The sequence below is a fragment of the Paramacrobiotus metropolitanus genome, unplaced genomic scaffold (genome assembly GCF_019649055.1).
Source record: "Paramacrobiotus metropolitanus isolate TYO unplaced genomic scaffold, Prichtersi_v1.0 Parri_scaffold0000097, whole genome shotgun sequence".
Lineage (NCBI taxonomy): Eukaryota > Metazoa > Tardigrada > Eutardigrada > Parachela > Macrobiotidae > Paramacrobiotus > Paramacrobiotus metropolitanus.
The window spans coordinates 429,382-562,990 of NW_026570317.1; the positions used below are offsets into that span (position 1 = coordinate 429,382).

General features: G+C 42.0%; 12 protein-coding genes across 21 annotated transcripts; 4 read left to right on the top strand and 8 right to left on the bottom strand.

Moving 5' to 3' along the window:
- The first annotated feature begins 5,330 nt into the window (after positions 1-5,330).
- Positions 5,331-6,805, top strand: LOC129596901 (uncharacterized). The gene is made up of 6 exons (XM_055494303.1): positions 5,331-5,476; positions 5,603-5,765; positions 5,855-6,041; positions 6,101-6,219; positions 6,295-6,409; positions 6,485-6,805. Exons 2-6 carry the CDS (start codon positions 5,700-5,702, stop codon positions 6,718-6,720), a joined length of 723 nt encoding a protein of 240 aa, XP_055350278.1. The 5' UTR covers positions 5,331-5,476; positions 5,603-5,699; the 3' UTR covers positions 6,721-6,805.
- Positions 6,806-8,974: 2,169 nt separating this feature from the next.
- On the bottom strand, positions 8,975-10,588 carry LOC129596886 (uncharacterized). The gene is made up of 2 exons (XM_055494285.1): positions 10,311-10,588; positions 8,975-9,512 (listed from the first exon to the last, which is right to left on the bottom strand). Exons 1-2 carry the CDS (start codon positions 10,484-10,486, stop codon positions 9,188-9,190), a joined length of 501 nt encoding a protein of 166 aa, XP_055350260.1. The 5' UTR covers positions 10,487-10,588; the 3' UTR covers positions 8,975-9,187.
- A 12,083-nt stretch (positions 10,589-22,671) lies between these two features.
- On the bottom strand, positions 22,672-26,010 carry LOC129596874 (serine protease inhibitor-like). The gene is made up of 2 exons (XM_055494274.1): positions 24,463-26,010; positions 22,672-23,638 (listed from the first exon to the last, which is right to left on the bottom strand). Exons 1-2 carry the CDS (start codon positions 25,643-25,645, stop codon positions 23,469-23,471), a joined length of 1,353 nt encoding a protein of 450 aa, XP_055350249.1. The 5' UTR covers positions 25,646-26,010; the 3' UTR covers positions 22,672-23,468.
- Positions 26,011-26,228: 218 nt separating this feature from the next.
- On the bottom strand, positions 26,229-27,793 carry LOC129596897 (uncharacterized). Its single transcript, XM_055494298.1, has 2 exons — positions 27,597-27,793; positions 26,229-26,904 (listed from the first exon to the last, which is right to left on the bottom strand). Exons 1-2 carry the CDS (start codon positions 27,700-27,702, stop codon positions 26,468-26,470), a joined length of 543 nt encoding a protein of 180 aa, XP_055350273.1. The 5' UTR covers positions 27,703-27,793; the 3' UTR covers positions 26,229-26,467.
- Positions 27,794-33,603: 5,810 nt separating this feature from the next.
- LOC129596871 (uncharacterized) lies at positions 33,604-45,794 on the bottom strand. 3 transcript variants are annotated; one of them, XM_055494269.1, is made up of 10 exons: positions 45,469-45,794; positions 45,146-45,380; positions 44,858-45,023; positions 41,645-41,698; positions 41,370-41,513; positions 38,281-38,941; positions 36,378-36,512; positions 36,055-36,315; positions 35,550-35,976; positions 33,604-34,372 (listed from the first exon to the last, which is right to left on the bottom strand). In XM_055494269.1, the coding sequence occupies exons 3-10, from the start codon at positions 44,866-44,868 to the stop codon at positions 33,978-33,980; spliced, it is 2,088 nt and encodes a 695-aa protein (XP_055350244.1). In that variant the 5' UTR covers positions 44,869-45,023; positions 45,146-45,380; positions 45,469-45,794; the 3' UTR covers positions 33,604-33,977. The 3 variants fall into 3 exon arrangements, with proteins under 3 accessions (XP_055350244.1, XP_055350241.1, XP_055350242.1); XM_055494266.1 differs by lacking the exons at positions 41,370-41,513; positions 45,146-45,380; XM_055494267.1 differs by lacking the exons at positions 41,370-41,513; positions 41,645-41,698; positions 45,146-45,380.
- Positions 45,795-50,442: 4,648 nt separating this feature from the next.
- LOC129596882 (mitogen-activated protein kinase kinase kinase 3-like) lies at positions 50,443-54,399 on the top strand. Its single transcript, XM_055494280.1, has 6 exons — positions 50,443-50,940; positions 51,242-51,427; positions 51,880-51,993; positions 52,059-52,319; positions 52,377-52,782; positions 53,575-54,399. The coding sequence occupies exons 2-6, from the start codon at positions 51,299-51,301 to the stop codon at positions 54,237-54,239; spliced, it is 1,575 nt and encodes a 524-aa protein (XP_055350255.1). The 5' UTR covers positions 50,443-50,940; positions 51,242-51,298; the 3' UTR covers positions 54,240-54,399.
- A 1,117-nt stretch (positions 54,400-55,516) lies between these two features.
- On the bottom strand, positions 55,517-65,795 carry LOC129596864 (endothelin-converting enzyme 1-like). 4 transcript variants are annotated; one of them, XM_055494251.1, is made up of 13 exons: positions 65,382-65,795; positions 64,640-64,824; positions 59,886-60,031; positions 59,552-59,689; positions 59,339-59,422; positions 58,517-58,932; positions 57,770-58,168; positions 57,049-57,231; positions 56,621-56,786; positions 56,209-56,328; positions 55,945-56,135; positions 55,784-55,882; positions 55,517-55,724 (listed from the first exon to the last, which is right to left on the bottom strand). In XM_055494251.1, exons 3-13 carry the CDS (start codon positions 59,995-59,997, stop codon positions 55,572-55,574), a joined length of 2,061 nt encoding a protein of 686 aa, XP_055350226.1. In that variant the 5' UTR covers positions 59,998-60,031; positions 64,640-64,824; positions 65,382-65,795; the 3' UTR covers positions 55,517-55,571. The 4 variants fall into 4 exon arrangements, with proteins under 4 accessions (XP_055350226.1, XP_055350225.1, XP_055350224.1 ...); XM_055494250.1 differs by lacking the exons at positions 64,640-64,824; positions 65,382-65,795 and having other exon boundaries at positions 57,869-58,168; positions 59,886-60,561; XM_055494249.1 differs by lacking the exons at positions 64,640-64,824; positions 65,382-65,795 and having other exon boundaries at positions 59,886-60,560.
- Positions 65,796-67,212: 1,417 nt separating this feature from the next.
- On the top strand, positions 67,213-72,396 carry LOC129596867 (neprilysin-3-like). Of its 4 annotated transcripts, XM_055494258.1 has the most exons (12): positions 67,213-67,500; positions 67,709-67,846; positions 68,666-68,749; positions 68,875-69,290; positions 69,634-69,658; positions 69,716-70,032; positions 70,158-70,340; positions 70,740-70,905; positions 71,212-71,332; positions 71,399-71,589; positions 71,659-71,757; positions 71,813-72,396. In XM_055494258.1, the coding sequence occupies exons 1-9, from the start codon at positions 67,386-67,388 to the stop codon at positions 71,322-71,324; spliced, it is 1,557 nt and encodes a 518-aa protein (XP_055350233.1). In that variant the 5' UTR covers positions 67,213-67,385; the 3' UTR covers positions 71,325-71,332; positions 71,399-71,589; positions 71,659-71,757; positions 71,813-72,396. The 4 variants fall into 4 exon arrangements, with proteins under 4 accessions (XP_055350233.1, XP_055350234.1, XP_055350231.1 ...); XM_055494259.1 differs by lacking the exon at positions 69,634-69,658 and having other exon boundaries at positions 68,875-69,315; XM_055494256.1 differs by having other exon boundaries at positions 69,634-70,032.
- On the bottom strand, positions 72,281-74,548 carry LOC129596868 (uncharacterized). 2 transcript variants are annotated; one of them, XM_055494260.1, is made up of 3 exons: positions 74,261-74,548; positions 73,909-74,023; positions 72,281-72,836 (listed from the first exon to the last, which is right to left on the bottom strand). In XM_055494260.1, exons 1-3 carry the CDS (start codon positions 74,396-74,398, stop codon positions 72,475-72,477), a joined length of 615 nt encoding a protein of 204 aa, XP_055350235.1. In that variant the 5' UTR covers positions 74,399-74,548; the 3' UTR covers positions 72,281-72,474. The 2 variants fall into 2 exon arrangements, with proteins under 2 accessions (XP_055350235.1, XP_055350236.1); XM_055494261.1 differs by having other exon boundaries at positions 72,281-72,832; positions 73,905-74,023.
- A 30,955-nt stretch (positions 74,549-105,503) lies between these two features.
- LOC129596902 (uncharacterized) lies at positions 105,504-107,588 on the bottom strand. Its single transcript, XM_055494304.1, has 2 exons — positions 107,188-107,588; positions 105,504-105,971 (listed from the first exon to the last, which is right to left on the bottom strand). Exons 1-2 carry the CDS (start codon positions 107,357-107,359, stop codon positions 105,613-105,615), a joined length of 531 nt encoding a protein of 176 aa, XP_055350279.1. The 5' UTR covers positions 107,360-107,588; the 3' UTR covers positions 105,504-105,612.
- Positions 107,589-113,939: 6,351 nt separating this feature from the next.
- On the bottom strand, positions 113,940-116,452 carry LOC129596890 (uncharacterized). Its single transcript, XM_055494289.1, has 4 exons — positions 116,011-116,452; positions 115,311-115,804; positions 114,434-115,157; positions 113,940-114,184 (listed from the first exon to the last, which is right to left on the bottom strand). The coding sequence occupies exons 1-4, from the start codon at positions 116,450-116,452 to the stop codon at positions 113,940-113,942; spliced, it is 1,905 nt and encodes a 634-aa protein (XP_055350264.1).
- A 5,492-nt stretch (positions 116,453-121,944) lies between these two features.
- Positions 121,945-125,904, top strand: LOC129596884 (endothelin-converting enzyme 1-like). The gene is made up of 11 exons (XM_055494282.1): positions 121,945-122,218; positions 122,403-122,540; positions 122,853-122,936; positions 123,132-123,541; positions 123,788-124,183; positions 124,304-124,486; positions 124,740-124,905; positions 125,159-125,278; positions 125,332-125,522; positions 125,578-125,676; positions 125,732-125,904. The coding sequence occupies exons 1-11, from the start codon at positions 122,101-122,103 to the stop codon at positions 125,870-125,872; spliced, it is 2,046 nt and encodes a 681-aa protein (XP_055350257.1). The 5' UTR covers positions 121,945-122,100; the 3' UTR covers positions 125,873-125,904.
- The last annotated feature ends 7,705 nt before the right edge of the window (positions 125,905-133,609 follow it).

Genomic DNA, 133,609 nt, shown 5'->3' on the forward strand with positions numbered 1-133,609 from the left:
TATATATATATATATATATATATATATATATATATATATATATATATATATATATATATATATATATATCAAGGAAAAGATCTATATTACAACGGAAAACCCCGTACGATCCTGCTACCAATAACCAAAAAAGAAAACGAAAAACCGCTAATGCCATTCGATTCGGCATGTCTGGAAACTGTGTCACATGCATTTAGATTTAAAAAAAAATCTTCCGGTATCGATACCGACATCCGTATCGATACCGGCATCCGCTCAACAGGAAGTTCAAGGTGACCTTGAATAAAACCATTAAAAATACTGGTATATCACAAGTTGCTTAGAACTACAAAGAAAATAATAATAAACCTAATAATAATTTTCAAGTTCACACGGTTCTGCCGGTTTTTGGTAACAGCGTTAATGAAATGCCGAAAAGAAAAAACCTTTTCAGTAAAGAAACATTCTTACGCCGAAAAAAGCGGAATACCATCAAGGCAGCCGAGTATAAGCAGATTTTTGTGAAAGATGTCAGACCAAACGCTAAAGCTCGCCACAAAACTGGAAGCGGAAATGAGACCACAAATTTCCGCAACAAAAGTGCTTTATTCTTACGGACCATCAATGCTAACCTACAGTGGAAATCCTGCGACCGCTGCTCTGCTGATTGTCTAACCACTGAAAAAACCGTATCATTATGCTGTAATAAGTATGGAAAACATCCAGAGAAGCTTATAGATCTGCCAAAAATACCGAGCCGCTACCTCAAATTCGCACAGAAGTCATTTGATTTTCAAAAGCACTGTCGGAAGTACAACAATTATTTTGCCTTCTCAGCAACCGGATGTACTGGACAGTTTAAACCGGTCATGCAAGGATTGTCAAGCCTCATCTTGATGAACGGAAAACTTTATCACCGAATGCTTAATGGTAAATTAAAGTAAATTAAAAAGTAAATTAAATTAGTTGAAATAACTTGAAGTAATAATTGTACTAATAATTGTAATTCAAATTATTATTCGAAAAAAAATTATTGATTACGTACAAAATTATTAAAAATTACAGGAAACGACAAACGTGGTCCTTTACGTTTTTTTATCCACGATCAAAGTTTCCTGCAAGAAGACATGAAACAGTTCAAACTATCTAAAACAACTATCCAAATGATAAAGAAAATTTTGGATGATCATAATCCAGTCTGGAAGCAGTTTAAGCAGTTGTCAGAACACTGTTCCGAAGAAGCGAGACTGGAATTGCATGAGACACCATCCAACGAAATAGCAGCAATAATTGTTGCCGATAAAACCCAACCACTGCAAGAACGAGCCATTGTGTGCTGGAAAAAAACGGAGCTTGCACCAAGATTTATCCGTTCCACTTCGAATTTATATTTACCATTACAGTACGTATTGGTCTGTCCCTACGGTGAACCAGGATGGTCGGTAAGCTACAAAGCAAAGTACAATCTGACCCAATTGGCTTATTTCCGGCAGTTTATTCTGCGTCACAAAATACTGCAGTACCTTGGGGCACTGCTAAATGAGATTTTAGTTGATGGATACAGTTCCGTTGAGGAAGAAAGGCTGGACTTCATTAGAAGAAATCAGTTACGGTACATTAACGAACAGGATCTGTTGTTTGATGAGACCATTCAAGCGGACGGCCCCAGCGACTCCAGCCGGACATACCTTCCAGAGAGCTTTCTCGGTTCAAAGCGGTCTCAACGTAAACGTACAGCCGAAGCTCTCGCTATTACATAACGCTACGGTAACCCTACATTTTTTATCACAATGACAGCCAATCCGAAGTGGCCGGAGATTGTAGAAAAGCTGCATTCGAAACAAACAGCCACAGATCGACCAGAAGTTACAGTACAAGTGTTCCACGCAAAAAAATCGCAACTTACACGATCTTCCCATTTAATCCTTAACGGGAAAACTAAAATTTACTGCATCGAAGTGACTGAATTCCAAAAGCGGGGCCTTCCTCATGTCCATATAGCTCTGAAAGTCGAAAACGAACCCACGACAATGAGTGACATTGACCTTTTAATCTCTGCTGAGCTACCAATGCCGGAAAATGGAGATTCATACAATTTGGTGTCCACTTACATGATACATCACCATACGCAGCACTGCTACAAGACTGATTACCAAATCAAGCACAAAATGTAAGACTCAACTTGGTGCAAATACGTGTTAATATCTCAAATCTTTAAAATAATAACAAATAATACGGAACATACTTTGATATTGTTCAGATGCCGGCATAATTATCCAAAACCAGTGAACCCCTTCACCTATAAAGATCACCGAGGACATATACATTACCGGCGGCGATCTGAGAGGGACCAGTTCGTCGTACCTTATAATCCAGAGTTGTTACGGATATTTCGCTGCCATATTAACGTCGAAATCTCAAGTTCGTACCATATAATCACTTATCTATACAAGTACTTCTACAAAGGTCCAGACTACACAAAGGGCAAAATTCTGCTGGACGAAATAGAACAGTACATCAATGCGCGATACCTGTCAGCAATGGAAGCCGCTTATCGCATGTTTGAGTTTCCACTAACTAAAAGATATCCGTCTGTCCATTCCTGCCCTGTCCATCTCCCGGGAAAGAAGTACATAGTTTACGAAAGAAACAACAGGAGCGCAGCGCACGATTCGGTCTCATTATTAGAACGCTACATGCAGCGACCAAAAGACGAATGCTTCGAGCAGATAACATATCTGCAGTACTACGAGAATTACAGTACATCCAAAACATGCCCGAAAGGACACTGCTGGAAAGATGAAGTTCCTTCACCACACAGTCACTACGTGACTAAACGAACTTCGGACCATGTCGCACGGATGGATATCAAACGTCCCGCTGCCGGTGAAGTGTATTATCTCCGACTTTTGCTGCTACACAAACCAGCCCGTTCCTTCTCGGAACTGCTCAATGTGGATGGAACTGAACACGAAACATTTTCCTGTGCGGCAGTTGCGCTCGGTTTAACCGATCAGGATGATGAGTACATACTTTGTATGGAAGATGCTGTAAAGGCTTACCGTGATCCGTACGAGCTAAGAACTTTGTTTGTATTGCTGATCAACGAAGGAGCACCAGCTCTCACTATGTACAATCGATTCAAGGAAGCAATGCACCGCGATTTCCGAATTTTTGACCAATTACAGGAGGATCAAGCTGAGCAAAAGTTGTTGCAGGAAATTGGATTAAGACTTGACCATACTTCAAAAACATTAAAGGATTTCGGGCTTCCTGATGTATCTTACGACCCATCCAAGGTCTATAACATCGGAGTGCTAAAGAAACGATCAGCACAGCAACAGGTCACCTTTAATAGCCAGCAACGTGTCATATTTAACACAATAATCGACTATGCTGTTAACGGAATACCTGGGTGCTTTTGTGTCGACGGTAGCGCTGGAGTAGGAAAATCCTACTTACTTCAAGCCATTATCTCACATCTGCGAGCTCTCTCGATCGCAACAGAATGCTGTGCATCTACAGGATTCGTAGCGCGCACATATGAAAACGGAAAAACCGCTCATAATTTGTTTGGCATACCCGTACGAGAAGATCCATCCGATTACGAAAAATTAGAATCTTCTCTTACTTTGCGATCAGTGAAAGGTCAACTATTGGCACGGACACAGGTGATCATCTGGGATGAGTTTTTAAACTCGCATAACGAAAACCTAACTATTGCTGATGAAATACTGCGCAAACTGAAAAACAAACCTGATATACCTTTTGGAGGGATTATTTTGGTTGGAGCAGGCGATGCAAAACAAATCCCTCCAGTAATAGAGTATGGTACCAAAGAAGACATGATACGAGCGTCTATGATTTTTCACGACCTATGGGAGCTTTTTCACGTTTTTACACTCAGTATCCCGATGAGACAGTCCGAGGATCCTGCATTCTCCAGACTGCTCGAACTTATTGGTAATGGAGACTACCCAACTGATACGGATGGACGAATCGTCCTGGAAAACTTCAAATTCACTACAGATCCCAATCAGCTCCGTCAGTATGCTAATACTTCAAGAATCACACATACATGTCACCCTGCCAGCACTGCAATCCTTTCAGTTACGAACGATATTGTGGACAACTTCAATGCAGAAATCATGGATCAATTGATGGGAGAATACTTTGATTTATACAGCACCGACATTCCGCAGATCGAGAAACAAGCAGGTAGTGACAATAAAATAACTAATATTTATTTACTACATAATACCTATTTACTTACCTTGATATTTCAACGATTACTTAATACTAACGGTACTTACACTTACTTGCTTAGTAGTACCTACTTAATACTTTCTTTCTATAGTACTGTACTTGCTTGATACTGTATGCTATCATAGAAATACTCATAATACTTACCTAACGCGAAATTCATCATGCGAATGTAAAGAATACAGTGCCGACGTTAAACACGTAGTCCACGTACTTACAAAACTTACAGTATCTCCGTGCTTGCAGTACTACAATAACATTTTTTTTCAAAAAACTGCTGCTTTTTAGATCTGGATGAAACGTTCTGCCATAATTTCAATTTGCCAAATTTCCCCCCGCACATTTTGAAACTGAAAATCGGTGGCGAATGTTACGTCACGCGAAATCTTTCCCCTGAAGACGGCTTGCTCAACAACGCGTCCGTTAGGATAGAAGAAGTTGCCAGATACAGAGTAACCGTTAAACTATTGTCTACCAATAGGATATTTCAAATTCCCAGAATATCCTTCAGAATGAATATCAAAAGAAAAAAATTAACTTTCATTCGCAAGCAATTTCCTTTACGAGTTTCTTATGCGAAAACTGTCAACAGAGCACAAGGTTCGACAATGCTTAAATGTGCATTAGATCTTAGAGTAGAACCATTTGCACATGGTCAGCTTTATGTCGCTTTGAGCCGAGTTCAAAAGTCTGCAGATCTATTGATTTTAGTTTCACCTGATATGGTCATTGGTCCTAACAAGTTTATGGTAAGAAATGTTGTGTATAAGGAGCTCCTCTTGCAAAAATAAGAATAATAAAATCGGTTAATCAACATTATGATTTACGAGTAATTCAAGTGTGCAAGTACCGGTTAAAAATTGATACGAGTATTTGTACGAGTAGTAAAATAGGACTGTTTTTTATTTATTGGTATCTAAGCAACAAACTGTTACGGTGTACTACCTAAAGCTTTAAATTAATGCTCTGGAATAACTAAAGCTTTCAAGACTCCAAGAAATCTTCGCTGAATTTAAGTCCACGTACAACGTGTACAAGTGATGTACATAAACGTTACAGTTATTGCAACGTAAACTAAATGATAGCGCTCCGTATACCACCCAGCTCAGTCTCAGTGTGCCTTAATTCCGTTACCAGATGACTTTGTGTATGAGATCAATCCTTTACCTCTAACCGATACGATCAGCCCAAATGACTTTACTACTATTCAATCTGCAACATCTGGAGATTACAGGTACACACCCTGAAGGAGTATGCATTAATAACCTTTCAAAGTTCAGATGAAATTAATCTTTTCTGTACAAAACAGGTTTATCTAAGCACTTTTAATAGGAAAATTATACGTATCATATAATTTTAGTGCGATCCAACTGATCCTTATATCAATTAAGAAGCCCTACACCGCTTCAAATGGAAAGCAAATAGTTTACATTGTACTCGGTGACCGGACAGGCACTATGAATGGTGCAGTATTCGACAATGCCATCACCCAGCTTCATATTGCAAAGTACCACCCTGGCGACGTATGCGTTTCTGCCTTTCATTTATATTGTAACACTAATTATACAATACCACTTATTATTAAATTGTATATTATTGTCAATATTTTTAGTTACTTCAATTCCGCAACGTATCCATCCGACCCAATCAAAAACAATACCAGCGCTGGGCGACATCGCAGCTCCAAATTAAATTCAACAACAACTCGACAATCGCCAAAGTGAACGGACAACCGCTACTAACGCCTCTTGCAGAGCTGGAAACCTACTTAAAACGCCCCGCTCTAACAAAAAGTCACGGTATTAAACAATTTTATTTGCCTAGAAATTTTCAAAGAGCTTTTATAATATCCCATTAGGTTTCATGGCATTTATCGATTCGGTTATCTCAGCAAAAGAACAGCAAGGAGTTACTGTTCTTTCGGTATTGGATCACAGCATTTCCGCCCCAATACAAATTGAAGTGGAGCTTCCAATGGTACACAAAAATTCTTCCATCAATTTATTAACAACTTTAAATTCTGCTTACTAATAATCCTCTTCATTCACTTAGGCGGAACTTTTCAATACATATTATGAAAAAAAAATTTGCATTTTCCAAAACCTTTCAATTGAAAGCCGCAAACTGAGGTGCAAAAATCAAGAAACAATTATTTGGATCGATACCGGTAAGGCAGTAAACTTAATAAAAATCAAACATTTGATAACTCCCTTACTCCCGGTTTTTTTGGCATCTGGCGCAGGATCAGAGCCCGCACGTGCCCTCGTCAGCAACTTAATCGCTGCGAATTACATTGACGATTACAACTTCCTCGACCATCCTTCTCCTGAAGAAATACAACCAACTACCAGCAAAGACAAATTCCCTTCTCGCACATCTTCGACCAGCTCGACCGAAAAGAAAACACCGACGAAAGAAAACTCCAAGCAAACTAAAAAACGCAAACCGCGCTATCCAAAAACAACAAAGAAACGATAAAGTTTTCTACTTATTTTGTACGGCAAAATTAATGTACATAAATGCTTTGTACGGTAAATTAGTTTTCTCCTTATTTTTTTCCATAAATCGTAAACACTCCGAATTTGAATAAAGTTAACTAAAATCTTACAGCGAATGACAATTTAAAAAATTGTGTCAAAATGTGATCCAAGATCACAAGGAAGCCGAAGGCGAAGCCGGAGGGCTTACTTGTATATATATATAACAAACTCGTGCTTACAAATAATACCATAATAAGAAACAATAGTAAAGCAATGATAGACGTAAGTACTTACGTCTAGTATACTTATTAATAATTTCATAAATTATAACTGGGAATCAAGAACTAAATGCATTTTTAATGAATCCGCTGGCCGCCGTCCATATTTTTGGCCGATGGTTGGCAGATAATATTAAATCAAAATGGTAGACATTTTCTGACAGGACACAATTGAAACAAGTGACATTTCCAATAAAACTGCCCCACACAGGTCAGAAGGAAAACCAAGCTCTTGGTTCGGTTGATACTTATTCAGTCGTGCCGCTTTTAAAATGTCATAATTATGGTTTGTTAAGAAAGCTGTAAGCCGAGTGTTATAAGGTGCCGAAAAAAATTCCAGATAATGAAAAGAATCAAAACGGCCAGCGTCTGCAGGCAGTAAATGCATGTATTTTAATAACAGATTTTAATTCAGAGTGGCCGTTCAAAATATCGGTAGCCAGTACTCAGTAGCTTGCTACAAACATGTAATATAATTAATGGAAAGTAATGATGTATTCTTACGAAGTATTTTTACAAAATACTTTATCTTAATTCGGGACGCCCTGGAACACTAACAGTTTCAAATGGAATCGATATCGACGAAATTCGTATGTCAGCGTATCGCCGTATGAATACGATCGAAAAATTTTCCACGTCATGATCATTTACGTACTTAATACAACTGGGTCAACAAAATATGGATATTCCGCTGATCTACCATTTTATTAAGTAGGAGGTAAATGATGATGATGTGCGAATGGTTTCGCACTGTCTGCAGATATGTTTTATAGAAATATACGAAACATCATGATAAATATTGTTACTATGTTTTTTGGTTTTGCTGCTTATCACATCGTGCATATAGCTTTATAATCTACCTCGTGCGGTGCACGATCGGAAATTGTCGAGTTTGTGCAAACATCGCTGTTGCACAAGCAGCGTCGCATATTTATGTAAAGTAGGTATTTGATTTTAATATAATATAATTTTTTGATGTTTTCGAGTACGGTGTGTCACTCGGTAATTTACTAATGTGCTTGCAGAAGCTGATTAACGATAACATACGTCGAGTGCCGTACACATGACACTATATGTGCAAAGGCAATAATTGCCGGCAAACTACCAGTAGTTAAAATTGTTACGTAATCCCAAAACTGATAATCGCTTATTATATACAGCCAGTACACGTATATTTGTGCATGATGTGCAGCTATGAGCGAGATCATCTCAAAATTCATCTGATTGTCGTTTGTGGCTATTTTAAATTAGGGCTGTATGAGCATGGTATATCGTAGTGCACTGGCATTTGTGTAACCACTTAAACCAAAGACGTAATCGCTATTTCGAAAAGCTTGCTTGATTTTTGCTGTTTCATAACGCTTTGTACCATTTATTATCCTTGTAGAACCGTAACTGTTTTATGTCGTATGCATAATTTGCTTTTTCTCGTTTCGAAATACGAGACCAATTTTAAAACCGTATAATTAAACCAATGTTAAGAAAGTTGGTATCCATGCGATTCTTGCACCACACAGCTGTTTTGAAAACAGCTGTTTCGAAATAAAGTCGGATGAACTCCCAAAGCATATTATGCCAGTATTAATATTAATTGTAACAGTAACAAAATTTCTTCGCCCAATTTTAACCACAGAAATTTCTTCCACGTTTGACTCACAAATTTCTTTCTTACTTTCCTTACTTTCCACATTCGTTCTACCACAACCGAAAAGGAAAAATTAAATGCATGATATTCTGTAGCACAGCTTCAGAATTAATATCGGTAAATAGAAAGGTCAAAAGACAATCTACAGTATATGTGCAAGTAGACGGATATAATGGGTCGCCATATCAGAGTCATTAGAGATTGTTGTTCGTGCAAATTTTGCCGCATATATACGCGCAAAGTAATGGATTACACATTTCTTTGTTCTTTCAACAAATACCGACAACGCCGTAAGTACATACAGGCGGATACGCAGCTCCCAGAGCACGCACACGCAAGTATTAATACAACAGTTTTAAATGTCTGTAGATTTATATGGTGCACATTTATTTCGCAATTTTGCAGCAGTATAACATAATTATTGTATTTAATCTTCTTTTTCTATGCTTAATACCTTTTAATTTACATATCATTAATTTATTGTGCTACGTATAATACTAATCACAGGATGTATTCAAGGGCAAGTTTGATCCATAGAAATACTAAAATATTAACGGAAAGATCATGGGGCGATTCGTCAAGGGTGTATCACGCGGGTCACCAGCTGTCCAGTCATTCCGTTTCTCGTGGAACTCAGCTTCAGCATCCATATTGTACAGGGATCGCCCCACGGAGGACGGTCCTGCTGTTGCGTATTGATAGTGCTCTTCCATTTCTTTCGGGGAAACAAAATTTTCAGTTGGTAAAAAGGGAACACGAAGCTCAGTTCGAGGCGGGTTGGAAGGCGTGCCGGTAAACCAGGACGAGCGGTGGGCCAAACGGCTTAATGAACTAAGCGATTTCTTTGTCTCCTTACGAACTTCCTGACTGCAACATGCAATTACGAAACATTGGTAATAATGATTTCCAGTACAAATGTATTCAGTAAATATGTAATTGCAATATGCCTAATAAAAACATCTTATCTTATCATGCATCTATATGTAAAAGTTACAGCCTAAAAGGATGGTACTTTCACAAATTTCCTTATCCGGGTAACGCAGAATATGTAAAAAACTGACGTATTATGCCACGTTGCAGTACAGCAGAATTAATTGTCAAAACGGGCAAGGAAAACTTACAAATCTTGCAAAGTACCACAGGATATTATGTGTAACATTCTCACACGCACGGATAATTCACCGATTACGGATAATTTCACATTTTTTATAGGCAACATTATTTACACTGTGGTAAATACAATACACTGTGATAAACTGTTGCAATATATATGTGAATTTATTACCGCAGTGTAATAATATTAACACGAAGTACTTTTGAACGTTTTAAGTTTGTTTTTTTCTACAGTGTTTATAATTATTAAACTGCCGAACAAAACACGAAGCAAGAATAAAACATTGTAATGTGAAATTGAAAATAAGATTTAAAATCAAAAACTAAAATTTAATGAGTTCTTAAATAGAAAATTCCTGTTAATTGTAACCGCTGGCAAAGTGTGAAGTAATCTGACAGGTTTGATTGCTGTAATTTCGGACAGTAAAAAAAGAAACGACTATTATACACTTGAAGAAGCAGATGCGGAGCTTAAAGTACGAGTAATAAACAAAGAATTTCTAACAGTAAAGCCTCTGTTGCACCAACTCATTAAAAATTCATTATACATACGTATTGTTGGACGATTCGCTAAAGGATGACGACCGTTCAATGAGTCCCGGCGGAACAACACCGCCCGCCAAATCCACACACCCACTAAACAGGTCCATCGCCATTACAAAATATTTATTACGCTGCAGCTGTCGTTTAATTCCCGATGCGGTCCCCCAAAAGGTCACGGCAAGCATCCAGATAATTTCCGCCAAATCAGCCAAAAAATATATAAGAGAGCAGAATCCACAAGCGTTTGACTCGACCAAAAATGTGTCGTTTCATGGTGTTTTTATATAAGAAGTTTGTTTTCGACTGGGTAGATAACCAACAGCCGCGGGCATCGTTATGCGCAGATATTCTTCTATCGCCTGACCAGATTCAGTGATCGCAAAATAATCGCACACTGTGTTTTCGCTTTTGCGCTGTTATTTTTCACTCAGGCAGTAATTGTCCAAAAGTGCGCTCTACATTTTTGTGGTGAAATATTCGCAGAAAGCACGCTTAAGTTTTTGCGATAACATAGCGTCGCCATCGCACAAGCCGGTAAACACCGTCCAGGCTACTGCCATCTTTATTAAGTGCACGTGCACGTTTTAGTAGATAAATGCTCTAATTTCTTGGCTCGCCTACTCGCAGTATGTGAATTATGCTCGCCCGACATAATTAATTTTGGCGCTAATCACGTTTTTAAAAATAACTAGCACGTTATTACTTACAACATTACTTACTTATTGTACATTAAAGTATGCGAAACACGGTAAACCAGGCGTTACTCAGTTCTGAACGTTTTTTACTAAAAACTATTACATTATGTGTTAATTTTAATGCCAGCGTAATAATTTTAATGCCAGCGTTTTTGTGCAAATTTTGTACAAGTCTGCCGGCCACATCGCCAAGAAGTTCGATGTTTCCGGTTGACTCGATGGTGCATGGTATCGGGTACGTGCGTGTGGCAGTACAGACCTGACTATTGCCAAATTATTTCGTCATTACATAATTTACGCTGCCAGCAAAAACAAAGCAGTAAACACTTAAAGCACTACACCCATAATATAATTGTATGGGTGCGGTGTTTTTTCCTTTCACTCTTTAATTCGATTAAGTGCCGTTGTCGATCAGTTATCAATTATTTGCCTAATTACAGTAGTTATCAATAGTTTGCAAGTGAATGTCTTTTATATGTACGAATTTTTTTTAAAAATAATATCTTCCATCTACCTCGAGAGCGAACGCATAGTTAATTCTGCAGGATTAAGCAAAAAATTCATCTGGGTGCTTCAAAATTCTTTGGAAATTTCCTCAAAGTTTTTTATTGTTCGTCATTATCTTCCTTGGAGCTTCCATAATGTAGAAACTAGAAAGTTTTCCGATGGGCGCGATTAATTTGAAAAGCATATCAGCATATCAACTTCGAGCATGCACAGCATGCTGAAATAGTGAAGTTGCAGGAAATTACCAAACTATAATTATATTTTTTCACTAATCGTATCCGTTTAGGCTTTTTCCAATTACTCATTTTTAAAAATAGCATTATCAATAAAAATTCTTATTGCCTCCGAAATTGATAATCAGGATTTTTTATTAACAACAACGATTGGTGCTGTTTACTGAATATTATTAAGATCTCTTGTTTTGGCTATTTTCCGTTGTATTGTTAATTAATTGTATCGTATATGCGTACAGAGAAAAATTTTCCAGTGCACGGGATCAAGCTCTGGTGTGATTATGAGAATGAAAATGGTCTTCTTAATAATAACTCTGTTGATATAACTTGAAGAGAAAAGAAATAAAGACGAAATCCTCAGCTTATACACATGCGGTACACTTGACGTGTACTGGCGTCCCTTAGTACACATCGATTCTACTTCTACTACTTCTACCCTTGAGGATACGGCTTAGGCTTTACTACAGCTTCTTCTTGAGTCATGACCCCGAGTCTCAGTTTCGACTTCTTAGAAATCTCCAGCAAAGAACTTTGACCGCGAATTGCCATTTCGCTTTGACCGCGAGTCACTGACGTAGCTAAACCTATTGTTCTTCTGTACGAGGTGACCTCATGTTCTTATTGGGCCACGTGTGTGAATGCCTTCTAGATGCTCTCATTAGATTAGTCCACGTGCATGCAGTCGTAGTTCATTGGCTTACGTTTAGATCTCTATTGTTCTCAGATCCGTACCTACGCGTACGAAGAGCCGCACCTGCGAGTGCCCAGGGCTATATAAGGCGCTGGTCGCCCACAAAAATTTCAAGAATTGTAATCCCAACAAAAGTAGAGGCTTGTACTCGATCTGATTAACTTCAAGCTTTTGCTCTGGCTTTCTCTTATCGCAGTGAGGAATCGCTATCAGACCTCTTGGTGACCTTTCTCGCCTACGTCTGTGGTTCTCCTTCACTTTACTGGCGTGCATTATATCTTCGGTAGTCTCGCAGTAAGATACGTGACCTTTAGCTCTCGCTTGCATCCCTTGACCTTTTGGTCTCTTCATCATCTTCATGCCCTGTAGCGCCAGGTTGATGGATATTGCTTTTACCGCTTCTGCTAGCCTCTAGCGAGGAGTCAGGTAAGTATTACTCGTATCTTGTATATTTCTAGTGTTTTTAGCAGGGATACCGGGTTCCAGTCTTCTTCTTCTGCACATCATCAAGGATACTTCTACTATCTTCTACTTTCCTACCAGTTTGAGATCTCAAGAGTGCTCTATCCCGATTGTGTCGTGGTCTGGGAAGTGGTAAAGGAAATACTACTGCACAAGTCTTTCTCTTTACTTCACGACACACTGCAATATTCCGGCGCAGCCGTCGCGTAGTTCTCGTAAGACGCGTATATGTATAGTTGCACGTGTAACTGGAAGACGCTACATATTATATGTACTGTGGTACACGTAATTGTGTGCGCGGTGGCAAAGGCCGAACACGATAAGGCAACTAAGTGCCAGAATAATATACTGTAGCCGCCCGCACAAGTTGCCCCACAGAGTGAGGTATACGGATATTTGGCCTCACATTGCTCGCTGTTCAGCGCAGTGTGTGCAGGGAGAAGGCAGCGGCCGGATCTGCCAATGGAGCAACTTGTGCGGGCGGCTACAGTAACCCTGGACTACCTGTTCAACGCTTTGGGTTTAAAAACGCTAGGACCAAACTGACCGGAAGCTATCCGCCTGTTTGTGGAAGTCGGTAGAAGGGGTTTGGCAAGAAACCGGCAAAGCACTGATACATTAATCGCTCCACTACTACGTATCGCTGCAGACTTTACGCAGCAGCTAAGCGGCAATGCTAAAGTTGGTATTTTAACTTTAATTCAAAAGTACCGAACAACTCCGAAACGGACCAAGAGAAAACTAAAACCAATTCAATTCCCAATGCACACTCACACTGCGTTTAAATATTCTAGGTCAAGTGCACGCATTCATAATTGCCATGTTTTGCAGTCGCACATACACACAGAGTGGACAACGGACAGTACGTACATCTTCCTTAATAGCCCATATGCTTATGATTGATAAGACAACACGATAATTACCAGCACATTATCCATAAGGCACAAGACCACTGTTTACTCGATACACGTTACTAAATATAAACGTTAATTGCTGCTGATGATGGACACTGGCCATATGTGCGGCCGTAAGCCGTCTGTTTATCTTGCCGGCAATGACTGCGTCCGGTTATATGCCGTATGTCCGTAACATATCTCCCTCCTTAAGGGGTTTGGCCCTCCAAACCATTAGCACTTCCTACTGCGCGTATCCGATGACGACATTTTCCGATCCCTGTGTAAAAGTAACAGTGTCAGGATAAATACGCGGTACTGTTATAGTGTCACAAGGGATCGTTTCTGTGGAAGGCTGTGTTTCCGGTTGCAAAGGGGCAGAAGGAGACGGCTGAGTTTCGCGGGTTGCATCCTTCGCTTTACACATACGGCAACACTGGACAAACGAGAAGATTGTTGCTCGAAAAAACCATATTGCGAATCCGATGCCGATCAATGTCAGCACGCCTGCGCCAATGTAAACAGCATTCCGAAACAGGCGAAAGCCGCTAAAAAAATCCGGTAGCTCAGCTGTGCGCGTGGCAGCTTGAGCAATTTGTTCTACGCTTATCAGTCCGTTTTCCTCCATAGCGCTTCCCAGTTGTGCTAATAAGTTGAATGTGTAGGAGTGTTCTTTTTCCAATGCTGAGGAAAGATATTGCGCTGAGTTATCGATGTGACTGTCAAAGTGTATGTTAATCCACTTGTGTTCCGCATGTATTGTCGACTCTAACTTGTTCCATTCGTTGTCACGGGCAGTGTACGGTTGGCCCATCAGGTTGATTATGCTGGACCGCCATAAACACGGTGCGTACGGCAATAACAGGTAGCCGTCTTGTCCGATTCCATAGTTTCCGCTACGTGGTTGCGGTCCACATGGCGAGTCGTTATCTACGATGACGTCGACGTTCACTGTGCGGCATTTACGTAACACTGCCGTTTCATGGAACGACTCTAAGCTGTGACAGTCGTTGTAATGAGCCGCTCTCGCTGCGAGTATCCCGGAAGTGCGGGAAAGGGCATACATAGACTGTACATGGATTTGCGAGAACTTGCATTCTAAAGAGTTAACCGCGTCCGCTGCGGCATTCTCTTGGGTTTCAAACGTATCCATGATCCATTGGAGATGATGAGGTAGGAACTGCTCCTCTGTCATTATTTCCGTTTCCTGTGGTCGAGATCGAACTCGTAGCCTTTTGTTGCGACTTTTGGGCTCATTCTTTTGTAAGTGCTGAGTAATTTGCACATACATCTGCTTTTCACCTATCACTGCGTGCGCTCCCGGTGGTACGTTCGGACAGGTGGTGTAGTTGCTACTTTCGGCCAGAAGAAAGTCAACCTGTTTGTTTTGGTCGCGTATCCGAACAACACCTTTTTCGACGAAAAGTTTGCCTGAACGTTCTGGCATCTTATTCACTCGGCAACCTACATCGGCTACGCCAAAGTCAGACCATACAAAGGTGTGGTGACCTTGCGTTACATGGCCGGTACTTCGGTTTTTGGAGACTTCGCCCATGACAGTGTAGATGGGGCAGCTGTCACACCGCTGCTCCATAGTAATGTCCATTACTTCGCAATTTGTGATTTCGTATACTGAAACCGAATTCCACGAACCTGATCCTGATGGCTCCGCTTCATATGTCCACCTGTTTCCTTCCTTTTGCATCTGGTGACCTTTGCACATGAGTGTTTGGACTAACGTCCAACATTCCGTTGGAGAGACCTGTCGGTGACGCGTTCGGTAAATAGTATCGGTATTAAACAGAACTCCCTCGGTAATTTCTTTTTCTTGTGACCACATCCGGCAGGCATGCCCTTTAAAAGCTCTTTGGCTACCTTTTTCGACGTAGAGTACGTATCGAACATCCATTGCCTGAGTCCTTGTCTGGTGATCGTAGCAACTTGAGAAAAGGCGACCAAAGTCAACTACGCCCACTGTTTTTGGTGCAGTGCAGTCGCACGCCGTAATGGGAACTCCAATAACAGACGGCATACAAGCAACCAGAAGCAGGCCGAAAAGCCAATATTTCCAGCCGCTTATGCTGGAAGCTGGGGCCGACACGTTGTAGTGCTTGATCAGGCGATCTGGCTCTCTTCGATTTCGCTGTGGGCGACCGGAAGTTTCCGCTTGCTCATCGTCGGTGTCGGCTTCGCTTCCTTCTGGCGTTGTTTCAACCGACAGCTGTTCGTCTTCCAACACCGCATGGTCCTCTGGTTCGGGCGACTTGTTCTGCGGTGCCTGTGTGCTCGGGCCTGTAGCCGGGGTCGGCTCGGCCGGTGATTCATCTCTTTCTCCAAGGGGTTGCGTGTCTGCCGGCGGTGCACTAGGGAACACTTTCCTGGGATTAACCGGGATCCACCCTTCGCCGTCCTCGTCTTCACTATCAATGTAAAGGTCATTCCGGTCATGGAATACTTTAATCTTGGAGACATGGCAGACGAATCTTTTCTTCCGTCGGCGACCCTGCGTTTCCACCTCGTAATTAACCTGGGATATTTTACGAAGGATGCGGTACGGTCCGTACCAACGGCTCAGGAGCTTCGAGGCTCGGCCGGGTTTTCCGCTCGGGTTGTATATCAGGACCATTTGACCGGGCAAAAAGTCGATGTCCGGACGATCGTCGTGCGCGTAAACATAGTTTTGTTTCATCTCGATCTTCGCGAATGCCTCAGTGTGTATGTCCTTCAGCCGCTCTTGCAGGTCGTTTGAAGCCGGGTGCTTGTCGGTGGGTAATGCCAAGTCCAAGGGCAGTGTCGGCTTGCGTCCGAAAACCATCTCAAAGGGGGACATTCCGGTAGACTCGTGTCTTGCTGTGTTAGTTGCAAAAGTCACATAAGGGAGGGTTGCGTCCCAAGACTTCTGCTCGGCATCAACGTACTTGGCTAACATGTGAGCCAAGGTCTGGTTATACCGCTCCACCGTGCCGTTGCACTGCGGGTGGTAACCGCTTGTGGTCACCCGTTTAACGTTTAGCAAATCGTACAACTCTTTTACCAACTGGTTGACGAAAGGCGTGCCCTGATCCGACAGCACCTTATGAGGCAGGGAAAAACGTAGGAAAACATCAAAAAACATGAACCGAGCGATGGTTTTTGCGTTTTGCGCCGGGAGTGCCTTAGCGGTGACCCACTTGGTAAACAGGTCGGTGCACACGACTATGTATTTATTTCCACGTTTAGAACGCGGTAGCGGACCGAGTACGTCGACGGCGACGATTTCGAACGGGCCGGCAGGACAAAAGCTTTGCAGTGGCCCCGGGACCTTTTGTGTTGGTCGATTCCGCTGCTGGCAGGGTCCACAACTTTCCACGTATCGCTTAACAAATGAGAGCATTTCCGGAAAGTAAACCCGATTGCGCAGCTTCTCATACGTCCTGCTGAAACCGAGATGGCCGGCAAGTGGGTCGTCATGCACGAACGCCAAAACTTCGAAGCGAAGATGCTTGGGTATAACCAACAGCCAGTGCAGAATTCCTTGTGACTTCCAGTGACGGTACAGTATGCCGTCCCGGACAGAGTAAACCTTTTGGACGCTTTTGTTATACTCGAAAAGGTCACGGACTGATTTGCAGAAAGCGTCACCTTTTTGTTCCCGTTTCAAATCCAATTTGGCCAATCCAATGTCGTCAGCGACGGCGACGTGCCATTGCGGTGGCTCTTCCGGTGGATATCGGGACAGACAGTCGGCGTCCGAGTGGGTTTTTCCGGATTTGTGCATGATTTCTAGTACAAACTCCTGAAGCCTTAAGGCCCAACGCACGAGCCGGCTGCTCGGGCTTTGTAGTGATACGAGCCAACACAAGGAATGATGGTCCGTATAGACTCGGACATTTCGACCTATCAGGTAGTAGCGATATTTATCGCAAGCCCAAACGATAGCGAGGCATTCCCTTTCTGTCGTCGAATAATTTCTTTCAGCTGGGAGCAGTCGTCGGCTACCGTAAGCAATCACGCGCTCCTGGTCATTATCATCCCGTTGAAGCAAAACCAAACCCAAAGCATAGCCCGAGGCATCAGGGTGCATTTCGACGTCCTTTGAAGTGTCGAAATGCACGAGAACAGGAGACGAAACCATCGCATTTTTGAGGGCTTCAAATGCCGACTTCTGTGCTTCGGCCCAAATAAAAGGTTCGTCTTTCTTGGTCAGCCGTGACAAAGGTCCAGAAATCATGGAAAATCCCTTAATAAAGCGCCTGTAGTAACTGCATAAACCCAAGAACGACCTGCATGCCTTAAGGTTTGTGGGCACTGGGAACTTCGTGATGGCCTCCACTTTGGCTGGGTCGGGAAGGATTCCTTCAGTATTAGCGACAAATCCGAGAACCTTCACTTCGGACTTTATCCAGTGACATTTCGACGGCTTAAGGATGAGACCGGCAGCTTGAAGGCGTTCCAAAACGGCTGTGACGACTTCCCAATGTAGAGCAATTGTTTCCGTTGCGATCACGATGTCATCTATGTAAACGAATACATAGATCCAGAGCAGGCCCGCAAGGACTTTACACATAACGCGCTGGAAATATGCCGGGCCATTGCGGAGACCGAAGCAAACCACTTCAAACTCGTACAGACCGTTTCCCGCTTGAAAAGCTGTAATCGGTTTACTTTCCTCCGCGAGTGGGATTTGCCAGAAGCCCGACTGTAAGTCCAGGGTCGAGATGAATTTGGCGCGGGCGAGTACCTGGAGACAGTCATCTACCCGGGGAAGTGGGTAGCGGTCCGGGACAGTGACCTCGTTAACTGCCCTAACGTCGTTGCACAGTCTGGGGTCGGCCTTGGCATTGTTGTACACGAGAATCGGTGGGGAACACCACTCACTGTTAGACTCGCGAATCACGCCCTTTGCCAACATTTCTCGCACCTGTCGCTCTATCTCGGCCATTTCCGCTGGTGCACGGCGATACTGGTTCCGGTACCGAGGTTTCGTACCTGGGCGAAGTTCGATTTTAAAAGGAGGGACCTTCGCGTTACCTAGTCTTCGACCTTCCGTATGAAAGAGATCTTCGTACTGGCGTAGCAGCTCCTTACATTCGCTAACCCATGGCGCCGTCTTTTTGTCACCTATGTCGAAAGTGTCTACTGAGACCTTTGGCCAACTGTACTCCCAGTGACTCAAATCCATTTCCGTTCCCGGTGATGTGGCTGCAAGTAGTTGCTGCTGTCGGCTCGCCTCGGTTGGGGCAAATTGGGCAAAGACGCCTGCCAGTACGGTACTGGCCTGGGGCTGCTTTCCTACGCCGACCTTTCCTTCCGCGTCCCTGGGAGGGCATTGTCCTGTGTTTGGACCGTATGGACTGTTAGCTGGTGAGCTTACCTGCTCTATTGTCCGGGTACCGACGTTGACCACTACGCCTGGGATGGCGAGCACGTTGCAGCCAATCACTGCATCATATTTGCCGCTGCCGAAGCTGTCAAAGAGCACGAATGGCACTACTCCGTGCATGCCACCGAGTGTGATGTTGAGCGGGACCATACCGGCAGTTCGGACAACCCGGTTATCTGCTACTGTGACGTCCATGGCGTGTGGGATAACCTCGACACCCAGGCCCCGAACAAAGCTGACGTTGATAATCGACAGGCTGGCTCCGGTGTCGATCAACGCGGTGGCTGCCTTGCCGGCTATGGTCAGGTCCACTATTGGTACTTCGCGGCTGAGTGGCAGCAGTTCCTTTGATCCTCCAAAAGGTGGATAGTCTGCTGGCGGGCCGGCGACATGTCGGGCCTGTGGGTTCTTCGCGCGCACGACGTTCCACACCATGTCGACCATTCGTGTCGGTTCATACCACTGCTGTGTCTCCTCGTCGAACCACGGCTTGTTGCCGAACACCACTTCGGTGCCATCCGGTGACCTTTCCACCAATACCGTTTGTGCCGGCTCTCCCTCACTCGCCGGGCCTGGTGATGGCAAACCCGAATATGGCGATGTACAGTAACTCGGGATACTGTACGATGGTGGGCTGTAACTGGTCATCTCCGAGTCGCTGCTTTCCATCCCATCCTCGGAGACAACGTTGCTAGTGCCAGCCGTTGCCGCCATAACTTCATTCACTACCGCCTCCATGCGCCGGGCATCTTCACTGGCTGTGGCGGTGCTGGCGGTATCGTCGGTAAAACTCGCTTCGCTGACACTCTCCATCTCCGCCCACTCTTTTTCCAGGGCTTCCTCCACATCCGCTATCAACCGGTCCACCCTGGCTCCGGGGTCAACAGCGTCAACCCACTTCTGGACACGGTCATCGGGGGCGTCCACTCCGCCTCCACGGCTACCACCGACTCCTACCTCGCTGCCTTCCACGCGGGCTGCTGCCACAGCCACGCCTCTCGCGCTCCCAACCGGCGACGCAGGTGACATGGCCACTGCCACCTCTCGCTGTCCAAACCGGCGCGCAACATCGTCGGGGTCATTGCCGTTCTGGTCGATTTCGACCGGTGCGGCCGCTGGCACCACCACGCCCATGAGGTTAAAGAACACCTCCGGCGGCATCTTCATCATTACAGTCGCGTCCGCCTGCATCTGAAAGGTCACGGGGCGGCCGTTCAACAAGAACGTGACCGGCTGGCCGACTGCTCCCGACCCGATCCCAAGAGAAGAACCCACGGGGCCCTGGTTCCTCTCGACGGCTTCTCCGGCAGCTTCATCCATGCCGTCTTCGTCCACCGAAATCGGTGACGTCGGGTCGCCGGGGTACTGCTTACCCCCTTCCAGCACACTCCATCTGGCATTCCCGGGGTCGCTAGCCATTGAAGAGTACTGGGCGTTATAATACGCTGCATAAGCTGCATGCTCACCTTCTGTGCCGGCAGTTACAGTACTGCGCGCTTGGGCTCCACTTCCGCCCTGGCCGGCATTGTTGTTCTTGGGACAGTCGTTGATTCTGTGCGGTCCGCCGCAGTTAAAACACTGCACACGCGGGCGGTTCCACCCGCCACGGCCTCCACGCTGGCCGCGATAACCTCTTCCACCTCCACGCCATGGTGACCTTTCACTGCCCGGTCCTTGACGCTGTTGGTTCATGCTTGACCCACTTCCTTGGCTGGCTTCCGGCTGGTAATTGCTGTTGTAATTACTGTTCCAGTTACTGTGCCTCCAGTCCCGTCTGTATCCCTTCCAGCTGCCTCTTCCGGTGTCTTCCTGAACAGGGCGGGCGCGTTCAGGTGCGTTACGCAATTCCAAACGCATGTTCTCCAGTGCACGCTGTACCCGGCTGAGCCAGTCCGCAGGCGTCGTTGCGGTTTCAGTGCCGAGTCGAATTAACAGTGCCGGCGTTAGTCCGTTTGTCAAGCGTTGAATGCGCTCTTCGTCGTCCATTAAGCTGTCCACTCTATCGCATAGCGCCAGAATATCATTATAGTAGTTGCCCACATTTTCGTTAGGGGATAACTTCCTTTCGCGCAGCTGGCGCTTCGCCTGGTCTTTGTAGTCCTTAGATCGGAAACGTGCGATCAGAGCATCGGTAAATGCTTTCCACGTGGCGTATGGGGCTACCGTTCCGTCAGAGGTGACCTTTCTGTACCAACTGCCAGCGTGGCCAATAAGATACAGACCGACGTTCTGTATCTTTTTGGCCTCATTCCACTCTTTGGCGGTGGATACGGTGTTGAACCGGTGTAACCAGTATTCAACGTCCTCATCTGCCAACGCGCTGAAGGAGGGCGGCTCCGTCAAAGACAGCTTTGTCATCTGTTGTGCAAGATTGACAGGATCCACTACGACCGGTGTCGCATTGCGCATATTCTGTACCGGCGGAGGCGGGGGCGGTGGTGGCGCTCCGTTTGTCGACATAATCCCAATATTTATTAGACTGAAGCAAAAGGTCTCAAATAATATTATCACACTGCGTCCAGTATAACAATATTATTGTCCGTCCTAGTCCAGCACCAAATGATACATTAATCGCTCCACTACTACGTATCGCTGCAGACTTTACGCAGCAGCTAAGCGGCAATGCTAAAGTTGGTATTTTAACTTTAATTCAAAAGTACCGAACAACTCCGAAACGGACCAAGAGAAAACTAAAACCAATTCAATTCCCAATGCACACTCACACTGCGTTTAAATATTCTAGGTCAAGTGCACGCATTCATAATTGCCATGTTTTGCAGTCGCACATACACACAGAGTGGACAACGGACAGTACGTACATCTTCCTTAATAGCCCATATGCTTATGATTGATAAGACAACACGATAATTACCAGCACATTATCCATAAGGCACAAGACCACTGTTTACTCGATACACGTTACTAAATATAAACGTTAATTGCTGCTGATGATGGACACTGGCCATATGTGCGGCCGTAAGCCGTCTGTTTATCTTGCCGGCAATGACTGCGTCCGGTTATATGCCGTATGTCCGTAACAGCACGAGCAAATGAGGTAAAAAAGGATATATGTACAGTGGTATGTAATTGTAGGAGTAATGTGCATGTTACTTGTACATTAGTACAAGCTTGTCCGGTAATTTCTGCCGGTTCAAAACAGCGAGATACACAAATTTGCGTGTTACGCCAAACGTAGTGTAGTGGCAATCGCTATAGCGCAAACTCCGCGCCAAATATGTGCTATCCTTTACGACAGAAATTACCGGACAAGCTTGTACATGCACATTAATTTTGTTATACTATATGTTACATGGACATTACGTTAGTTACAGGTACATGTACATGTGATTCTAATTGCAAGAAGCTATGTATATGTACCGTTGTATGTGTAATTCTAACGAATAAAAAGCTATGTATTTGGTAGCAAAGTGGCTTATACATTTTATGTACAGTGTTTTCTACACTCCGATATGTACACACTGGAAAGCACGACAAACTGATTAAATCCGTGTTGTAAAAGTCGGGCATTTATTTTCCTTAATTTTCGCATCAGCATCGAGAAAGTTAATGTTTTGTTGAACGATCGCTTTTCTCAGCTATCATTAAGGTCTTACATACTTGGACTCCCATAAAGCAACAATTAGAAAAGTTGCTTGGCAGAAAGCATCGTTTATTCGAATAATTTACTGCCTTCTTTTATTAAAGTAGTTATTAATTGGCATGAGCTCGCTTTCTACTGATAGATAGCGCGTTTGGGCCGTTGTTAATCTGCGTAGGAAACATTTCCAGCGTACGAAAAAAAAAACGGTGAAACACCAGCAAATTGCACGGGTCTGTTTTCAGCAGGAACACTGAAACGTCGACACTTCGGAAGTACATCTTATGGGACTGGCTGCAGAATCAAAGAAACACTAAAGCAACGCAGCTACCATAATATTAACGCAACGGAGCATGCGGATAACGCATTCATCTAATACATAAAAAGTTGTACTGGTTTGTGCCGCTTGTGCTAAAAGCCCAAGGTATCTGTACACCTACGCATTTTAGAAGCTAACGCCGTTACGAGGATCCCCCAACAAACAGTTATATAAACTTATATCAATTTCATTTCAGTACCAAACGTATTTGAAAGGTTAAGAAATCGGTACTCGAACTGTATGAAACACGTACAAATTTTTTACTGTATTACATAGAAATTATTTTCGTATTCGGGTGCGCTTCAGATAAACACAGCCGTACTTTGCGATTGCTTTATGGTTTATGCGGCTAGTTGTTTCGAAAACGTTGCTGTTGCTGATCTGGAACACTGCATTACAGGACGAGGTCAGGCAGTTGGATCGGTAATTCGTCCAATGAAGACCGGTACGTTGGCTAACTCGTTCCAAATGACGACAAGGAAGGGTCGATTAGCCACGAAATTCGGATAGCTGAGCAGGTTTATTTCGTTCAGTTCACCATAACATGGCGCCGTTTTAATTCCGTATTCGTCCACTTCTGCAAATCATGTATTTAAATTATTTTTGAAATTTGTTATTGAACTATGTAATAAGGTCGCAACTGTGGCGTGAGTAATCGTGCTAGTGACCACATAGCTACTCCCTAAATTCCTAATACACCGCTCCACTGCTCCAACAATTTTCCAAGCTTAAAAATAATTTTAAAATTCCAGCAATTTATTTTAAAATTTGAAAAACACGTTAGAACAAGCTTGGGCCGGTGCTTGAACAAGCTTCATGGTTAGAATTTTCACTCCCATGCAACACTCGAAGAAGACCGTATGATAATGAGACTTTTTGTACTCGTACATCTGCATGTGTTTCAACATTTTGGAATTTTTTTACAGCCATAATTCCTTAACCATAATACCTTGACCGGCTAACAAACGGATTTCACGTAAATGTACACAAAGCATGTGGATAAAGTGCGAAAAAAGTGCTTCGGAGTGCGCGAAAGCGAAAGCTTTTGGTGCATGCACACGGATATGGTATAGTACCAGGTCACTTTCCTTAAGCCGTGGGAAGTCATACAGTGGAATCTCCCGATCTTGAACACCCTCGGTACGTAATTTTTTGTTCAGTGTTCAGAGGTGTTCACGGCTCAGAGGTTACCGCCAGTGTTATACGTTACGACGGTACGAAAAATTATGTTCAAGGTTCAGATGTGTTCGTCGCTTAGAGGTGTTCAAACTCGGAGGTTCCACTGTACTCATTTTCCTTGTAAGGACACATTATCCCAATTTACATACAGCGACTCCTAATGTATTCCCCGTTTACGTACAGTGAAACTTTCCAGCGTTGAAGATTTAATTTAATCCGTACCTATGGTCACCTCCTGCTTAAATTCGTCAACTTTCACCGGTCCGTCGCTGCTGACCATCGGCGAAAACCCCGTGCTGGACGCTGCATACAGTTCTTGTAATCCCATCGACTGCGTGCATACTTTTAAATCGACACCGCAACGGATACGAAATCTGGGAAGAACAATATACAGATTATTGCACGTCCGGCTTTTCTGTCGCCATTGCAGTAGATTTTCAATTGTCAGCGTCTTCTCCAGTGCCTGCATTCCTCCATTATTTTCCCCTGGTAACACAATCATCACACTGAACTGCCTTCCCAAAACATCCAAAATGACCATCTGCGGGTCTTCGGCGTGCAGGGCACGGGTGGTGTCCGGCTGAACATTATAGCAACGACTGGGATTGAACGTCTGCTCCATGAAGACCACAGATTTCTCTTTACCATCGGCGCAGTAGAACGTGTCGTCTCTGCTTTTTCCGGGATAAAACGGCTCCTCCCATTGACCGGAAAATTCAACCCTGTTCAGCAGGACCAGTGTGGCATCCGTCCGGCGTTCGTCCAGCCAGTGGTGAAACTTATTCCCCGATCTTCCAAAATCAGACTTCTGGAGGATGTCTACTGCTTTCTCGAAATCATCCCGAAAAGGCACTGGAACGAACTCGCACTGTAGGGATTTATAGTGAGTATAATGAGGCTCTACAGCAGACCATCTGTAGTCTTGATCTTTATCTAGATAGACTGGTGTCTCTCTGGTATGAATGACGACGGACTTCTCCAATGTCTCCTGATACTCGGAGACTAAACGACAATTTTCATCGTAAAATACGGTGGTGACACTGTTCAGTGCACCGTTGGCGTTAATGGCATCCAAGGATCCGAATAATTCTGGAGGAGTTCTTCCGTTTAAACATAACAGATTCGCCAATGCCGCGTAGACTTCCCCGCTAGTCCCGGGCAACAGCGTTGCGAGGACGACTTGAACAGCATGCGGACTAACGGCAATGTTCCGCTGAGGACAGTAAGAGGTTTCTACAAGCTTCTTGAACAGTGTCACGGCAAAAGAGTTAACCGTGGTTACACTGAAGTCGGTAGTATGTGGTGGCAAAGGATATCCACGGGGAATGGGATCGGGCCGCGGTTGCGGGGATCGGGTCTGTTTTCTCCCAAGACATGTCTTAAAAAATTCCAGTAAATTGGGCATTTAGAATAAAAATAATTGACACCTTTTATCAGTTGAATGGAATAGACATATCAATAGATAAAACATTATAACTTTTCAATTGCTTATTCCGTTCAATTATTTTAATTATTTCATCGTAAAATGAATTACACCATTCCAAAGCACTGATGAGACGCAAACATGTGCTAGAATACTTTGAAAAGAAATCATTAATTAGTATTCGAAACCAACTTCCAGATGCTAGTACGTACAGTACTGTATTACACTGCTCGTCTGCACGGCTGTGGGAGACATCAGCCATATCTGTGGCACAAAAAACAAAATCTGTCACAAGATTTTAACGTTTTCTGGATCTGCTGTACTTAGAGTATCCCAATAAAAATAGTTCTTGCTGGTTTTGCAGAACTTTATTTTACGTCTTCGCAGGCATGCGCGCATGCTTTCCGATCGATAAAGTACTGGTTGCCGGCAATTTCTCCGACGATGCAACCCGTACGGTAATATCTGTACAGTGTAAGTACATGTGATCTTGAACTTACTGTACTCTGTATAAGCCGGTATTAAAGCGCAGCAAACGCACATTAGTACTGCAATCGTAGCGTGTGCAGCCGGTGTTTTCTCTCATGCAGCCAAGCGATACAACTCATCACAAAATGAATGTTAACGGCGCACGTAGCTGCTGCTTGAATGGAATAACGTTATCGCTTTTATGTACAACTAAATTTCATGAAGCAATAAAATGCAGTGAATGTCCATTACAAATAAACCCGTTCAAAATGGTCGTAGTATACATTCATAAACACTTCGTAGGTTAAAAAGCCAGTTAACTTCGTAGATCACCCGTCAAAACGAATCCTTCAACCACAGAATCCTCAGCAAAATCAACTGGGCAAAATCCAGTACCAGATCCCCAAAGACCCCGCCCATCATCACCCACATAATCACACGCTTAATGAAATAGGCGCTGCAATGTGGCGGCCGGTTCCACATGTAGTATTCCGGCCACAGCGGTGCGTTGTAACAATCCGTGAAGTTGTCAGTGAAGTCCGGGTCATGGGCGTACCAGCGGAAGCGGATGGCGATGTACAGGATGATGGACATCAGGGCGCCGGCGGCCACGATGGCTTCCATCAGCCGCAGCGGGTAGTTGAAGGATTTTTGGAAGAAGAGGGAAATGGTAAGGATTCCGTAGAAGAGTTCCATAGCGCCCAGGACGAAGCCGGGTTTCAGGAAGTCCTCGGCGGTGTTCTGGGTGTGGAAGGTCCAACTGCTGATTTCCACTGTAATCAAAAGCATATGCAAAAAAGAATACAGGCATAAATCTCTGTTAAAGTACGGGGACCGGCGGCGCCATCCAGCGCTAATTTAAAGAATTTAATTTTTGCTCTAACGCCTATCGCACAAACAAACTTTTTTTGGATTCCGGTGCTGTGTTCAGTTTGCATTAAAATGAATGTTTTCCAGTTGTAATCTCATCGTTAATTTAGGATGGTATTAAATTTGTGAAGCGCCAACCGATTGTACGATTGTCATTTTCACGTTGTCTACAGATTAACGACGTTTTAATTATTCCACAAAAATTAAAGAGGCCAAATTATTCCACGTTGTTTTGTACGAAGTTTTATTAGTTATTCCACAAAAATTAAAGAAACACTGAAATCACGGCGCGATGTTGTTATAATTTGGCGGCAATTTGACACCATTGGTTTGCGTCTGAATTATTAATTTTGTCCCAGATGAAAAAATTTAAGTTACTAGCTCAAAGAACGACTTTCGAAAATCACGACTGATATTTTAACTGTATCGGAGAAACGCAGTGGACGTCGGCTTCACTTCTTGAATTGTTGTCAACTGGTCTGGTGGTCTCATAGATAGAAAGTACTTCAAAGTACAGTACGTTAAAAGTGGGCCCGTAGTTATGTAGATTGTAAATGAAGAATACCTTGGAAGAATTGTGCATTCAGTTTCTTACCTATAATTTGCAGGCCGATATATATTAATCCGAGAATAATGTGAATTCCACCGAAAATTATGCGTAAATGATATTTGGTCAATTTCTTGGGTAACTTCATCTTCATCGATTTCGTGCAGTAATACGAGTAATATTCTGTCCGGTGAACAAGGCCTTTGATGTGTTGATTAAACTGGTAATATTACGTTTTTCAGAGTGCAAAGCGCTGAACTGAGTGAGCAGATATATCTTCCCACGGACGGTGGCAACTTGGTAAGTTTGCAATTATTATTAGCTCTTAAAAAGATAAGAAATGATTCACAGCATCTTGATACCGGCATCTTTAGGTCAGTGCAATTTCTGTGGAATGCGCGCATCATTCGGCAGCGGATTTTATGGAGTTGTCAAGCGCTTATAAGATCGTTAATTTATAGAGATTGAAGCATCCATAGGGCTGCTTAAAACACCGCGTAACGATCTGAAGCGAAAGAAATTTGAAATAATCTTTCGCTGTATTTTGTTCTCGGTTTTTACGTTCCACTTATTAGCAAATGTTTATTGTTGGCATACGCTTACACTGTTAGTGAAGAAGATACGTCATATACACGTAATAAAAATATACATATTACATCATTTACATGTACACATATTGTACTGTACCCGCGCGAGTAAAGGGACAGTAAATTCCCCTGGACCGCCAGCACTAGACGTCGGTTTCTTTGATGTCGAAGTATCCGACGCCTAGTGCGGGCGGTCTGGGGCAATTTTCTGTCCCTTAAACACGCGCAGGTACAGTATATGCTTACATATCATAACATAATAATGTATACACGGACTCACATAAATATACAGCTTAGGACTAAAAAGACGGATAATTCCACCCACAGCATTCCGAACGCATGCGGCGCAGCGCGCTGTATGACTTAGCTAAAATGAAATTTTTCACACTGATATCTTTACATATACAAGGTAAGCCTCGCACTCCGCGCTCGGCAAATGTGTAGTGGAAAGGTCAGGCTTGAATTTATGGACTGTTACGAGATACGACAGTAGTGTAAACCGTTAACGACACCAGTCGTGGTAGTGGACAGTGCTGGTAGATCGGTCACTTACTCACCTACAGATTTTGCTCACGGGACAGTGTTGGTAGCTCGATCACTCACTTACCTACAGATTTTGCTCATGGGTCGTGGTAGCTCGGTCACTCACTCACCTACAGATTTTGCTCACGGGACAGTCGCTGACTCATTATTATGCTATCGCAAAAATCAAAAGCGTACACTCGACGTACAGTACAAACTATTGTACATTAATGCATAATATTGTCCCAGATCCATGGTTACATTTGTCCTTACTTCAAATGTCATACTTACTTAAATTGCAGAGTTCTACGCAATTTTGTTGTCAGGCTTCTCAAGTACTGTAAGCACTTAAGTAAAACAACACTTTGTCTGGATCGTCCCGAAATCTCAGGAAGACTATTTAAGATCAAAATGTCACCCGTCCTCACTGGGGTTGACATTCTAAGTATGTTAAATGTAAGGTGCCGTAAATTTTTTCCGCCCCTCACCTTTTGCTATGGTCCTTACGAAATTTCTGGATGACCTCGTAGTCTAATCCATGGAGATTCAGGCTTTTCTATACTTAAAACGACTAAGAGAGTTTTCAAACCTTGCAGTTCTAGGGACAAACAAAATTCAGCGTAAATACCTATGGAAAATAAGATTAGTTTCAAGACTAAGAAGGACTTAAACCGACCACGCGTTGATTTTTCCATAATAACCCACGGAGTTACGCCTTGCGACGGTAAGATTGTATGAATACAAGGTAAGCCTCGCGCTCCGCGCTCGGCAAGTCAGTATTGGAAAGGTCAGGCTTGAATTTATGGATTATCTTAGCCCACTCGGTCATTCACTCGCGTAACAGATTTTGCTCAAGGAACAGTTGTGGTAGATCGGTCCCTTACTCATCTACAGAATTTGCTCACGGGACAGCAGTGGTAGCTCGGTCACGCCCTCTCCTACAGATTTTGCTCAAAGGACGGTGTTGGTAGCTCTTTTACTCGCTCATCTAGAGATTTTGATGATGAGTTGTGGTAGATCGGTCGGTCACTCATCTACAGATTTCGTTTGGACGCCTAATGGACGGTAAGACTGTGTGAATGATGCTGCAAGGGTACAAAAGCCTTTCGCAGCTGCGCTGACTAGGTCAGGTCCTCCTATAAACCTTTTTTAACGTTAAGTCCTTTACTTTTGTACTATACGTAACAGTAAAATTAATAATAATTTAGTACAGTATATTCCCAGATCCATAGTTACGGTTTTCTGTATCTGTATTTAACTTCACCTACAGCGTGGTAGCGCCAAGTTGAAGACAGTTGGTTGCCAATTATTAAAATTTCAGAGTTTGGTACTTTTAACTCAAAAGCAAAAACAGCAAAAATTTAAAAAAAAAATTAAGACAGCAAAAATTTTTTAAAAAATTAAGACAGCAAAAATTTTTTTTCAAATAGGTGAACCGTGAACCATAGTTTTATCCATAATAATTGAGCAGAACTAACAAGTACAGGGAAGTGAGGGGGCGAATTAAATATGCGCTGTCTTCAACTTGGCGCTACCACGCTGTATATCCGTAAGTACTTATCGTTAAAATAACACGTGCTGTACAGATGTCAGGTACCTCAAATAAAAAGTAAGAGGGTGCTTTGTCAGGATCATCCACAAATTTCAGGAAGGCAAAAGACCACAAAAATCCCACCCGCCCCTCGTGGTGGTTGAGTTCCTGAGTATTGTTAACTGTATGGTTCTGCAAAATTCGTCACCCTGCCCTCGTCCTTACTGTCCATACGTAATTTCTCGATGATCCCGTTATGTTAAGTACACAAACATGGATTTCGTATGTTCTCCAGTACTTAAGACGACTAAGAGAGATTGTGGAACTGGAAGGGTCTAGGTTCAATCAAAATTCAACGTAAATACCTATGGAAAACAAGAATTATTTCAAGACTAAGCTTGACTTAAACCGACCACGCGTTGATTTATCCATAATAACCCACGAAATTACGCCTTTTGACGGTAAGATTGTATGAATATATAGATGTAGATATCTAACTGATACTTTAACGTATACTGAAGCGCTAATTTCTGCAGTGCTACCAGAAAATGCGGGAAATATACAGTTAACGGAAAAAGCGGGAAAAACCGAAACTCTTTTTTCCCGCGCTGTGGCACGGACAAGCACATAAAACATCATTAGAAAATTCCACTGCCGTGCAAAAGGTTGTGCCCTGCCGACGTGATAGGCCACTGAGAGTTACTCCGAGGTTATTGAATAATAAAACGATACCAACATTTTCTGTTCATTTTGTAGTGCCTTTGTGATAAGTTAAACGGTCATATTGCGGTAGTTTTGTGCGGATATCATAAAGCTTGTGGGCGTACTTGCGTATCTACGGTTTACAAGGTATCATGGGCTGGCAGATCGATACTTGGTTTAACCGCTTGCGCTTCCATCTACGACAAGTGGGACCGCTTGTACTGCTCATCCTCGTACAGAGTTTTTGCGTCAGGAAAATTAATCAAGATTGAGATGCATACTCGTATAACGCAGAACTACGCTTTCTGTTCTCGGAGGCAGGGGATAAAAGGTGGCAGTGGCATCTGCCACTGGCAATTGCCACTGGCAGTGGCATCTGCCGTTATGCTTGTGGCAAACGATAAAACGTGGCAATTGCCAAAAACAGCTATGCGTACCTTTTACGAAAAGTTGAGACCAAGAAATTTGACAAAACTAAGAAAGGGTTATCCTAGTGAATGGTGTTGGTAATAATACTGGTTACACCGTGCCTGTAGTGGTAAACTGAGTAGGGCTGATACCGATGGGGCAATGAGATTGGAAGTGATTATGGTACTGCTACTATGTATTCAGTCTTTAATTTTCTGTTTTTCGAATTAGGTGGAGGTTTTGTCAGGCCTTTCAGTTTTTAGCTTGTAACGTTCTGAGGAGAAACTTAAAGATATAACCGGCTTCTACTTAACAGTTTAAATTTTTAGCTCGATTGGTGGCATTCAGAATTGTATCCAAAACAGAATTTTTTTACGATTCGTAACAAAAAATAGGTTTCGGTAACAGTTCTACCTAATGTTAAACGTTGACCGACAGTTATCCCTTTTCTAAGTTTTAAGTCGGAGACACTTAAAACCGGCACCACAGTTATGGACAGCAACTTGTAATAATTCGAGCTATCAGAAGCCGATACGCCACAAGCACTACAGTGTTTAACGTAACAATTCAAAAAGACCACAAATTATAAAGTATTTGCCAGAAGAATTAAATTATTATTGCTCTACGGTCCGTTCATCAAAATTACAACCTCCCTATATTTGTAAATTGCAGTTACCAATGACTTCGAATTGTTTTCATTCATTAATAATCCGTGATTTATTCCGCGCGAAGTCTACTGGTCGGTTATACACGACTTGGGTTCGGCAATATAGCCAAGCAATTTTTGAACCATTTCTGACCATGAGATGACACGGTTTAAGTTAATGTTTAAATCGGTGTCCCGAATCAGTTTATTTGGAATTTCGTGTTTGTGGCAACTGCCATGTTTTATCGCTTGCCAGTGAGCTGCCACTGCCAGTGGCAATTGCCAGTTGCCAGTGGCAGGTGCCACTGCCACCTTTTACCCCCTGCCGTTCTCGGACCGCTGTATGACACGACCACACCGTTACGAACGGGAAAGCGTGTTTAGCGTTTACGAGTTATGTCGGAAATTGGTCCAGTCTGTATGCCAAATGCGCTTATAACTACAGATAATTACAGGTTACCAGCCCATGTGTTAGGTTGACCACAAGGCAGAATATACTTGGCTTTAGTCCTTTCTTATGAGCCGATTGCTGTCATTTGCTTTTCATCACCGCAGGACTTGTAGCCATAGTAGAAATTAACCGCGTCCCGTTAGCTGCATACTCAAGGGTAGGTAGAATAATAGTCGACCAATGCGAAGCAGAGGTCCTCTATGTGCAGGAAATTTAGGCTTGGGTCTGTCCATCAGGTCACGCAGTAAGTGCACTCACTACGGCAAGCTTAGTACCTACTACGGCATATTAATTAAGCGAAAGCCCTCTGTTTTCACGAAAGTAAGACATTAGCCTGTCCGTCGTTCGCGCAATAAGTTGAATATAAGGTCTATTAAAAATTAAAAATACTAGGTATTACCCACGAACTAACCTTTCTGCCGGTCACGATCTACGCACTAAGTTACGGTTCACCTTCTTCGCTGTTCTTGGGAGAAACAGTCCACACGAAAAACATTCTTAGCGCTACAAAACAGTCTTTTTTAACAATAAGCTGCCAGTTTAACATTGCGTGCTCTTTGCAAATGACACGATTCGTAGTTCGTACTACCTTTGAGCACTGGATCAATTTTGTATCAATTTTGCAAGCTGAATGCTCAGTCTGTGACACTTTGAGAAGCTGTCAGGTTCAGTACTTATGTATACTCGAGCGGTTCGTGTTAAAGCTGTACTGCAACAAGTGGTCAACCAGCTTGGAAAGCTCACGAATGTCGTCGCGCTTCGGTTGGCCAGCCATTTGGAGTGTCTGGTAAAGTTGGACCAACCACAATTGGTCCACAAATATAATATGATCGTCAATTCAATATTGGTGCGCGTTTTTGACGGTTCCTTGTTAGTCAGACTCATTTGATATTTATTTCGAAGTAGGCCCAAAACTTTATCGGTTGCGCGCATGATTCTGTAAATTCTGCTGATTACTACGTGAACCGTAAGATACGTATGGATAATTTTAAAGTCTTTTAGGTATGATATACTCGTATTCGTGATCCTCATACTTGCGTGCACGAGCTTATGACTAAAGTGTTAACAAGAAACAATAAAATTTCCTGTCCGTTTCGCGTTAAGTGTCTTAACTAGGGTTATTGTATTTTTTTTACATTACAAGGTGGCACGTAAGAGCAACAGCTTATTTTTAAGAATCACTTGTAGCGGCTACTTCAAGGGGTAAGAAAAGTTATTATTTCACAATTTCACAATAAAGGAATCCACACCGTTAGTCCAGTTGATTCCCATTTGTAATCCTACAAGGCCGTAAATTCATCAACTTGAAGCACATAGTCGCAACTATTTTGTCTAATGAAGTTTAGAAATTTGAACAACTCCATTGCAGAACTTCTGTCATTCTTTAGTAAACACAAGCTGCGGCGAACACATTCGGCAATTTCTGCAGGAATACGGTCATCAACATATGGAATAAAGCCGTCTTCTGCTATTAATTTTATGAACTGACAGTCATCCATTGCGGGTCCAGCTTCCCACTTTTCAGTTTCTTTCGAAAGCCACTGTTTATGGATCTCCAGTGCACAATTAGCCATCTCCAGGATTATACAACCATAACTCCACATGTCAGATTTCCGTCCAGGAGTTTCGGAGCCAGTGCAACAAGCTTCTGGAGAACCTCTGGCGCCATATAGCGGATTGTTCCACGAATATGTTGGATGTCGCAAGAACGAGTGTCAAAACGTTGTAACTGCACGCTATCGTCCAAATCGCCGATTATCATCCGAATCTCCTGTCTGCTAAACCGTGTGAGAATATTTGCTGGTTTTAGATCACCGTGCACGATATCGTTGTAATGAAGAAACTGTAAGCCGTCAGCGATTTCCGAAGCGTAACGCACAACTGCTGGACAATCCAGTAACAACTTTGTCGATTCGTCGGTGGAGACATGTAACCGAATTCTTTTCTGTCGTTCTAAAAGGTCAGACAAATCTCCATCTGTAAATACAAGAAAAACGTTTTCCTGCTGGCATGGCGAAACAACTTGGTTTCAGATGTTTAGACTCAGGCTATAAAAGCCGGTTTCCTTTTTCAGGATTTTTCAAGCTTTGTTGTAACGGCCCATGATTATGGTGACGGCAGCTCAACCAAAATGAATCTCCGCTATTTTTTAAATTGTAAAAATGGTTAATAATTTTGACAACCTAAAGACTGCTTTTAGTTTTCGCGGAACATGATTTAAACCCTGTTTTCTTTCAAATATGCCCTTTCAGTTTCGAGTTTGCAGCCACATTTCAGCGCACCCGGACAACTGGGAGTGTGACATCTGCCGCACTCAAATTCGGCAAGCGCTTTTTGCCGCGGGACCTACGGACGCTTGGACACTTTGGCTGGGACAATTTGCTTGGAGAAGTTCTCACTTTGCACCATTTTGACGCAAACGAATTCGACACGCTCAGTTTTCGATTGCTTTCCTGGCGTTTTCTTAGGTTATCAGATATTCTTTAAGTTTTCTTAGTATTTTTCTTAAGTTTTTTAGGTTTTCTTGAGTACTCTCAGATATTCTTAGGTTGTATAGGTAAGTGCCTTAACTCTTAAGTTTCATAGTTGTCTTAGGATATGTAGGTTTGTCGGTTTCCTGGACTGCCTAGGCTTCTGAGGCTTCATCTATTTTTCGGCTTATTTAGTTTTCTTAGGTTTTTAAGTTTTTGCTTTTTTGCTTAGAATTGTTTGACTGTTTTATTGTGCCTAAAAAAAATCTGCACCATAAAATTTAATAGAAATGCATTTTCGTCGCATAAACGGTCTGGTTGCGAAATGTCTTGCGGCATGCTTCCCTGCCGACAAAATGTCTTCTGCGAGACGTCGCGTTGCCATTTTCAGGTGGGTTGGATAGAAACTGGATTTAAACTTCCCAAACTATAGCTGAGGTACTTCAGCACAGGGTAGTTGCGCGCACAAATGGTTTTTGAACAACTTATGCACTTAATGGTATTCAAGTACTGTATAAAACTACATGCCTATAGCACCAGGAAAAACTTTGGGAAAAGCGAACGTTTCAGTTGATGCCCACAAAAGTCCCCAGTGTAACGAATGTATATATGTTACAGATAGGACGGTTTGTTTTTAGTGAACAAATTTTCAATATGTACAAAATTCGTTGCTCGTTGCTTACCGCAGTAATCCATCATAATTTCGACGAGAGCGCCTCGACTCGCCGCTACTAGTGTAACTTTGTGATAAGTAACAATGTGTGGATGGTTTAACTCAACGATGGTGTTCATCCGCCGGCACCAAGAGGTCCACTTGTTATTGTCTTCCATTAGCTTTGACTGCGTCTCCAGAGTTACGACCTTAATTGCGACTGGTTGTTGTTCGTCTCCGGTAAAATTGCCACTCTCTGTGATAACTCCTTCATAAACCGCACCAAAGCTTCCCCCACCAAGATAGTCCGTGATGCGGTAGCTATAGCGACACGTTCTGCCAAACAGTACAATTTCCTCTGGCTTATTTCCTTCACTCTTGCTTTTTCCAAGAAGCATATTATATTTTTCAACAAACTTCATATCCTGCCTCTGTATGACGCAAGTTTTGAACTGGCCCTGTAGAACAAGTTAAAAAATAGCCTGTAGAATAGGTAGACATGCAAAACATATTTTGCCAGACGGTCTTTCACATACCCAAAGTCGGTTATAAAGCAGCATCAAATCAGGATCTCCGAGGATTGTGTCGTACACATACGGTGCTCCTTTTCCTAGGTCAGTTAGCATATCATAAATGCCGCGCATGATGCCTTCTCCGAGAAATTCCTCGTGTTTCCTCTTGTTCATTATGGCAGTGCGAAGTTTAGTACGGATGAATTCGTGGCACACGATGCAATCCCGAAACATCATAAGAGATAGCTCGTTCATGAGTATTTTTGAGCCTGGGTCGTCCTTTATCTGGGGACGATATCCCTTATATAAGTAATTTAACCTTGAAAAAACTTTGATTTACCAGTTACCGGGTTGTTACTTTGATTTACCAAATCTTGAATCAGGTTTCCCATGTGGCACACGGTGAGGCTAAGGCATGTCCATAGCAGACATAAAGCAGACAGAAATTCAGGGTTGGGAAGTAGCGCAATTTCTTTGCATATCTATGTCAAAGAAGCATGTTAATCCGGCAGACTTTGCTCTTGTCGGTTTTTAATACAGTACTTCGAATGCTGCCTTATATGGGCTCCCCTTATATAGGGGGAAAAATGTGTCTAGCCGAACCAATCCCTTGTACTTCTGATGTAAGCCAGCTGGTGGTTTACGTTGTGGCTGCACAGCGTTTTATGTAAAGCGCTGCTATTAAGGCTGTGCAGTGCCGCTCTACAGTAGTATAGGCTTCTGGCGAAGCTATACAGGCTTGCTACTGATCGTAAAACTTTCGAGCTGATCCGGAGACGGAGAAAGGGAACAGAGAGAACGCCTATGTTAAGCTACCGTAGAGAAATTTTCTCGCCCGAATAAACGCTTATGGTTCTAAACTTTCCAGACTTTTGGAACTTTAAACACCATCATCACCTGTGAAATTTCGCCTCCTTCTTTCTGATGATACCAAACGCGGCCGAATTCGATAATTAGAACGTTCACTGTTATAGTTTAATTGGCATGCTATCGAAAGCCCACGGCATGTGCGCTGTCTCTCTCTTGCCCATATGACTGGCTTCATTGTGTGCGCCATTGTGTTCTTGGCGCTAAAATGTCTGGTTGCCCACATCGGACGCCCGTTTCCGCTGGGCTTGCTTAATACCTGTTTTTTTCAGCGACGAGTCGGATTTACCAAGCCAAACCCATATGGTTCTGACCGCCCAGACTTTCTCTGTCAGTCAGAACCAACCAAATGTTCAAAAGACCAAATCAAAACCGAAAGGTTCGGCTTTAACTGAAATTTTCCGTAGACTTCTATGCTATTTTCCGGAACAGCTAGGCTCCGCCCATCAGGGTTTTATGATGAGTAGCAAGCCTGTATAGCTTTGCCAGAAGCCTATACTACTGTAGAGCGGCACTGGGCTGTGCGGCATTGACGGTACATGTGGTATTAACTGCACCAGGCAGGTCCGGGCTATAATACAGTTTTAGCCTGTTTACCTGCAGTTGTACGAGTGCCGCTTACCTGTTATCAGTACCTGCAATCTAAATAGCAGCGCTTTACATAAAACACTGTCAAGTCACAACGTAAACCACCAGCTGGCTTACATCAGAAGTACAAGGGATTGGTTCGGCTAGACACATTTTTCCCCCTATATTACTCTCCCTTATCTGGGCTCCCGGCTTGTTAGCAATACCCGTCAAATTAAATTTATCGGATTTATAGCAAAACCCTTTTCTACTTCTTTCAACCGGATTTACAAGTGAGCACACCAAAGAATTCCGAAATTTCACATCCGAATTATATTTATATATTATATTATCTATACAATATTATTTTTCATTAATTTCAACCGGATTTGCCAATGAACAAACTGAAAAATGCCGAAATTTCATGTCACTTTATTTTTTTCATGGGGTTCTCAGTGCAGTCAGTCTCAGTGCAGCGGGCGACGTTTAGAAAGGTTTTAATTTTAGAAAGATTTTGAAACTGTCGTTCATGCAACCTGAGCACTTTGAAACAAACTAAATGCTACAAAAGTACTGGCAAAATAAGTACTTTAAATAAATCAAAAATTTTAGTCAGGCATAACTCTGATAACAGCTGCGAAAGTGTGAGTAATAACGTAACCGCCCATGTAGAGGTTGCTCATATTGCTGGGGAGCCCAGATAAGGGAGAGTAATATAAGGGGAGCCCATATAAGGCAGCATTCGAAGTAGTGGCTTTTACAGTTCCTCTACAAACTGCTGCAACAATATACATATTGTAATTTCATTTGCAGTACCTCAGTGATACTTTTAGCCATCTTTGACTTCATCAACCCTCCCTGAAATTTGGTGGTGTATTGGTTTATTGTGCTGGTGTTACGCTCATCAGTAACGAAATGTCGAAAAAACTCTACATCAATCAGGTAAGGCAACATAGTCTGAACAATCAAATCCCATGCACGAGGAATGCAGGCAAATGCTTGACGACGATAGATTGTATTCCCTGCTCCAAAATCAAGTAGTTGAGCTTGAACAATATTTTCCCATGCCAAGACGCTGTAATTTCGGACTGCAGTTATCGTTCCGGGTGCTACAATAGTGTGCTCCCATGCAAGAAAGGTTTCTGACAACATCTGGCTAACCACCTTGGCTTCGAACTTTGCCACTTCGTTTTGCCGATCGTCATCCGTTACGGAAAATCCAGTTTGAAAACCAGTCTGTTCCCATTTGTCACTGTGTGCATTTATTCTAGCTACATCCTTCCACTTGAGAATGTTGCGCTTCTGTGCTGGAGCAGTATCGGTTCGTAGTCGAATAGTTTCAGTCCAAATGCGAACAAAATTTTCCGACCTTTGAATCCTATCCTCTCGCGCTTGAATCGCACGGTTTTGGATGAAGACGTTTTCTCTATACGAGGTGGTTACGCGGGGAAGTGCTGTAAACAGCTTTGCCCGAGGCCTATAACACCCATCGTATAATTTTAACGAAGAGCTCTTGAAATTTTTGGTAACTAGTTCGGAAACTATTGACGGTCGAAAATAGCTAACTACGGCGTCCAGTTTTCACGTTAAAATGATTCTGAATGGTGAGTTCTAAAACAGTTCAGCACAAATGTTCATTTCATTGAATTTTGTCACGTTGCTCTGTGGTTCCACATTTTGTTCAGCTTGCGGTTTATGGTGAACAAGAGGTTGTCCAACGTTTAGTTGATTTGCCCAACGCCGGGCCGGGACATTTCTGTTTGGGACAAAATGCTTTGAGGCATCTTGCCTTGCAACATTTTGACGCAGGACCTTTGGTCGCACTCGCCGATGATTCACCGCAAGCGAAGCTTGTACGCTTAGCTTCCACGGGTTTTTCAAATTTCTTATCAGGTTTCCGCGTTCTTTCCTAGTCTTTCTAAGGTCTCTTATCTTGTGACTCTTGTCTTATGTTTCCTCGGTTCTCCTTATGTTTTCGTATGTCCTCTTAAGTTCATTCTTGTGTTTTCTTATAATTATTTTATTCTAAATGTTTAATTCATTTTAAATGTTATATCTTTCTTATGTTTTCGTTGTGTTCTTTCAGGTCTGTTATGTCTTTCTTATGTTTTCTTACTCCAGGTTTATTGTTGATATTCGGATAGGTGGAATTTTTGTTCGAATAAGTAGCTTTCCGGCAAATTGTCTCATCGTCGAAACGACCTCCCGACTAAATGCCTAACGTCGGGATGTCCAGCCGGGTAATTGTCCCACGACGAAAATTTGCGAGGCGACCCGACCTCGACGCTATATGCAGTAGCTGAGGCCAAACGTCGCGCGACGAATCGTCCTCGGCGAAATGTCGCCCTGCCTTGCGGCGTAGACCACAAGACTCTGCATCCATCAAGCGGGAAAAAAATTCCGGGAGCTTGATACCGTTATCTGAAGTTAATTTTAGCTAGAAGAAGTGTGCTTCTTTCCTTTTCGGCAAAAGTAGCAAGTTACCGTCTTACCGCAGCCGGTGTGGCCGCTTAGACTAAAGAGTCAGCCGCCACGCTGGCCCACGCATGCTCTCTCTTTTTGCTCATTGTTCTTGTGTGCCCCATTGAAGCCTCCTTAGAGCCTGCTCTTGTCATTGCACTTCCCCGATTCGTGACTTTAGACTTCCCCGCCCGCAACACCTTTCCTTTTCTGTAGGTGGCATTTTGCATTCCTCCAAGAAGGTGTTCAGGTGCGCGTGGCACGGTCACTCTCTTTCGCCGACCCCGGTCGGCTGGCTTCTTGCTGACCTATGCTCACTGGCCACACCGACATTTCACAGACGGCTATCTCGCTGACCGCAAACTTGATGACGACCTTTTGCTGAACTGCATATTTTTACTCCACATTTTTGAAACGATAACTCGATGATCGAGAGATTGCTTAACGACTGCTTGCTGAAATTGACATGTCGTTGACGACACCCGCTAAATTGCATGACCAACAGAAACTTGTCGAAACGCGCTAAAAAGATCTAAGAAAACCTAAGAAAAGTACTATCCAAGTTGAGAAATCCAGCATAAGAGAATAAGAATCATAAGAGCCTTAAGAACTGTAGCATACCCATTGCAATCTGAAAATCCTGAAAACCCAAGAAGAACAATGGAAAAGCTTAAAAAAACCTAGGAATCTGGTCGATAAGTAAGCTGTCGGTCAACGAAATGGTTTTCGCAAGAAGTTAGGCAGCAAAATTGTGGAAAAGGCAAACAGTTAGTACGTAATTTTTCGATAGCCAGTTGTGGCAAACAGCACTATGGCGGCCAGCAAACTGTCGCAAAAGGAAAATGCGGAGCACACATCCTCCAGCTAGCATTAACAGCAATTAACGTTCTTATTTTCTAAATTGTCTTCAGTCACCGCCGGCAAGATTCTGATTGGGCGTATTCAAACACAATGTCATGTGACGCAGTTCTGGATACGGCCGATCTAACTGTGGTATCAGAGCTTTCTGAAGGTTTTTGGTTAGAGAGATCTCCAGACTGTGGGGAGGCCACGCGTAATATTGACCTTTCTTATATATAAAATTTTATATATATTTTGTGTATATCAATAATAAACATTGGTTATATCACAAATTTTGTTTTCTTTCATGACTTCGACGGCTTCTACCTATGCCTACTCGCAAGCTTTTTTTGGCGAACTGTAGCTGTCCGCACAAGTTGCACCACAGAGTGGGGGCCCGCGCTCAAGCTCGGACTTGGCTACTAAACTTGGACTTGGACCACACTTGGACTTCATACTTCGGACTTGGACTTCCTAACTTGGACCTGACTTTTAAACTTGGACTTCAAACTTGGACTTCTTTTGAGAAAAAAACTGGTGAGCCTAAGAAACCTAAGAAAACTAAGAAATTTAAGAAACCTAAGAATCCTGGAAAAAAGTCTAACTTGAAGAGTCCAAGTCCCAGTTTAGAAATCCAAGTTCTAAAAGTCCAAATTAAGATGTCCGAGTGTGGTCCGAGTCCAAGTTTTATTAGTCCAAGTCCAAGTCCGAGCTTGAGCACGGGCCCGGAGTCGTGTGTATCTTTGCACCTAAATTGCACGACGTTTAGCACAGAGTGTGGGTTGGCCAGCAGTATGACGACAAAGGCTGGGCTAGACAGCGGTGTAACCTGCCCTGGCGGAAACAAATTAACCGAGATAAATTTTCAAAGCTGAATTACCTGTACGATCCTGGGTCGAAACTGATTTCCCTTCTGCAAAAGCTGTCTACTCTTCTGCAATGACAAAAAGCTATAGTAACTAATCAAGCAAGCGAGCGAAGCGAGCTTGTGTTCTATACGTAGGATTTGAGGTTCTCTATAACACGGAGACCTCGAACCCGGGTCCCTGGGTTCGCCCTTGAGTTTTTGCTGCTGACCTACACAACTCGACACGCTGAGCCGAATGGCATCGAGGAACCCAAGAACCCGGGTTCGAGGTCGCTTAGGCCCCAGAGGTCGCCACCGGGATTTTGCACTTTTCTGGTACAGTTTAATGTGGCGATTCTAACCAAAGTACCCGGGTTTGAGGTCTCGGGATCCCCGAGGTCGCCACCGGGATTTTGGCTTTTTATTGTGCAGTTTAATGCGGCGAGTATTTTAAGAACAACCAAAATCTTAAAAAATTTGAAAACAAATAAAATATTTTTAAATCTTGATAATTATTTGTCAATATTTCAAAATATTTTTCTAAACATTTGAAAGTATTTCTAAGAATTTCTTTAAATATATTTAAAAATAATATTTAAAAACTCTAAAATTTCTGATATTTTTAGAAATTGCTAATTAATTATGTTAAGTATTTTAAAATACAGTAAAACCTCTCTATAAAATACAGGCACGGTTCCATCAGTTTCGTACGTTATACTGGGGTGTATTTTATAAAAGGAAACTGCCCCCAGGGGCGCCATGATAATTTGGGGTGGGGGCCGCCGCAGTACATGTATTTTATTAAAGCAACATTAAGGAAGTATCAAGAATCTGTAGTACTAGTACATCACAAGTTTGTATTGCATATGAGTACATTAAAAGATGCAAACTTCGTTTTGAGTTCATCATAAACATAAAGTATGATTAGTACTTGAAGACGAGTATAAAATATTTTTTGTGAGATAGACATATATAGTAATTACCATTTACATATGCATATAGTAATTACCATTTACACAAACAACGTTAATGTTGCTCCATATTAGTTCAGGATATATTTCTAGATATTTCCGAATATTTCGAATATATTAAATATTCAAAGGAATAAATCATTTAAATTAATAATAAAATTACGATATTAAGGTAAATATTTTTAAGTCCTCCCATTCTTTTGAATATTTCCTAAAATATTTCGAAATGTTATTGAATATTTTAAATATTCAAACAAATTAAATAAGTTAAATCGGTTATGTGGTTATGGAAATATTTTCAAAATTTGTGGGTCTTCCTAATTATTCCCCATTCTTGGAAATTTTGCTAAAAATATTTCTAAATACTTCTAAAAATATTTCCGAAAATATTCTAAATATTAGTAAAAATATTTCTAAATACTTCTGAATATGTCTAAAAATTGCTAAATTCTGTTAATGATTCTAATATATACACAGATTTCTAATATTTCTATGTATGTTTCTAAGTGAATCTTAGAACTAATTATAAAAAGGTTTATAATATTTCTGCATATTCCTTAGTATTGCTAAATTCTCCTAAATATTTTTAAATATTTTTGTAAGTATTTCTAATTATTTCAAATAAATTCATAAAAATTTTTAATTTACTTATAAATATCTTTAAATATTTCTAAATGCTTATTAAAATTTTAAATAATTTGTTTTACTATTTAAGAATATTTCTAAATATTGCTGACTTCTTTTAAATGTTTTAAAGTATTTCTAATATTTTTATTCATATTAAGTCTTTCCAAAAAATGCTATTATAAAAATATTTCTTAATGTTTCTGAATATTTCTAAACATTGCGAACTCCTTTTAATGGTTCTAAATATTTATACAGTTTTCTAATATTTATATATATAATTCGAAATGCTTCTCAAAAATATTTTTAACAATATTCAAAACTCTTTGCACATATTTTTAAATACTGCTAAATTCTTCTAAAATATTTTTATTTATTCTTATAAAAATTTTCAAATATTTTCGATATATCTATTAATTTTTTAAAATTGATTTCTAAGAACTCTTAAATATTCCAAATGCTTTTGAATATTTTTTAATAAATTATGTAATATCCAGATACTTTTAAATATTCATGAATTCGTTTAAATGTTTCTAAATATTTCGTAGTATATTTCTAAAGATTTATAATATTTTCATTTATGGTTCTAGATACATTTCTAAAAATATTTCTAAAAATAATTCTTAAAAAATTTGTAAAAATGTTTCCAAAAATATGTCTAAAGATATTTTACAATGTTTTAGATATTGCAAAATAGTTCTAAAAATTTTTATATATTTTTCTAAATATTTTTAAATTTTTTAGAATATGTCTAAATTTATTTCGTAATATTTTTAATAAATTATAAATATTTCGTAATATGTCTACTTATTTTTGCAAATATTTATGAATATTTCTAGATATTCTAACTATTTTCAATTATTACGATCACGATCGTTTGATTAAATGATAATGAGGATATTTGCATCTTTCTACATTCTACATTATCTTTAGCAGTTTTACAAATCTTCTCTCCACCTTTAGCATTCCTCCACCACGGTAAATAAGAAATATCTCTTTTATACGGTGCTTACACAATTGGGGTGGCATCTTGATTCTTAATCACCTGTAATATATTCTGGTGAATTTGTTTTATTGAGAACAACTGAAACTAAAGACTAAGAAAAAATAGATATTCATGTTTATTGATAAAAATTAATTTTCGAATAAAACAGAAATTTAGTAATTTACCTAATGCTGGCGGTATACCTACAACATATCGATGCAATAACAGAATTTCGCACAAAATAACAGGCTTGAGTTTGTATTACAGATAAACGTTGTGACAATATTATTATGTACCACGGGAAATAATTACTCATAAAAAATAATTTTGAGACGAGTCATTACTTGCATCAACACTAAAACTACACTAAAATGTCGGTAGGAATAATCATACGCTGTTATTGGGTTTAAAAATTAATAATCCTGTAATTGCTGCACGTTGCTTTGTGTGTCATGTCTATTGTTTAGTTGCCGATCATTAAATAAAATAATATACTACCGATAGGTGTTTGAGCTGCGCAGCTGTACTATGGGAGCCGTCCTTGGTGCTGTCTGTGTATTAGTGTCGAAAAATGTCTACATATGGCTTGCTTGCTTGCCCTTAGGGCTGCTGAGACCTATACTAGTAACTTTTATAAGCATGTACTCTTTGGTTGTTTAAGTGTACCTGGAGTCCATTGTGGGTGAAAGACTAATGCTCGGTGGAGAACTTCGTCTTTCTAGACAGGAAATTTTCCTCGTGCTGCTCTTATCGTTTATGCAACAGCAGATAGTCAGTGTGATTATAATACTAATCAAGAAGGCGCAACATCCAAGGGAGATCAGGACTATCTCTGTAATAAGTGAAAACTTTGCAGTTGCGCATCGCCACCGGTCACCGGACACCTTGTCCGTTAAACACGAAAAACCGCCGTGACACCAAAACCTCTAAATCCCAGTCCTCTTAAAAACTTACCGTCTCATACAATTTCGTATTAACGTTTTCTCAGTACTCGGACATCGTAACCATAATTCGATCGTTGTCTGGACAATATTTTTGGACGGTTTGACAAGCTTTGGTCTTTAGCCGTACGATCGAAACACTCCTCGGAAAGGTGTTTGGTAATCGACGCAGAATTCACTGACCGTTTGGGTTTCAATTGTCATACCACTGTGTTCAGGTCGACATCAAAGATCCGTTAGGGCTTAAGCTATTTCGTTTTAAACCAGACGGTTTTTCGGTGAAACGGCCGAAGAGTCAGACGCAAGTCAAATCGTGTAGGTGGGTTTAGTGATTACCTGTCCTATCGATTTGCGTATCGTCCACAGAACCATCGACATAACCATAACTGGGTTGCGGGACCGGGATAGGGCTTGGGAACCGATCGAAAAGTTGTGAGTGGTTGCGAACGGGTTGGTGGCCTATCAAATTTTGTGCACTTGGTGGTAAACTCCGGCACCGAATCGATGTTGTCCATGCGGCAGAAAGCACCAGTAAAATCAAAACAGTCCTTGTCATTTTCGCTGTGAATGGTTTCTCTTAATACTTAATACCTAACGATGGACTCTACAGGATTAATAAATCACATAAGTGAACATGTTTAAGGCACCACCATAGCACATAAACTAGCATCTACTTAATCTTTTCGAAATGACAGAAGTTTTTATGCCAATGCCTGCTTGATAGCTTGCTGTATTGCGTGCATTCATACTATCAGTTGAGAAATGGTGCTTATCTTTAAACAGACTTCGCTATCAGCAGATTCAGTCACAACCAGTCTCGCGGACCGAGATCTTGAACTTTAAAATTGATACAATTAATAATTATATCGTTATCAAATCGAGTCAATGAATTTAACGCTTGCAATCACCGTTATTGTTGTAAGAATCACGGTTATTGTTGTAAGAATGTTATTGCAAGAATCAAGTTGCGGTTATAAAGCAACGGTGAATTACGATCTCCAAGAACTGCGTCGTACAAACACGGTGTCCCGTTTCAATATCAATCAGCATTTCATTAATGTCGCGCACAATACCTTCGCCGAGAACTTGCCCGTGCTGCCGCTTATCCGGCATGGTAACGCGTAGTTCATCGCAGACAATAAGCAGGTTGCGTTTTTGCAAGAAGGCAGCGACTGACGTAGGAATTAACGACGGGGTTACAATTAACGAACGTTTAAACGGCAGCACACGTCTGTATTACCAAAACCATTTCCCCTTCGTTACTAACGAAACGAAGGGGATATCGTTTCGTTAATACCGAAGGGATGTTCAGTAACGCACACCTGGTGTCATTATCATGTTACACCTGGTTAACTTATCATCTTACAGAAATATTGGTCGATATATTATAACTGCATTCCATTAAAAACTACCGAAATAAGTTTTCTTGCTCGTGTAATGAAGGTCAAGTGGATTTTAGATTTCCAAAGACATCACTTTTTTCAGATAAAAGCTGATTTCTCAAAGATCACGGTTGTCCACACATACAGCGCTCTTATTAAATTGCCGATCAATAAGAAAGAAGAAAGATAATTAAAAGGATTGTACCATGCCCTTTTCGTGTTTTGTTAATTGTATTGTTTTCACATGAAGTAAGCACAAGCGTACTAAATACACGCAGTTAATAAATGCAGTTTCAAAGGTGCTTCCAAGTGCGATATGCCGATATCAGACAGTTCACATTCCTTTTCAACACAGATTTTAGAAACAGTTTAAATTGCTACATTCGACAACTATGAATGAAAACAGTCCGCAATGTTCGCATTAATGGATCGCCGATACAGAATGCCGATGGAGCTGCTGCCCATAGAATTTCCAATTTTGAAGCAGCTTCCGCCTTCCGGACCACGGATATACCGAGCGCGGGCCATCAATTTTCGAGTAGAGGACAGCTCTTATCATTTATCGGAAGAAAACATGCAGTTTTGGATACAGTGCTTTAGTGACAGTGTAGACGATCATTCACGCCAAGGGAGACAGCAGATGATGGTCCTTCGCCACTATTTAAACTTTTGACAATTACCTGGTATCTGAATCAGAATTTTAGTTAAAGATAAAAATGTCGGTTGCACTCATTGCTCGGCTTGGTGCGGTAACTGTCAAATTTAGCTTAACGCAGCTATCACGTAATGTGAAGAGCAAAAATTAAGAAACTTGCTGTAGTCGTTGTGAATCTCATGATTACACTTGGTTTATGTTATTTTCGCTTATGTAGGACGATTATTATATGCCGAATGAGCGTGGGCTCTAAATCAATTTAATATTGTAAAATTTTATGTCTACTCCGCTTCAGGTTTGCGATCACCTTCCGCAGACCTCATATACAAATTTCCTTGATAGTTTGAGCATGCACTGGATGTGGTTTTACCTTTGCGCAAGACATGTGGGAAGGCTTATCAAAATCGGGGTACGTAAAATGAGTCTAATATAAGCACCGTTGACATTTTCCCGTAAAGTACGGTCTTGTAAACACAGGACGCCAATCATACCAAAGAACAAATCCGGCAACTTTTCCATTGCGTTAGGATGTTGTTCAGAAATCAGATTATGAGCCACGAAGCAGTCCGTAACAAGCTACGTACCATCATGAGGACCGAAACGCGATTCGGCACGCTACTGGATGCGGAGACCAGTGTAATTCATAAGCAAGTGCGTGGCAGACCTACTACAAGAGCGAGCGAAAACGACGAATATCTCGCAATACTAATTAATGATGATATACTCCGGGACGCATACGAAATGCTCATGGATCTGGGTGAAGGAACACCTCAAGTTTACGACGCTGTTTGCGAAAATGCGGATCTACTGGTACTCTACGCCCGGCTTTTGGTGCGTCATGGGTCAACCGCGAACCGCTAAACCATTCTGGAAAAATTCTTCCAAAAGATGTTTTGAGAAACACTAGAAGCGTTTTGTATGTTTCTAGGTGCACGTCCGAAGCTGTATCTCAACGCAGAGAATCGAGTTTGATTTCATGCATTCGTCGATGCCACTGGTATCTATGGGACAGGTTAGAGCGTGCAGACCACAGGAGACTGTTTTATTCGGTAGTAAGTGCCAATACCTCTACACAAATGACGATTACCTCGGAGCAGGAAGTTTTGGAACTGTATACGAAGCAATCATAACTGACAGTGGCAATGCCACGTATGGCAGGCAGCGGTTAATTGTGAAGGTCCAGCCCCGGTAGCCCATGGACAATAATGCAGACTTGATGCAGTGTCCTGGAAAATGGAATAGCTGGTGGCAAAGACTTGACAAGTTCTGAAACTGAAGCATCCCCTTCTTCTGGCGTGCCATAAGGTTTTCGTTATAATCGCGGCAGGGAAAGCATCGCGTATAGAAATTCGCATGGATTACTGCGGTTAAGTTCAGGCGCGTGATACTTTGGTTTTCTGGAATCTTAAATATGTGTAGTTTGTGTTTGTCAGACCGCAGTCTAAGCACGAAGCTGCATTAAGCTTGCTTGATGAGAAATGATTGCACACGCTGCAAGATAGCACAGTAACACTGTACCTTGAGCTACCCTGTGACACTTAACAATTTGCTGACCGTTATGCTGCTGATTTCAGTACTCGTTAGCCGAAGGATTTTTGAATTGTCCTGTCTTTTTGTGAAACCGCGCTCAACAAGAACTGTAATTTTTAATTTTTAGTTGGGGATCTCGCGCGCCTTTTATAACACCACAAGGAAAAGAACACTCTACTTAATTATTCTACAGCCTTGCACTACGTAACCGACATTGCTTCCGGATTACATTTTCTCCATTATAATGACATCATGCATGGCGATCTAAAGCTCGGAAATATCTTGTTGCAACGGATCGGAATTCAGTATCGACTACTTATCGGTGATCCTGACGGCAGCGTACAACTACGACGCTGCTTAACCAGCGCCGGTGACATTGGAAACGTTCGGGGTCACAATCCGCTATACGGCTCCGGAAATCCTTGAGCAGTTAACTGGACAAGCAAATCAGGTGGATAAACCTGGACGGAAATCGGATATCTGGAGTTTTGGATGCGTTGTCTTGGATTTGGTAAATTGCGTTATCGGAAAACATACAAAGTTGCTTTATAAAGAAGAGGAGCGAAAAGAAGTCGGGGTAGGGCGCCAGGATTTCATCTTCATTCAGTTGGTTGTCGAGAAGGGCTTCTTCCATATGTGGATGATAGTGCTCCAGCAGCTCTGGCCGAATGTATTCGTCGCTGCTTGCGCACGGGAGTCAGTGAGAGAAATTCTGCGAAAGAGCTAATAACCTTTCTGCAAACAGGTACGTATCAGTTTGCACACTTTCTTTTAACACGAGTTTCGAAGATGCTTCCCATGTTTTTCTTTTGTGCAGAGGTGGCTTGTGCTCCGGAATGACGCATGAGTACCTCGGCAATGAAAATCGTGGAAAAGGTTCAACGGATCATCAGCCTTGCACTTCACGGGATATGACGCTCATTTTGAATTTTATAGGCTATCATCAATTTGGTACAACTTGTAAAACAGAGAAAACGGCTTGGTCATGTCAGACTTTTCTAGTTCATAAAACGCGGTGAGTGAAAGCTGGAAGCAAAACATTCCGACCTACGGTACCTGTCTTTAACATCTTTAAAACCGAAGCGTCAAATCATCTACGTATATACTGCCGAGTGCCGACTAAGATTACAATCATAACTTCTGCGCAGTGAAAGCTTTCCTTGGTATGATTGTTGATGCAAAACTGTAGACGTAAAAATTTTGCTGTCAAAGATAATAATAAGATTTAGCATGATTTTCGTCGAATCTTGTTATTTCGAGACATTAAAACGTTTCTGTAAAACATTAAATTAAAAACCCCGTCACTGCAGCTTTGATTTTTACAACAGAGTGACTGTCGGTGCTTACGGATCGAGTTATTAACGATACGTTTTAGAAGATGGCTGCGTCTACCATTAGGACGATGAGCATAACAATGTTATGTCAAAATGGTAATAATTATTACGTTCAACAAGCCGACTAACAAGGAAGGGTAAGCAGTGTGCCATTCAGCCGTCTACTGCTTTTAAGTTACTGTAGCTGATTTTGTGGAAAAAACGTGTGGAAAGCACGAATACATTTAAGTGGTGGTCGTACGTATGCAAACTGGCGCAGTCAGTATCCAGTTTTAGGCTGCACTTTGAACGCAGCGACACAAGCAAGCGTGTTTTCGCAGCTGATACGAGGTACCATCGCTCAGTCGGCTAGCGTGAGCAGAATAACACTACTGTACTACGACCTGTTTTAAAGTCCGTACTACTTTTTTCTTCTTGATATTACTATAGTAATTAGTGCCTGTGAACAATTTGCAAAACCTACCAGCGCAATGAGCACGAAAGGAACATCTGGTTGAGCAAAGCACTCACATTTCTTTGTAATCAACTCATAAACGTGTAAATTTACTATAAATGTCTAAGCTGAAAGACTAGATTTAATTAGACCACACTATATTTAGTATTGCTGGGTAAAAAACCTGATGCTATGTATTTAGATAGCTTAATTACGGAAATACGGCTAGTTAACAACCTGGTAGTTGTAGTGAAAGTTTAAAGTGGTTAACGAAAAAATTAGCAACAGTTTTTGAGCTGGCTCAGCAGACGCAAGCCTACCGTCAGCACTGACGAACCTGATGAGAGGAAGGGCGCTTCCCAATCTCTGCGAGCTCGCGATGGCCCTGAATGCCTAAACCGTTCAACACCACGAAGACGTCCCGAAAACTTATTGCAACCATGGGAACATCTGCGGATAAACGAGCTACCATCGGTAAGAATAGAATCCGTGAGAATTATTTTGCAATAAAAAGTCAGTTATTACAACTGCGTAACAGGTATTCATTGACGGCTTGCACTTTGTCAGAAGACTTTCTTCAAGAATTTACATTAAGTCGGTAATAGAGCGTCTGTACTTTAATCACTTCAACGAATATACCTATTTCTGAGTACCTGAGTTTGTATGAACAATTTTCAAAGTAGAGAATTGCAGGTTGCAGGCTTCAGAGGAGAAAATTGGAGTACGTTTTATAATTTTCGTGACGAACCTCCCAGTTTAATTCTACATTTTGCAGTTATCAAGTGCACAGTTATCAAATGCGCTGTGGACTAAGGAGACCAGGCAAGTGTCGATGACCCACAAAACCAACGGGCGACGTTATGAGGACCTGTTATATTTTACCTACGCAATTGTTGTACTCAAGCACGGTGCAGAACTGTTCGAACTTTTGGAGGGGCCCGTTGTTGACTACCTCACACAGGTGTGTACAGCATCAACTAATTTGATTTAAGCTTTATCTAAATTCTAAGACAAGTAGTTCTAAGGCAAAATTTGTCATTCGGAGTTGTGGACTAAGGGAAACCATGCAATAATTCGCAAATTGACGCACGTTAGCTTAGCATAAGTTTAACGTGGAATGCAAGGTACCTCTGTACAAGCCGAGTTCACGGTAACCCGAAAGCCGAAATGACTCAAATTATTGTTACGTAGTCTGGGCAGTATTAGCTACTTACGTGCGCAATGTCACCCGGTGAACGAATGCACATACCTAAAAGTGATGAAGAAGTGTTCTTTTACATGAACGTACTTGTGCTTGGTACTTAAACGTTACTGTTCATGAAAAGGATAATGAACCAGTGTTGATCGCGTTCTTTATTAAAACCTCAAATTTATTCACTCTGGCGCATGCAGCCAACCTGTTTATGTGATCAGGTTCGCAAAGATGTTACTCAGCCTTCCGAAGACGAGTTTCTTGCTGTTTTAAGTGCGACGTGGAACAATTTTAAAACAGGTTTATCCCTCATCAAACTTACTACGCTGTATATGGTAAGTTCAGTACGCTAGCCTAAATAAAAAACGTACTCGAGCCGTTTGCTACTGAATTCGTACAGGACAAAGTTTTTGTCGGACTTAATGACTTGGACAGCACCGAAAATTTGGGTATTCGGATTTTTCGAGATACTATCGTTTACCATGAAGGCGTCCGTGAAAGAGTGCGATTGGGTATGTTGGATAACCAACGACGAGTCGCGGTCGATACCGTTGCTCTGCGCAGTGTCTACGAAATGCTGATCGATCTCGGCAAAGGAACTGTTGACGTTTACCAGGAAATTTGCGAACACCCTTTTTTAGCGCATTATGCCCACCTTTTGGTAAGCATGAATATGTGACGCTCATTTGTGTTAATGGTGATAGAAAGTGACCTTTAGGGCAAAGTTAAACACTACTTGATGCAAAGCCAAATCACGGACATTCTGCAGTCACCCGATCAGGTTTCACTCACCAACGTCCAGACTGCGTCACAGGAGATTGTCCTATTCGGCAGTACGTGCCGCTATAGCTACAACAACAGCGGTTATCGGGGAGCGGGTACATTTGGCGCAGTGTTTGCAGCAACTGCAACCATCGGCGCATCAGAAACACGTGTCGCTGTGAAAGTCATGCCGATGCATAACGATGCAGACCTGGTTAATAACACTGAAAAGTGGAATACCTGGTGCCGACGGCTCCAAACAGTCTTGGAACTTGTCCACCCCCATGTTATAAAATACCACGCGGTCAACGTAATCACGGCTAGCTGTGGTGCACGCATTGAAATTGTGATGGATTACTGTGGTAAGTGTTAGACGAGGACGATAGCCGCAGTTCAAACGTTTTCGCCATTTGACAGTGTCTTAGAAATACTCAACTGCGTTTCCAGTCTCTTTGTTGCGCGCCTTCCTCAGCAGTAGCAGCTACCTTAAGTCAGCAGATGAATAAAAAATTTCCTTTCATCAACATCCTTTGTCTATTACCCGCTTGCGTATTTGTCTCTGAAATCAGCTTCTACAGATATAATCAGGAACTTACTATAGCTAGAAGGACTGTCGACTACGTCATCACTGTCGCATACAGAAAGCAGTGTCAAAGCACTGCTGTGCTAATGCTTTCCATAGCCCACAGACTTTGTTGACCCTTTTAATAGATATTCTGAAGTTCCTTTCTCATCGAAAGCTTTCTGATATTTTTAAAAGATCATATTGAACATAGGAACCTTTATTTCGGGGGCTAAAGTAGAAGAGAAGAGAAATCGGCTGAGAAAACTGGCAAAAACCGTGAAAAACGCGCATCTGTCACCATGGCAGCCGCCCTCCCGTGTATGCGAGAGTGATGACGTCAAACGGTTGGTTACCAGTACTCCTCACACTATAGTAAGTACTTGATATAATTTACAATATGTATTTATTTGTACAGCAAGAAATAATATTAATTTTTATATGACTGGTGGGAAATTTTTTTGGCGGCTGCTTCTTCTGTAAGCCCTTAGAAAAAGCTTTCGGACCAGAAAATCTGGGTATAACGGCAACTAAGCAAAACCTAAGAAACTTCTTCAATAATATCAACCAAAACGACTATTTCGATTTGCAGCTGGGGATCTTTCACTTTTATTATCGCGGCATTATCTTGCTGTGAGGAAGGATATGCTGTTGGACAATCCAACAGCCGTGCGTTATGCAACGGAAATCGCTGACGGATTGAACTTTCTGCATTTCAATAAACTCATACATGGAGATTTGAAGCCTGCAAACATCCTGGTACGGTCCAGCGGGAGAAAATGCGAGATGCTGATTGGTGATCTGGATGACAGTGTGCAATTACGACGCTTCATGACTTTTTCTGACGAACTGTCTCATGTTCGCGGTACTGTCCGCTACATGGCTCCGGAGATTCTTAAGAAATTTATCGCACAAAAAGCAAGCGAATCCCCGGGACGCAAGTCTGACATTTGGAGCTACGGCTGCGTGATACTGGATTTGGCAAATTGTGTTGCGAAGGTAGAGAAGAAGAGGCTATACAAAGAGTCTCAAATAATCGAAGCCGGAAAAGAAGTATCAGACTTTCAGTTTATTCAGCTGATTGTCGAAGACGGCTTTGTTCCGTACCTTGATGGTTCTATTCCGGAAACTCTGCATGAATGCATTCGGCGCTGCTTAGTCAGCGTAAAAGATGCTAGAAGTTCAGCTGCCGAAATACTGGAATTCTTGAAGGATGCAGAGCGTGCTGTGCAGCCGTCCTGTGGCCAGATTTTGTAAAAAACAGTAAACGTCGCTTGAAGTTTGGCATTGAGATATTAACCCATGATGGCAGAGAATATGATAGGTTCTTCATAAAGAGAAACCTTGGCTATGGCTATGGTCAATATTCAGTTAGGCATTTTCCATATTATCCGGCTTGAGCTTGTCATCCTAGAAAAACTGCGGGGCTGTTTTTTTGAAGGTGGTTTTATCTGACTTTGTAGCAACAATGTAAGAAAAAATGTTAACTTACCGGAGCCGATTGATTTCTATCCAATACGTTCCGTGTAACGCAACGTGTAACGCAGGCAATTCAACATGTCCGTTTTCAAATGCCTTTCGTAATGTAAGATGCCGTGATATAAACTTCGGGCTTAATAACAATTTATTCCGGATTGATAGGTAAGTAACCTGTGTTACGTATCGTCCTGCTAAAACCCGTGAAACGAAGAAATTGGCTGCCGTTACTTCCAGCTGTCCGGATGCGGCAGGGGCTAACACTGCGTTGACCCTTATAAGGTCAATCTCGCGATGTCGATCATCATGAGGGCAGTGGCCAAGAAAAACAAAGGAACAACTAAGAAATCCAAGATGCTTAAATTAACTACATCGGCACAGCAAAACGCATACGGGTCGATATCGTGACTGTTCGACTCGTTGACGACCGACGAGTATCTACTTTCTACCGACGGAATGGCGGGTCACTGCGGCAAAAAAAGGGTAGTGTTAGATACCGATGCATTCATGCACCTTCGTTGTGGTATACTCACACCACATGTAACTCGTGACGTCAAATCCACAGGAGCCGCATAAATTACGGATTTTTTATTGTAGCCAAACACTTATTTACAGAATTAACAAATTAAAGCAGACCGGGGGCAACCGCTGACTTTGCAAAAGTCATACGGCACGAAACACAACTAAAGCGAAATAACTGTGTAGTGTGTACCAGGCAGGAAATGGTTGCAGGTTTGTGTGGTAGTAGGGAAAGGTATAATATACGTATATTGCATATGTATCTAATACGGTACCCTAAGGGCCCAATGAACTGCTCAAATTTGTTTGTTTTTTCAAGTTGGCAGGAATTCATAGCAAACTACGTCATTTGGTCACAGAACTAATAAAGTCGCACTACTAAAATTTCTATGTTACAATATGGAGTAAGTAACGAGCTAAAGGTAAATGCGGCTAAGTTTTATGATTCCGGTATCGCTACCTGCTTGATGTTCAGTTACTGTGTAACTAGTTGGTTTCACCACTGTTAGTACCTTCAAGTTGATATGTGCAACATTTTTCAATCACTACACCACCATGCACAGATACTTCCTCAATTAAAAGTTAAACCTGTCTCTAACACGCTTTAATCCCTGGGCTCATCGGGGATCCCAGAGGACAGTTGTAAGACGCCCCGAAATCTGGGCTGTTTATGTACGGTCCCATTACACGAAATCGAAACGGTGAGTGAGTTTCGTCGACTAATCCTGGTGGACGGATGCACCATGCCTGAAAAACATGGTTGCGCAATTTTCTAACCAGTTTTCTAATTTTCTAACAAATACCACCTGAGCTCCAGTTAACCAGAACAGCTGCTTCTCATCCATGGTTTCTAACCCGGGTAGCGTTATGCGGTATCCAGTGCGACGCATAAAATTACGAAAAGCCTGCAGAAGTATCATTCTTTGTGCATTTTGTGACGAGAATTTAAATTCTTCAAATTACTAACCAAAAAAGCAGCCTGGAATCCGCCGTTGTCGGCAGTGTTCTCGATGAGAGTTTGCCGTCCATCGACACTGACGTTCTTCGTGCTAATACTGTTGTAGAAATCCACCAAAGTGTAGTTTCTCGCGTTATAATTGTTCTGCGTCGTATCGGTCCACCACTTAAGAGGTTTGCCGTCGTTCCCAAGTTCTTTCACTATGCACAAAATTTTTAATTATTAACCCACTAGAACAGAACAGTATTTCTCTTTTAAGAAATCGAAACATGCCTTCGATATCGATAATATGGGTGAATTCGTGGCCAATGAGAAAACCCATGCGAGCGTAGTCCAAAATGTCCATGTCGCTTGCGTAAAACATTGGTGTCTGTACTACGGCCGCCGGAATAACTGCAACGCCGACAAAATTATGGTCTCATCTAATTATCAAATGCTTGTCACTTAACTTTCGACGCACTCAGCAGAAACGAATAATATTAAATGAGAAGTACGAAACGAAATGAGAAGTAGAAATTTAAAGGTAAAAATATTGTTCAGAAGCACTATAGTAACTGATAACAAATTAATGCGACAAATCTGTCAACAGCTTTCTAAGCCTACTTCTTACGACCGAAGGTAACCGTATACATAAAGAATAAGGATTCCAAAAATAACGCTGGGAATTAACGAGCTAGCAACATACCAATATAACGGTTTTGAGTGTAGGTTTCGAGGGTTACCAAGGTCCTATCGGCCGGAAAGAACGGATCGTTGCGGGCGTTTGTGCGAGAGAGTCTTTGCAGGTTGATCCAGCTGTTGCTTTGACCGATGGTGCGCAGTGTGTCGAAGAATGACATTTCCACTTGAATCTGCAAACATAATGGCATTCGCTTCAGTGCATTTCATGGTAATTGTACTTGTAGACACTGCATACAGTGAAATTACGTGCCGGTGTACTTCATACGAATTTGAAACGATTTTTTTCACTCTATTTATCAGTAACTGTGTCCACACTTTAGAGCTTGTCTCAAAAGAAAACCTTTCTTGCCCCATCCTGTTTTACTTTATTGTACAACTCCCGCTTTTAAAATTTCTTTTTCTATGAAAGGCGATGCGCCATGGTTGACTAGCCCTTGTGTAGTAGTTATCCAAGAGCGTCCAATTCTCCACCAACTCCTCGGGAAAACCAACGTTCAGTAGTGTATCATTCAGCCTGTCCATGGCCGCTTCCTTCGTTGTCTGGTCCATCCAGGGCGTCTTGAGAAGGACTGCATCGCGAACTGCGTTGGCAATTTCAGATGCCAGCACTTTTGCCTGAAAATATGTAGTCGCTATTGTTTTTAATCGTTTTTATTGGGTTTTATGTATTTTTGCATGCAGTAGTTCTTGAGGTTTTCTGTTTCGTGATTAAATTCTGTTCTCAAGACCCCCTTTTGGGGTCGACCAACTTCGCCTTTGCCGTTTCAGTTTGCCGTTTTCAACTTTACCTATGCCGGCGGAAAAGCCGTTGGCATTCTAATTTGCCGTTTCAAAACGTTTTTCTTTATACGTTTATATGTATTAATATAACGCCTTCGTATGGAGAAGACATATGTGGGATTCCCACAATGGGAAGACTAAGTCACTAAAGTAAAAAGTATAAAGAAAAAACAGCACAAGAGAAGTTCGAAAATGGCAACGTGTTAACAGTAATTCGTTCTCCAAACGGAAAAGGCTTTTAAATACGGCGTTTTGAAACGGCAAATTAGAATGTCAACGGCTTTTCCGCCGGCAAAGGAAAAGGTAAAGTTGAAAACGGCAAACTGAAACGGCAAAGGGAAATAGACGGTAAAGGCGAAGTTGGCCGACCCACCTTTTGAACCGCTTTCTTTGGTATATATGTCTTAAAGAACATTCCCGATACGGTCAACGGCATGGCCGCTTTAACCAGCCCCACGCAGATGTCCGTTACTCGATATATAAGGTGGTAGTGATTGACGGCGGTCCACCACAACCAATCAGCCAGTGTCGTCAGTCCCGCATCCCCGTCGCCTTCCAGCTGAGCCATCGTCTGATCTAGATTGAGGAGGTATTCAAACTGATCAGGAACCGCAAGCTGCGTAGCGGTTGTGGCTTGATAGTTTATCGAAGAAGCTTTAAGCATCGCGTTAAACAGGTGCAAAAAGCTTGATAGAAACTGCGAGCGGAATGGTGGTCTAGAAAGATCACCGAAGGTTAGGCGCTCTCGATAATACACCGGTCCTGTTGGCCCCTAAAAATTATTGATTTTAAAAATTACGAGAAAACAAAAACTAAGAAGGAAAGAATGAATTTAAGTAAATCGGCAACCAAAACAATCGAAAGGTGGAAAATAAAAGACTAAATATAACTGAGTGAAAACAAAAACTCTCGTAAAATAAAATAAACTTTAGTGCAGAAATGCGATAACAAACCGAAATTAAACATTTAGAAAATATTTTAACACGAGTATATTTTGAAAATGTTCCTTCAGAGGAAATAAATAACTGCCTTCCAGACAAGGACGCTAACAGTACATGCCTAAAAGACCTCGGATGAATAGAATTTATAGAGAGATATCATTCTGGAACGCAGCTGTCACCTTCGCCAACATAAAGTCCAACAGAAGGGCTTGCTCGAATCGGTTTTTAACAGTAGACCACAGGAAACTTGCATTGGCTGCTTTCAGTAAACGCTGTACGACCGGCGCCCATTTGTACAATAATTCCGCAAATGCAAAGGGAGCAAGGCGCTTGTTATTGGGGTTGACCAGTGTATCTAATTCCCACCGCTTGAAAAGGCGACCAGGCATCATGAAGTGCAGGATATTTTCCTCGATAGAAAATTCGTTTGTTTGTACGGACAGACCGCTGAAGGTCGAAATGCCGTTTTGGTGCAGACGCACTAGAGCTTCTTCCAGATGAAAAGCGGACACATTACGAGGGTCTTTTAATAGGGACCATCCACCTAACAAGTCTTCAATAGTGCGCAAAAGATTGCCGTCGTCGAATGGCCGCTCTGTTGACAATAGCAGACAAAATTATATAGACATTCATTGGTCTTCTCATCAGAAAGTTGTTTCTCGAAGCATGTGTAAATCATTATTATGTTACTGTTTCTTATTTAATGCTGGGCTAATGGCAATGCAGAAGACATGGAAGCACATGTTGCAACTAGCACAAGTTACTGTCAGGTTTAAGAAAAAAGGTTAGTTTAAAGTAAACTTCTGTTGCAGTAAACTTCTTCTGGTGCAATTCTGTTGCAGTTTAGATACGTCGTATGTTGTAAGTGGACGACCACAATTCACATAAGCTGCATCTGCAACTGATCCCTCTTGCCCTTTGACCTTTACTAAATTATATGCACCTTACGCCGTACGAACGCGCTTTCGAATGCAGGTGTACTAAAAGGTTACTTTGAATACCGTTCGTCTGGTTTATGCACTGGTTGTATATGCCAGTTGCCTTTTTTTCGGTGGGATTGGTATAATTTCCACTGGCGAGCATTTCTAAATAAAGCCAACAACAACAATCACGCAAAATGCAAAAATAAGTACCACAGAATGAGTCAAAATACAGAAAGCGAAAAAATTCTAGCATTGAGGGTTTGTGAACATCAGGCACGTTGTCGTTCATACCTTGAATTTGTTTGGAGATTTTGGGAATGAGCACGTTGTGCACCAGACCGTGGGTGCTATTCCAGCGGTTGCATGAGTAAGCGAAGAAATCCACGCACGGGTCGATGGTTTCATCCATACTGGAGACGATTTCACGGGCTAGAAAGAACACAAACGATTGGCTGAAAGCCTGCCTTAAATAGTCGTAGTGTCTGACAGCGACAGCAGTCGAGATAGAAATTCCAATGGAAACTCAGTGCAAACCACAGCAATGCAGGAAACTGCTCCCGAGCCTTGCTTTCCAAAATAACAGCGTTTCTTTTTCCCGTTTTCAAGTTACAGCTTTTATACGTACCAATAAGCTGGCAGAGATCCGACGTGCAAACTGTGGATGACGGCTGTCTCTTGGTTGCTTTTACTGCAGCAGCCGCAACGACCAGAATTTTAACCGCGTCCAACAATAACATTGCGCGCGTTTTTCGTCTGTCAGTTAAAAAGCATCTATAACAAACTGATATTAGTTTCTCTGTCAGAGAAGCATCCAAAAATAACAGAAACGAAGTAATTTGTGTATAATGAGAACAACTGTCTAGTAAACGTCCACCGCAATTTAAAAAAACCATCACCTTCCCCAGACGGATTCTTCGGTTAATATGATGGTCTGACTGGAAAAATTGAGACTTCAAAAGCATTTGTTTGCAGCCTTAAGGGATAATTGTTCTGATGACTAAAGTACTGAAACAGTATTTGTCTAATTAAACGCGCCGTTCGTAGCATATATGGCTAGCGGCAAATCCGGGAAATCAGAATGGTTGATTTATACACTTAAGTAATTCGGCAAACCATTACCAGTGATAATTTAGCACGGGACAGACAGCATTAACGTGATATCGTGTGGATTAAGGAAGCAGATGTACTAATTTATTGGTAGAGCGGATTAGATCGGAATTGTTATAATTTTACGACGACTCATTAAGCGTCAATGCTATCCCACGGTATAACACCGCCGCCCATATCACAGCACGTCTGCGGACATGATGTGTGCGCATGTAGCCGGCAGGAAGGTTGACGGGTTGATGGTTGATGTTCAATGAAGGTCATCAACCTTTTTCTAAAGGTCATCAACCTTTCCATCAACCTTTCCGTCAACCTTTCTCGAAAGGTCATCAACCTTTCTGTACGGCAAATTTTCATGCAGAGACGGCACAGCACAGAACAGTGCAAGCAAGAAACACAGCTCCAAACCCGGCCAAGAACCTTCCACAACGCAAGTAAGATGGATGGTGGATGATCATGAAATCGCCTCCACCTTCCTGCAGGAGCCAGGAAGAATTGTGTCCACTTTGCTGCCAAATCATTATCGCTTTAAACTAATCTAAATTAAACTGATCTAAAATTAACGCCATTGTGAGCATTCAGACCCATTGTAAGATCAATGCATTCCGCAAATGCTCCGGCTGAAAGGTGGACGAAGATATGTCTGCCGCTCTACCTGTACAATTTATACTGACTAATTTGCTTCTAGTAAATAATTTGCTTCTCGCACCTGTCGATGGTTGACTTTCAATTAAAATTTACGAAATAAATAGTTCGTTCACTGGGATATAAAAAAACGACCAAGATGGCGCATAAGCTGTACAGATTGAGCGATAGACAGTAAGACATATCTGCGTCCACCTTTCTACCAGAGCAGTGACGGCATGCTCTGATCTCACAATGGGTCTGCATGCACATAATGGCGTTATTGTTAGATCAGTTAAAGCCGACCATGGACTGGGAGAAGGATGACCGCGCTCCGGCAGATTGGTGGATGCGATTTCATTGTAAGTCCACCCTCTTAAAGTCCACCTTCGTGCCGGTTACGGATGTTCAATGAAAGTCATCAACCATTCCGCAAAGGTCATCAACCTTTCTCCAAAGGTCATCAACCTTTCTCCAAAGGTCATCAACCTTTCTCCAAAGGTCATCAACCTTTCTCTAAAGGTCCTCAACCTTTCCGTCAACCTTTCTCGTAAGGTCATCACCTTTCCACCGGCGGTATCCACTGATCTGCTTCGAAGCCAGGATGTACAAAAGCTTTAATTCTGCGTAACCGAGTGATTTGTATTTTGTATCGCACTAAGCCCACGTGTTCGATTGCGTAAGTCGGTCTAACACTGGCACACAACGCGCAGAGCGTAGTCCCAGGACCCGTTAACGGTCCTGCAAAAAGTTAAATATGGAAGATCTTGTCATTTTTCATTAATTTCTCTGTGCGGTGTAAAAATTTCAGTGGGTCAATATACGATTAATTGGTTGGAAGTTACTCATCCTTAACCCAAAATTTTAATTAAAAAACTAGCAAAAAACGGTTTGCCTTGTTAAACGACAAAGTGCAAAAAGCGAACGGTAGCATCCACCTTTCTGCCAAACCGGTGGCGGCATCCACTCATTAAACTTTTGCGCTATTGCAAACATTTTCTGTCACAGTTGCTTCCATCGCTATCGCTTATCAGCATATCGCTTATATATAATCAAACATTCAGACGCAAGGCACAAACATAGTCGATGTCTTACCGAGTGCGAAATAGTTGTGACGCACAATGAATTACAACACAATGAGCACAATAACATCAAAGGACACCGCCGGCAGAAAGGTGGATGACCTTTACGGAAAGGTTGATCACCTTTACAGAAAGGTTGATGACCTTTACAGAAAGGTTGATGACCTTTACAGAAAGGTTGACGACCTTTACTGAAAGGTTGATGACCTTTGCAGAAAGGTTGATGGCGTTTAGAGAAAGATTGATGACCTTTCTAAAAAAGTTTATGACTTTGCTGAATGGTTGATGATCTTTAAAGTAAGGATTATGGCTTTCGACAGACAGGTGGACTACCATAACAACCCCCAGTAAAACTAGGAGTGCAATGACGCCATTTGCATGCAGAACGCGGTGCTGTTCATAATGTTCTTGTCCTAAAGCACAAAGGTTCGGAAACTGGTTACAGATAAAGTGCACAAATAGCGCGAACGTGACAACCAAAGAAAGCCATCTGCGCCTTTCGTCTTAAGTCTGAAGTGTTGCGCTCCTATGTGGCACCCATCGGTGCATTTTTCCAGTAAGTGTAACTGAGAATTTAGCAAAAGACAGTCCCTGCAGTAAGGTTTCGGCTACTCTGAACGCATAATTATAGGGCGCAAAGTGATAGCATATGGCCGCAATGTCTCCAAATGCAATTTTTAAATCAGTGGATACCGAAAAAAAAATGCTAAGAAACAAAAAGTTAATGTTAAGAGAGCTTACACACACATACAGTGCGCAAGAGTGAGCAGAACGATAAATGTGTTGGGCAGCTAGGAGGATCGGCAAAAACGTGAAAAAGCTCATGCAGAAGTCTGATGACCTTTAGAAAAGGTAAATCAGAAAGGTGGATGACCTTTAGAAAAGGTTGATCCGAAAGGTTGATGACCTTTAGAAAAGGTTGTCAGAAAGGTTGATGACCTTTAGAGAAAGGTTGATCAGAAAGGTTGATGACCTTTAGAGAAAGGTTGATCAGAAAGGTTGATGACCTTTAGAGAAAGGTTGATGACCTTCATTGAGCGTCAACCATCATTCCGTCAACCTTCCTGCCGGCTACATGCGCAAAACGTTTGCCCAAGAGCAAAACCCATGGTGACTTTACTTTATTTTGCCACTTCCCTTTTCCCGCGAATGCCGCGTAGATTGAAGCGTGCATCACGAGCAAAATGCAGGAAGTTCGATAAATGTTTTAGAATATCTGAGTTCTGACACCATTCTGTGAGAGATGGCTTGGTAGGTAATATAGTCCATTCATTTTTAGTAACAAAACTGCCAGTTTATGCGGCGGATATTCCCCGTGCTGAAAAGTGCGCGCTGCATTAACACAACGCGCATGACAGAGCGAGCGAGCTCATGACAGTAATGCAACGTTCTGCTTGCAGTAAATCATGTACGAGTGTAATACGAGTATATTCGGCATGGCAAACTTGAACACAAATATAACATTCTCGATAAAAATATAACATCCTCGAATTCGATCACTCAGTCCTCAGAAGTGTTCCAGATTCACCGAGCGACCGAGACGTATGCATACACTGTCGAACCGCGAGCTGAACATCGCGCTGCCTAAATAACGTGCAGGTAAGCTTCCTGAGCGATCCATTCATCAAGACGATCATTAATGCGAAACCAGCATTCATACAGCCCGGCGTCTCTCCATGTGACGCGCTCGATCTCCATCTTCGAGTCGCATCGATACTGCTCATCCACACCGAAATGGAAGACGCTGTTAGAAGCCTCGACATTTTCGGCCACGTCGGGAATGGACCGCGCCATCAGCAAGGAGTTTCCCTTGCGCCATATGAAGCGGGTCTTCAGGGCGCCGGGAAGAAAGTTGAAGCGGACGTGGCAGACCATCTCCACTGGGTCACCGTAGCGGACGGTGAGGTTCTCCATCGGTGGATCGAAGACCTCGTGGCGGAAAAGGGTCGCACTGACCCAGTAGCGCTTTGTCACTACCAAGTGGCTCCCGTTGGAGTGTAGGCACTCGTACAGACCGGTGTGGATGTACGTGAAGTTGGGCAACGCGATAGAAAACGTGCCCGTCATCAGATCATATCCGGACAGCGCCAATTTGCGGTACAAAACTACTTTCCCGCTGCCGACTTCATTTGTGCAGTTGCAGAAGTAACTCATTTCCTTGGACGGCTCTCTTTTTCCACTGCGAAACTGCTCTCCATTGAATGCGAATGTCGGCGGGATCGCGATGTTGGATACCTGTGAGTGCTGCCGACGTTCACTCACAAGTGAAACAACAGGTAAAATTAAAAAACGACATTATGAATTTGATTACGCAAAATCCAACCGATTTGTTCGCTCGAAAAATTAGTTTTTTTCCATCATGTTAAATAATTTTAACGCAAAATAATTGTTTGGTGTTCTTTGGCCATAAGAAAGACGACCATATTAAAAGAGGTATAATAATGTAAAAAGTACTACAGTAGTACGCGTGCCGTTCTTACAAGACGCTTTCTACCTAGTAGCACTGTAAATCGTGAACCAAACGCACCCGGTTGTTTATAAAGTGTAAGTGCTGTCGTTTATATACCGGACGGTTGTTCGTGTTGTTGCAGGGAAGGAGGAGTGTGCCGCCTTCCGTGGCTCGGATGATTTCCGTGTGGGGCGGCCATTCCGCTATCGGATAATCCTGAGACGAGGGACCAATTCCGTATCCGTGCAGATGCATGGTGCCGTGGCCGTTGCGTCGTTTCGCGTCGTTCAAAATCTTATTCACTAATAAAAAAATTATTGTCAAATGAAATAAAATTTAAAGGCGGTGTGGATGCTTAAAAACCGGGCGGGGGATGGCGGCCTTCCGCCGCCGCGTGACTACAGCATTTTGAAGTGTGTTTTATTTTTATACACAAACTTTGTCGCCTTCGTGTTAACATCACAATTTTCTACGAGCAATTCTGATAATTATTAAGTGTAACTTTATATGTTTGAGTGCGAAGAGAGAACTCGGAAATGTGGGACCGCCACAGCTTGCGCAGAGCCTGCCAACTGCGTTGTCTATACTGACGGCATCACCTGTGGCATTTCAAAGCTCCCCAAAATTGAATGGTCTTCTCTCAGTTCCTATCCTGAATTAATAATTCTACAAAGGAGAATGACTCGTTTTATCTTACGCGAGCGATCAAGTCGTGGAAATGAACTATTCTATCCGAATTTCGGATGTGTCTTCACATGTGAATTCCACACAAACTCAGTGAATATTCCGACATGGCTGAACACTCATATGTGGCATCTTGAGACAAGTATACCCAAAAATGAGATTTACAGTCACCTACTTCTGTCCACCCCGACTGGGTGGCGAGCTCTGCGTTGAGCTGAACAGAGAAGGCGGTCTTGCACGCTGAAGGCCAGCACAACCACGACAGCAGCCACGAGAAGATGACCCATTAACAAAGATTAGCAAGAATAAATGATAAAATAGAAAAAGAAACACTGGTGGCGCAATGTCGAAAACTTCGTTGTGCTAAAAATGCAGCCACACTTGTTGCCTGTTGGACTGCAATCTCCGAACGGAAATCAGGATCTGAAGAGTGGCATGGGTTAGAGCCATAGTGCGATGATCAGACTCGCGACAGCCTGTCACGCGTGTCATTCTGTCCAAGGCAACCGCCGCGTGACGGCGGCTTGTAGAAGCAACGTCTGTTTTGGTGTGGGTGTACGATTGTACGTTTGTACCCGTAAGTCGTAAAACGCTTAGCACAGGAGTGAGTTGAAAGTGAAGTATGCTGAGCACAGGAGTGAGTTGAAAGTGAAACATGATAGCAATGCTTATAATTTTTCGTAGCACTTGAACTAAATCTGCTGAAGAAGTGAAACGTGGTCGATCACGCGCGATACGAGTGATGCCACAAGTGCTTTGCCGAACGCTGACTGTACCGCATTGGATAGGTGCGCCAATCAACACCGTTCTAGCTAAACGGAGACTGGCAACCTCCTACGGTTGACTGTTTAGTCAAATCGTGCATGCGCACAGTCAATGCCACAGTGTTCGAAGAGTCTCAGGAATTTGAACGCGCTACCGAAGATATTAGCTTTCTCCTCGTAGTCACTGTTCAAAGCCATAAATTTTAAAAGGCAAAACACGTCGCGGCCAGGGCTAATTTTCCGAATAATCATGTGATAACTTTTTTTTAATTTCATTCATTCTCGTTGACTTACATTTATCGCCGATTCCACTCCCTGGTTTTAGACATTCTCGCTTATTCACAGCGAACTTTTTAAAGACTTTTCCAACATTTGAGATCCTATATCGGTATTACTCGCTCTCAGCATTTTAGGCGTGTATTGTTATAATGTCCCTAAGGGCGGTATAAACGCTACTAAAGCCTTTAAATTTTTCCTTCCATTCGATCTTCGACAAACAGTGAAAGCAGCGGGCAGTACCGTCTATTAGTTCGCTTTGAATGGAGCGTCGATCGGGTTTGGGACGTTTAATAAAAGTTTGCACGACTACGTCATATTTAAATTCCCAGTCCGCAAGCTAACGGTCTGCGCTTGTAGCCGGCAGGAAGGTTTACAGTTGATAGTGTAGAGCTGGGGAGGCGGCGTAACCTTTTCTGCCGAGACTCAGCACAAAGGATTTCACTAATAACTGTAACAAGAATTAGAAAAGTGAAAATTAGGAAGCAGTAACAAACGCTTTATGGTAACCAACGGTTTTTGTAAACAACTAAATGAATAAAGAAAGAGATGTACAATCTAACCGTCGAATTATCAAAGAAAAATTGTCCCTGTAGATTTTGTTAGAGCAACGCACAGTTGCGCACTTGTATTAGTTGTATATAATTTCTACTGTGCCCATGGACAGTTAATAAGGGGATAATTACCAATGGTCATAACATTTACAAGCTGCCTGAGTAGGTATTGTCCTCGTAACGAATAATGCAAGATCAGAAAAACCCATATTCCAGACCAAAATCCATTAGTAGGGGCATTGTATAGATACCGTATCCGTCTACATGGGCGGCTGCAGCCTTCACCCTGACAATACTAATTTTCCGGATTTGCCGCAAGCTATAATAATTATTTCCTACAAAGGTGCGTTTTAATAGAGAATAAAAACATCAGTCAACTGAGTAGGTATTCCTTCAGGCTGCAAACGGGTGCTCTAAAAATTGCAGTACTTCCTTCCACTTACCGGTTAGATTGCTACATTCTCCGAAAAATCCGTCTGTAAAACCAGTGCTGATTTTGAGAGTGCTGTGCAAATGATCTTTAGAGACAGACTAAAATCTGATTGTTTTGAATGCTGTTAAAGTATTAGAGGAAGAAAGCGCGAAATGTTACTGTTGAATGTGATTAGATTTCTGTTTACTGCAGTTAGTGTGATACAAGCTAACGAGAGGCGTCAGTTATCAACCACCCTTTGCACGTCGGATCTTTGCAAACAAACGGGTATGTACGACTAGAACTGCTGTTCAGCTGCAAAGGAGAAAAAAGAAACTTTGAACGAAAAAAGTGCTCGGGAACTACTTCGTGCAAATTTTTTTGCGTTGTACTGATTTTCGATGTACGAGATATATTCCTTCTTGATTACTGTCGCTATCAGCCACTACGGACGTTAGGTAGGCTTTATCAGTTACATAGTTTATGATTTTTATAGCCCGTGAAATTGTCTCCAGCATGGATGAGAATGTTGATCCATGTGTGGATTTCTACGCTTACGCTTGCAACCGCTGGAACAGAAGCTCTGGTATGGCGAACGAAGCGCTCGTTCCCAAAATTTTCAGGCAACTACAAGGTGCGTGAGAGCACATGTGTGCTAAGAGATGTTCAATAAAGTTAAATCCTTGGTTCCTTTCGTTTGCTTCCTTTTGTGCTTAATGCAACATTGGTTTCCGTTATCAGTAGATCGATGAAAACTTAATTTAAAATTATTTGTGTACTTCGCATCTATGATGCACTGGGATACAGCATGGTTCCAGATATTCCGGTTACTGAACCATTGTTCTTATATAGGTATATTCTGTTCAAGCACAACGCCAATAAAAATACAGCTAATAAAAATAAATATTTATTGGAATAATGCCGTGATTATTGCTGCCGGATTGATTTTAATCGGCTCTTTACATCAGTATACATGTTGCCGGTAATTCCGAGTTATAAAAAATGTTAAGCGTTGTAAAAAACAGCAGGTTATTACCAATGATACGTCCCATAAACGAACTACTCTAGCTATTCTTGATAGTACATTTCAGAATTCAAATCTTTCGATGTGAACAACTTAGTGATCGATCCTCCAAATACTGGGCGAAATCAAAACTTCTTCGGATTTTCACTTCAAGAATTATTACCACGGCAGAACTTTTTCGAGTTTTTTGCAATAAAACAAAAGTTTAAGGACGCGAAAAATCGGTTCAGTAGAAATAAAGCCCTTGCAACTCATTTCATGTATGTATATCAAAAAGTCTGGAGCTGAGTAAGATTATTTTCCTTACGCCATTATTTCGGAATTTACATGTTAACAGCAACAGAAAATTATACTCTAAGCATGGCTGGAGTTGTGGGAATGGTATTCTGTAGAATACCTGTATCTTATTTGAATTTTTTTTTTATTTAGAGCTGTTCGACAGTGGAAATTACACCAATCCCACGGAACAAAAAGCCATCGACATATACAACCAGTGCATCAACCGCACACATGGTATTTGAAGATACTAGTAATTTATTTTTCATTCAAGCGCAGGCGCTTCCATTGCTAACAGTACAGAATGTTGACTAAAACGCATACAGTCAGCATGACGTAATACGTCATGGTTTTATCAACAGAAAAGCCATTCGACGACGGCAGTCTTGTGCGCGCTATTGATGACGTGCTTGATGGATGGTCGCTTTTAAACGACCACCGCAATGTGTCCTCTTTTCGCCTGGAGCATACACTCGTCCGTCTGCAGCAGAACGACATTCGGACCTTCAGCGATCTTACCGTATTAAGAAACGAATTTTCTATCAACGAGAATATCTTGTACTTTGCGACGCCCAGTCGCCTCTTTGGAAGGTGGAATTTGGAAGCACTGGTTAACGCTCATAACAAGCCTACCGTTCGCAATGCGACTGCGCAACTGATGAATAAATGGACGCCGGTCGTGCGGCGCCTACTGATTGCGGCCAGTGCAAGCGTCCAGTGGTCAACAATTGAAAAGCGATTGGAGAAAGCTCTTACGTTGGATGCTATGCTGGCGGCGGTGCGTGCTGTATTTCGGAAACCAAGTTAATGCAACCGCAATTTTTAATGATTTGTTCTTAACGTCGCTGTCTAAAAGGTTGTTCATCGTTTTCTTCGACCGTAACATTTCTCGCAAATAATCAGATATTTTACATAACTTTTTTTAATTTTGACAGTTATATTTCTTTTATTTTAATTTCATGAAGGTTTTGTTCTATCTCTCTTTAATTTTTTCCATCTTTTAATTTGCCAGTATTGGAAAAATCTGGTGTCCTAGCTTCTGTTTCATTATTCTTACGTATTTCCTTAGTTGTTTTCGTTTCCTTTGTTTGTTTTCCAAAATATTTATTTCGATGTTTTAGGGGCCAACAGAGGCGGTAGCCTATCGTAAGCGTTTGACCTTCGGAGATCTTACACGACCACCATTTCGTTCGCGTTTTCTAGCAAACTTCTTGCCGCTGTTTAACGCCATGCTTAAAGCGTCTTCGGTGCATTTTCATGCCACAACTGCCACGCAGTTTGGAGCTCCGCTTCAGCTTGAATATCTTCTCAATCTTGATCAAACGATGGCGCAGCTGGAATGCGACGGGGAAGCGGGGTTGGCGACACTGGCTGATTGGCTGTGGTGGACTGCCTTCTATCACTTCCACCTGGTATATCGAGGGACAGGAACCTGCGTGGGGTTGGTGAAAGCCACAATGCCGTTGGCCGTCTCAGGAATGTTCCTCAAGAAATATATACCGCGCGAAGCCGTTCAAAAGGTCAAGCGCATCCCTTTTCTGTTACGGAGCGAAAAATCTCAGAAAATGATTTGTGCATTTGTGAAGTCAACAGAAAAGCCAGAAAAAGAAATTTTAAGATAGTTAATGGTTCTTTCCGCCAACAGGCAAAAGTGCTGACATCCGAAATTGCAAACAGCGTGCGCGACGCGGTCTTACTCAAAACAACCTGGATGGACCGGGCAACACAAGAAGCCGCTATGGATAGGCTGAAGCATACACTGCAAAATGTTGGGTATCCCGAGGAGTTTTTGGAGAACTGGAGGCTCATCGATGACCTCTACGCAAAGGCAAGTCATTCTCTTCGCATTGCATGCATTAAAAAAACACTTTAGAGGGTGGGGTATTTTATGAAAGGAAGACTTCAGCATGATCTTGTTTTGAAATAAGTTTCGAAAGCAGCGACACGTTCACTAAAAAAATATTATTGTAGCCGCTAGATAAAATGGTACCACTGAGTCTGATTGTACGGAAAACGGCTCACTTGCTGCTTGATGTTCTGCATACCTCGTGCATGCCCGACACGGGGCGGGCAGTGGCCGCATCTAAAACTGGTGACATTTCATCTAGCGTCTACAGGAACGAAAGCGTTTCTAATGAGAAGTAGACTGACATAATTATTGTTGACTCTGTGCAAGTAAATACAACTGTCATGAAGCGCATAGAAGCGAGTGCTATCATGTTTGCAGGTTCAAGTAGGAAAGTCACTCTACGACACACTGCGCACTATCGATCAAAGCAATAGCTGGATTAACCTACAAAAGCTTTCCCGTACCAATGCCCGCAACGATCCGTTTTTTCCGACCGATCTGACCTCGATAAACGCTAAGGTGTACCCGGACAGCAATTATATTGGTATTCTGCTACCTGCTTTGCGTTTGTTTGTAATATTGCTGCCCTTAAACGACTATTACGGGTCCATAGTTAAAAGGCCATTTTGGACATTGTCGCTTATAAATTTATTTACAATTTTTGCTTTGCATTCTGAATAAATATTTTTTGATTTGCATTCCACAGAATTTTTTTTTGTCTGCTGCAGTTCTTTATTTACAGTACTTTATGCTTTCGTTTTTGATTTGTACTTATTTATTCGTGTGTCTTGTATGCTAAGTCGATTGCCAAGCACATAATAATTAAAAGTGTCCGTGGTTCGCTTTGCAGTCATTCCGGCAGCACTCTTACAGCCACCCATGTTCTACGCTAACGATTTGGAAGTTCTTAATTACGCTCGCTTAGGTGCTGTCATTGGGCACGAATTCACCCATGTTTTTTGATATCCAAGGCAAGAAAGATTTCAAACTAGAAAATGTTTTTTACTCTAAATACATAATTACTGGTGCCTTGTTAGCGAAACAAATCGGTGAAGACGGGATGTTGTTTAACTGGTGGACGGATGCGGCTTGGAACGCTTATAATGCTACGAAGTACGCTTTAGTGGATTTCTACAACAGGATCAGCACGAAGAATGATAACGTCGATGGACGACAAACTTTCATCGAGAACAATGCCGACAACGGCGGATATCGTGCTGCTTACTTGGTTAATGTTTTTATTATTTTTATCCTCGTATATACTGCGCAAAGAGTCCAAAGACTGATTTTTCTGCAGGCCTTCCATAATTTTATGCGCCGCACGGGATACCGAATCAAACTGCCGGGATTAGAAAAACTGAATGAGGAGCAACTGTTCTGGTTAACAGGGGCTCAGGTGACCTATTTTGGTAGTTAAAACGGGGCAAAGCTACAGCGGAGGTTCTTTTTAGACATGGTGCGCCGGTAGTGGAGCATCAGTCGACGCAATACACGCGCCCTTCCGATTCCGTGTGATGGGACCGTACAAGAATAGCGCGGAATTTGGTGCAGCATACAACTGTCCGCTGGGATCTCCGATGAACCCGTGGATTAAGGCGTGGTAGAGATGGCTTAAACTTTTAGATGGTTTAAACTTTTGGCAAAGAAATTCTTACTGTGCGAGATGAGAGGTGGCTTAATCAGGTAACATCTATAATCCAGCGAATGCTGCAGCGCATATACGAACGAGTCCAAGTTAAAACAGGAGCAAAATCAACTTGTTTCGCAGTAATATACCTCCTACAATTATCGGATAGCTAAGAACCGATAGCTAACTAGTGAATGGTAAGATGCCTAAATACTGATGAATCGGAAACTGCTGCTTAATCGCTGTTGTGTTCAGCTCAGCTGAAGGTGATGAATGCGCTACCGAGCCAATGCTAATGCTCCTCGTATTTTTCGCCAACAACGCACAACGAAATAAACAGAAACTACCGTACATGCACTTCTTCAAGATAATTTTTTATGTTCAAGCGTAAATGATTACAATTACAAACAAAACAGCCGGTATCGATGAATATCCCTAACAGGATGAAAAAGCGAATCTGCATCGTGCACGTAAATGCAGCGGTGGTCAGTGGGTCTTCGGTAGCTTGGCTCGTCCATCCTGGAAGAAGGCGACCTCCTTGTAGCACTGAGATTCGCAGGCCAACCACCAGTAATCGCGCTTCGCTATTCCATTCATGACGGAGCAATTATACAACTTTTCGTGGTTTTCGTCATAGGTTGCCGCTTTCATTACTGGGATATGATACCACAATCCCAGATGGTCCCTATCAGTCGCCCATGAAACTTTGCTCAAGGGGTCCATAACGCGCGCGCCTCCACGAACATGCCTCTCAACGCAGTCGAGGTCCTCTCGTTCCTTCAAAACCATGAAGGGATCGTCATAGCAAGGATGATCGTATGTGTACCAAAATTCGCAGTATTGTCTTCCTACAAACAAATTGTCTAAGGTCAACAGCAAAAGGGTAATTTTTTGTTAATGATCTCGGGCTGAGCCAGTACGCGTCACTGTAAAAGTGGGAGCAGCGCAGTGCACACAGTCGCCCTGATGAAACAGTGTGGGTTCTCCAAAATCAAAATGTATTGCAAAGCAAATTAGCCTATAACTGTCGTTTTTCCGTTATATCGCCGTGTATTTCTGTCTGCTTGCAGCGGCGGTGTTATCTGCAGATACGTCCGTAGTGTTGGAATTTTGTAACCTGCCTAACAGCATTATTTTTAGTATTATGCATGAGTGCAACTGCGGTTAATAACTACAACTGCCGGATTTCTCCACCACTGAATTACTGAATAAAGATTCGTCATGTAGTTGCTTCTCTAAGCGGCTGATATGTCAATAATATTGTTTATATCGTATTTTAGCATCCACCCGCTAAGCCATATAATGTATATGCTACGGTAAAAGCGTAGCGGGGCGCGCCCCGAGTATGGAGTTTGGCGTAACTCGTGAATTTGTTTATATCGCTATAACATTGCGTTAGAAATTACAGGAGAAGCTTGTAAAAACAGGATGATGCTGAAATCTTGTTGTAGACCACGTGGTGTAAGATTTCTGATAATCAGCGAAATATGGCACTTGAAATCGACCTCAACACCTTAGTCCGTTTCTGGCTCACGGAAAAGCAGTTTTAAAAAAAGGTTAAAAATCAAATGCCGATGAATGAAAACATTGCCATAGAATTAAGTATTAGACTGCCAGACTAAACAGATTCATTTTCAAATTAAACAGGGATCACATAATTACAAATTAGGCTTGCGTACGCAGCTGACACCCTCCAACTTCGACCATTGCCTACTCACAAATCAGTGCTAGTCACTACTAACTGATTCTAGAATTTAAATTAGGTCACGCAATAACGTATTTGGATTATTTACGAAAAAATAACTTCCCTGCAGACCTTATGCCACAGAAGTTTGCTTTGGATTATGGCAGTTCGTTCACATAGATGATATTATGTGGACAAAATGCGGATACTTTTGGATTTATTAAATAGATACTTGCCAGAAATGTGGCACGTCGGGCACGGCGTTGTCGTTGGTGTTGTCGTCGTCGTTGTTGTTGTTGTTGTTGTTGGGGTCGTTTCCGTAGTAAGTGCTCCCTCAAAGACTGCAGCGAGCTAAAAATTTCAACACCCACAACGCTTAGTGCTTTACTTCGGAAACTGTCAAGCGTAGGCAATTAAGATCGTAAGCAATTAGGGCAACCGTAAGCAAATTGAGATCAATATGAGTTATGATGACAGTGTATGGAAGTATTAGCCTTGTCCTGTATTTATCTGCCTATGTCAGCTTGATAAAAGGCTGCTTGCCACTAAGGAAAAATCTGCAAGGGAACTACAGACACATTCACTTACTTCGGGTGCAAGACTTGCAAAACTAGTTTTGTTTACGAAATATTCCTGCATCATACTATAGTAAATATCTCCCGCAAACTGGGCGAACACGTTGTGCTGGAAAATGAGCAGGATCAGGCAAGTCATATAATTGAACATTATCGTTGCGTACCAGGTATCTTACTATGAACACAATAACAAAGTGTTAAAAACTTGCAAACTGGAACAGCTATAATCGCAAAAAGAAAATTCTACCTGTAAGTCCCTTTTTACCAACGACGTTTACCAAGTTACAAGTTCTTTTGCAGATTTTGCTCGGAATTTGGGGATTTTGAGAGTGGCCGAGCAAAAATTGTTCCGGTTATATTATGTATACTCAGCGAATTAAGCACCTAGAGCAGTTCACGATTATTCAGCATGGTACGTGCTATTCTCGCTAGAACGGGGTGTGAGTAACTGCGTTTTGGAATTCTATCAGGGAATTCTAGCAGGCTTAGCATGCAAAACACTCCGAAATTAAAGCCAGTTTTCGACAAAAAAACGCTTGTGGCAGCACCCGTACCACTCAAACGATCACGCATTGCCCACTCAGCGGCTTTAAACTAACGGGCTACGGACTGGAGTATGGTTTTTGTAAATTGGCTCAGTATGACAAGTTGGCGAGATAAACAAAATAGGAAAAATAATGAAGGCTTGTTCTTGCATAAAACACTTCGGTATTATTCAACAGCCGATCGCTATTACTAAAATTCATAAAACTTCAAACGATCAGTCACCCAGGCGGTTGAAGAAAAGATTTTAAAACTGGGAAACTGCACTTACTTCTGCTGGGCATTGCATGACCTAAATCTATAGTCATCATTATCAGAATTCATGATGACCATAGATATAGGGCACTGCTAATATGAGCGCAGTTTTAATTATAGTGTTTTGCTTTTTTTATTTTGTTTGTTTTTCATATCTCCATTTGAATGCGCAAGCTTCGTTAGATCGGGATATCTACAATTCAAAAGCACAGCTGACGTAGTTGCCATCGTAATGAGTTTAGTCAGATAAGCGATGTTTCTACATTTGATAAATATCACTCGAAAGTACCATTTACTGCCCTGCCGCGCCAAGTTTGGACAGTTGCATAAAATAAATTCAGATAAATTCCCATACGGCATTTTATCTTTATATTTGTACTTTTCTGGCATAACTTTTTATTGCAAATCCAGTAGTGTTAAAGCTGTTGTCGTTCGACACGACAGTAATGAACCAGGAGGCGACTAAAGGGGCGGGTGGGGGTCATTTTTTGGCCGCTTATAACTGCAGCTATAAGAAATGCACCAATTCATATTTCTGCGTTTAAGTTTTCCAGAACTATTGCGTGACCCAAGGGGTGTCTTTTGTAGGTTAGCAGAAAATTCTGGCGCGATAGGTGCTCGAGGTCATCTCGCAGGAAGGTGCATCTTCCTTAGACTTGTATGTTAAAGAGCGCCTACAGAGATATGCTGTTGCCTAGAGCGCGCATCGCATTAGGCAGAATGTTTGTGCTTAGATGAAATGTAGGAAAGGCCCGTTAGAAAACCACGCTATCAGTTGGTAGTTCCTAACCTCCTCCAGTTTTAGAATTATTTTCGAACTACGAATGAGCTTGATTATTGGTCAGTAAGCAGTGCGATTATTGTGCTAAAAATTAAATTAAACAGCTAGCTCCCGTTCTCTGTACTTCAGCTTTTGGCATCGAAATAAAATTTTGGAAGATGCTGCAGATCAAGAGCTATCATGCAACAGATACGTAAAAATTTTAGACTTCACTGGCGAAAGTAGAGGAAATTTTATGACTCTCCAAACTTGGCGCGGCAGGGCTGTAAGTAATTGTGCTAACATTATAAATTTATAATGTGCTTTACTTTTGTGAACTGTCTCTTTGTCTACGTTCATAAAAAGGAGATCACTAAGTTCTAAAAACAGAGCAGAATTCGCACACATCTTCAATACTACCCTGGTCGGAAACTGCACCAATCACACAGTCATAATAAGGCAGTTGCTCGTTGTATTTGAATACAACGCCGTTGCTGTAACTTGCTTTAGAAAACGCTTCTGGACTTTCTTGAATTTATCCCCGAGCAAAATAGATATGTCTAGGTCAAATAAATATTTTTTAGATCACAACCATTACATGTAAATTATGTAATCATATGGGGAGTAGTTGTCAACTTGGCAATAACATAGCACTTGAAAAATGCACAAGCTGCAAATGCCACGCTATAGCACGCTGGAAAGCATACGCGAAATTTAGGAAAATTTGCAGTCAGGAACTTCAAACGGCTATCATACTCGATGCTTTTTATCGCTATACCCATCTTGTACCTGCTTTCCAAATAGTTAGGAAGACAGGCTGCGATGCGTTGCGCTGCTTGCAGAATCAGCATTCTGACTGACCATCTGACACGATGATCCGGGTCTCGAACATAATTACCTAACCCAAGTAGAGCGTTAAACGAAACTGTGTGTTTACTGCTCATGCTACTCCCCGTTTTGCACTGTATGTAATTTGCTACAGATAGGATCCTGGTGCTAATACTGCTGTAGCGTTGCTACGTAGTAACGTTTTAACTGAAAAATGTCCACAGTTCTAACTTGTATCAAGCCGTTGTTTTCGTTTTAAACAGCCAGCTGCTATTAAGCGAGGTAGCTGCAGATTCTGGCGATCCAACCGTTTTCGCCTTTTTAGTGATTGGAACTCGTGAGACTCAAATCGCTGCTTACTCATGCATTTTATTAGGCAGTAGTTAGTACCAGACTTTGCCCATCTTTCAGGTGAGGTGAAAATTTTTCCCATTTTTCCCAGCCCACCTCATCTTTTAGAGGGGAATGAAAATGAGATGGGACAGAGCCACAGATGAGGTGAGATGGGCTGAAATTTCCAGAAATGGGATGAAAATTTTTTACCGAAATGGGCTGAAAATGGGCTGAGAAGCCTGGGTGTAAAATAAAATTATAATTATCAAATTACAATTATCTTACTTCCGGCGCAAGAAATGTGTTTGCCACAATTCCAATTCCAGTGCAGAAACGCTTAATAAATCCACTCAATCAAGACTGCAATCACATTGATATGCAATAGTACACTGATGTTTTGTAAGACCGCTCAAAGAAGCTGTTCCATTGGCACTGGCATTGTAGCAGCAGACAGCAGGACTGAGTTCGCGTACTTCTACTTACAATTCAATATGAAAATGCAAAGAACCTTAGAGTCTGTAGAGTGATTTCTTAGTTTTTTAGATCTCGTGCTAAGTATTGTAGTCGTGAATACTCATCTGGAAACGAAATGATTGTTCTTATTTAAATGCGCAATTTTAAAACTTTCGCCAGCCACTGTCTCTTCCCGTGATCATCTGGCAGAACGAATATGTCCAAAACGGTGGACACTGTGGAACTGCTCAGCTCCGATGATGAAGGAGACCCGAAGAAATCTGCCACTTCCAAAAAATCAAATCCCCTTGCTGATACCATATCACCGAAGTTGTTCTACTTGCATCTGTACGAAGCCCATTCGTCAATGAAAGAAACAAGAAATTTGCGAACAGGGCAGCTGCACAGCGCGAAATGCAAGTTTTGCAAGAAGGCCAATGGAAAAACCGTCAAAGATTTCGAATCGTACGGAAAATTCAGGATTCACGTTGTTACTCATCACGGGAGAGAACCAGTAAGCCCTTAAGCATTTTTGTGTTTGGTGATTCTCCATACAAGTTTTAGGCATACGTATTTTTGCGCTAGTACTTAGTACTTACTGTGTTGCTGTTGTTTGTAGTTGTATGATGTTCACTGCTTACTTGTTAGTGCTTACATTTTGCTTTACCTTAGTAAAGTATACTTACACTAACCCTTGTAAAACACTTTAAATAATGTACCTCTCGTGCTAATTACTAATTGTATGTTGAAAGAATATAACTACTTCAACGGCTTGTTGTAGGCAGTGGAAGACTTCATCGCTACTCACGGAAAATCGACCTCCGCGTTATTGCAGCCAGAGATTGACAGTCTTAAGTGCGTAGAAAAGAAAGTGACTCCGTACAGTAACGAGCATCGCCAGCAGAGGCTTCTGCATGAATGCGTCGCGGATTGCCTGTTTTAGTAGTCACGGTTTACACCCTGGGGTATTAAACAAATAAATCGTAAAACCATTTTGAAAGGGACCAGGGAGGAGGTCAAAGTCGTAAAAATTCCTTAAGTAAACAAACAATTTGATAGGGAACAGGGAGAACCACAACACAGCTGTGCAAACACACCTGTGTCCGTACATTCCGCATTTTATGGCCATTTTATTACACTTTCGCATGTCGTAACACAAAAATCAGGGAAGAGCAAGCTATCATTTTCACAGCGGCAAAAGAAGATCAGAGAACAGTAAAAAAACTGTATAAAACTAACAAATCACATTTGCGTATGGCAAGCTGCAGAACAAAAAACCAAATACTGACTATCATTTGGTCATAGTTGAGATTCTATAAAAAAGTAAAAATCTGTACACAATTTCTTTTCATAAAGAAAAATCTACAGTTCTGACACCTCTGAAACGGTATCATTGCGCAAACCCATCTCGATGCCATCATCTGGTGCTTTCAGACGCAGTCGGGCTGGTCCGTTCTTTTTGGCACACTTCTTGCAAATGAAACAGACAAAAGCGGTGATAGTTCCACAACCTGCTACGGCACCAACGATTGCATAGAGAATATTCATTCCGCTCATCTCACCGTCCTCGTCCACAATGGCGCTCGTCTCCGTGCCTTTATCCACAGTGGTGCTCGGCTCCGACGGCAAGGCACTCGCAGAAGATTCACCAGTCCCAGTGGTGATGTATGGGGCAATCGTAGTCGGCAGAGTCGACAGAAAACTAGTGGTAGACGGGGTGCCAGCGCCGCAAATAGAAATAACCCGAAACTTCACGAACGGTGGCGGGGAAATACACTCAGCGACGGGGTTTCCAGATAAATCAACGGACACGAGATTAGGGTAGTACACCGACAGTCCGTAGTAGGGAACGACGCGAACGGAATTCCCACTGAAGGCAATGTGGCGGATCCATGACTTCGGTTCGGTGGGATACGGGATCGCGGCGAGATCTTTGCCTGCGCAGTTGACGGTGCCAATATCATACTTGCACTGGCACTTACCATAGCACGATATCCACTTTCCACTTTCTACACCGCTACACACCCATAGAAAAACAAAAACAACAGTAACGAAAACCATGTTGGATGAAAACTCAAACGTAAACATAGAAAAAAGGCTAAAACCAACAACACTAGTATAACAAACTGGCAGTACCGAGTTCAGACTTCACTCAGTCAGCGCACGTGCACGGTTAAAGCCGGAAATGCATTTCTCGCATGGTACTGCTGTCTAGAGGTGGCCACTATACGTCTCCCGTCATAATACACTGGTGGAGTCAAAAGTGGAGTCAAATGTTAATGTGGCGCAGAAAACTCCGATTTCACACCAGATTTGATGTGGAGTCAAAAGTGGAGTCAAAACACGACTGCTATAAGGACTATAATGAGTGTGCTGTGTGATGTGTTTTTCCGTTACAAAGGTGTCTATCACGGCATATGCAAGTGTATTTGCCGTGGTATGCACCTTTATAAACATGAAAAAAGAACAGCCGAGCAATGATGGTGCTTCGCGTCACATTCACTCCTGCCATAACATTGTCTTGGCATCAGATATGAGAGATAAAAATAATATTGACGAGATGTCTCTCATAGTCTGCGTGGCTGTCATTTACAAATATTACTGCCTGTAACAGAGGAGACTAATTCTTTACATTACAGAGATACCTTGCACGCGATATACATATGCATTTGCCATGGAATGCACCTCTATAACAAGCATAAAAGGAACAGTAAAACAGTGATGGCTCCTTCCACAAATAAAATATCCTAAACACACCTGCCATAACAAATTAGCCAAATCCATAACCATGCATTAGGCGAACTGTACATAGGTATGCACAGGTCACGGAACGCACGGCTAAAAATCGGACGGGGGGTGATGTATCAATGGTTGACTAGTGCATCGGCGAAAGCAATCCTGCCAAATTTACTCCGTCTGGTGCATGAGCAACTAAAATGCTGTTTCGAAAACTTTTCTACCGCAAAGGTGCGAAACGCATGAGTTTTCCTGATCCCACCCCACTTATTGTCGCTGCTCTTATCCGAGCAGATCAAGAGGCGGGTATACCGGTCTACATTATTCTTACGGATGACCAGTAGTCAGTTTGCACTGCGAATCATTGGCTACACTAAGTAAACATTTCCACATTTCTGTAACCGGCATCAGCTATTGCGATCTTAATCTTTCCGGAAACGATCATTTCAATTTTTACAATCTCTAGACTTGTAAATATTTTCAAAATGGCGTTCAGCGGCGTTGTTGGTGCACTTTATCCAACGGGTCACGTTATGGGTTTTCCTGATGGAATTACGTATTTTATGCCAGCAACGGCAACTGAGGATACCTACATCCGTGAGATCTACAATGCGTTGAAGAATCGTTTTGCCCTTGCAGCCGAGGATTATCCGTTTTTGAACATGGCTGTCAGAGTACAGTTCGAGCGTGTTTCCGAAATGCAACGCCTTGCCGAGTTGGTGTTCAAATTTGTCAAGCCTGTGGAACAGCTCGCCGAGATTCAACAGCGATTTCCTGACCGTACATTCAACAAAGTGGCTCTAGCGTCTTGGAAGTACATCGTCCGTGACTTAGCCCACGGCCGGATGCGTAATTACCTGAAGTGGAAGCTACGTAAGTGGGAAGGTGAAGTTGAAGAACGCAGGTTACAGCATGTCCGCGCGTACATCAGCATTACTGCCGAAATGCCAGACAAGACAGGATTAAAAATCTACGCATCGTGTGGCACCGACGATGAGCAGCTGCAATCGTACAAGAACATTGATTTCTACTACAACGTCTGTCAGTCCCACGAGGCAATGATTCGTCTAAATCCTATCTACGGCTTTCCAACGCAAGACCCGGAGGATGAAGAGGAAGAGCCAACCAACTCGAACCGGGTGTGGCCACCAATGGATCCAGCTTGGGGCGATTACGGCATTCTGAACAACCACTGTCACTATATCAACAACAACGACTGCTGCCACTGCTGGTAAATATTTCATCAGTCATTTGTCATTTTGAATCGTACAAAAGAATCAATTTTTTCGTAGAATTTTTTGCCACAATGGATACACCGTTGCCACCTGTTTACGTGCCGGACGAACCTAATGGGCAGCCAAAGCCACATGGGATTCTGTTCTGGATGCTCTTTTACGTTGTGCCTTTTCTGTTTTCTCAAACAATGCGCATTATTACTGTTATTGCATTAAAAGTTACTAACCGCATTCCTTTGAAATCAGTTGTTATGCCACTTGTTACTTTTTTATTTGATGGTACACGTCAGTTATTAGGATTTGGCAGCAACAATCTCAGCAATGGAGATCCTTCTACATAACGAATTTTTACATCCGACTTCGATGCTTATTTCTGGTAATTCTGGCTGCGGCAAATCAACGTTCGTGGCTAATTTGTTACGTTATAATAAATTCTCAGCAAAAGTTGATCGGGTTTATTGGTTCTACAAGCAGTACCAGACATTGTACGACGATTTACTTAGAGAAGGCGTACCTATTATTTTCATCGAAGGATTACCGGACGAAATTTCTGAACCAAGATATTTTGATAAAAATTTCGTTAATGTATGTATTATTGATGACCTACATCTTGAAGAGAAGACGAGTAAACACGTAGCCCAATTATTTTGCAATGGTGGACGTCATTCTAATACCACTGTCATTTTTCTGACTCAAAACCTTTTCTTCAAGAATGTTTATGCTCGCGACATCAGGCTGAATGCCAAAATCATTACCTGTTTTAAAAATCCGCTTCAAAACAACTTCAAATTTTGGGAAGACAATTATTCCCTCAAAAGCAACAGTATTTTGAAGCAGCACTTGCCGGATGTTTAGACAGACCGTACGGCTACATTGTTATTGACTTACAGCATACAACGCCTGATAAATATCGGCTGCGTACCGCCATTTTTGGGGAAAACGAAGAAAAATTACCCGAAATTTACATTCCCTCATAATGGAGCGCAGTCACACCGTTTCTAATCTGGACTTACTATCATCTATTGCAAAAGGCAAACCAAAGCTGATCAAAGCAATCATCAAAAACTCTGAAGATACTCTCGTTGATGCTATTTCTGAGTGTGCGTTACAAATTGTTGAAGGAATAGTTCCTGTCACTGAAACAAGCAAAGCTGCACGGCTTAAACGTGTGCTGCCGTATGTGAAATTATTATCAAAGCGCAACGTTTCGCGTCGCAAGAAAAGAAATTTCCTTCTAGCAAAAGGTGCCGCACTATTATCCCTGATTTTACCTCCTGTTTTAAGCTTTGTTTTGGGAAAAATTTAAAACTAAGATGGCTGCACGCAAAATGTTTTTACTTAACGCTGACCAGTTGGCACAAAACAGAGATGCCCAAGCAGCAAACCTCTTCAACTTTCCTTCAACACATGCGCATACGGATCGGTTCGCTCAACCATTATATAATGCATATGCGGATGGTAATAATGCGTTACATAATCCTAACTTATCCGCAAAAGAAAAACTAGCTGTGCACGATGACGCTTTTACACGCTATGGAAATATGTTATACCAAGCTACTGCAATGCCACCTGGAAAATTATCTATTCCACAGCCTGTCGACACCACAGACGCAAGCGAACACATTACGAGCAAAATTAAAGATTTATTGCCAGGCAAGCAGCAAGGTAACGCTCAGAAGATTTTAAGTCATCTTTTGGAACACACGAATTTGAGTGTTGCGGATAATTGGAATATAATTAACGATGGCATGGCGTTACCGGGGACCAATATTGTTGATCTTCTGCGCTGGGTGACAGCGCCAACAAATCCAACCAGCACTTACACACCAACTGGTTTAATGACGTTAATAAATGCGATGAAGTACTCAAACGTTCCAGCAAGTTTAATTTCTAACGCGCAACGGCGTCGACTGTATGAAACGGCTGATGGGGATGAATTTGAAGGTTCGGGAAGTGGAACCCGTAGTGGTCGCGGCAGCGTAAACGCTACACCAAGTACATCATGGCGACGATACTAACTTTATTATGCTTATTGTGTCTAATGTTTTGCTTAATATTTGTTAAATTTCCAACAACAGCATGAAAATTTGTTTTTCACTTTATTACTTTGTACATCGGCAACGAATATTGCAATTTTTTGGGATGACGTTTCAAGCAACGTTCCGGATGTTTACATATGTGTAAAAATCGTTGTGCAAACTTATTTAATAAAACATCATTGCGCTTCAGATTTTTCGGATATTCAAGTTTATCAGTAATAGCACGCAACATAAGACCACGACAAGAATGATATAGAAAATAAATACAAAATAAACCACAAGTTTTAGAGTTAAGATCTTGAACTTGTATATAATTCTCACGGTAATAGCCGTTACATTCAGGGAAGCTATCGGACAAAAATTTGTCGATTTCCACGCCATAGAAGAGCGATGTTTTTCCAAAAGAGTCGAAAAATGTAACGTTGTTTCTGTTTTTTGCGAATATGGCAAGCCAGTGCTCTCCGGGCATGCTATATTTGTCCGAATTAACGATGAGGGCACAAGGAAACCTAGTTTGAATGCCGGATGGCAGTGTGTCCCGTGAATACACGCCTAAAAAATGCTTCGCCAAACAGGCGTCGTGTTGAATAATGTCCAGTATTTCGTAGTTATTCATTGTTTTTGTTAGGCACGCTTATAGGGGCAGTAAACATTTCGGCGAGAATCAATTTCTATCAGCGCGTTTCTGTTGTGGTAAATTAGAATTGAATAGGTCTCGGTTGTTGGTGTGGAAAATGTAATTGACAATCCTAAAATTCCTTTGCGAGGTGCATTAATGCATGAATGATCTCCGACATCCGGTTCTAAATTGAACCCGTAAATTGCGAACCCACGTCCCCAGTCGCCTTGCATAAAAGACAGACACGAATTCTTAAACAGCATTCCGGTCGTTTCCATTAAGCTTAGATAACCATCGCGGTAATTGTGATCCCCTAATTCTAAAGGCTTTCCTGGGAACGGCTCCGAGTTGATATAAGTTACAATCTGACCAACTCCAGCAAGAACGAAATTATATGGGTTTCTTGTTAACACGCCGCCAACAGCTTGTGAATGTACAATACCGACAAGAATCTGTTTGGGAATTGTCCCGCGGAATAAATCGTCCCGCGACCAGTGACTACTTCCGTTCGGGATAGTCATTTCCATAATGTTAGATTCAATGAATGGAATTAAGGCATTACGTTTTTGCAACATAATTTCATGAGCGAGCAAAAATTCAGGGTCCAACCTAACTTTTTTCAGACGTAGTGTTGCTCTCTGAATAACAATTTTTAAATCTAGGGCTGGAACGCTTGACATAAGAACAAATTTATCTTTAGCCCGTGTTAAAACAAGTTTCATGTCCACTTTAGTCGGAATCAGACGCTGTTGGTTAGCCAAATCAGACGGAAATTTAAAAAACAGACGCAGTGTGATTCCCGCTTTAAGAGCCAGATTTCTTACAACATACGCTTCGTTAACTTTCAAGTCATTATCATTTGGGTCAGGTACTGCTAGCAACAACGTGTCGAATTGACCCGGGGTTTCCGGAACCCATCCAGCATGTGACAGCTGCTCATGGCCATGCTCTCCATAATTAAATAAATTCTCAAAGTACGATGCATAGTGTGACAACGATGGTATCGATGAAACTGATTCGCCGTTAAATAAAAGTTCGTGTCCGCTAAATAAACTACGCGCTAAATTATTCACTGCACCAAAATTTAATGCATCCGCTGGTAGTGCGTTTCCTGAGGTTCGTACACAAACATCCAACAAAATTACACTGTGAGCCAAATCAATCATTTCATCGGGAGTCCCAGCGATTTCCCATGAAAGGGTATCAACATCGAGAGTATTCCCAATTGGGTTATAAGATACATATTTTGCAGATTCGATAGCCGTTTGGGTAGGCGGAAATGAAAAGTGGTCCAACTCAGACTTTAAACATAGAGGCGCTGATTGAAGATCCATGATTGCCACGTAGCTTTCTATGGAAATTATTTCTGATTCAGTAGATTACTCAGAGGAAAACGCAGCTTTTTCTTCTTCGAAGATTTTTTCACTTTTGATTTCTTGTGACGTTTAGCAGCTCGCTTTCTCGGTTTTGTTGGCTGCTTCTTTTTTCGATGGCGACGCTTCCGCTTCGTGATTGGCTTTTCTATATTTTTGACAACTTTTCTGGAGCGAGTTGTACACTTTCTTCGCTTTCCGGACCCTCCCTGAATTTTACTAGCGATGTTTTGCATAGCTTCCACAGTACGATTCCGAGCCGAATCCAACAGAGGCGTCTTGTTATGAAGAACGTCGTTAACAACATTTTTCCCTAACCTTACGAGGTTTGGAAATATTATATTTTTAGCCGTTCTAGCCAAACTACCAAAAAAATTCCCAATAGCGCCATATCCAGTTTGTGCATGCCCTTCGCTGTGGTTATATGTTGGTGATAATAGCTGCACATAAACCTGAGCAGGTATGCTGAACGTTTGGATATCATCCATGATTATTTTTTCCGAAAATGTAACTGAAGTACAGTAGTAGCGCCTTTTTCAAATGAAATGTTTTGCCACTTGCATCCGTTATTGAAAATGAAATTCTGTCAAACTGATTGACGGCAATGTCAGTGTACGATCCACGTTTCGATGCGTTTCCGCCACATGCTTCTTTAACGGACAGCAAAGCTAATAGTGAAACTCGTGAATTATTTAAAATCTGGCTTCTTATCAAATCAGAGTGCACGAAAAGGGTGGTTACATCAGAATTTATTGGCTTCGGACACTGTATAAACGTTAAAGCCATTTCATAATCCGATGAAAGTTGCATATAATCGGGTAAATACACGGTAAATTCAGAGGCAGTATTGCCAATCAGCTTATCAGAAGTCGCGGTAATAGTAAAATCCATGATTGATTATTTAAACAAGCACAAGACCACGTTTAGCTAACTCGGAAACTGAAATCCATTCATCAAATTTTTTATTCCACCCAACATAATGAACAAGGACTTTGTTTCTCTTTTTTCCAATAACAGCGATTTCAGCGGATTCATTCGTTTCTTTCGCCACTTTTTGCAATTCTTCAAAGTAAAATTTTCCTTCTAATTGCTCCCCTTTCAAATCCTCCACAAAAAATACTTCAACGCCGTCTTTCGTATCTTTGCTTTTTATTCTGTACACTTCAATGGTCCACCCAATCGTGTATCCCTTTTCATGGGAAGTTTTTTTTAAACTTAATCGAACGTAGTCTCCCACATTAATGTTGTTTTTCGAATTTCTTGTCAAAATATGATTAAGTTTCCACGTTTCTTTCATTATTTTCGCGAACTCTGCTTCGCTTTCTTTGTTTACTTCTTTAGGCGTATGGTTCTTTAGTGAGCGATGTGGAGAGTTATTGTATGAATCCAAAATATCTTGTATAACATCAATCCATCTCTTTGATTTGTTAAATGTGAGATAGCGAAATAATTTCGTTGAAATTGTTCTGTTAAGACGTTCCACTAAACCGGCTTTAATTTCAGCGTTCTGAGTAGAAAAATGATCAATATTATACTCTTTTAACAAACCGGAGACATGTTGGTTGTAAAACTCTTTTCCCAGGTCCGTTTGCAGTCGCACTGGTTGAAAACCGCAACGTTGTAAAATTTTTTGAAGAGCATCCTTTACTTGAATACCAGATTTTTGCCGGAGAGGTTCCACCCACGCTTGATGTGAAAAACAATCGACTACCACAAGCAAATAGTTATATCCGTCATTGTGTACAGCTAATGAACTGTAGTCAATTAAATCGGCTTGGAGTTGTTCACCAAATGACATAACAACAAACGGTCGGCGAGCAAATTTTTTCTTGACAGGTTTATGCAAAGAATAAGCTGGCTGAGCTGTGAGAAATTCACGCACATCATTTTCGGAAATCTTTTCACTTGATTCATTTCTTGCGGCATGAAGAAGTTTTCTGATGCCACCGAAACCCCCAGGTGATGCTGGGTTAAGATAAATTTTTTTCAACAATGATTCCATGAATGATTTTGACCAATTTTTTGTCCAAACCTTTAGGAAGAGCGTTATCCAAAAACTGTTTACGCATCAGCGGTCTCCAGATAGTCAGGCATTTATAATATAAAATACAAGTGCAGATTTTATTCTTTTCGCCTGTATATTCCTCGAAAACCTGGTTGAAAATTCTTTTCAGCTTTCTTTTGTTGAGAGTGTTTAATAAAATATAAAAGACTGAAGACTTCAAGTTACGATCACTGAGTCGGTTTTTGCATGAATGCTCCAGTGACACAGAATAACAACCCTTGCAGGCCAAACGCTCCGATGGCATGAACTGCTGGTTCATCAAATGCGCAACGACAACTTTGAAGGCAGAGACACTGCGCTTATACAAAAGGGATTTTTTGATCATGTACTGGTAAGCGAGAACTTCCGGAAGAACAAAGCCCTGACACAAGCTCGGTTTTCAAACGCCCATTATTTTCGGCTCTCAAATGCGACATTTTTAGGTTTAAAAAATTGAACAAACCAACTGATGAGTGAAATGTCAAGCACGTGGCGTTGTATCTGTTGCGCGTCCATCTTGGCAACAATTTTTTATGTTTTCTTTCTGACCAATCGCGTGCGGCCTAAATAGTTGGGGCTGCCCACAAGTACGCTGAATGAAAATTGGCTGTGTCCGGCAGGTTTCAGTGATTGCAAATTTATTAGACTCCATATTCAAATTTTGTCGAACGGTATATCACTGTATTTATTTTCCAAAATGGACGGCGCATTTGATACCAGACATAAGCAGTGTATTGCAGCTTTAAGGAATGAGTTTCGAGATATCGGAGTTATTAACGGTGCGACAGTATTTTATTTGAACAGCAGTGTAATGGTTTATGTGAATTGGGATGACCGGAAGGTAAAAATGGTGACGACGTCTAATCCCCTTGTGGTTAACATGCCTCTCATGACCGAAAACGGCATCTGCCTGCACGACTTGGAAATGGCACAGTTATTTCGAATTTTCGAAGATCGATCGATAATTCGACTTCTGGAGACGGCTCATAAACACGATGCTGCTCAGACGATGACGTTTCGTGGAAAGCGAAAAACGACAGTGACGTGTTTTCCTACACCACACGAAACCAGTGTCAACAAAGAGCCAGTTATTCGGATTGCACAAGGCGAAAATTCTGTCGCTGGAACTTGGTCTACGTTGTGTTACTTGCTCCACCGTTTGGAGAATGGATTAGGAGAGGCATTGCCGCTGGGATATTTTAACACACCGGAAGCCTGGGATATGGAAATTTCAGCTTTGCACATGGCAGAATGCATCTTGGAATAATTTGTGTGCACTTATGATCAATGAGTTTGTATGATCGTTTTCGTTTGACTTTTTTGCTTTGAATTTATAACACAACGAAATCATCTATGTGTACACTCAGTTTTGTATCATTGTAACAATTCTGCGCATTGTTTTTCGATGATTTTACTTAATCCTATGAAAAGTAGTAATGTCCACTCACACTGCATTTAATTATTGGAAAATCAACGCTGATTCAACTGCTTTGACGCTATAATACAATAGTACGACTCCTTAGAATACACCGGAAATAAAAATAAAGGCGCTAAACATTCAACACATCGTTAACGTCGTCAACATCTTCGAACAAAATAGCTGGATTGTATTTCTCAAGTAAACTAAATACCAGATCCATTTCCGGTGAGCCAACTTTAGGAAACGGAATATTTTCGTATCCGTGCGGGTAAGTAACAAAATTTTCGCCGATAACACGGCTCGTGAAGGTGCAGCCGACGCGTCGCTGTAATGGCACAGTTTGAATAGAAAAATCGTTGGTATTTCTTTTAAACGTAATTTCGTCACAAGCTTGCACAGTCGACGGACCAGTGCCGAATAGCATGTCCCGTAGCACCGAGCCGTGAAACCGATCTTTAAGAGCTTCAGTTTTCGGAATGCCTTTGCATTTGATCCGTTCTTCGCCGGTAGACATCATTTGACAATAGGTTTTCTTAGCAAGTGCCAACCATTCGACGAAATAATCACCGCTCAGGTCATCGGAAAACTCGCCCAAGAGGTCTCCCAGTGGTGGATCTGGCTTCTCAGGGTTACTTACAAACATCACCGAGTCCGTGTCACAGTACAGAAGACGGTCTTGCACTAGCCGCAGCTGTTGCAATAGCTTCAGTTGAGCTAAACCAGTAGTGAAAACGCCGATATACGGGTTGCAACGTTTGTTCGGTGCAGCCTGAAAAAATGTACAGCTTTTATATAAATGATTATCCAATTCCAGAAAAGACATCAGTAATAATACCCAATATTTTTTCTCCATATATGTGACATCAAGGGCTTTGCCGCAGTTGACAATTCGAACATCCTTGGTCTCGAATTCCGTATTAAAAACAATATCTTTCATTTGCTTGTACGTCGTACAATACTTATGCTGTTGGTACAGTGCCTTCATAACAAATCTACGACCAGTAAAATGTTAGTTTACAAATTCAAGATTTTTTGTCAGTAATGATATAATTTTACCTGCCCCAGACGGCGTTTACCCAGATTTTTGCACAGTACTTAGCACCCGGATTCAACTTCACTTCCTCAGGTTCAAAAATAATTCCCAGCTTTTCGGCGTAGTTGCGACAGTAGCCCCACTTCTCATCCTCCGTCACGATGTGTGCCGGAAACCCACTATTTACAATTTTCCCACGGATTAAGTCAAGAATAAACTGAGCGAAAATCCCTCCGTCTTTGGTTTCAGGATTGAATTGCGATGTTTCTTCAAAATGATGTACTTCGAAAATATTTTTTATTTTATACCCGTCGGATAAGGCTTGTTCCACCAAAGGTGTTATCCATGCTCCTTCAAGCTCCCGTTGTTCATCTGAATGCTCGCACTGTTTTGCAATATTCACTTCTTCAGAACATGTTCTGCATAACGTGTAGACGGTTCTTCCATCATTCAGTCGCACTGGCAACGTTGGTACGAACAAATTCTTAGGCGGAAGTACGCGGCAATAAATCACGCCGTAATATTCCGATAAATCGAAAGGGTCGCCGAAGTTATTGTAGAGGATTGTAGGATGACCCACAGGATACTTTCCGTACACCATTATTGATGGGTACAAGGATATGAAATCAAAAGCTTTTCCTTTCAGCGGTGGTTGAATTTCTTTATACATGGCAAAAATTTCAGTCCTTCCGCCGAACAAGTGGTCACGTACATTCAGTGGTGGCCGAAATTCTTTTTGCGGTATGATTTTTCCATTTCTAACCATTTCGTCGTACTCGCATTCCCAGATTCCCACAAAAAATCTGCCGTAGCTTTCAATCTTTCTTTTAATTCTCAGCGTCTCCTCTCTCAATTCGCCATACGTACGCATTCCGACCGTGTTCATTTTCCGCTGGTCAGGGAAGCATTCTTTGCAGCCGTGCCAAAAGCATCCGTAGAATTGATAGCATGTTCCAGTAGGTTCCCAAAATCCATCTACACAGATTTTATCGTCCAAGAACTTCTCGCCCGCAGCTGAACGAGCCGTCTGAAGAAATTCCTCCGGCTGTTTTTCCTGTAGATTTCTTTCAATATGCGATAACCACTGAAACGCTTTGAAACTCTGATTTTGCCGGCCGCCGTAACCGCCTGGAGGAATAATTCCAATCGTGTTCGGCTTCAGGTAATGAACTTGAAACGCCAACAGCACCGCGGATGGATTTGTAACTGAATCAAAGGGATCGATACCGGGAAACATGTCCATAAAGTTCTTTCGAGTGATTTTACAGCACTCTCTTAGAACAAGGACGTCGTTAAGGCAGTATTTCTCGCATTCTTGCAAAAGGTTGTAATTGTTGCCGACCGATAGAACAGTATCGCCGTACCATTTTTCGAATTCTTCGAGCTTCTTACGTGACATTCTCGGGCAGTCGAAAAATTCTTTGCGTACAAAACAACACGTTTTGACTCCACAATTATATTTTGACTCCACTCAAATACTTTTTTAAATTTTTTATTTTTTACCTGGCAATGGCCCATGATAATTTTGGTTTGATGGGGTGTTAAATGCGTAAGGAAAAAATCCTTTGAGGACCAAGTGGTCGATGCCCAAGTCTTTAGGAAGTTCCGCCAAAGAACGAGGCATGAAAGAGAGCGTGTCTAAAAACTTGCACTTGATGCCGCTAATTTTCAGCATTGTGATGCTGGAACCGTCCTGAATTTTCTCCACAATGTGTCCTTCTTTTTCTAATCCACTCAAGATAAAAAAATTGTCGTAGCGTTTACCGTTGTGCGATAGGAAGGTGCAGCCTCGACAGTTTTTAAAAATCCAATCTAGTAACTCCGAAACACAATTGTATCCGCTGAATGAAATCTGGAACGTATCATCGTCTAAACACATCATTGCGACCATCATCGGCTGATGATATCGGCTGTTATCCAGACATGTTTCGAAATCGAACACAAACTTTTTTGTTTTCATAGCGTGCTTGCTTTTTTGACGAGCGCTTCGGAAGCAACTGAGCTGTCGTCTTCGAAATCATCATTATCATCGGAGTTGTCACCATCATTACCGATACTGGCATTATCGTCCGAAAATTCCACGCCGCAGACATTGCTTTCCTCCACACCGTCCAAAAAATCGGAGACAGCATCATCTTCGGACGTAAATGTTTCGTTCTCGAGGGCCGCTTCGGTGGTCAGATTGGGTTTCTTTTTATTTTGAGCTTTCTCTCCATTTGCGATGTAACACAGATGATTTGGGAGAACAAATTCTTTACAGTTGGAGCAATACGTCGCATAACAAACGTGCGGATCAGAATACTTTCGGCCAGGAGGATTCATGTATCTGAGGAAAAGAAAAATTTCTGCTTGCGTGATCAAATTAACTTAGTACAAAGTCGCCTCGTAGTATTTGTTTTAGCAGCATTTATTTTCGCCGCAAATATTGTTTACCTGTTGCACTGATCACACTTCTTCCAAGCGTCACAGATGTTTAGATCTTTGGTGCTGTAGGCTATCCTCTGTTTGTGTTTATTGAAGCAGTCATCGGAAGCAAAATTTCGATTGCAGTCGTAGCAAACTTTCTTGACGTAATCGCTAAGATGGCAATCCGTCTGCATGCAGCTGAAGCACGGTCTAAAACACTTATGGCGTGTTTTATTATGGTAAAAGTTCCCACAGGTCAGGCATCTTGCATTATATCCCAAAACTGTCCAGGGCTTCGTTACGGAGTCGAAATGTTGGTTGTGGTACAGTATGGCTACGAAATTCTTCCGGAAAGGACTAGAAAACGTGATCTCAAAATGTAGCTCCGCGTCAATAACAATCAGCTGTGTGTCATAACGACGCATAAGAAGTTGTCCGAATTTATTTATGCCGTCAAAATCAACAGGTCCATCCGGAACGCCGGCTTCTGCTCGTAATCGCGCTGCTAAGTCATGCTGTTTTCGATGTTGCGATTTATGCACGACACTACTTCCGGGTAGATTAAGGGTTCTGGCCAAACCGACTGCGATCGCACGTGAAGCGCACATCACTCCGTCAGGATCATACTTTACGCATGTTTTAATACGCACAACACTCCGGGAGCGCTCGAGAAGCTCATCAATTTTGAACGTAATTCTCCCCTTTTTCGCTGATAAACGTCCGTGCCCACGAATATTACGGCAAACTGTGAATGTGATTTTCAAGTCGTCGGTGAAGAGATAAAAATTCATGCCACTTTGCATAATTCTTACGATCAACTGTAGAATGAATTCTGGGGACAGTCGATTCGCTGGCATTACAGGCGTTGAGAACGCACGATTAGCAAGCTGAGGATGCTCAAAAACTAATCGCACTCTGTCAACATCACTGACATGATGGTACGCTTTGAGCTCATCCAACAATTGTGAAAACATTTCTCGGACTTCTTCGGAAACGGCCATTAAAGACATAGGCAATGGAGTAAACCGGAAATTAAGCGTAAAACTGTCTTCAGTTGTTCTAAAGTTTTCAGCATTTGTTATATGTCGTGTCTGCTGTCGGATGTTGTAGAGTTTTCTTGGTCTAAAAGGAAATTTTTTCTTCTCAGTGTACGGTTGCTTATAACTAAAATTGTATGCCTATAATCAAACTTATAATTTAAGCGCATACAATGTTTATTCATCAGTTGCCAAATTTAATACCATAATGTCAAGCTTAAACACGTCCAGCATAATGTCGAAATTATCGCAATATACTAAATTAATCATCATCATCAAAACGTCTATACAGTTGCAGAGTATAACACGATTAACAATAATACGGTGGATGGATGAAAAACCAAATTCAAAAAGTTATTGATAATTACACGTGCACATGCCCATAACATACACAGCCGCTTTAATTATTCATGCTTAATAACAGGAAATGGTACCGAAACCGCAGATAAATATAGTGTGCCGCCGAACTTACTGAAATCCGTTGTTGTTGTTGTTATCGTCCTGGTTGTTGTTGTCTCTGTGTATGCCGAAACCATGCATGATGTTCATCATCATGTCGTATTCTCGTTGATAGGCATCTGGTTCATACCAGTGGGGAAACGGCTGTCCATATCCGGCCATTCCAGGGTTGTAAAAAGGCCTCCCGGGAATATAACCCGGAAATCCCCATGGGCGAACCAGCTGAAATGGGACGTTGGGTCGAATAGTCAGTTCAGCACGCGATACTGCTGGTGTCAAATTGGAAGTGCTGGGGCGCGGTCCCGGCACAACTGGCGGACGGCGTAATCCAGGTATCGCTACCGGTGGCCATGGTCGTGGAGCTGAGGGGGCGCTGAGTACCCCTAGGACACGACCAGCTCCGTACTGTACCGGTGATGCTGGCATGTTGGCAAAGCGCTCATGGATCGCCTTGCGCTTCTTGAACGGGGCCGGTGGCGCTTGCTTCCGGTTGCCAGGTGGTGCTAAATACGTCTGCACCAACGCTTTGCGTTTCTTGTTCTGCGAGACGACGATGACATCGTCGTCGTCACTGTCGCTGTGGTTAGAATCCTCCCATGGCGCTACAGCGCACACATAAACACAATAATAACACTGCACACATACAGCTAAACTAGTATATTAACAAAAAACAGCAGAGTCAAAATATATTAGTGTCTACAGAATTATTTGTCAATGAAATTTGAGCACGACATAATAATTATTCAAAAAAAAACCAACGCCACTTACGACTGCCGGCAGTTGGTCGTATTGTGGAGTTTTGCGTGTTGTTGCTGTGCTGCTTGCCCACTTCATCCACAATGATGATGCTTCCGTTGTCCGTTGTTCCCAAATTTTCATCTGATAATGCAGTATAAATTTATTCAGTGACGCTTATGAATTAAAAAACAAACAAGAATAATTATTTTTCCTCACCACTGGTATTGCTTATGCCGGGTGCAGTTTCCTGAATACCACAAGCTCGCTCGATGTTTGCCATAACTTGATTAAAAGGGAAAAAAGATTCAGTTACTTTCTCTGACAAATTAGTTACTTTCTTTAAATTAATGAATGAATAAAAAAGATGACTTTCCGCACATACCTGCATCAACATCTGCATTGTTAACTTCCGGGAAACCCTCCCTGGAAATAGCTGCCAACAAACTACCATTACCATCAAAGATGCCACTTAAGTTTAAGTCCGAAAAGCTGACATCGCCAAAACCGGCGTTCAGCGGCGTTGATGTAGCACGTTCACTCATTTCAAATACAAAGTCAGAACAATCGAAATTACAACGGTTGGAAATTAGAATACGTGTGCTTTCCGTGCAGCTCTGAAGTGAAACTGATTTAAAAATGAGCATGTCCATCGCGGGAGCGGCGCATTGACGGTTGGCCAGCCATTTTAGAAGGCATGTTATAAATTTTATGGCTTTCTGGACTCGATTATTGGCCGCATGGGCACTTGCGTCTGTTCTCTAACGATTTTTAATTTGTCGTGTACGCGGTGGAACTAATGGAGCACATCAGAAACGTGGAGCGCACACTTTTCCCTTTGATTATGATGACCGCTGTGTGTGCAAGTTCTTAAGTAAACATACGGCTACATGATTATATAGATTTGCTAAATATGCATGAAACCATATATAAACACGCGCTGATTTTGTTACTGACAGGTGTAGCGTAATAGCGCCATAATTTCCTAGAGAAGCTTATGTTTTAATTGTCTTCAAGTAGACCAATACCGTTGAAATTTTTTTGATATGCATTGAAAAGAATTTGAACCCAAGGAAAAACAGTATGAATGATTATTAATACAGACATCAGAAATACTGCAGAGCAAATCATTTAGTACACAAAATATGTAAGCCAAAATAAATGCACACATGATTTTCTTTTACAGGAAAGATGTTAAAAATGACAGACAACCATTTACTAATTCACTCATTTTTAATACTGCCGTAGTGTTTCCCATTGTGTCGCACAATTACACGTCCGCCCGGTGCGAACTTGATGTATGGTCGCTGAGGCTCGGTCTTGTCTCGCGCTGCGTCTTTCTCTTTAGCAACGAAATACGGACATGGCTTGCGCATCTTCCGTCCTTTCCTGTCGTCTCCCACAACGTGGCGGACACATTGCTGACGTGCCTTGGACCGCTGCTCGTGGGAAAAGATATGCACGGCCGACTTGTCTTTGGCCTTCTTGTAACAGTAGCCGCACGAGTATCCGCCTACTTCCGCAACCTGATCCATCTTCCGCTTCAGTGCTGCCCGATTCAATGCATCATCGTCTTTCCACAGCGGCAGATCCCAGTCCTTATGGGTTGGGTCTGCTTCGGGAATATGGGTGATGTCCAGGTCGCCCAGTTCACAAATATCCATTAGGTATCTGCCATACCAGCTGCCCGACACATAGATTCGCCCGTTCCGGCGGACTATCACCGAACGCTTCAGGTCGAAATACGCCACACTGCCATCATACGCTACAGTCGCCGTATGCTTGCGCGGGGTCTTCTGCGGTTCCGGCGTAACCTTACGGGCATCGGTTCGCGCCCTCTTTGCAGGCACCATAGTCTGCGCCGCCTAAAGAACATCCAATAGTTATTAGAAAAATAGTGGTGGAGTCAAAACCTAGTGGTGGAGTCAAAACCTAATGGTGGAGTCAAAACCCAGTGGTGGAGTCAAAACCTAGTAGTGGAGTCAAAATAGAACTGGTTATATCAGACTTACCCGTTTACGGTAGTACGCCCAAGTGCCTGGTTCATCGGGGTCTTCGCTCTCTTCGCCATCATCATCGCTCTCCTCGTCATTGTCATCGCCGTGGCCCTCCACACCGCCACCCTCTTCCCCTTCATCGTCATCGCTTTCTGCATTGCTACCGTCCGTATCGTCATCCTCATCGCCTGAGGTTGCGTCTTCATACTCGTCCTCATCGTCGCTGTCGCTGCTATCGTCATCACTCCCATTCCCGTCTTCATTGCCGCCGGGATGCTCATCGCCATCTACCAGGTCAAGAACAGACCTATACTGCCCCCGGGAACGAAGCGTGGCAAGTGTACCTGGATCGCACATACGTGCCGTCTGTCGCTGTCGTGGTGCATGAGACGCCGGCGTGCTCTCCCGGGACGAGTGGACAGAAGCGGTGCGGTACCGCGTATTACGCGGAGTGCTGGCCGTTGTTGACGGCAATCGTGAGGACGAATCACCCACCCGTCCAGCTCTGGCTTCCAGCAGCCGCTTCCGGGTGTACTCCGCGTCTACAGCGACGGCGGCTTCAAACTATAAAAGTATTAGACATGAGCTTAAAAAATTAAGGTCTAAACAAAGCCACTAACTCACCTCCTCATCGGTCATACGCCGGATAGCCGCTGGATCGCGGTCACTCAACGGGATGTATGGTGGCGGAGGTGCGGAAGTGCTTGCACGCTGGCCGTCGTCCCCGCTCTAAACAATGTACAAAGAACAAATACGATATGCATGATACACTGTAAATGGTAGCATACGTATGAACAAATGCCAGTGTGACAAAATAATTTTCCACCTACCTGCGCGGAATCAGCCAGATTGCTACGGTTGCGACGGGCCGGTGTTCTTGATCCCGCTTGTGATCCAGGGCTGCCGCGGATGGAAGCGGCCGGGGATGGTCTCGTGGACGCCGTGCGCGAGCGTGTAGCGCGTACACTAGACATTTTCCTGCCAAACACACACTATTACTACTAACACATTTTTATTTTTAGCATGTATGCTACATGTAATGTGTAGGATCTTACCTGGTACAGAATCGGCACGATAGATATCCAAAAACAAACGTACACACAATCCGTACTCGAAAACCAATAATCCAGATAATCCAGATGATGTAAAAGTAGGTTTTGCGTAAGAACTTCTGAGATTTCGAAAATTAATCAAAAAATTCAGGTTCTTTGCAAGAGTACCTGCAGACTGGCAAAATATGCGCGCTGTGCGTTGGCTTTGCACGCTGCCGTAGCAACTGTATCCTGGTACAGTATTGTCCTTCTGCGAAGAAGGCTAATTAAAGTGCACTGTTCTGTGCTGCCTAATTGTGTAATAGACGCACTTTGCATTATCTGCGTGGTCAACGTCTTCTCTCTCTCTCTCTCTCTCTCTCTCTCTCTCTCTCTCTCTCTCTCTCTCTCTCTGGATTGACCAGATCGCAATTTATTACTGGCCGTTACGGCCATAAAATGCGGAATGTATGGACACAGGTGTGTTTGCACAGCTGTGTTGTGGTTCTCCCTGTTCCCTATCAAATTGTTTGTTTACTTAAGGAATTTTTACGACTTTGACCTCCTCCCTGGTCCCTTTCAAAATGGTTTTACGATTTATTTGTTTAATACCCCAGGGTGTAAACCGTGACTACTGTTTTCTACTTTAATTTCGGTGAATGCTTTGACAAATCCATGTTGGGACAAACTGGTGAAGAATTTCGACGAACGACTACATGTAAGTGACGATAGTTACTTTTAAATGTAACAATACGGGGGGTAACCGGTTGTGGATTTCGCTAGTGTGCTCACTGTACTTTATATTCGCGCCTGTGTTACATTTTATGCGCAGCAGCAGGTTTTGTGTTTAGAACTAGAAGTTTCTAACTAAAAATCTCATTATTTTGTAGTGGCCGACTCAAAAGTACATTGCTCGCCATATGATACCAGAAAACGACAAAATCTACGTGGATCTGCTGAAGAAAGAACTGGAGTCAGTCGATTTCGTTACCATTAACTGTGATATTTCGAGTAGTAAGAAACAGCGCGGCTACTTGGGCGTTACTGTACATTTCATCGATTCATCGTGGAACTTGCGGAATCATTTGCTTGCCTGTACGCGTTTTGAAGGAAAACACGGAGCGGATGAAATTTTCAAGTTGGTAATCGAAATACTGGAGAAGTTCAATATCCGGAAAAAGGTTATTTACGTGGGCACTGATAATGGTGGAAATGTTGTGAAAGCTTTTGAAGACTGGATGCCGGGTTTTATGGAAGGATTCTGCGAAGGTGATAATAATCTTAATACTGACGATGGTCTTACTGAAGCAGTAGCCAGCGAGGACTATGATGTCGAGTATCTCAGTCCTGATGATCTGGATTCGGATTCAACAATTGCAAAAGAAGTATGCGGTCTGCTGGAGCAAGAATGTGTTATCAACGGCAGATCAATTCAGGTACAATAACTGGTGTAAAATAAGTAAATATGTTAAGAATTACCTAATAAATAATAATGTATTTCGGAGCTTTAACGCATGTGAATAGTCTGAATATTATATTATATAAAGAAAAAATTATAAAAATAAAAGTTTTTTCTCGCAGCGGCGGATAATGTCAGTTGTAAAATCTGCTTGATTTTAGACGCTTACGATTAATTGTTTGCGTTGTTACAGTGCATAATAAAAATGTGGATATTTTGCAGTTACGATGTGTCGCGCACACAATGCAGCTATGTTTAAAAAATCCAGTGAAGAATTGTGCGAAGTTGAACACTGTCATCGAAAAACTTGCAAAGATCGTGAGCTCTGCGAAGAAGTCACCGCAACAAACGGAGCAAATTGTGAAAGTCTTTGGACGCGAATTTACCAACCGCTGTGTTACCCGTTGGAACACTAACTACAAGATGGTTCAAGTTGCCGTAAAGTATAATTGGGAAAAAGACGGACTGATTTTCAAAGAAAAACACCGACTGACTGCTGAAGACGTCCGAATTTTGCAAGACTTCATCAACTTGACGAGCACATTTGAGCAATTGTTTCTGAAACTGCAGAGCGCTGGTTATCCTACTGTTTGCCAAGTGATTCCCGCCGTTTATCTGTTGCGCCGGAACCTTCAGGTAAATTGCAACACCATTTAACTTTGTAGTTTGTAGTACTTTGTACTTTGTAGTTTGTAACTTTGTACGTTATTTTGCTCATCAACTGTAGAATAGCTGAGTTGTTGTATTAAAATTTAGAACGTTATAAATACGAAATCTATTGTTTCTATGTACATTTGCTTATGCTATCGTAAATATCACGGATTTTACTTTCAGGCATACGCTGATGATCCGGCTAGCCTGCTGAAATCATATGCCCGTGATCTACTCAGTGAAGTTAATACTCGTTTCGCTAATACTGAAAATGACAGCGTTTATATTGCGGCATTATTTCTGGATCCGAATTATAAAAGCGAACTGTGCGATTGCGGCTTTGGGACCTTAACTACTAACGAGATGAAAGCTGTAGTCATCGGCATGATGGAACGAGTGCAGTTGAATATTTCGCCCGTCGAAGAGCTTGCGCCACTGCCGTCTACATCGTCAAGCCTTTTCTCTGTGTTGAAAAAGCCTAAATTACTTGCCACTGTACAAACGTCTGCCGGTCAGAGCCTCAGCGTGGATGCAGAATATGAAATGTATTTGTGTGAAAATGACCAGTCTTTCGGAGCCGAAGTAAATCCTCTTGTCTACTGGAAAGCTAAAGCAGAGAAATATAAACGTTTATCCCGGATTGCTCAACAAATATTGTGCGCACCTGCAACGACAGCAGGTGTGGAGCGGATTTTTAGTGTCGCGGGATACTTGCTTTCTGAACGTCGACTTCGCACTAAAGATTATAATTTCGAAACATTGTTGTTTTGCAGTCTGAATCGTGATCTAAAGCGGCGTGGTGTTAAGCGAACCAGTGATGAGATTTCTCAATAGCGGTAATAAAATGCTTGCAGATATTTTCAGATTATACAGATTTTTAAGTCAGCTGCACAACAGGTTACCGCAGTTACTGTAAATGAATAGTACCTTTAGATTTGACATTAAAATCGAACATCACAATATTTTTTTAAAAAACCGAAAAGTGGGGGTGAAAATGGGGTACATTAGGTGAGCCGGGATGAGATTTTGTGCCGCCGGAGGTGGGCTGAGGTGGGAAAAGTAATGGACGAATGGAGGTGAGGTGAAAGTGAGAAATCGAAAAATGGGCGAAGTCTCGTAGTTACCTCCAAAACAACGAATAGCCTTCGCGGTCACCCTTCTAAAAATGATGCAAATTTAAGCGTTGTACCTACTTCATTCTGACTGCATTCTCTTCTGCAGTGCGGGTACCCACCAATGAACTCTAAAACAATGGTTGACCAGTTTGTGGAAACATCAGTCAGTCACTGCGATCTGTGGAAAACCATTCCAGAAGACAATGTCCTCACTTCGATTGCTCCCGGTACCAAGTTTATTACACGGTAAGTGCAACCTATGTAGCGTGAGTCGAAGGCAAGAAACTGCGATTGCGCGGGAGCGATCTTCAAAAAGTTGATTATATTAGACTTGCGTTAAGGGTAGTCATCTCTCCTGTTCCTGCTGAATTAAAATGGTATAACTCGTTGTGTTAGCGCAAATATTTTGTGCAATTGTCGTCCGTACAAAGCAAATTTCGCATGCGTCTAACTCCCTGAAAAATAAGGCGGAAACAATTCAGTGGTGTGCGGTCCGTTGCAAATTTCAGAGTTTCTGATATTCATGCGCAAGTTCAAGAAAGCCCAAACAGGTTGTAGTTAAGGTTCATCGTTATAATAATGCTTCACTGAACGCGAAGTCTTCAAGGATACCCGATAAGAACCTAGATGTAAAGCCCTGGGCAGCCAAGTTGGGGCAGTTTCTTCCAACAATTACTACGTGTCTGCTGTTAATAAATAATTATATATTTATTTTTTACTTTATTGCCGAAGGTGTCCGGCATCTTTTGAACTGTAGGTATCCATGTTTAGAACGTGCTTGAAATCTCAGTGAGCTGAAAACTAAGGCAGACCAGGAGAAAAATACCGCTAAACTCGTATGCAGTGACGGTTCTCCTCGCACTTAATATTTTTTTTTAAATTCCACTAAGGCCGTAGTGTTAGGATGATAAACCGTACTTGTCTACCATCCAATTCTACTAAGGGAGGTGCATGACAACAGTCGATTTCAGTCAAGCCTCAATGACCTTTGCAGTGCGTCGGCGAGCACAGCTAAAATTAGGCATGACCTTATTTCCAAGCTCGCCGCGCACCCGCAGAATGCCAGATAATGCCGTTTTTGTTAAAATCTCACTCCCAGAGCATTAAGCGTCAGTTTCAGGTTTTTAATCCATGTAGCAAGCCGAATACAGTGGGCTCAACCAACCTTCAACAGCCACCATAACTTTTTGTTGCAACAGCTTTGCTGTTTTTTTCTTCCACTCTTCTGGAAATCCCACCTCCCCGACTACGAGGCGGGTATTCCTTTGCACATGAAAATCAACTAACAGGACCTACAACTTATTCACTAAAACTAATAGTTTTAGGTTTCTTCAATCTGTGCGCTAGGCAACCACAATCTTCGGTAGGCCGTTTTTAACATACAAGTCTATGGGAGATGCCCCTTGTTGCAACGCTAAGCCGACCACTGATCCCGCAACATTTTGGTTCTCTCCCGTGGCAAATACCTTTGGGGTCACCCAACAGTTAGGAGAAAAGCTCACACAAAAATATGGATTGGGGAATTTATTAGAGCGGCAGATGTAAGCATCCCAAAACGGACTGCTACCTCTCCCCCTAAATCAATGCTCGGCTCGTCACTGAGCGATCAAAAGAGTCTTATTTTAGTATTTTTGGATTTGCGATAAAAAGTTACATGCCATAAGTCCAAATATAAGAACAGAACAACGCCTACAAATATTTGCCAATTGTTTTACAAAAGTGCCCCAACTTGGCTGCCCAGGGCTGTAACATATCGTTGCCGTTGCATGGCAGTGCGTAAAAATTTACTGTCAACTATCATTCTAACTTTCTAAGCAAAATCGTCAGTTGTAGTTCGTCGTGTCACAGCTGCCGTAGGGATAGTGAACATATGCAGTATAGCATAAAACACATACATAGTACAGTATGTAGGTTAATACATTTATCCTCATCGCGAACCATATGCATAGTATAGCATAGAATACATACATAGTTCAGTGTGTAGGTTAATACTTTTATCTTCAATAACCTTACTCGTTTCTCTCTTGTCCACTTACCAAAATACAGATGCTGAAGCGTATGCTTAGGTTTATTAGGCCCGTAAGTGCCAACGAATTTCGTGTCACCTCCTTTCAGTTATAAATTATACAGATACAGGTACATGGTGGCAAGCGCATGGTGGATTCATTCTTCTTTATTTTGTGCAGTGCAGTCGGGGCACGTTTGATTGCAGCCCGCCGGCCTGGGCGCGCTGTGAACTGGAGACTAAATGCAGCTGTTGTTGGACAACATACACCACAGCTATGTGCCAGTACGAACTGTACTCGATGCATCGTTTGTGGAATACTTCTTGTACACCCCTGTACGACGAAATGGGTTTACGGGAGACGATCGAGGCCGCAGATTTATCCGAGCAAATTTATGGAATGACTGCCGAACGCCTTCCCACTTATCAAATGACAGGTATCTGTCCCGTTGTACATGGCCTTCCATAAACACGAATTTGAGGAACGAAATCGATGCCTGGCAGATTGCGCAGACAACGCTTCTCTGTTTAATCTCATGCTGGAGAATTACGCGCATTGGGCGTTTTCCAGTTGCACAGTCATCGTTGATTTTTTACTAATGGATTTTTTTATCCGCAAACCGACTAGCCGGCTTCCAATTTTTCATCCTTTTGCTTCGCGCGATTAATGTGAATGCCGACTTTACCATTAAATTTCTGTTAGATTACCTATTCTAATTGTTTGCCCTTCTTGACAGGACGACAGTACTGTAACGGATTCCATGAACTTGATAATCCATCCCTGTTGTGGGTCACCGCTGATGTTAATTCTCGAAAAGGACGAGTGCCTGCAAAAAGTGCTCTGTGGAAATCGTCGGGAAGCGACCGCAGCGTTAGCATGGGACGAAAAAGCCACCATTGGTTCCTGGACGGGTCCTCTCCGCGACTCCTGGGATAGGCTGCACTCGTGGCCAAAATTTCTTCTAAACAGGTCGAGCACAGAAAGAAGTAGTGCGACTGTCCGAGTTGTGGTATACAGTGATGGCGTAAAAATATCGTGCAAGTCCGGGCGTTGTACATTTCCGCTCTGTAAGATTCTACCATCTTTTGGCACGCTTTTTTATGTTAAGCAATTATTTTGCCATGTGCTGTGGCACTGCTTCCTGATTTTTCAGACTGATACTATTTCCTTCAAAATGCTTCTTTTACAGATACGGTATTACAACTAAAAATTCCTTTTTATGCTCGCACTCGTCCGTGATTTATTTAGAATGAGTTTTCTTGTGTACCTGTTCAGGCGAAGTCAGTGAGTTTGACCAGTTCTGGTGTGATCGACTTGATTTTCGCACAAAATGTTTCTACACATCATTCTTACTTTTGATTGAGAAAACAAAGAGATAGTGTGAGCTGGATTCGGCACAAGAAATCTGAGTAATGTGAGATTTTCGCTGAGTTTCCGCAGCAGATTCTCAATCAAGCTGCGACAATAGAAGGCTGCCATTTGTTCACCCACCGGAAGCAGATGGAATTTTTTTTCAGTTTACATATTAATTTTGCTTTTAGGAAGCGTTTACACAAATTTTCTAGAAAATGCGAATAAAATGACTTTTTTCGTTTCTTTAATTTACAGTCTCTCTTTAGTCTATCTTTTCGTCTCTTATAATCTGTTTATTTTTGTCTCTTCCGCCTGCGCTGCTGCGGCACCCGAAACGAAGTAGACTTTATATGGGACGAGGCGACAGTATCCACGCGAAGTGACGCAGGTAACGTCCCAGGCCAAGCACATGCCGCGTTTCCTGGCAACCGTATTGCATCCGTCTGGGCAGCGACCGGAAGTATGAAACGTACCACGCGGTTCCCGTTCTGCTGGAACGCCCGCTGAAACCAACGATCGGCACACAATGCTGTTAAGCCCACCGTGTCGAGGATGACGTCCAGCGGAAAATTAGCATGGCAGTCCGTGGTGGCCATATATATCTACGGGCTTGTGACATTTCGCGGATTGATGTGCTTCGCAAATGACAGCACCTGACCTGAGCCCAACCGATATCTTCAGGGTGTCGTCGTCCAGGAGGTTGCCGATGTGGGCGGAAGGCAAAGCATTCAACCAAATACTAGCTTCCGGTTTTGATTGTGCGAGGAATCTGTCCCTGTTGATTTCATCGTCATGAAAGATCTCAAGCAACATGGCACGGTAAGTCCCATGGTCGATTGTGTAACAGCCGATGACTCAGTTTCACCACGAGTACTTTTACCCTCGCATAGAATAAAACAGTATTTCAGACTGTAGAACAGTTTAAAATATATTAGAACAGTATTTTCCACTTGTACAATAGCGCCCAGAATTGATCAACCTTCAGTGTCGTTTTTTTCCTGCCGGAAATATGAGAGGCTTTCGAATTTATTTCATTCAAGCGAAAGTTTTATTTTGCGCTTAAGTATATCAAAATACACTGAGTTAATTCACTGCATCGAGTGTTCTTATATTAGGTGCTTCATGAGTGTGCAGTAACAAGCGGCTCGAGAACCTTTGCAGTGGCGTATGCTGTATGCGTTTGAAATACATTTAATTATACCAAAAATTTATTTTTTTTTCCTGTAGCATAGTGTATTTGAATGCTCATTTCTGTGTTTTTTGCAGACCGCGCACAGTGACATAGAAAGAAACTACCGTATACTCACTTTTCCGCGATAACATTTTAGACGTCCGAATGTGTATTTTTTTCAGTTGCAAAGAAAATAGACAGAGTTCGATGAATAACGTGCTAACGTGATGAAAATGCAAATCTAAATCTGTCACGTACATAAATCAAACGAGTATCAATGGCTCTTGGGAAGCTTGGGTGCTCCTTTCTGAAAGAAGTTGACATATTTTTCGCACTGAAATTCGCATCCCAACAGGCTTGTTAGGCCCTTTCCTATTCCGTAAAATTTGGTGCACTTCTGCAACTTTTCGAAGTTTTCGTCATAACTGGTCCCGTTTGTTACTGGAATATTACGCCACAATCCCAGATGATACACATCAGCCGCCCAGGAAACTTTGCTCTCATCGGTGGTGCCCGGTCCCCCACGAATATGCTTCTCAACGCAGTCGAGGTCCGTTCGTTCTTTCAAAATCATGAAGGGATCGCCGAAGCACCAGCTTTCGCTTGTTACCCAGTCTGGGCAGTATTGTTTGCCTACAAACGGATTGTCAAATGTCAATAAAGCACGAGTAGTTTTTTGTCAATAATGCCGGGTTCTGTTGATATGCGTCACTTTAAAATAATAGAAGCGCTGTACATACAGATACAGACGATACAGTTTGGCTGCACCAAAAATCGAAATACATTAACATTGCAAAACAAACCGTCATAGTGCTGTTGCTTAACCGTTGATCCGCTATGGATTTCTGTCAAATTCTTATAGCTGTGGTGTTATTTTCTTAGACTAGGAGGTTTTTTAATCCGGCTTAGCAACATTTTTAGATATTATGCATGACTGCAACTTCAGTTAGTAAAATTACTATAACTGCCGGACTTCTACACAACTGAATTACCAACCAAATATACTTGGTTCCGCCTTTCAAACTGGCTTAGCATAGCGAAAATGAAAAAGAATGGGTAAACAAGCTGTCTGTTAAACTTGCGTCCGGCGCATAAGATGAACGGCACAAGACGCATTAGTTTGTTTTTTTTGTAGAACATTTGCTTCGACCGGATCCGGATGGCTTTACTGTATGCACTGCAGTATTTCATTAAGCTAATCTGAGAGCTAACACTTACCAGCTGGCAGCTGCCCAACTAAACATCACAGTTTTGGAAACTTTAACGAAAAACGAATAAGAAAATTCAGAGCGCATGCTTGTACAAGCTTGTCGCGTAATTTCCCACGGCAAGGCACAGATAACATGTGTTAGAGCCATGAACGAGTTACAAAACGTTTTATTCACCACATTGACAAATTTATGGCAGTTAACGTTCAATCTCACGGTAACTACTATGATACGTAAAACTAAACAAGGTTAACAAAGGAACAAGACAAATATGTAGGAACCGGTTAAAAATTAAATGCCGTTGCCGAATATACAATCAGAGAATTTCGTTTTAAGATGTTAGATAACGCGGGATCCTTTCCAAACTAAAACTAGGGAGAAAAGATTTCGAAATACCCTTTGCTTACGCGGCCACTATCCTCCAATTTCTACCTCTGTCTGATCACAAGTCAGAATCACTATTAACTGATTCTGGCATTCAAAACAGTTCACGTTCTGGCGTATATGAATTATATACGAAAGATCAGCTTTCCTGCGGAACTTTTGCGGCAGAAGTTAGCCGTGGATTATGGTAATCCATTTACATATAGGATATTTTGTGAATAAAATGCAACTTTAACGCTTATTGAATAAATACTTGCCGGAGACGTGGCATGTCGGGCACGGCGTTGTCGTTGTTGGTGCGGTGGTAGTGGTGGTTGTTGCTGGAGTCCGGTTAAGTACGGCACCCCATCTTTCCATAATACGACTTCCGAACACGCTCTGATGGACGATGAACAGAACCAGACAAGGCATGTACTTCGGCACGATCATGGTGGATATTAAGGTTGAACAAAGTAACACAGTGTGAAAACTTGCAAACTGGACAACATGTAGTCGATAAACGATCTTTTTGCCTGTTTTTATAAGTCACCCCTCACCTACGACGTTCACCCGTTTACAAGCTTTTTGCAGATTCAGCTAACAATTCAAAGAATCTTGAGAGTGGCCAGGCAAAATGGACCTGTTTATGAATACTCCGCGAATTAAACACCTGGAGAACTTCATTTTTATTCAGCATGGTACCGGCTATTCTCGCTATGACGGCGCGTGAGTAACAGCATCCAGGAATTTCAACCCGGCCAAACATCCAAGCAAGTCGAAATTATACTCAGCTTTCGATATAAAACACTTAGAAACACTTGTGGCAGCACCCGTACCACTCACAACCGATCACGCACTGCTTACTCAGCGGTTTCATACTTATGGGCTGGAGTATATTTTCGTGCATCGACTTAATATGTCAGCTGGCGAAATAAACAAATAATAAAGATTAAGGAAGTCTTGTTCTTGTAATCAGCACTTCGACATTTCTCAGCCACGGACTGGTTTTACTGAAATTCTTAAAAAATTCAAACGATCAGTCAGCAAAAGGGTCGAAGAAATAGAGGTGCTCAGTGCTCACCCGGGCAGTGCTGCAGTGGACCTGGTACACATAGAAGTCGGAATTCCATTAATTTTATTGGCCAACAAACAAAAGAAACTTGCTACTAATAAAATAAACAATATATATCCAGAAGAAAATAGTAATGTTAGTTCTGAAATCACTGAAATGTTGCCCGATACTGAGCAACCCGTAGGGATACGACTACGAGGATAGGCTAGCATTCGTGATTACCAAAAAAACAAGCGAGAATTCAGGATAACCTTGCCTGGCTCGTGCAACACGAGAAACCAACACGGGCCGGCAGTCGCAAGCGCCATCGTTTAGAATGTTAAAAATTGTGATGATCAGCCGTTGAATACGGTCTGAATCCGTCTGATATTTGCATCTACAGTAATATCTGTGTAACTGCCAGAGTTCTTTTGATTTTGTCTGCAGTTCTTGAAACTATTATTCGGATAATATCGAGTTTTGATTTGCTGATTGCAAAGTAAGCACCTTTAAAAATATAAAGCATGGAACTCGCATCTGCCAATGAACATTCGTCTGGTTTCATGGCTTATAAGAAGAATATCTGCGAAGAAGTACTAATGTCCTGTTTATCAAGTTTGCATAATAATCTGTAGCAAATTCTTGCAGTAAAATCGTGCGTTCGCTTCGCGCGAAAGATGACTTCGTGATTAAATTTTCTTAATACATCTTACACAGCCGCACCGCGTTTTACTGTTAAGTTTACTTTGGGTGCAATTAAAGCAGAGTAATTATCTATTGTCTTTATGAAATTCTAGCGATTCTTGCAGTAAAATTGGACGAGTAAATCAGTTCTGCGCTTCGCGCGATTACTAACATTTTAATGCTGTTCGGAAAGTAATAGCATTTTCTCTGCCCGTCTGCATTTGTCTTCGTATGCCGGTACCAGCAAATAACGGAAAAATTAATCCGTAGTACGGATTCGGCCTCTTGCAAAGCTGAAATTCGCATCATGCGCTCACGTAAAATTTGATAATTTCATGTTCTGCCAGTCAGCACGCTCTTGGTGTATGATATCTTTCTAGGTCTAAGCAGGGCGCAATCCGAGGGAAACCGAGAAACGGCTGAAAAAGGCGCCGATGGGGGAATCGAACCCCGGCTACGTCGTTAGATCCGCGTAGGCAGTACCACTGCACCACGGCGCAATACGTTGAAATCCTTTGAAAGATTTTGTCGCTGTACGTGAGCCGCTTCTCCGCTCACATAGGAAATGTTTATTTAAAATTATTATGCAAACCGAAATACAGTCTTTTCCAAGAACTGAGCCTTCCATACAAGTTCCTTTATTCCAGCAGATTTTACCGAATCAATTAAGTATGGGCTGTGCGTTTTTCACGGACTCAGCTATGGAGGATCTCCAGAACCGGCAGTAAAAGGGGAGCTCATCATGAATTTCATTCAAATTTTTGCGGCAGGTTCATTGAACCGTGACAGGTTCTTATATGCGGCATACGACTAGAATCAGTCGTAGCATATATGAAACTGTAGTTTCGGTTTTTGGTCTTCGATATCCATGTGTAAACAAAAGTAAATTTTGGCGCCCGTAGAGTACGGAAGGGTCCGGCCGGTTGAAGGAAGCGGTAGGGCCTAACAGTCATGTGACATGAGTCGAGTAACGATGCGTGAAACTTGTAGATGGCGTTGTTAACTCGGCAGGGCCTGAAAACTTGTGCTCACATAGCACAAAACGTGCTGACATAAAGGGCCATGTGCTCACCTAAACTGGAACTTGTGCTTAAAAATTACCAATACTCCCCTCTTCTGTGTAATTAAGCAGCTTCCAGTCATTTTATTTTAAAATTAAAAAACGCAAACAAAATACGCTTTGAAGGACAACCTAAACGCCAATTCGAACACATTCGTATCGCCTTCTCCTTCAATGTGCACTGTGCAGATGTGCTGTGGTAGTGCAACCTCATTTCTTACGCAAATTGCGCTGCATCCAGATATGCGCGTCTGTGCACTTGTTCCGCAGTTACATATTACAATGCTTCTTCCTGCTTACGAAGCTCTAGATTTATGCGCAGGTAGAAACTAGGAACTGAGTGTTCACGTGGCCGCATATCATAGTTATTAGCAAGATAAACCATTACAGCAGCAAATCTGCCTGAATTTTCCTAACGAAGCAATGCTACGCTGCTTATGAAAATATGAAGGCATGTTCACATATATTTACCTGCCCCCATTCGCTTGCACACTACTACGTAGTTCGCTTGCACATTCGCTTGCACACTACCTTTCAAATATATCAAAGTTTACCATAGATTTATATAATGAATAAAAGTTTCTTGCACGTTCCTTTCTTTTTACAACTTACGCAACATTCCGGCTTATAGACGAGCCTTTGCTTCCTGTGAGTTGTACGAGTAAGTACACAGCGCAAGCCGGCTTGGAGATGTCTGTAATTTTAATTAATATAAACTATGTTTTCCCCGAGAATCAATCCTGGTAATTCTCGAGAATGACCTTTTCGTCTAGGAATACATACATTGCTGAAAACTTTCTGTTACAGTTGCGTTTGTTTTCATTCCCTTTCCAAATCATTTTTTTTAAAAAGACCGTAAAGGCATCTTCTGGACCAGCCGCTGTCATTTCAGACTTCAGAGTGTTCTAACGCTACTTCACGGAGTATATGTTGACTGCTGCACTTCATAAACTTTAGTTCGTGGATATTCTGTCGCCTTGATAAATATAGTTTGCTACACTGCTCATTTTCAAATTCTGTCATTACTGAAAACAGAAGCGAACATCGTTGCAGTCTTTTCGTAACAGGGCCAAGAAAGAAAAGATAAATGATAAATCCAGAGTCCTCATGAACCTACCACAAACTTTCAATAAATCTAACAAACAAAAATACGGTTTTGATAGATAACCTATTTTGATTGAATTTCTAACGGTTTCTGGGCAACAGCATCGTCAGCTTCGCGCTCCGCGCGACGTCCCCATTCTGATCCAAAGAAAATGCTTATTATCATTTACGAGGTATATAGGTAATATGCAACTGATGCACGCATGCACCAATAAAAACCAACAGTAGATTGGCTGCTAGATGTTCGATACTTTCACAATGCAAGCCAGTACGAAAATAATAAAGTAGTCAATACCCCCCTCTTTCCAAAAATAAAGCGTGCTCACATAGATTTTAAAGATTTCTGGCTCTGTTAAACTCGGCATCTTTTTTAGTTTACATTATGATTTATGTGCTCCTTCATTATGTAGGAGCACACTGGAATGTTCTCGTACATTATGTAGGCAGTAGGAGCACATTGCATCGGTTTATTGGTTCTTGGAGGAGAAAAACGGAACTGTAGTATCCAAACAAACGTAATCCAATATGCTCCTGCAATGTGCTCCTACATATGTAGGAGCACATTGCAATGTACTCCTACATTATGTAGAAACATTTTGTAGAAGCAATGTGCTCCTACATATGTAGGAGCACATTGCAAGTACTCCTGCATTATGTAGAAGCATATTGTAATGTCCTCCTACACATGTAGGAGCACATTGCAATGTGCTCCTACATATGTAAGAGGACATTGCAATATGCTTCTACATAATGTAGGAGTACATTGCAGGAGCATATTGTATGTGGAGATTATAAGGGGTAGGAATATAAAGTGCTGAATAGAGAATTTAATAATATAGTAAATTATATTGAAGGTGATTATATCAAAAGATGATATGTTTTGAAAGAAACTGATAATGAAGGGGTGAATGTTGTAATAGAGGGAAGGTTGTGTGGGTTTTTACTGTAGTCTGACATAAGTGTATTCGACTTATTGGTTGTTCATACTTCATAATTTAATGAAGTGTAACAGGAAGCGGAGTGTGTTGTGTGTTATGAGTTGTGGTGGGGGATGGTGATGGATTATTGTGGAAAATTCATGAAGGTTCGAGAAAGTTGATTGCTTAATGGAGCAGACTATGATGTTCTGATCTGATGGTTATGGACCTTTAGTAACAGGTGGTTTTTATATGGGAAGTAGGTTGCGATGTACATTAAAAAGTTGTTCGAGGAAATGTTAGGGTGATTCGGTTTGTTGACTGGATCTTTTTAGTTTGGTGGGTATATAAGGAATTCCGGAATAAGCAGAAATTGCGTGTGAGCTATTATGGATTCGAAGAAGTATGCAGTGAAGAAGATTTTTCTCCTGTTGATTATTTCGTGGTGGTCGGTTCAGATTTTGGAACAGTGCTGATTCAGGCTGCCGTGTTTTGTTTGACTTTGGTACGTCTTTTTAGCTTCAGTATAATTTAGTAAGTTTTCTTGAACAGAGATCTGCGTTAAATTTTAAGTATTATTATCCTTAATAAAATAATAGAAGGTGATTCTAATCGGAAGAAATATGCGCGAATACATGCATGAATATAGAAAAAAACGTAAAATCAAACTGAGGGTAATTGTAGTAGGAATATAATGAAGTAAGTATTGATGAGGTAAATAGGTTTATGAAGCGCTAATTATTTTGATTTGTAATAATGTGTTTTATGCGAACTGTAAAATTCGTGATTTGGAAAATTTAGATACCAGTGAGTCTGAAATCGTCATGAAAATCGGTTTTACAGATAGTGCTGCTTTATTAGATACTAACAATGTCATACCGCTTGAATGCACACAGGGTTATGAGCGTGTTTTCCCAGACCCAGATTAAATTATAATGATAATTTATTCTGGGTCTGGAACTCAGAACCTGGACTAGAAGAAAGAGCTTATCTTTGTTATGGTGGTTTACCAGGTAATCGGCTTCATAGTCTTTCACCTGAAAAATATTTTAAATTACGTCTTAAAGTGCAGACAATAGGCTTAAAAAAGATTGCTCCTACGTTTTTCGAGCTCTGAACTTCTATCAACAAGATTAGTTAGAACGGAAAATCAATTATGTTCTCAAAAAGGACAATTTTAGTACAGGAAAAGATTAGGTAACAAAAGTGTAGCTAATTATTTTTACCCAAAAATTGTGTGCGAGTACTATACTATTTTCCTGTTTATGTACGAGTACTATACTGTTCATGTACTATGCTCCTAATCATGTTATATTATATTCATGTTACATTATATTATTTCGCATAACAAAAGTTTCAGTTTCAAAGCCATCAAAATAAACCTCCTGTTTTCATAAAGCCATTGCCGGCATTGGTGTTATCTTTGCCACTAAACAGACCGACCGTTTCATCCTGGATAAAGAGCTTTATTTGAAATTAATTCAACAATGAACATCTAATTTTCATTTTATTTGGATTTCTGTATGTATAGCAAAAACTTGACTACTTTCAGTCAATATTACAGAATTCTGTTAGAAATCGTGCTGTTAGAAGTCAAAATTATAAACCTCCTTGAGGCTGCAGTTAGATTTAGTGGGGCTCAGTAGGGCGCATAGTTACAACATAGTAAATATATATTCATAGATAAAGATTCGCTTCGAATTCGGGACAAGGCCTTACTTCTCCTGTTGTATTGATAACTATATTAACACTGCATTTGCACGATACTCTTAAATTATTTTTATTGTTGTTTTTTATGAACCTGCCGCTATACAATCGAGTGAAACGAGATTGGGCCACGTAGTGTGTATACTGGCATTGTTTGATTGATATCAACATGTTCCAGATATTCTCGTTAGCGGAGAATGTGAATAACAGTGTAAATTTTTACAGCTCTAATAAGCAAAAACAGTCCAGAGTACAGTCAGCAATCGTAAAAGCACTTGTGGCAGCACTAAGGAGGACATTTCCACGGGTTCGAGCCCGTGGAAAGGATTTGGAAAAGAAATTGCCACGGAATTCCAAGGATTCCGTGGATTTGCGGAAATCCAAACGGATTTCCGCAAATCCAAGGATTTCACTATATGCCTTGGAAAATACCTTACGTAGCTATAATAATTAAGCGTAATTATTCTAAAAACGTCATTCCAGAAGACTACTGTTTATTGAATTAAACTATCCACCGAACAGATCATCCAGACTGTAAAAGTCAGCATCATTAGAATTCAGAGTATTTTCTTCATCACACGCATTGACCAGTTCACAATAAAAAGCGACCAAACTGTCGAAATCTGTGCTCTCCCCATCGTCTGGCCCGCCATCAGCATCCCCAGACACACCGAACACCGTTCCGCCGCTAGTGCCGACAATCTCCAGCTCCTCGTCTTCCATATCAAAAGCCGCTGCCAGCGTTTTCGCATCTACGATCGGAGTATAGCTATTGTACAATAACAGAATGAGGATACGCTATACGTACTGCAGACTACTACTATAACTTATAAGCTATTATTTATTAAGTATTAACTATTTAGTTTTTTTGTGCTACTGCTGAAATATCAGATCGGTTTTTATTTTTATTTTACAGTTAATTTCAAACGTATTTACACTTCTGCATTTCACGGCGGATGTTTAAGTTTTTTAATTTAACGGTACAAAATTACAAATTTTACCTTTCTTTTCTCGCTTCTCTTTTTGCCGGCGGTCTCGTTTCGCATGATGCGCAATAAGCGCAGCGTTCATAACGCTGGCTGTCGTCAAACGGTTCCGAATATCAGTGTTGATATACGCGTACCGGCTCCAGTAGCGCTCTAGGTATGCCGAATGCACGCCGCCGGACAGGAGAAATATGGCAAGGTCACGCAGTTCGGAGTGCTGATCATCGATGAGGCTCCAAAAGTAAAACGGATTATCAAACTGTTTCACTGTATCTTTAGCGAATGGTTGAATCCAGTTCTTGTACATCGTGAACGAGCGCAGGAATGATGTCGGCTTTCGTCCAAAAACCTTCTCGTAGTATTTCGACGCAAGAAAGGCGACCGTTTGCCAAGTGAGACGTTCGTCACGTGGTCGAAAGAATTCCAGTCGCTTGCTGTAGTCGAGAACAGCCGCAAGTACAAGCAGACTTGGTGTGAAAAACTTCATCCATCGATTCTCCAGGGCCGCAGTCAGATTATCGCTCAGCGCACCATCATCGACAATTTTGAAACAGTGATATAATTCGTACATGGCTGTCATGACGTCCGACAAAGTGCACCCATCTTTTTCAAGTTGTCCTTGAGCGCTGACTACGGGCTTCAAAATATGCTCGACTTTCTTCAGGTTGCCCCAAAAAGTTATGTCATCCAAAATAGTGCAAACCATTTCATCGGGAATTTCTTTCGCAACCGCCATCACCTGTGAAGATGAACTGCTATAAATATCAAATCATTTTCAAATATTTACAGTACAATGTTAAAAACAACAACTTATTGCTGCTTAAAAAAGCAATTAAGGTTTCAAAACTTTTTAACATTTTGTTAAACATCCGCTGCTCTATGTTAGATTTACCCGTAAACTTTTTTTGCTGTCCAGCAAAGCGCGGAAGCAGTTATAATAGGAGTACCATCGTGTGTCGGTTGGCTTCGAAATGGCAATTGTTTTTTTCTCCGTTGCCAGTTGAGATTTACGCAGCCGCCCCAGGGAGACAATATTCTGATTAAAATGTGAGACGACTTTCAGGGCGCTTTTGCAGGTCGGCACGAACATCCCAAGCTGCAGCATATCTTTCACGACAAGATTGATTTGATGCGCCTTACATGATTCAAACAAAATTCGGGGAAACTTCAATGACAGAATGCGCCGTGCTTTGACATTGTATGAGGCTGAGTCGCAAACACTGAATCCAAGGTCGGCGTTGTACTTGTTCGTGACCGTGTCTATCCACTTTGAGGCGTAAACAACGACATCATCCGCAGTGGATCCTTCCGTTGAAACATCATCCGCCGCAATAACGTAATTCTCAACTTGCCCGTCGGTTTCATCTCTCCAGGTAACCGCCGCACCTGTTTCATATGCAAAAAACAAAATTTAATACGAGTACTATTTATTACGAGTATTAAATAAATGCAATTTATTACTATTACGATTACGAATTATTAATTTATTTTATGCAGCTGGTGTATCTGACAACCAGATGATTGTGCAGTTGACAATTTTTATCCACATAAAATTCAATATTTTCTGAGCCACCAAAATCGAGTAGTATTACCTAGAATGTTTCTCTTTGAAACATTTTTGAAGCCATCAAACGTCAGTGTGAGAAATCGTTTTCCGTTCAGAGCTGCCTCCATAGCTTTCTGTGCCGTCTGGGCATGCTGCCGAATAATCCGACCGCGCAGGACGCGTTGTGTCGGGAACTGAATTCCCGGGCGCAACCACTTTAACCACTCCACCACTTCTGGGTTTTCAATAGCTGCATAAGGGAGATTCGCTGAAGCAAATGCTCTGGCCATCAACTTTTCGTGTTCAACGATTTCAGCCTTGAATAATGCGCGGTCTACAAACGATGTAATTTTGGAGGATTTCGCATCTCGAGCGTTTTCCTGAACGTCGGGCAGTTTCCGCTTCCCTGGTGGATGCGCGCTGGGAGATGAGACGGTGGCACGGACGGCTGCAGGGACATGTCGACATTTCTGCAAGTGCTCCGTCATGTATTTTCTTTCTCCTCTAATGGCCACGCGAACTCCGTCAAAGCTGGAATGGGCTTCGCAAAATTTACAAAATGCTTCGCTCTGTGTACATGATTTGTACTTTCCCCCTCTATCAAAGTGTGTCCATAAATCGAGTCTCACACGGGATACCGTAATCTCTGCAAGCATTTTCACATTTGTACAGAAAGAACTCGTACCGTACTCGTACTCGTACCTCACCATTCAATAAGAAATTTGTCGGTAAACGTCGACTATAAAGTTGTTGTGCTAAAAGTCAAAATAGGTGAAAGTAAACTGCGTACGCACCTTTCGCGGCAGCTTCTCCTGCATCCTCCTCATCCGACATTCTACACTGATGACAGTCCTAAAAGCGCGCGCGCTATGCTGACGAAGGCGTTATCAGAGTATCGAAATCGAAGCAATCCAACACAATGAAGTTTAAAGAACGATAACTACTGCGTGAGCAGGGCAGATTATGAAAAGTATTGAAGGATTAAATTGAATCAGTTCTTGTTGAACAGTCTTATACCGTTATACGCAAAGTTCTATGAAACAAAGTGCTAACTAGCAAACGAAGAAGTAAGTACCAGCTGGCGGGTGGCGGAAATGTTATTCCACAACAGAATTACAGTGCAAGAAGTGTGTTTCCGTTTGTAAACTGCTATTTCTGGAATTCCACTGAGCAAGTGGAATTCCACGGAATCCTTGAATTCCATTTTCCAAATCCGAGCAACCCGAGAGGATCAAGGATTTGGAAATGGAATTTGATCCGTGGAATTCCATTTTCCTTGGACGGTCGTTCCTTAGCCTCGCCAAAATCTCTTGGGCGGTGTGCGCAAAATTCGGTGGGACAATTGAAGTATTGCACCGGCGATCATCAGGAAGCAATATTACGGTGTCTTCTGATGATTTCCCAACTGCCATTCTTTCCCAGATATACGAACTATTCTAAAATTCAATATAACGATGTTTTCAGTTTCAGTACCTTTTTGCCGATTGTAATGACTGCAGTACTTTAGTGAGCATTGTTTGTATCGAGTGCAATCAACAACAGTTTGATGTGCGTTTTCAGTATGTGCCGTTCGCATGTGACATGTATCTGTACTTTTGGCTGCATGTATATTTCGGTCTGTGAGATGTCACAGAAAATCTACAAGTCACTAAAAACAGACTTGGTAGCGCAGCTGTTACTGCAACAGCTATTAGATGGATGTTGTGAGATAAATACGAGTCTCTGGTTACTTGGGCCATAATAGAAAGTTTCATCAAATGCAAATGGGCTGGGCTGGTAATAGCAAGGCACTCGAACTATGCACACGTTTGAAATGCCACGTATGTGCACACAAAGCCACAAAAGTCAAAGATGGAAAGTATGAGTGAAATTCGGGAAAAAATGCAATTTTCCACTTGAAACGGGCACCAATTTTCCGTTTCAATGTTATGCCCGTCTTTACAGTCTTTCCGAATAACAAGAACACTGACCACGATGTGTTGCGATGCGTGCTGAATCAGTGTTCTCGTTTCAATCCAGTTGCATAGGTATTTAAGCCAAGCACAAAGGAAAGCTGCTTTGAGCCCGCCACGTCTTTTACAGCAACACTTTCAACATTTCGGCTGCGCTGTTCAGTAGCAGCGTTGTGATCGAGATTCGAGAATGTCAGTAACTAGTATTACAGCAATCGTTACCGCTTTAAACGGCCTGCTGTTATGCAACTGGGCGGTTGCCGATTCCAGTGACCCATCGGTTTTTGCCTTTGAAGTAATTGAACTTAATAATGATTAGCTTTTACGGTCACACTACTTAAAACTATTCAAATTTAAATAACAAACCTACTAGACTCTAACCGTATCTTCTATTGCAGTGCGTGAACCAGCCCACCCCAGACAATGGTTAACCAGATTATTAATGAATTATCATCCTGGCGTTGCGTGCCGTGGAAAACCATTCCGGACGACAAAGTGTTCACTGCGATTGCTCCTCGGTATCAGGTTTACTATCAGGTAAACGTGAGTCGGATGCACGATATACTGCGCTTTGATGGGAGCAAAGTTAATGTCGTTGAATGCGTTTAAATTCGTTGTGCAATTTTAATTTTTAAATTCATAGCAAATTTTAATACGTCGAGTCTCAGCAGTCGGTTAGTTATAAACGGTTTTCGGTCCGATGCATTCAACTAAGTCTGCTAAAGCGAATGTGTTTCCCTGAACGGATACGACTTCCGTGTTATCTCAAATTATTTTTTCTGCATGCATACAGCTGCACATTGTGCATGCAAAGTACAGCTGATTTACATGCTCTTCCTTAATTTGCTCAGTGCAATCGGCTCTTGCTTGAATGCGGCCAATTTTCGCCGTTCTGGATGCGCTGTGAACTAGAGAATAACTGCAACTGCTGTTGGACCAAGTACCCCACTGCGATGCGCTTATACGAACTGTACTGTACCCTTACCCTGCACTTGAAGGAAATTTTTACGCTATGAGCGACACAGTGCTGTATAGCCGGATAAACATTCAACCAATTCACGTTTAAACACGCACTAGCTGCAAGCCTCGTATGTGAATGTTGAATAGGCTCGTACAAGTGCGTGTGGCTGCACTGTACAAATTTCCTTTAAGTGCAGGGTTAGGGTACAGTACTCCATGCATCGTTTGTGGAATACTTCTTGTACACCCCTGTACGATGAAATGGGTTTGCGTGAGACGATCGAGAGCGTAGATGAATCCGACCAGATTTACGGAATGATTACCGACCGGCTTCCCACTTCTCGAACGACAGGTATCTAAACAATCTTATATCCAATCGGAAAACGCATAAAAAGCAATCTGACCCATTCAGTTCTACTCTCGAACAGTATTAGCACTTTCACTACAGAATATTTCGTAAAACGCATCTAAGTAGTTTTCATTCATACACAGCGAAAAATGCAGAGCTACAAAAGTTCTTCTGTGTTCGACTTCGACTTCTGTGCGCTGAACGTTAACCAGTTACACACTCTTCATTGATATAATAATGGATCTTCTTGTCAGGCAAATTTATATTCAATTTTCTAATGTGATATTTCGCCTTTCTTAAGAGTTTCTTATGTCGACAGATCGACAGTACTGCAACGACGGCTCAATGAACATGCTAATCCATCCCTGCTGTGGGTCACCGCTAATGCTAATTCTGGAAAGGAAGACTGCCTCCAAAAAGTGCTATGTGGACACCGCCGAGAAGTGAGCGCGGCGTTCAATTATGCGTTGGACGAACGGGTCACTATCGGTTCCTGGACGGGTGCCCTCCGCGACGCCTGGGACAGGGTGCGTTCATGGCCAAAATTCGTCTTCAGTAGAGCAATGAAGAGCCTGAATGATTGCATGAATGTGACTGACCGAGCCTCGATAGCTGGCGACGATCGGTGCGGTCGGTGTAAAGGACAGAAGGGAACGGTGAGGCTGACCGAGATGGGGTACAGTTACACAGTGACGGTGTAGAGAAGTCTACACCGGGTTCGCGAATTCCGTTTACGACAACACGCCCACGCTGGGAAAAGACGATCCATCATCTTTTGCTACGTTTTTTTTAGTTCTTTGCAATTGAACTGCTTGTTGTTTCCACAGTAGTTTTTGTAAATAGGTTTTCTTACCGACACAAAGCCTAACTTTGAAAAGTCAGCCGTCTCTTCGTAACAAAATTTTCAGGCTTTTTTGCTACGAGTGTTTTATGAAAGAAGCATCGGTGCGCATTATTTTAGGGCCAATGGCATTTCGGCTAAACGCGTTATATGGAGCGAGATTTATAATCCATTTGGGTCGTTTCATCTGTGTCAACAGGACGGTACTTAACACAACCTCCTTACCTATCTAGCAGGAACACATTTTGTTTAGTCCAGGGTTTGTAAGTATGATGGCAATTTATACAATAAGAGGCATCTAAAAACGAATATGTAGATTGTATTCCCCGCGTTCGTCAAAACGAAAGGTACTGGGTAGTATTCAGTCAGCTCAGAATTCAGTCAGTACTGTTAACATCTTCTGATATTGATGCAATCCGGTTAAACCGTTTGCAAAGAAATGACAGTTCTGAACAGCAGCACTGGCAGCAAGAAAAACTGCAGTGCGATTTTCTTAAAATGACATGCTACAGTAAAAGCCGGGAAATTTAAAAATACGGACGTTTACTGCACTTTACATAATCTAATGAGCGACAAGATGAGTGTCCAGCACGCCCTTCATCCTGCAAGAACTCCATTATCTCAGCAGCTAAACTTCTGCACATGGCCACGAGTCCACGACGTTTCCTGCTACAGACAGAATACTATTAGCAGCATCAGTACGGCTACTTAGTAGTAAAGCTGTTAGTGGCAGGCGGATCAAAAAACTATTTGAGCACTGGATATTAGCAGAGCTTTTACATGGTTAAACACTGTGTCAGCTGGAAACCAGCTGAAAATATGCTTGCTTAGAGCAGAAAGTTAAGCGTTGCCTTGAGATAAACAAGGGCTTCAGTTAAATAAAAAAAAATCAGAATTAAGGCAAGTTAGTGTGAGACTTGCAACTCAATGCGGTTTCGCTAAAAACCTAGTGTTCCGTGAGCGAACCGATTCGATAGTGCATCTGTATCGCAGCGATATTAATTTTGCATGACGAACCATGCATGATATGGATATTTGCATGATGGACTTGCTAAGCCATACTTGGTCTTTATATCAATCATGTGCTGCAAATCAATTCAGATACCGAAATAAAAGTATCCATAATGAAACAGCTGTTCCGTGCCATGATACGTATGTGGTTGTTACGTATACTGAGTGCAAACTTACCGCTAAAACCTGGTCGCAGTTTTAAATTAATGAGATTTCATCTTCAGGCTTAATATCACCGTATCAGGGCTAGCTAGCACAATGCTGATTTTAATTATGGTGCTTTCGTATGCTGAATACTGGCTACATTTTATCTGAAAATCTCACAGGTACATGCTTGCACATGCACTAGCAAAAGATTAGTGCCATGCCTGCTCTTGTATATGCTACGCAGAGCATACTTAAATCTGGCCTAACTTCCAAATCCCAACATTAAAAGCCACAGTAATATGCCTTTAACTATCTGCAACGAAATAAATCATTGTCCTGCATATTATCGAGTCAAAACAAATGACGACTAGAAATAAAACCGTAATAATCGCTAATTATACCGCTTTCCCTCGAAATTATTTACCCCCGCTTCATGATTCCGCACACTATTATGTAAACCTGCAGTGTCACGCGTGCTCCAGGCACGTTAAAGCTAGAGCGCTAACAATTTGCAAAATAATATTAGTAATAATTCCCGGGATTTCCCCCTAACCATATTTTCCACAAGACAGCGCGTTTAAGTACAAATTGAAGAGTTTAGTCACATAAATAATTACCCCCTTCGGCTGCAAACCATTGCTTTCAACGTTTCAGTACTCCTTGCAATTTATACCAACCGTTATAGTATCCGACAAATCCGGCTGGGAAAACTGTGCCGGTTTTCCGGTTTTGAGAGTGAATCAAATGCTTGAAGACCGATTCTTTCATTTCATACAAACTTGTTCGTGTTTGTGCTCTGTGGATAGTTTTCAGAGACTGTAACCGCTATCTGCTTGCTTTTGAGGATATTTAACAGGCAAAGAAAGCAAGCGCGCGATGCAACTGTTAGATGTGATTGGATTTCTGGTCGCTGTTGCTAGTGTAATGCAAACTAGCGGGAACCAGCAGTTATCAAAACCTGTCGCCTGCACGTCTGATCTTTGCCACAAAGTCGGTATGTAGGAACGCGATCCATTAAATAAAAGCAAAATTGCTCATGAACAATTTCTTGGATTGCTGTATTCTTGTCTTGAATTTCCAATGAAAATTCCGACCGGGATGTCGCCGACCAATGCTGTCGCTGCCAGCCACTACAATAATATTAGGTAGGTGGCGAACAATTCGTTTGCTTATTTTAGCCCGAGAAATCCTCTCCAGCATGGATGAAACTGTGGATCCATGCGTCGACTTCTACGCTTACGCATGCAACCGCTGGAATAACAGCAGCGGTCTGTCGCAAACCGTGCTTGTTCCCAAAGTTTCCAAACAACTTCAACGTACGTGCAGTGACGTATGCTCTTGCCGGTGCTTCGTGACCCTCAATACTGAATCAACTGCGCTTAATGCTTTTGTATCTGGCACAATGCTATCGGATATCGTTAGCGAATTGTGCAACTGCAACCTGGACCGAAGTACATCATGGTTCCATATATCATAAGGAACAGAACTAATAATAATTATTAATTTTCATGGTTTTTGTTGGACTAATGTCTGTAGAAACTAGGAAGTAGATGTATACGTTGGGGTTTGGCTGCATTCTGCAAACACTCTGTTGCATGCGTGTATTCTGTTGGAATTTCCGCTTTTAGAATTGTTTGACAGTGGAAATTACACCAATCCTACGGAAAAAAAGGCAATGGACATATACAACCAGTGCATCAACCAGACGAATGGTATTCAAAGTTACTGTACAGTAGCCCTGCACTGAAAACCACTTTTCTACGGTGTGATCTGCTTATACATAATATTGGTAAAGACAGGTGATTCAGTCGCCTGAATGGCTGCACGGCGTGGTACGATCATTTCTAGAGCAAAAAATTACTACAAAAAACGTACAATTTCTTTCCGTTAATAAATTTTTTCTATAGACGGACCATTCAGTATTGAGACCATTCGCAGGCTTGTGCGCGCCGTGGATGCCTTGTTTGGTGGATGGTCGCTATTAAAAGGCAATCCCAACGTATCCGCTTTCCGTCTGGATGACGTACTCCCCCGTCTTCAACAGAACGATATTCAGTCCATCATTTATCTTTCCATAGAAAAAAACGATTTTACCAGCAACCAGAATATCATGTTCCTTAGAATGCCTGGGCGCCTTTGGGAACGATGGGGATATTGTGCCCGCTATCCTGCGCCATGCAATGCAACAGAGCAGCTAAAGAGCATCTGGACGTTTATTGTCCAGCATTTGCTGAAAGTGGCCAATCCAAGCGTCCATTGGTCGACAGTTCGAGAGCGGCTGGAGAAAGTTCTCATGTTGCATTTCCGGATGGCAACTGTGCGAAATGTTTGAAAATCACACGATTCTCTGAATCTTTCTGCATACGTGTATCTATTTTTATAAATTACTTCACCTTCTCGGGCTTTGATTTCATGTTCTTATTTTGGTTGTATCTCGCCCTTAGTTTAAAATATTTTGGTCGTTTGTTCGTTATTTGTGTTTATTATTATTACTTTATCAGTTTGTGACAACTTCTACCGTTCTCGTATTCCTTTTTCGTCTAAAGACGTATTTAATTTTTAGGTGTCAAAAGGAAAACTAGACTTTCTGAAGCGCTTAACCTTTGGTGATCTCAATAAACCACCCTACCGTTCGCACTTCCTACCGAGATTATTGCCGCTGTTCAATGCCATGCTGAAATCATCGTCAGTGAAGTTTCAAGCAACGACCAGTACAAAGTTCGGGGTTCCGTTATTAGAGTATCTCCTCGAACTGGATCAGACGATGGCGCAGCTGGAACGGGACGGAGATGCGGGACTTGCGACCCTGGCTGACTGGCTATGGTGGACTGCGCTTTATCACTACTACCTTGTATATCAAGAGGCGCGCCACTGCGTGCAACTGGTGAAAACGGCCATGCCGCTGACTGTGTCGGGAATGTTCTTTAAGACATACATACCGAGCAAAGTTGCAGAAAAGGTAAAAAAGACTATGTTACCCCAAAGAAATACATTAAATGATTTTTGCAAAATGTAACGTCCCGGAGAAACGACCGATAGAGAAATGTTAAAAAAGGTAAGAGAAATTTGCGTCCAACAGGCCAAAGTGCTGACAACCGAGCTTGCAAACGCGGTTCGCGACGCGGTCCTCCTCAAAACAACCTGGATGGACAATGCAACGCTGGAAGCCGCCATGGATAAGCTGAATCATACACTGCGGAATGTTGGATTTCCCGAGGAGTTCTTGGATAACTGGAAACTAATCGATGACCTTTATGCTAAGGTAAGTTAACACTTTCGCACCGCCAAGCTTTCAAAAACACCGGAAAGGTTACATTATTTTCTCAGTAAGATCACTGTTTTGGTATGCACTTTTATAGTGTGACATATTCACTAAAAGAAAAGCAAAAGCGTTCCTTATGCGAAGTTCGTGCGTACTTTATGACGCTGTCAGGGTTTACGTAAGAATATCGTGTTCTGCACTTTGACTCAAACCAATTTCTGTCATTTTCTGCGCGTAGACGTCGCTCTTTCAGGTTCAACTGGAGGTATCATTCTACGACACATTACGCACCATCGATCAAAGCAACAGTTGGATCAACCTGCAAAAACTCTCCCGCATTAACGTTCGCAATGATCTATTCTTTCCAGACGATCTGACCTTGGTATTCGCCCGGATTTACCCAAACGGCAATTATATTGGTATCTGCCCTGTTCGCTTACTTTTACTGTTTATTTTAATATAATTTCTTTTTGTACGACTATTTCCCGTCGATACGTAAACACTTGCTTTATAGATGTTATCTTTCATAGGTTTCTTGCGACTATTCTTTTGCTTTTTGAATAAAGGCTTCGTATTTTAATTTTGTATAAATTTATTTACACAATTTTTCGTTTGTTGCGTCAGAAGTTAATTGACAAGTAAACTGAAAACCGTCAATCGTCGAGTTTACAGTTATTCCAGCGGCTACATTGCAGCCACCAATGTTCTACGCCAGCAACTTGGACATTTTTAATTACGCTCGCTTGGGTTTCGCCATCGGCCACGAATTTACCCATACTTTCGATGTCGGAGGCGAGTATGGATTTCTTTTTTTTCAAACACGTTATTACAAATGCCTTTCTTAGGTAAGGCGTGGGGAAAAGACGGGAAACCGTTTAACTGGTGGACGAATGCAACACGGAACAATTACAATGCGAGGAAGTACACTCTAGTCGATTTCTATAACAATATCCCCACGAAGAACGACAGCGTCGATGGACGGCAAAGTCTCAATGAAAACACTGCCGACAACGGTGGATACCGCGCTGCTTACTTGGTGCATATTTTTAGTATTTTAGTTGTAAATCGCGAAAAAAATTATTCTTTTGCAGGCTTTTACTAAATTTAAACGCCGCACCGGATACCGCATACAACTGCCGGGTTTAGAAGCCCTGAATGAGGAACAACTGTTCTGGTTGATAGGGGCGCAGGTAATATTTGTTGACGGTTAAAAAAGGGCAGAACTACAACGGAAATTGCTTTCAGACATGGTGCTCCCGTAACCCAGCACCTATCGACGCAGTGCACGCACCCTTCCGATTCCGTGTTATGGGTCCGTACATGAATAGCGCAATTCGGTGCAGCGTACAACTGTCCGCTGGGATCCCCGATGAACCCGCGAATTAAGGCGTGGTAGAGATAATTTTATCTTCTGAGATGGTTTTAACTTTTGATTAGGAAATCATCTCTGTACAGTGGTGAGAAAAAAACCTGGTGACCGCTATTAATAAAGAATGTTACTGTTCGAACGAGTGCAGTTATTATTACTTATTAACTGTGTCAATTGGAATCCAACTAGGTAGTTTCACCGTATGTAATTGAACACCGAGTAGGCAGCAGCGGTATCGAAATTCGAAAGATATGCGCTTTTACGTTCGCTGGTTATTTACTCCATAATGTGGCCATAACAATAATTAAGGATGCGTGTTTTAGTTGTTCGCTGCACAAAATGGCGTAGGTCGCAGAATATCCGGCGAATTATAAAGCCCAAACAAGCATGCGCACTCCATTAGCTTAGGACATACATACTCTGTACAATATACCGATATTCTGAAATTTTCTACTGCGGCGATTTGGTCATCGCCGCCCGTCGGCGCTCATCAATTTGTTTTGTCGCATCAGCGACAAGGTGACCCGTTTGTTACCGTATGCTACAGCCTGAATGCCGCACTTCTGGCGCACTGTACTCCTTTAGTTATCCATGCTCTACGGACGCAAAACGCGGGGTGCATATTTAGTTTCCGGTTGCCCGGCAGGAATCATTATGCGCCAGTGGTCTGCGCTTGGCAGAGTGAAATTGTGGAAGGGAATGCAATATGCCAGAAAACGCAATATTCACCACAGCTCCCACCCAAAGTGCACGGCTAGCAGAGATTATAGAAGTCGAAGTCTTTTTGAGGTTCCCCAAACGCACCGGACGCAGACAAGCAAACGAGCAAACTGTCTAAAAAGGGCGATATTGGAGTCGTGCGAAGGGAAGACGCCGTGCGCATTCAATCTATGCTGGCTGAATAGCCAAATCGGCCAATTTCCGGACGGAGTGGTCAGTTCAACTTTATATGCTTTTTATGTTAATGCGTTACCAAATCATGTCAGATTGTCAAAAAAAACCTTTTGCGAGCCAAAGATGAGCGGTAAATGGACGAAAGGATTCAAAAAAGTGCAAAAAAATGTAATGCAGAAAGTTGATGTACGGCGCGACCAAAATAACGAAGCTGTAACTGTGTACTGTGGGTTGTGGAAGGAAATTCAGCACAGGATTTTGACGTTTTTGTTGCATTTTGGACACTCAACACAATATGGATTCGCGCCCCGTTTTGTGCCCTTTAAGTCTACTCGACACCGGACACCAGAGACACGGTGTTCTGACTGCTCTCTATGTTGCACCACGTTAGAATACTTTATACTCTTTTTGGTAATTCCGTATGTGCAACTGCAAGCTCACATAAAAACTTTAACTGATTTTCAAAAGAAATCAATTCTTGAAAATTTTTGTCGAACAACGCGGAGAATACCGTGTCTCTGGCGTCCGGCACGCGAATCCATATTGCGATAATTTCCGGCTTGTGAGAAACGTCGGTAAGTGGAGAATGCAATCCTCCGTGACCTCGATACACGATAGCAGCCTCCATATTAGATGTTTGCGGTAACGGGCATATATGTATGGTACACTGTTACTTCCGTAAACAACTTCCGTAACGGACACTGATGGATTTCTGCATTGGTCTTGAAATTAGAGGACCTTCGCAACGCTCCGGCCGAATTCAATATATTGTACGATTCCTTTACGAAATCGGGTTATGGTGTGAGTATCCGGTTACCTTTACAGTTCTGGCCAATCATTAGAATAGGGTAAGTGTTCTACAGAGTTTAACTACCTAGTGCCCTAAATTTTTTAGGTTGATTTGGACACGGTTGATCTTTAACTTAATTTTGACTGTACTACAGCATACACCGCAAATATGGCAATCGGTTACAGAGTTGTACGGCGCTGTCGATGTCGGTAAGCTTGGAAAACCAAATAATTGCATTTATGTTTTTGGCTGGTATCTTGATAAAGAAACAGAAAAGCACGGAGAGCAGGTTGACATGATTACTATCCAGCAGTGAGGTTGCTAAACGCTAAACTGCGGAATCCGTACAGGTAAGAAGTGGGTATAAAGTTCGATTGCGTCACAGTCCATGATTCCGTTTTACTGCGAGTACTTTTACTCTCGTACAAAATACGAGGTATCTGTGACTGTGGCCATTTATGTTTAACAACTAATTTAACATACATATAGGGGGCAAAACTAGGCGTGTTCCACGGTTCCCCTGTATCACCCGCCTGTAGTGTGACGTTACGGCACGATATATGGTTAAATCTGGCGCGGTACATAAGCGCCATGTAAAGCCACTACGTAAAACTCCAGCCGGGTGACGGCAGCAATACAGGGGAACCGTGAAACACGTTTAGTTTTGCCCCCTATATACCGTATAATTTCGGTAATACTTCGTAAGTCAAATTAATTAATTGCTCGGTTGGTAAAAATTTTAGAACAATATTTCCGGTTTGTACACTGCACATCCACGTTCAAAGTCGATCACTCTTCATCGTAGACTTTTTCCTGTAAGAAATTTATGTAGATGCTTTCGAACTGAATTTGTTCGCGCGACAATTTCATTTCGCTTAAGGATATCAAAATGGCCTATGCAGCAGGGTAATTCATTTCAGTGTGTGTTACTAAAGCAGATGGTTCACGGTTGTGCGATTACAACCGGCTAGACAGCTTTTCAGCGCCTGCATGCATTTGTTTAGCATATTACACAGACTCTGTACTAATAACTTTTTTTACTTTTCCTATGGCGTAGTGTCTTTGAATACTCATTTCTATATTTTTTGCCAACAACGCATAATGACATAAAAACTATAAAGATATTACCGTACACGTTCTTCTCAAAATAACATTTTTAACGTTCAAGAATAAATGATTTCAATTGCGAACAAAGCAGACGGTATCGAGGAAAAACGTGCTAACATAATAAAAAGGCGAATCTGCATTTGTTGCTTCATAAATACAACCGTTATAAGGGGTTTTAGGGAAGCTTGACTCCTCCCTTCTGAAAGAAGGCCACCTCCTTGGTGCAGTAATCTTCGCAGGCCAACCGCCAGTACCGGCGCGTCCCTATTTCATATACATCGGAGCAGTTATACAACTTTTCCCATTGTTTATCATAGATGGCCGCTTCCATTACTGGGACATGAAACCACAATCCCAGATGGTATGTATCAACCGCCCATGAAACTTTACGCAGTCCCAAGGGGTTCGTAGTGGGGTGGCCTGTAATAATATGCCTCTGAACGCAGCCGAGGTCCTTTCGTTCCTTCAAAACCATGAGGGGATCGTAATAGCAAGGATTTTCGTATGTGACCCATGAGTCGCAGTATTGTCTTCCTACAAACAAATTGTCGAATGGCAACAGCAAAAAGGTAATTTTTTGTCAAGGATGTTGGATTCTGTTAGCACGAGTCACTTTAAAAATCGGAGCATCGCAGTACGCACAGACGAAATAGTTTGGCCGAGCCAAAATGAATGTATGGCAAAGCAATACAATGTATGTAGTGCTACTTTGCTTTGTCGCTTTTTCGTTATTTTGCCGCGTATACCTGTTCGCTTACAACGGCGGTGTTATCCGCAGATATGTTCGTAGTCTAGAAGATTTCCAGTTCTGCTTAGCTGAATTCTTTTTACGTATTTTGAATGCGCGCATTTGCGGTCATTAATTACAGTTGCCGGATTTCTCCACCACTAAACTTCTGACAAAAGATTCTGGTTGCTAACTCTTAAGGCGGCAAAATACTGTGTGCCCATAATATTATTTATATCGCTTTTTGGCATCGACCTGCTAAGCCAAATAAATAATACATTTAACGCGTAATCAGCGTGACGGGGCGCGCCCCGAGTGAGGAGTTAGGCGTGAATCGCGTATTTGTCCATTTCGCTGTATTACTGCGTTAGAAATTACGGTAGAAGCTGGTAAAACAAGGTTACGCTGAACTACTGTTATAGATCGCCGTTGTAGGAACTGTGATAATCAGAAAAATATGGCAGTTAATATCGAACTTGAACACCTTAACCTGTTTATAGCTGACGGAAAAGCAATTTTAAAAAAACTTGAAAATCAAATGCTGTTGAATGTGAATACAGCCATAGAATTAAGTATAAAGCTTCCAGACTATACAGGATACCAGGATCCTTCGGAAATTAAAATTAAGAGATCACACATTTAGAAATTAGCCTTGCGTACGCAGATGTCACCCTCCAATATCGACCAATATCGATAAGTCAGTGCTAATCACTACTAACTGATGCTGGCATTCATAATAGGTCACACACTGACGTCTGTGGATTAATTACGAAAGGTTAACTTTACTTCAGACCTTATGCGACAGAAGTTTGTTTTAGGTTATGGCAGTTCGTTTACATACATGATACTATGAATAAATGCGGATACTTTTGGATTTAATAAACAGATACTTGCCGGAGACGTGGCACGTCGGGCACGGGGTTGTCACTGGTGTTGTTGTTGTGGTTGTTGGAGTGGTTGCTGTTTCCAATTCCCATCCCATTCCATCCGTATACGGAATCGTCGGAATGGGATACGTATCCCATTCCACTTGGGCGAATACGCTGCGCTGGACGATGAACAGAATTATACAAGGCATATAATTCAGCACGATCATGGTGAATATTACGGTAGAACACAGTAGCACAGTGTTAAAAACTAACAAACTAGATCACCTGAAGCCGAAACGAAAATTTCACCTGCTTTTATAAGTCCATATTCACCAACGACGTTCACCAGTTGACAAGTCTTTTGCGGATTCAGCTTACAATTCGGAGAACCTTGAGAGTGGAAAGGAAAAATTGTTCTGCTTATGAATGCTCAGCAAATTAAAGCGCTTATAGCACTTCACAATTATTCAGCATGGTACCGGCTATTCTCGTTAGAAAAGTATGTGGGATAACAGCGTCCGAGAATATTTAGCAAGCTAAGTATTCAAACGTTTCGATATTATATGTAGTGAGTTTTCGACAAAAAATACTTGAGGCAGCACCCGTACAACTCACCGCCGATCACGCATTGCCTACTCAGCGGCTTCAACTTACCGGCTGCGGGCTGGAGCATAGTTTTCGTGGCTCAGCAAGTCATGTTGGCGAAATAAACAAAATAGGAAAATTAAGGAAGGTTTATTCGTATTAAACACCTCGATATTTCTCTGCTGCCGATCACTTTTACCGAAATTCTCTAAAATTCAAACAACTCGTTTTAATGTTTAATTGTTTAACGTCCGCACACAATCTGGGCTCAAACCCAATCCGAGGCAGCAGACTCGTCATAAACACGAAAACAAAATAACATCAAAAACAGTCTTAGTTCAAGGATAAAAAGAACTTGTGAGCCAGGAGTAGTCGAAGGAATAGAGGGACGCCCCTGGGCAGTGGCCTTGGTGCACAGACGTCAGCATCACATTTTTGGGCTAATAAACAAAAGAAATTTGCGTATAAAAAAGTTCAATGGATATCCAGAAATGAATAGCAATGTGAATTGTGAAATGGTGCCCTGTAATGAGGAATACCCGTAAAAGATGCATGTCAACTGTTAATTTTACCGCTCTCGTGTACTGCCCTTTTCGTAGTGCAGTCGTTTACCCACGCAGCCACGCTACATACGTCAATGAGAAGATATGATGTGTACTATTTTAATAAATTTTTTGTTTTCAAGTAATAACCGTATTCCCAGTGATTTGGTAAAATCGTATGAACCAAGTGTGGGAACAAGTTCAGTAACCTACAGTTTCTGTATCAGCAGCAGTTACGAATTGGTGAAAGCAGGAAAGCTATGCAATAAAATTTGCTTGCAAGCCACTAAAGAAAACTGAAGATGGATTTACAACCAAAATGTTCCAGCTAAATGTAAGAGGTGCGTTTGTGCGACTTCACCTGGCCTTTGCCCGGAAATTTAAAAAATTTTCTTCGTATACTTTTGTACTCATAGTGTTGCATACGTACCTGATTGGCGGTAAATATAGATACAAGCATTGCAGCTGGTTTCCCAACCTTAGCGAACGGTGTACCACTACCCACGTCATAATTATTATTTCTTACACATATGTGCTACGGAGAAGATCCAGTTCTTCGATTTAAAGCAGTGCTTCAAAATTGCTTTTTAAGGAAATCGAAATAATCAGTAGTTTTCATAATGATTTTTAGCAAATTCTTGCAGCCAAACCGTGTGTCGGCTTCGCGCGAAGGATGACCTTGTAAATAAATTTCTTGATACATTTCACGCAGCCGCAGTGGGTTTAACTGTTTAGCTTACTTTCGGTGCAATAAAATTTAATCATGACTAAGTGACTAAGTCTACCGTTTTTATTTGAGCTCTAGAAATTCTTGAAATAAGACGGGCAGCCAGATCCGCGCGCGCATTTTGTTTCAGTTCGCTTGTTCGGAATATACTGTAATAACATTAATTTTGCTCTTCACGTCTGCGTTTGCCCATGTGCCAGTACCAAAACTACGAAGCAGTTAATGTTAACGTGCTCAAAGAGATTTCGAAGATTTTAGGTTCTGCCAATCAGCGCGCTCATGGTGTAATTGTATCATATTTTTTACCTTGCTCATAGAGTTACAATTTTCAAACCAGCAACAAATCGTTAACAAAAATGGAACTTTCCATGCAAGTCCTTTTGTGGAATCCTTTAAGTACGAATGCGTATCGTATGTATAGATACTGTATGTTTGTCACGGGTTCAGCTAAGAATTCGGAGAATCTCGAGAACGGGGAAGAAAATGGAGTTCGTTATAAATTTCCAGCAAATTTAGTACTGGCACTGGTAGGTAATATGTATTGTGCAGGCTTGTCCCGTAATTTCCATCGCATCAGAACAGCGGACATTACAAATTTACGTGTTGCGCGTAAATCCGTACTACTGCGCGCCACGCCACACTGTTTAAACACGTAACATGAATTTGGCTGGCTGGTGGCTTGGTACACGCCATATAATTCAATGAGAATAACAGTAACTGCCTGGCGTAAGGTGGCTAAGAAACGGTCGGTGTGGTAATGGACAATCTAACAACGGAGCGGATTTAGGCAATCAGATAAGCGTAGTGACGTGGCCATCGTTTCAAGCGCAAATTTCGCGCTAGCTGTACCTTTACGATGGAAAGTACGGGACAAGCTTGTACTTCAGCGATATCAGCAATCAGCACGTTACCATCTATTCTCGCTACCGGGGCATGTGAACAACCGCGTACGGAAATCTTTGCTCCTGACGGTCAAGTTAAGAGGATTGACAGCCTTCTTCGGTTGGCTGTTAAAGTCAAATGTGCATGGGCCAAGTGTTCGAAATACACTGTACCTTTAATAAGTATCATGGTACGAGTACAAACTATGCACCAGAACAAAACACCGGGATTTTGACTTCGCACAACAGAAGCACTTTGTTCGAAATGACTCGGGATTTTGACTGCGCTACCGAAGATATTAGCTTTCTCCTCGTATGGAAACAAGAAACCTCGAAGCCTTTCTTGTATATATGTATGTAAATATATATACCATGCATATAAATGAAGTAACGTCCATCGTAAAAATAGTGAAAATTACGAATATGTTATTTTTACTATCTTACTGATGTTTTATTTTTTTGTATATGCCTCATTTTCACGGTAATAATATGTAGACAAACCAGGTTGTGCAATATGCACATTAGTGTATGCAATGTAGGTGACTGATACAATTGTGTTATGCTGTCAAAATAATCGTAGTAACATATATGGTGTTTTTACTAGGTGCAGCCCATCTTCGACGATATTTCAC

Excerpts from the sequence above, each read along its gene's own strand:
- LOC129596901 (XM_055494303.1), top strand. The coding sequence starts at position 5,700 with ATGAATGGTGCAGTATTCGACAATGCCATCACCCAGCTTCATATTGCA. Across the intron at positions 6,042-6,100 it reads CGCTCTAACAAAAAGTCACG|GTTTCATGGCATTTATCGAT; the intron begins GTATTAAACAAT and ends ATATCCCATTAG. Across the intron at positions 6,220-6,294 it reads TTGAAGTGGAGCTTCCAATG|GCGGAACTTTTCAATACATA; the intron begins GTACACAAAAAT and ends TCATTCACTTAG.
- LOC129596886 (XM_055494285.1), bottom strand. The coding sequence starts at position 10,486 with ATGCTTGCCGTGACCTTTTGGGGGACCGCATCGGGAATTAAACGACAG. Across the intron at positions 9,513-10,310 it reads AGCGAATCGTCCAACAATAC|TCAGGAAGTTCGTAAGGAGA; the intron begins GTATGTATAATG and ends TGCATGTTGCAG.
- LOC129596874 (XM_055494274.1), bottom strand. The coding sequence starts at position 25,645 with ATGCCCAATTTACTGGAATTTTTTAAGACATGTCTTGGGAGAAAACAG. Across the intron at positions 23,639-24,462 it reads TAAGCAGGAGGTGACCATAG|AAGTGGACGAATACGGAATT; the intron begins GTACGGATTAAA and ends CATGATTTGCAG.
- LOC129596897 (XM_055494298.1), bottom strand. The coding sequence starts at position 27,702 with ATGAAGATGAAGTTACCCAAGAAATTGACCAAATATCATTTACGCATA. Across the intron at positions 26,905-27,596 it reads TATCGGCCTGCAAATTATAG|TGGAAATCAGCAGTTGGACC; the intron begins GTAAGAAACTGA and ends TTTTGATTACAG.
- LOC129596871 (XM_055494266.1), bottom strand. The coding sequence starts at position 45,688 with ATGACAAGGACTGTTTTGATTTTACTGGTGCTTTCTGCCGCATGGACA. Across the intron at positions 41,699-44,857 it reads TCACCCACAATGGACTCCAG|AAGAGTAGACAGCTTTTGCA; the intron begins GTACACTTAAAC and ends TTGTCATTGCAG. Across the intron at positions 34,373-35,549 it reads AATTATGATGGATTACTGCG|ATGGAGATTTGTCTGACCTT; the intron begins GTAAGCAACGAG and ends TTGTATTTACAG.
- LOC129596882 (XM_055494280.1), top strand. The coding sequence starts at position 51,299 with ATGACCCACAAAACCAACGGGCGACGTTATGAGGACCTGTTATATTTT. Across the intron at positions 52,320-52,376 it reads CGCATTATGCCCACCTTTTG|GGCAAAGTTAAACACTACTT; the intron begins GTAAGCATGAAT and ends AGTGACCTTTAG. Across the intron at positions 52,783-53,574 it reads AATTGTGATGGATTACTGTG|CTGGGGATCTTTCACTTTTA; the intron begins GTAAGTGTTAGA and ends TTCGATTTGCAG.
- LOC129596864 (XM_055494249.1), bottom strand. The coding sequence starts at position 60,222 with ATGCTTTTGAAGTCTCAATTTTTCCAGTCAGACCATCATATTAACCGA. Across the intron at positions 59,690-59,885 it reads GGATCTCTGCCAGCTTATTG|CCCGTGAAATCGTCTCCAGT; the intron begins GTACGTATAAAA and ends TGTTCTTTCTAG. Across the intron at positions 56,787-57,048 it reads TGGATAACTACTACACAAGG|ATTCAAGTGGAAATGTCATT; the intron begins GCTAGTCAACCA and ends TTATGTTTGCAG.
- LOC129596867 (XM_055494256.1), top strand. The coding sequence starts at position 67,386 with ATGTTACTGTTGAATGTGATTAGATTTCTGTTTACTGCAGTTAGTGTG. Across the intron at positions 70,033-70,157 it reads CGCGCGAAGCCGTTCAAAAG|GCAAAAGTGCTGACATCCGA; the intron begins GTCAAGCGCATC and ends TTCCGCCAACAG. Across the intron at positions 70,341-70,739 it reads TCGATGACCTCTACGCAAAG|GTTCAAGTAGGAAAGTCACT; the intron begins GCAAGTCATTCT and ends TCATGTTTGCAG.
- LOC129596868 (XM_055494260.1), bottom strand. The coding sequence starts at position 74,398 with ATGTTCAATTATATGACTTGCCTGATCCTGCTCATTTTCCAGCACAAC. Across the intron at positions 74,024-74,260 it reads TTGCAAGTCTTGCACCCGAA|CTCGCTGCAGTCTTTGAGGG; the intron begins GTAAGTGAATGT and ends TGAAATTTTTAG. Across the intron at positions 72,837-73,908 it reads CCCGACGTGCCACATTTCTG|GAAGACAATACTGCGAATTT; the intron begins GCAAGTATCTAT and ends ATTTGTTTGTAG.
- LOC129596902 (XM_055494304.1), bottom strand. The coding sequence starts at position 107,359 with ATGATCGTGCCGAAGTACATGCCTTGTCTGGTTCTGTTCATCGTCCAT. Across the intron at positions 105,972-107,187 it reads CCCGACATGCCACGTCTCCG|GCAAACAATACTGCCCAGAC; the intron begins GCAAGTATTTAT and ends ATCCGTTTGTAG.
- LOC129596890 (XM_055494289.1), bottom strand. The coding sequence starts at position 116,452 with ATGACGGAGCACTTGCAGAAATGTCGACATGTCCCTGCAGCCGTCCGT. Across the intron at positions 115,805-116,010 it reads TTCAAAGAGAAACATTCTAG|GTGCGGCGGTTACCTGGAGA; the intron begins GTAATACTACTC and ends CATATGAAACAG. Across the intron at positions 114,185-114,433 it reads AGAGAAGCGAGAAAAGAAAG|ATGCGAAAACGCTGGCAGCG; the intron begins GTAAAATTTGTA and ends CTCCGATCGTAG.
- LOC129596884 (XM_055494282.1), top strand. The coding sequence starts at position 122,101 with ATGCAACTGTTAGATGTGATTGGATTTCTGGTCGCTGTTGCTAGTGTA. Across the intron at positions 122,937-123,131 it reads GTGCATCAACCAGACGAATG|ACGGACCATTCAGTATTGAG; the intron begins GTATTCAAAGTT and ends TTTTTTCTATAG. Across the intron at positions 124,184-124,303 it reads CGAGCAAAGTTGCAGAAAAG|GCCAAAGTGCTGACAACCGA; the intron begins GTAAAAAAGACT and ends TGCGTCCAACAG.